The sequence below is a fragment of the Hemitrygon akajei genome, chromosome 4, assembly GCF_048418815.1.
Source record: "Hemitrygon akajei chromosome 4, sHemAka1.3, whole genome shotgun sequence".
In the NCBI taxonomy this organism is placed as follows: domain Eukaryota; kingdom Metazoa; phylum Chordata; class Chondrichthyes; order Myliobatiformes; family Dasyatidae; genus Hemitrygon; species Hemitrygon akajei.
Window position 1 is genome coordinate 143,840,122 of NC_133127.1, and position 144,179 is coordinate 143,984,300.

Below are 144,179 nucleotides of genomic sequence, written 5' to 3' on the forward strand. Positions count from 1 at the left end.
GAGGTGCAAAGAGCAAGTTCTGTGGGTACCGCTCTGAATAGAGGTCTGCATGGGCAGGACAGAATAGACTAGGCATAAAATTAGAGTAAATAATATTATCCAGTAAACAAACTGTGAATCTCTGAAATACCTTAAAAAGAGAGAATAACATGACAGGTGAAGGAACGGCAGTAGAGATTCTGAGCAAAAAATTCCCGTCAATTAAATATGAGATCACAAAAACTTCAGAAAAATGGGAAAAAAGAACCAAAAACCTGGTCACAAAGTGGCCAAGAGAAGGAACGTTTGATGTAAGTTTGTGCGAAGAAATGGAGGGAATAATTAAAAAATTACAAACCAAAAGATAAATCTAAGAAAAGAGGGCAAAAAAGAGAACGAGAAATGGAAGTGCTAAAACTCTTCAGAACGGAGGGAGAAAGGCTGAGGAGGACAGGTAGAATATTGATTACAAACGAGGAAGACACTAAGGTGCTGGAAAAACAGCCTGTTAGAGAGAGAGGAGGGTACGGTGAGAAGCTGGCTTCGGCTCCGTACCCGAATGCGAAAGAAACAGAAAAACCCCTTCCCTATAATGAGGAAGGAACCCCTAAGCAGTGCCCCCTGCTGACGGGAACAGTAAACATGCAGAGAGAAGTCCAAGTTTGGGATAATGAGGAGGAAAAAAACAATATGAGAAAGAAAAAAGCGGTGATATAGAGTGAGATAGAGGGAGAAAAGATAACGATAGAACAGGAAAGAAGGGAGATGGAAAGAGTAGTGGAAAGGCTACACCAGCTGAGAGAGAAGAGGGATTATGAGGAGTATCGGTTATACTGTAGAGACAGACAGACTAGAAGAGAACAGGACAGCAAGAATGGAGTGAGTTGAGAGGAAGTTGGAGGAAGGTAGGAGACGAGAGTTTGGAGGAAATACGAGAGAGGACGGAGAAGCAGATATTGAAGATGGAAGAGGGGACTAGAGCAGAGAAGGAGCAAGGAAGAAGGTATACCCCAGGGAGGTATGAGTGGCAGCCAGTAGTACTAGGGCCAGCAATAGATAAAGAACCAAGTGAGGAAGGAAGCTTGATTACATGGAACGGGGAGAAGGAAATGCTGCCACTGCCGGTAAAGGGATCAGGACAAGTACAGTATATCCCTTGGGGATCCCAGGACCTGGAAGGGCTGAAAAATACTCTGCCTAGTCTGCACGAGGGGGCAGGAAAGTGGATTAGAGCCTTTGAGGAGGAAACAATGGGACGATTGTTGGCTGTGGGAGATTTGAAGGCACTGCTGATAAGGTTGATGGGAACTTCCAAGTTGAAAGAGCTGATGGAAATGGCTGGCTTACAGAATGTGGACAGTCCACAGACTGATGGGGCCAATTTTGATCCAGTGAGACAGAGGGTATGGCAGGCCCTCAGGAAGCTTTATCCACCCAGAGTAGACCCCAAAGCCTTAAAAGGGGGAACTACTGGGAGACACTGAAAACCCAGCAACCTATGTAGAAAACCAGCTGAAAAAGTGGAGACTGGAGACTGAGCAAGAGGTGGAAAATAACTTGTTTCTGAACTCACTGTTCCGACAGAGCATTTTGGATGCAATGCATCCGCAGGTCAAGTCTAAATTGGAGGAGGTGGTTGGGCTGTCATCACTGACCCCACAAGCATTCAGTGATCACGTAGTCCACGCAGTGGAGAAATATCGGAGAGACAAACGAAAGCTGGCTGAGCAGCAAGAAGAGGTGCAGGGAAAGCTATTGCAAATGCAGCTCGAAGAACTGAAAAAGAAGGACAAAGACAAAAGCAAAAAGATGCTGCCAGCCATCACTAGTGTGAGTACAGCCATTACACCATTAGATGGAGGAACCGGTCATTCTGTCAGTCAAGGGCCAGAAAACCCCATGCCAATAATGAATGTCTCCGGCAGAACATTTCCACAGATGCCCTATTGGGACAGAGTAGAGTTAAGCAACAGCCCAGATAGGACTGGAACTCCCAAGGAGAGGGGCAGAGGAGTTATGGGCAAAGAGGATTAGAGAGGAGACAGGGGGAAAGAGAGGCAGAAAGATTGTGCTGGGGATGCAACCAGCCTGGACACATGAAGAAAGACTGCCCATTTAAACCATGGCCTGTCTCATATCAGCAGGAGCCGATGGCAAGGGAGCCACAGTTTGGCTACATGCCGGCTCCTGGGGCTCCAAGTGGACCTGTAAATCCCTATGCAAGGTATTAGGGGTGCCCCGAGAACTCGAGTGGGAAGGGACATTACACAATGATAACGAGGGAGGCAGAGGAGGAACCTATGGTTCAGGTTATGTTAGAAGGGCAACTGACACCAATGATGATAGATACTGGAGCCACGTACACTTGCGTACAGCCACAGTATGCCCTTCACCTTCCCATGTCAGGAAAGTTTATAAAGACGGTAGGGTTCTCGGGGAAAACACAGTTGACACAGTGCACAGCTCCAGTGCATTTGAAAATGGGAAATAAAGGAATTGTTTTACCAGTACTAGTATCTAAAGGAACTCCAATTAATTTGTTAGGCAGAGATGCCTTATTGAAACTGGAATTAAAATTAGAATGCACCAGAAATGGGCTGAGTGTGGAAAGAGCAGGGGCTCAATTAATAGTGCGAGAAGATAAGAGAGCCAATGTTTTTTGGATAGGGGACATAGAAGATCAGATCTGGGATACCTGGGAAAAATGGAAACAGGGCATGCAGGCCATATTACCTGAGAAAGATAATGAAAGAAGCAGGACATACAAATTTGAAGAACGGCTTACAGTGGAATGGAGAGGCGGAGATAGCTTTCAATACTATTAAGCAGGAATTGCAGTCAGCACCAGTATTAGCTTTGCCTGACTACGAGAAGGTTTTTCATTTGTATGTATCCAACCGACAGGAGGGTTATGTCACAGCGGTTCTAACACAAGAAACAGGCACAGGAAAAGCAAAGCAGCCAGGAATGTGTCTGGGTGTACATCAGTTATTATTGCACCCCAGGTAAGCCTAGAGCCGGAACCCATGATAGAGGACCTGGTTGAAATGCAAGGTAGGGCAATGTTGGTAGAACAGACAATGTGGAGGCGACGGGGGTGGGGGGGGGGCCAAGCAGAACTTAGAAGGCCTGTGGAGCACAGAGGATGGTTTGTGGGTAGCTCCTACTCCTTTGTTGACTATCCTAATTTCAGAAGCACATGGAGTGGACCATTGTGCAAGGGGGGAAGTAATAAGGAAAATAAAAAAGGATGGTTTCTGGTCGCCTTACTTACAGGCTTTGGTAGACTATATTTTAGCACAGTGTGAGGTTTGTGCACAGAATAATGTTCGAAGGGGGATTGCAACCCCAATAGGTCATATACCTGTGCCTGAAGGACCATTTCGACATCTGGTGATTGACTACGTAGATATGATAAAGATGGTAAGAGGGAAAAGATACATTCTGGTGGTAATTGACAGGTTCAGCGGATGGGTAGAGGCAATACCCTTGAAGGATCAAGGGGCAGGAACAGTGGTAAAGTTCCTGACAAATGAAGTGATCCCAAGATTTGGAATACCTACAGAAATCAGCTCGGACAACGGTTTGGCCTTCATCCAAAAGGTGGTCAAATTGGTATTACAAGTGCTGAAAATAAAACAAAGGTTTGGATGTGTGTACCACCCACAGTCACAGGGCATGGTGGAAAGAATCAATGGCACTCTGAAGGCCAAACTAAACAAAATTTGTGCAGACACTAAACTTAATTGGGTCGATATTTTACCGTTAGCATTGATGAGTTACCACATGCAAACTAATCGAGTGACATGCCTGACACCACATGAGATGCTCACTGGGAAGCTATCATACCTGTGATAGGGGTAAGCAAAAATGTTGAATGGATAAATTATATATACTACAATCAACAGAGGTTCATCAACTACACTGGAGGCCTTAGGGCAACAGCTGGATGCAACTAGCAGGATGGTGTGGCAAAACAGACAGGTACTGGATTGGCTTTTGGCAGAAAAAGGGTGTGTGTGTGTGATGTTTGGAGATCAATGCTGCACTTTCATACTGAACAATACAAGTCCAGAAGGGTCTTTCACCAGAGCAATGAATAAATTAAAGGACCTGCGGAAGGAGGTCAAACAGAATGCAGGATTTGGGCATCAGTGGTTTGACTGGTTAGAAAGCAAACTAAGGGGATGGGGTGCGTGGCTGATTAAATTGGCAATGACTGCAGGCATTGTGCTGATAAGTTGTGCATTTATTCTGTGCTGTTTTTTTCCATGTCTCAAGACTTTGATAATGCGTGCGACAGCAAAACAATTCTTGATGCTCCTGGAAATTGTTGAATCTGACCGTAGACAAGGAGAAAAGCCGATGATGTACTGTTACAGTCTGCACGATGCATCAAGCGGACTGGAAGGTGTTAATAATGTGGACACTAGTCTGTAAGGGTGTCTGAGTCTTTTTTCCTGTCTCAGCTATGGAGGGACAGGTTTTTGGCTCAACAGCCTAGGATAACAGAGAGAGATCATTTTGAGCTCCGAGTATGGAAATTGTAGTTGACCCAAATTTGGGATTAAAATGCTGGATTTTATTTTGGCTTTGGTGCACGGCCTCTGAGTGTTCTCTTTCTGTGTGAGACCCTGTGGGTCTCAAAGGGGGGATTATATTGAGAAATATACCTGATATAATCATTATATATACCTGAACTATAATCACTATGTATTAGCTATTTACTATACTATGTAATCACTTCTAGGTACCGAATATTAATATGTATTATTTTACTAGGCACATTTTGTTATGTGTTGTTTTCACTAGATACTTTGTACTCTCTTAGCTGCATATTATGGCACTTACAGTACACCTGCTTGTTTTGCAACACCATTAGCTGCGATGTATCCCATGTATTACACTCAGCCTTTGTTTAGTACGAGATAACGGTGGCGGACAGGATGCTGCGAGCAGGAATGTACTGTGAGGGAGGTTGTCTGAAAAACATAATCTTGGCCACGAATAAGGCCCCAATGCGAACGGGTGAAAAACAATGGTGACGTACCGCGGGCTAGGCAAGAGCGATTAATTAATTCATATATAGATGATATGCAACTAAAAATTGATTGGGTATGGTGATGAAACCAGAATGTAACTGAGATAAGAAATTACTATAAAGAATGCTGTACACCGGAGCTCGGTGGGCTTTCGGTGACAAGTTCATTGATTGCCTCAGCCTTTGTTTGCAAATAAAGGTTTAATTTTCTTGAAGAATTGTCTGTGTCTCCAAGTCATTTCAAGTAACCACGACAGTTTCCCCTTACATTCCTTCTTCCCCTCTCCTGCCTATCCCCTCCTCCACCCCTTGATCTTTCCTCTGATTGGTTTTTTCACCTGGCACCTTCCACCCCCCGCCCACCTTCTTTATAGGGCCCCTTCCCCCTCCTTCTTCAGTCCTGACGAAGGGTCTTGGCCGGAAATATTGACTGCTCGTTTCCACGGATGCTGCCCGACCTGCTGAGTTCACCCAGCTTATTTGTATGTGTTTTAGGAAGACCTTTCTGGAGAAGTGTAACTATAGAGGCCTCACTCAACTGGTTTGAGTATACACTATCATAGTATATCTCATCTAAAGTAAACAGAGGTGTGTCCGGTGGTCTCACTTGACTACTAATGCCCCAGGCTATCATTGTCTTTACTGGAACTTCACATAAGCATGGTGTAGCAGCATCTAGCAGCCACACAAGTGCATGTGACTGACTCTAGTTGGAGCCTGTTTGGCAGCAGTCTTGTTCACTCCTCTCTCCGCAATGCTGAGGCTCTGAGACTGCCCCAGCGACTGTGCTTCATGAGCTTCGCAGAGATCTGCCCTGCTCGTGATTAACTGAGACCGAGGCTTTGGGCTTACTCTGGGCTGCTCTCGGGATTGGGATCCAAGGACAAATTTGGTTCGGAATGCTGTTGCTTGCTTCAATCATTTGCATGATTTGTGTGTTTTTTTCTCTCTTCCTCTGCATTTTTTTTTCAGGTTTCTTGCTTTGTGGCTGCCTGTAAGTAGACAAATCTCAAGGTTGTATAATTTATTCATTCTTTGATAATAAATGTACTTTGAATCTTTGAAATAAATGAAGGGAATCCCGACAATTTTCTCAATTAGTTTTTGCTCTTTAAGGGTTGTCCCAAGTAAGTGACTGCCCTGATTAACTGGAATCCGCTGTAGTTACAATAGTGTAGTTCAATTGCTAACAAATCCATGTGGCAAATTGGGAATCTGGATGGGAATAATTTCATTTTTATTCTATTCCTTTCATCAGAGATATTGCCTAAACTGCAATGGAAGGAAATTATTATTGAAATAAAGTAAAATAAGACACAAAGTTTAAGTTTGCTGAACAGATACAAATTAAAATTATACAACAAATTTGATCTTGCTGGTTACTGGAAAAGACCTTAAACAATCTTGAATCTTGAAGAGCATGTGAATTAATGTTGTCACATTTAATCATCACACCCCTGTTCTAAGTTCAGTATGAATGCTTTATCATGTTGCTCTTGCAAAAGCTGTAACACCCTTTCAATAGGATTCACTCCTATGTCATCAAATTGACCTTTGCAATGAATTGAAAAGGCTATCCCTTCTTCAGCTTTTTCAATTATCTGATAAAATAATGGATCAGGAGGGAATATGGGTAATTTTAACCCCATCACCCAAAGTAAACCAGGCAGTTTGATAACTAAAATTTCCCAGATTACTTTTCCTTCAAGGACCAATTGTAATCTACTCAAAAGGCTAGATGACAAACATATATTTCCCTTAGCTAAGGATGGGCTCTTTATTAAGTATAGCTGTAGGATCTCTGCACTGCCAGCAGGACAATATAGCATTTTAAACTGGACAATGCTGGGATGTTTTCCCTACAGTTAGGAATACCAGCCTTCAAATATTGCTTTAGGCTGCACAGAAATTAAAGGCTAATTTCAAGAACATTCTTGTAGGTAAAATAGAAGAAAAATCACAAAACATTAAAATATTATGTACTTATTTCCCCCAAACAGTTAAGTTTTCTAACTGCCTAGTGTTATTGCGAGACCAGAATTTGGGGGAAATGATATTTGCTAAATTGGGTAATTTTGTTGTCAAGGAAATGATTGGAACTTCTAGGTTTGTGGTAACTGGAAAATGGCTTTTTTAAAATACTTTTGCTAACCAGCAGAGATGCAAATTCAGACAAATATGTAAAGAGGAGTTGCTTATCTGCTGCTTCTTCAATAAATGATTTACAAAGTAAGTTAATATGGCCTTTTCAATTATGCATCAATAACATTTTATTCCCAGTGTATTTTTCTTGTTAAATGGTATATTTCATCATAAAGCATCACCTGTAACACTAAAAAACATTCCCTTCAATCTTACTGAAGTTTCCTGTAGCAACTGGTTGCTAGTTTGTCATTCCAATGCCTTCCACAGCCAATGAGATAAATGAGTTGCTGCATTCCCTTTAGTAAATGTAGTGTTATATAGTGGCTCAGTGGTTGAAGTAAGTAGCCTAGTAATACAGAGATTTGCACGATGGCGGCTGAAAATATAAAGGCAGTCAGTTGGTTAATATGGCACTATCTAAAAGAGCAAGCTGTGGAAAAGGTAACTATAAGCCTATTCATTGACTCCTTTCAGAGAAAGAATCTCCTGTACAGATCCACCATGGTTGACTTTAGCTGCCCTGATATTGCTTAGCAGGTGTCACTCTTTAACAGAATTAGTAAAATTAATAAATATAAACAGCTGGCCGACAATAATCAAGCACCTGAGGTACTGCATGATGCCATCCCCAAACAAGAAACAGTCCATCCCGACACATTTCAAATCATAGTCATTGATTTCAACTGGGCCTGTTTGAAGAAAATCCTGCCCAATTACCATCAGCATATAACCTGTAGCAGCAGAGGGCCCAATACACTAGACCACTTTTATACTAAGATAAGGAATGCCTACCGCTCCATTGCCAGACTGCGTTTCAGTAAATCGATCACATGACTCTCCTTCTCCTACCTGCATACAGGCAAAGCACCGGAGATTAGGACAACTAAGAGGTGGTTGCAGGAGGCAGAGGAGTGGCTAGGAGATTTCTACCAGCCAGTGGACTAGGCTGTGTTCAAGGATTTATCTGAGGATCTGAATGAAAATGCATTGGTTGTAATGGATTTTATTAAAACAGTTGTAGACAAGTATATCCCCACAAAAGTCATTCAGAGTTTTCCACAACCAGAAGCCCTGGATGAACCATGAGGTCCACAGTCTTCTGAGGGCCTTATGGAGTCTGGTGACCAAGAAAGTTACAAGAAGTCCAGCTATGATCTCACGGGCGGTGTGGCAGTTCCAACCTAAATATGAATTTATGAAGGAAGCACGACAGTTGTGGCAGGGCTTCAATACTATCACCTCTTATAAAGTTAAATCAGTGATGTAGGTGACACCAGGGCTTTGCTTCCAGATGAACTCAATGCCTCCAGTGCTCACTTTAACTGAGAAAAAGAGGAGGAACCATCACAAACTCCCACAGGCCCCAATGATCCTGTGATTTCAGTCTCTGAGAACGATGTGCGAGCAGATTTCAAGAGGGTGAAACCATGAAAAGCATCTGGCCCAGAGGGGGTACCTGGCCAGGTACCAAAGACCCGTGCTGATCAGCTGACTGGAGTGTTCACTGAGGAATTTAACCTCTTACTTTGGCAGTCTTCAAGCAGGCTTCAATAATATCGGAGCCAAAGAAGTATGTGGTGACCTGCCCCAGTGACTATCATCCAGTGGCACTTACATCCACAGTGATGAAGTGTTTTGATAGGTTGGTGATGAAACACACCAACTCCTGCCTGACAAGCAACTTGGATCCACTCCAATTTGCCAAGCAGAGCAACAGGTCCACAGCAGATGCCATCTCATTGGGTCTCCACTCAACCCTGGAACATCTGCACAGCAAAGTTGCATACATCAGGATGCTCTTTATCAATTACAGCTCAGCACTCAATACCATCATCCCCTCGAAACTAATCAATGAGCTTCAAGACCTTGGCCTCAGTATCACCTTCTGCAATTTGATCCTCAATTTCTTCACTTGCAGATCCCTGTAGATTTGGATTGGCAACAGTAACTCCTCCATGATCTCCACCAGCGCAGGTGCACCACAGAGCTGTGTGCTTAGCCCCTGCTCTGCTCACTTTACACTTATGACTGTATGGCTAAGCACAGCTCCAATGCCACATTCAAGTTTGCTGATGACCCCACTGTTGTTGGCTGAATCAATATATGAATCAGCATATAGGAGGTAGATTGCAAATCTGTCTGAGTGGTGCCATAAAAACAACCTCCTAATCAATATCAGCAAGGCCAAGGAGATGATTATTGACTTCAGTAGAACGAAACCAGAGGTCATGAGCCAGTCCTCATCAGAGGATCAGAGGTGGAGAGGGTTAGCAACTTTAAATTCCTCACTGTTATTATTTCAGAGGACTTGTCCTGGGCCCAGCACACAAGTGCAATTACAAATAAAGTACGGCAGCATCTCTACTTCCTTAGGAGTTTGAGAAGATTCGGCATGATATCTAAAACTTTGACTAACTTCCACAGATGTGTAGGGGAGAGTATATGACTGGCTGCCTCACAGCCTGGTGTGAAAACACCCACTGCCCTGGAATGGAAAATCCTACAAAATGTTCAGTCTAGTTCATCATGGGTAATGTCCTCCCCACCATTGAGCACATCTACATGAAACACTGGTGCAGAAAAGCAGCATCCATCATCAGGGACTCCCACTACATAGGACATGTTCCCTTCTCGCTGGTGCCATCAGGAAGAAGGCACAGGAGCCTTAGAACTCATACAGCCAGGTTCAGGAATAGTTATTACCCCTTGACCATCAGGTTCTTCAACCAAAGGGGATAACTTCACTCAACTTCACTTGCCCCATCATTGAAATGTTCCCCCAACCTATTTCATCACTTTCAAGGACTCCATCTCATTCTCAATGTTTATTGCTTATTTATCTATTTATTTATTTATCTATCTATCTATTTATCTATCTATCTATTTATTTATTTATTTATTTATTTATTATAATAATAATTATTTCTTTCTTTTTTTTATTTGCACAGTTTGTTGTCTTTTGCACACTGGTTGAACATCCAAATTGGTGTGGTCGTTCATTGATTCTGTCAATTTTATGGATTTACTGAGTATGCCCACAAGACAATGAATCTCAGGGTTGTACATGGTGATATATATGTACTGTGATAATAAATTTACTTTGAACTTTGGTAGCTGAGGTTGAAGGATCACTACTTCAACAGCTGAAGGAGAACAGTGGGTGTAAATAGTCAGTTCATTGTTTGTCCTGACACCATGGGATTTAACAAGATCGATGGTCCAGATCAAAAGGTTCACCACTGAGTCCTGAAAGTCAACAGGGTCTGCAAAAGGCAATGAGAGAACAAACTATACCTGACTTCCTCATCAGCAAAGCCCAGCGTCAGTACTTCCATACACGATAGTAGAAATAACCACAACAAAGTCTTTGGACTATCTTTAACTTTTCTATTATAGAGTCTCTCCTTTACATTGCTTGAAAATTTTGTATCTTGTGTTTTGTTCAAATTTCTCTCTAAATGGAGCATTATCGAAAAGTTCATCTATAAATATGTATTAAGTAACTCTATTTCAAAGCTGGTTTGAAAGAAACCCAAATACTGTTTCATTTATTTCGCAAAAACAGATTTGTTCTCCATCTGGCCATATGTATTAAATTCCTTTGATTATTTTAATGTGATTCAACAGACATAATATTCAAGTACATGTATTATTGAAAGAGTAACATTAAAGATACAGCCAATAACCCATGTATTTTCTTCATTTATTTTTACACATCCTATGACACTTTTAAAAAATTGGGCAACAACTTTATTCTAAAATTCCTGTAAACTTAGTTTAAAAATCTATTTGTTCAATTTACCGAATACCTATTTGCTTTCTAGGATATGCGCCTTCCCACCATGTTACCTAGGAGACTGTGCATCATGAATTTGAATGTGGCACTCTGTCTCTACCCCATACTCCAGATCCAGTTTCTCTCCATTCACAAATACAGGTTGAGAGCGGAAAATGCTGGAAACATGCAAGCAACAGCTGTGGAAAGGGATGCAAAGTTTAGATCCATTACCTTTCATTGATGGTTTTGTGGGTTTTACTTCAGATTTCCAGTATCTGCAGACTTTTGATTTTCAATTAACATACCTGGGACTTTCAGCACAGTTCCTGCCTTTAATTATTACAAAGTAGTCAAAGATCCACCTAAAATGGACTCACAATTTAAACAGCTAGTTTCTTGCTCACCAGCATCAGGATCAAGGCTGCCAAAAAATAATTATGCCATAAATGTGAATGTTATTCTACCACCTATGGATTCAGTCAAAGCTGTCTTCTTCTAAAAAGTCCAATAAAAGACCAATGGGCACAAAGATGATTCGATCCATATTTACAAAGTAGAAACATTTGGAAAGTAGTTTTCAAAACACCTATTACAGTATTTATTCCTTCTCCCAGTGGTGACCTCCCACAGGATATGGGCATGAACTTTGGCCAAAAATGGTGAGATTCAGCTGACAACACACACACTATACTGGAGGAATTTAGCAGGCTAGGCAGCGTCTATGGAACAGAGTACAGGCCGAGACCCTTCATCAGGACTGGGGAAATAAAGAAGGAGTTAGAATTAGGAGGTGGGGGGAGGGGAGGAAGCAACACAAGGTGAAAGGTCAAACCAGGGTGGCGTGTGAAGGAAAGAGCTGGGAAGTTGATTGGTGAAAGAGATACAGGGCTGGAGAAGGGGGAATCTGATAGGAGAGGACAGATGGTCATGGAAGAAAGAAAAGGGGGAGGAGCACCAGAGGGAGGTGATGGGCAGGTAAGGAGATAAGGTGAGAGAGGGAAACGGGAATGGAGAATGCTGAGGGAAAGGGGTTGTGGCTGGGCCATTACCGGAAGTTCGAGAGATCGATGTTCATGCCATCAGTTTGGAGACTACCCAGACAGAATATAAGGAGTTGCTCCTCCAACCTAAGAGTGGCCTTATCGTGACAGTAGAGAAGGCCATGGACTGACACGTCGAGTCTCAGCCCAAAATCTTTCCCATAGATGTTGCCTGGCCTGCTGAATTCCTCCAGCATTTTGTGTGTGTTGTTTGGATTTCCAGCATCTGCAGAATTTCTCTTGTTTGAGATTCAGCCGATGATCTGTTTCCGCGTCACCTGCTTAGCAGGTAAATTTCACATCACAAAACGTGGCTACGTTTGTTACTTCATGATCCATTTCCTCATCTACCCTGCCAGATGTAAATTAATTACTTTGGAGCTTATGCACTGTACTGGTGAAGAAATCCACAGGACATCTCAGCTATCTACGTAGTTCTGACCTTCTTCAGTTATGTGTTATTCCTGTTCTTTGAGACTTCATACAAAACCCTGCTGTAGAATATTAGAACAATGCATAATGACATTGTAGCTGTAATACACCCAACTAACATTGGCACTTTTCAAATGTTCAAAAGTTATTTCATAGGTTCATTTATTATCAAAGTATGTATCCCTATACAACTCTGAAATCTGTCTTCTTCAGATAGTCACAAAACAAAGAAAGAACATGAAAGTCATTTAGAGAGAAACATCAAACCCACCCCCATAAAACCAAACCCACCTTCTCATACAACTAAACCCACCCCCCATACAACCAAACCCACCCTCCCATACAGCCAAACCCACACCACAATACAGCTAAACCCACTCTCCCATACAACCAAACCCACCCCATACAATCAAACCCACTCTCCCATACAACCAAACCCACCCCATATAATCAAACCCCCACCACAATACAGCCAAACCCACCCCCATACAACCAAACCCACCTTCCCATACAATCAAACCCACCCTCCATACAGCCAAACCCACCTTCCCATACAACCAAACCCACACCCCATACAATCAAACCCCCACCACAATACAGCCAAACCCAGCCTCATACAACCATACCCACCCCCCCCCAGTACAACCCCCACCTGTACAATCAAATCCACCCCCTGTACAACAAAACCCAGCCCCATACAACCATACCCACCCCCCTGTACATCCCCCACCCCCATACAATCAAACCCATCTCCATACAACCAAACCCACACCCCTATAACCAAACTTACCCCCTGTACAAGCACTTTTCAAGTACATGTTAATAACAATTAATCCTCTATTCCTGCATAAGCTTGAATTTATTAGTTAGAAACAATTTAAATTCTTTTAAAATTTAATTGATGAGATTTTGTTAATTGTGACTTTGTTTTTTAAAATAAATAACTAATAATAATATTCTAACACTGAGAGGTATGTGTGCATATTTTATTAATATAATGAGAGACGTATTTAACGTAAAGTTTTCTTGTGAGGAACGTGTTATGTACAGAGTGCTATGATGTAGGGCACACATTATATCAGTGGTATAATGGGAGGGGTGTATTATATCAAAAGTTAGTAGAACAACAGAAAATGCTGCTGGTCAATGTGGCTCCAAGCTGCAGTCTCCATTGAGGTTGTGGCTCAAACTTCGTTGTTTTTAGACTCGGTTAGTTTGTTTTTTAGGTTCACAGGGATGGATTTGGGGACAGTGAGGGTTAGGGACAGAGATGTGGGGGGGGGGGGGGGGGCGGAATCAGAGGACAGACCAGAGTCTAAGCGTCCGATCTGCATTTAAAAGGCAGTGATGTGAATGTCGGATATCGGGCCCATAGACCAGCGAGGAAGGAAGGCGGAGTCATCAACGTGTTCTGGGATTGGAGTTCCATGCAGGCAAGAGTAACAATTGTTGGTGACCCTCTAGGTACACAAATACACAAATCACAAGCCCAGGATTCAAGGCGTACACAAATCACGAGCCCAGGATTCAAGGCGTACACAAATCACAAGCCTAGCATTCAAGGCCTAATGTTCCAGGTCCTGTCATCGGCCAATCAAGAACTTGAGGCTTTGATTTCTGATCCTTTTTCATCATCAGCAGCAAGTCCTTGGTCAGTGCTGAAGATTGAAGCCTGAAGGTTGATTGGAAGTTCAGAATTCAAGGCCCAACGGCCAGAGCACTGAGTCTGTGAACTTCTGTGAGTCCACTGGGGAAGTCAAAAGCTTGATTCGTGCAACTTCATGAGCCTGCTGGAGGTTGGAGGCCAAAGAAGATGGCCTGTCCTGGGGTTAGGGGACTGTGTAAGTGGATGGGTAGGTGGGTGGGTGCATAGGTGGGAGGAATGGGGCTTGTTTTGCTGTTGTTAATTTATCACTTGGTATGTGACTTCTCTAACTTCGGTTAATGACCCTCCTCCCCTTCTTACCCTATCTCTGATATATTTAGTTTTTTTCCCCCCTCCTTTATTTTTCTCTCTCTCTGCCCATCACTCTGCCTGTTCTCCATCTCCCTCTGGTGCTCCCCTCCCCCTTTCTTTCTCCCTAGGCCTCCCATCCAATGATCCTTTCCCTTCTCCAACTTTGTATCTCTTTTGCCAATTACCTTTCCGGCTCTCAGCTTCACCCCACCCCCTCTGGTCTTCTCCTATCATTTCGCATTTTCCCCTCCCCCTGCTACTTTCAAATCTCTTACTATCTTCCCTTTCAGTTAGTCCTGACGGAGGGTCTCGGACCGAAACGTCGACAGTTCTTCTCCCTATAGATGCTGCCTGGCCTGCTGTGTTCCACCAGCATTTTGTGTGTGTTGTTTGAATTTCCAGCATCTGCAGATTTCCTCATATGTGCTGTTTTATTGAGTTCTGCTGAGCATTGTGGGTGCCAGAATGTATGGCGACACTTCCTGGCTGCTCCCAGCACGCCCTAGGGTGAGTTGGTTGTCAACGCTAATGACGCATTTCACTGTACGCGGAATAACTAAATCTGAATCTGATTCTGAATCTAGAGCGGGGTTTCCCAACCTGGAGCCCATGGACCCCTTGGTTAATAGTAAGGCTCTGTGGCATAAAAAAGGTTGGGAACACCCGATCTAGAAAGACTGTTGTTCAACTGAACAATCAGTCTAATAACCTAAAAGCTCCTCTTTTAATATTACGATTTAATTGAATTCACATGAATATAGGGTAATGAGATTTCAAGTGTGATTCAAATATAATATATTTGATAATATTTAATCCTTTTTTTGACTTATATATCTGATTGTACTCTGTATTCTTTTATGTAGAAAATTAATAAAAATATTGAAAGAAATAAAACTCCTCTTTCAAATTCTGGACAGAAACCACACAAGCTATTTGAGAAATTCATTTGCTCATTTCAAAGCTGGCGAAACAAAATATTTGCAGAGTTTACAATGAATACGCATGCAAAATTTAAAAAAAAGACTGTATTTTGTCCAAGGTGCTTTTCAATGAAATCGGTGTAGCAGCGTAAGTGGAGCTGCAGAGCTGTCCCTCTGGGTGGAGGGGACAGGCTCATCACTCCTGCTCACTATTTCCACCCTGGGAGCTGCTAAATGAAAAGTTATTGACAGAAGCAAAGATTATTTGCACCTTTGTCATCTGTCCAAATCAGTGTGATGAATGCCAGCAGGGCTGTAGGACACCTGCAGCATCTGACTGAAGTGAAAATTGTCCCCACACGTTCACACTCTGGACATAGCAGGCAATCAAATGAATAAGAAAGTGAACTATTCCAGTAAATCAAACGGATGTTCTTCAATGGGCAGTTTTGGGAAAATGCATCCTGATAGCGCTGGACACTGCCCTGACATTATGAGGATTCATTAATGTTGAAGGTTCCATACAACAGAGAAGCAAAAATCCATATGCAAACTCTTCCAGGGATCATTGCAATCTCATGTTGTAATTCAGCAAAATTGATGTGTAACTTAGCAGCACCGATGAGGCATAAAAAGCAGGGAATACCCCATTTCTCTTCAGAGGAATGCTGTAGGTCACAAGGTCATCACTCCTGTCTTCCTGTCCAATTAACTGCTGGTCATTGCTCTCTTTAATTAACCGACTAATATCTCTGCAACAGAATAGGACACATCTCTGGCTTCACTTGGCTTCTCTTCACACATCTCAGAAGGAAGGCTGAGCTATTAAAATTAACTGTTACAGCAGAAAGGCAGAATTTGACTTCAGTTGACTGTTACTGTAGGTCAAGTGATCAATACTGAACGAATACGATTACAAGAACTGTAAGTCAGGATCTGCCGTCTCATTCCCACCATCCCCCTTCCCCACGGAGAAAGTAAAATTATCGGAAACTTGTTTTCTGACCTGGAAGGACATGGTCAGTTTTAACAATGGGAATTCCATTGACAAAGGATCATCTGATCAAGAACAAACTATTCAGCTATAAACTGATTAGATCAGATATTATTTGCTTATCAAGTGAACCATCTTCATCTTTTCGTACTGCTGGATTTACTCCTACCTGGATAACATTGTCATCTGCACCGAAATCATGGAGAAGCACCGAGTCCGTGAACCAGAGAATAGGTAGCTTCTCCAATGGTTAAGTGAAATGACACTCGGAGAACTGAATCAGGTTTTAAACTGCTGCATGTGGGGAGTAAATCTCACCCCTGGGAAGCATGTCAAAGTAGGGTTGCTGAACTGATGTCTGGTACCCCAGAGAATCTGATTAATGAAAGAAAATGAGAGAATATTGAATTTCTTCAATTTAAAAAAGCAACAGTGTTTCAAAGTTTGTAGAAAACTAATGAATCATTAATGATATTGCTCATATTTTAATCAAAGTCACTGGAGGACTGCTATTTTATCAAGTGGGCCATTGCAGTTTAGCAAAATACCTTCACCCCCCCAAAGTTAGGTGTGATCAGCGACAAATCCCAATCCTGCTGGTAACACACATACCTTAAGTCCATAAAAAGCATCCGTGAGAACATGAGACACAGGAGCAGAATTAGACTATTCCACCTAATGGATCTATTCTGCCGTTCCTTCACAGTATCCCTCTCAACCCCATTCTCCTGCCTTCTCCCCATAACCTTTTACGTCCTTACTAATCAGAAACCTATCAACCTCCACTTTGAATATACCAAGTGACTAGGATTCTACAGTGGTCTGTGGCAATGAATTTCACAGATTCACCACTCTCTGGCTAAAAAAAAAAGAGTCTTCCTCATCTCTGTTTTAAACTGACATCCTTGTATTCTGAGGATGTGCCCTTTGGTCCTAAACTCCCCCACAATCCTGAGCTGAATCCTTGGATACCACTTCAAAAATGGTCAGGAATAACTTGGAGTGAATTTTGGAGATTAGGTTCTGTGTAAGTGTTTATTTAACACTTCAAAATTAGTGTAAAGATCCCACCTGATGAGGCTTTTTAGTTTGAATCATTGGCTCAACTTGCTTGTCAAGATGTTGTACTTTCATCCTTTTGGTTTGGCACCTGGTTGTGTTCGAAGCCTGAAAGAGGTTTGGGCCCTTGTGTTGAAGGTTTCGGATGAGTGCTAAGTCAATGTTGTGTACGGCCTCGGTGCATGTTTAAAATGATTCCTAATATGTTGCTTGTGTTATGGCTTCTATCTCTCTCTCAGTTTAGTTCATTTCTTTCAATATTTTTCAGCTTGTCTGTATTCTCTGAGTGATATTTATTTGCATTTGGAAGCTGATGGGTGATGGGTTTTGCATAGGCACAAGGCATACATCTGTATTTTCTGTTGCATTGGCAGACCCATGTGAAAGGAAATTGTGAATGATTACAGACAACATTTTGTGGTGGTGGATGTGGAGTATTGAACTGTGTTATAGTAGGGGTTAGGGGAGCTGTTTTTGTCAATCCAACTTTAGCCATATCATTAAGAGAGTGGGAGAAGCTAAAGATGGCATCAGAAGTTTTTTGCTGCCATGGGCTACTTCTTCAAGTTCATCCATGAAACAGTTTAAATCTCCTGTTCTTGTGTCTCTTTTTCAACATGGCTGTCAGATCTAAAGCTGTGCATACGCTATGTTCTTCGCGGGTGGTGGGTTCTCACCCTTCAGAACTCGTATTTCAGGATCTCCAGGAGCAGCCTGGAAGATCTGCACCTTCATGGTGTAGCCCTGTGGACGACCGATTCCTTGACAATGTCGTGGGAGAAAGAAACATGGAGAAGCGGTGAGCTGCTGGCCTCTCCTCTCACTGCGGCAGGAGCGATATCTCTCCCTCATTAGTGAGGGAGCGCCTGTTGAGATGCTGAAGTGTAGTGATGGACAGTAGTTTTTGATGGGCTCTAGATCATGACCTCCAGAGTTTGCTGTTGCTTGCATGGTGGGTGCTTGGGGAGGGAATGCTGATGCTTTTGCTGGAGCAAGTGGGGGGTGTATGATGCTTTTGTTGTTGCTTTGTGGGGGTCTTTGGGGTACTGATGTTTTTCTGTCACTCTTTGGATCTTTTTCTCTCTGTTTCGAGGATGTCTGCGAAGTGTATGGATTTCAGGTTGTGTTCCATTGAACAATTGAACTATTGAAATTCCAGGGCTGACTTCTATAATATGGGTAAGCATAGCCATATCCAGCTGGACTATTAGGAGAAGCAATTTGAAAGTCTTGTAACTTAAAGCTGCACGTCACATCTGATTTCGCCTAAATACATTTAAGACCATATGATATAGGAGCAGAATTAGGCCATTTGGCCCATCGAGTCTGCTCCAACACTATAGCACTGCTGATCCAATTTTCGTCTCAGCCCCAGTTTCCCTTCATGCCCTGACTAATCAAGAATCCATCAACCTCTGCCTTAAAAATACATGAAGACTTGGTCTCCACAGCTGTCCACAGCAAAGAACTCCAAAGGTTCACCACTCTCTGGCCAAAGAAACTCCTCTTCATCTCTGCTCCAAAAGGATGCCCCTCCACTCTGAGGCTGAGTCGTCTGGTCCCAGACCCTCCCACCACAGGAAACATCCTCTCCATATTCACTCAATCAAGGCCTTTCATCATTCAATAGGTTACAATGAGGTCACCCCCACCAATTCCTCCAAACTCCAGTGAATACATTGTACACTGTATACAATATATATATTACATTATATACAATATACATTGTCTTTTATCGGTCTATACTCCAACTCTACTACTTCAAGAATGTACCTCTACCCCAGTCCATTTAACCGGTTTCAAACTGAAACATCAACTGTCAATTTCCTTCAATGAATGCTGTTTGACCTGTTGAATTCTTCCAGCAGTTTTTTTTTCTCTAGATACCTGCCCATGCCTTCTACCCATCCCTTGTCTAGTCCCTCGCAATACTTGATTCTAACTCTGCACCTACTCTCTTTCTCTATCTCCGCTCCCCCGTCTCACACTTTAAATACTCCCTTATCTTTGAGTTGGTTTCTCCATTTTGTTCACTTTAACCAATAAACTAGAATCAGATTTTGCAGGATTCAGTATATTCTGCATGGTGGAAGTTTGCATTGTTAATAAAGCATAAATCGTGACTTTAACAGATGGATCTCAGATCCTTGCATGGTTGTGTGATGCAGCTCTGAAATTCACCTCTTGAACTCATTTGATAATTTATTTGTTCTATCTTTGTACACCTTCAAAGCCTCCAGCGTGTGATAATGAGCACATCCAAGTAATTTGTCATTATATTCCCTCATCAAATATATGTGCAGAGCTATGTAATTTCCTTTTAAATGATTATAGTTGTGCTGAAGCTAATGTTCTAATACCTGATCTATCCTTATTTGCTCAGTAGTTCCATTCAAAGCTGTGTTTCCTCTTTCATTCAGCTCTTCTTTAATTACCATGTGGTCATCTCCTACTGGGAATGATTTCATTCTGTATTCACCAACATCTGTCAGATCACATCTCCTTACTCCATACAGCTCCTATCTGCCAAACTTCAGCACATCTCTTATTCAGTATTCCATACATTGATCTTGACCACTGCTTTCAGTAAGGCACTATTGTGTTTTCACCAGTTAATAACTAATCTGTGATTATGTCTTTCTTAGATTTTAAATAAATTACTGCAAACACCCACAGGAAAATTTGCCTGTAACCTTAATGAGCTAATTGACATTCAGACAGAAGTATATCTCAAATACATGAATTGGTTAATGGCTGAAATCGTTTGGGAGGACTGGCAATTACTGTACTTCCATTTGTGTTCTCTTTGGTTGCTGACTGGCTCTTGTCAGAGCATTAAGTTAGCATGGATCCATCAGGTAGATTTAGTCAATCCTCGGCTAAATTTTAGCCCACAGCAGTATCTATTTTATATATTAAACATATCACTTTACATCCCATCTGGCCTGGGAGAAAATCCACACTTCATTATCAAACAGTTTACTGTTTCTAAACAAATCTCCTCAATTGATTCACTTTACCAAAGTCAGCTTCATATTGCTAGAGATTGCTAAAGTTCTTTTCACTCCTATTCTTGTTCCTCGGATTGTCCCTGTTTGTCTGGTTTCTATTGAGGCCCAATTTGTATTTTGTACCCAAAGCTCACAAACCTCACAAATAACATCAATTATTCAAGGAAGATGTTCTTCAGATGTGTAGTTTTCTTCACAATGAACAATTGTCTGCTTCTACCTGAGTTAATTGTGGAGTTAGGAATGTCTGCAATTAATTGAATTTATCTTCTCCTCTGCAAAGTCTTTACCATCAGAACAAATAAAATGTGCTCAGATCAAGGTTGTATTAGATGTCAGCACATAAATGCTATACAAATATTGAGCACTTGAAATGTAACTTTCATCAAGTTATATGGTTACCATTCTAGGGACCTTAAATGATGCTTGAATTTCTAAGATTGAATATTTGTCAATTACTTTCAGTCTTTTGCCATATTTTTAATAAGTTTGAATCTTGAGTAAGAAAAATCATGACTAAAACTGCAATGATATTGATTTCCCCCCAGCATTCATTTACCCATTTAACTATTCTACTCTAACTTTGTTTTGCTTGATTTTGTTATCATCTCTACTTCTCTAGTAGATTTTCCTCTTGTGTTCTTCCAATATTTAACCATATAACAATTACAGCACAGAAACAGGCCATCTCGGCCCTCCTAGTCTGTGCTGAACGCTTACTCTCACCTAGTCCCACTGGCCCGCACTCAGCCAATAACCCTCCATTCCTTTCCTGTCCATATACCTGTCCAATTTTACTTTAAATGACAATACCAAACCTGCCTCTACCACTTCTACTGGAAGCTCGTTCCACACAGCTACCACTCTCTGAGTAAAGAAATACCCCCTCGTGTTACCCTTAAACTTTTGCCCCCTAACTCTCAACTCATGTCCTCTTGTTTGGATCTCCCCTACTCTCAATGGAAAAAGCCTATCCACATCAACTCTATCTATCCCCCTCATAATTTTAAGTACCTCTATCAAGTCCCCCCTCAACCTTCTACACTCCAAAGAATAAAGACCTAACTTGTTCAATCTTTCCCTGTAACTTAGGTGCTGAAACCCTGGTAACATTCTAGTAAATCTTCTCTGTACTCTCTCTATTTTGTTGACATCTTTCCTATAATTCGGTGACCAGAACTGTACACAATACTCTAAATTCAGCCTTACCAATGTCTTGTACAATTTTAACATTACATCCCAACTCCTACTCATGGATTCTACTCTTAATGGTCTTATTGTTATTAATCTATGACCTTTTTTAAATTCCAAATCAGAAGAAAGTTTACATCATTTTTTGATATAATTGAGATTCTCCTTTAAATTTCTCAAATTTCCTTTCTTATGAAATGAGGCCACTCGGCCCATCAAGTTAATGTTAATAGTCTGACAGCATTCTTATCAGTTCTATTTGCCCACTTATTTTCCTGTAATTATTTTTCCTTTTCTGTTCTATCAACTGCCCCAGCCCCTGCCTATTCACCTGTCACTCACCAACATTGGGTATAATTTACAGCAACTAATTATCTTATTAGCTGGGAAGTCTTTAGTTGTGGGAAGAAATTGGAGAATCTGACGTAAAGCCTCATGGCCACATGGAAACACTGCAAGGAGAACATGTAAGGCCAGGGTTGCTGGAGTTGACGTTTAAATGCTATGCATTGAGAGCTTCACACAGGCATGTGTCTCTTCAAAACCAAGCTATTACTTCAACAAAGAATTCAATTAAACTTGATCATCAAATGTTATTCATACAAAATCCATGGAGAGTGAATACTCATTCATAGAAGATTTCTTTAACACTGAGTTGTAATAAATAATGAGTGAAAAGTTCTGCAATGATTAAATTAAGATCTGTGACGTCTCCTGTTCTTATGTTCTTCCAGTTTTGAGGTCTGGGAAGAAACAATTTAAGTAGATTTGCATTTTAACAACCAACCTGAGTCCAGTAGTTTCAACATGACTGTTCTAATTACATGAAATTGTAATTACATGAAGATATTGTGACTTTCTAAAAAGCTATACTCTTAATATTAAATCAGATTTCAACTCACCTGAGGAATGTGATCTTCTCTCACAAAGATTAGATATTGCATCACCTGAAGTGTAATTCTAGCCTGATATCAAATCAAAAGTCACAGATGTTCATATACTAATGATGTCCCACAATAATCAGATAATACTCTATTTAGATATTCACTCTGAAATTATTGGACTCAGAATAGCAGTTAAAATATACCTAAAACAAAGTTAATTTCTCCCACTCCTCAAAATGGCAAGAATGTAAGGAACAGGAGCAGGAAGAGGATTAGGCTGTTGAACGCCCAAAACCTGAACTGCCATTTAATAAAAGTATGGTAGATCTTCAACCTTAACAGCATTTTCCTACAGTATTCATTAGTTTAATATCCTGCAGTCTATTGATTTCTATTTTGATCACTTTCAGTGATTGAGTCCTTCCGGGCAGAGAATTCCAAAGAGTCATTAAATTCAGAATGAAGTGGTTTCTCCTAACTTTAGTCTTAAATGGCCTGCTCCTTATTTTGACACTATGCACTGTTATAGTTTATAAGACATTTTAATCAGCAGAAACATCCTTCCAAAGTCTACACAAAATGCTGGAAGATCTCAGCAGGTCAGGCAGCATCTGAGGAGGGAAATAAAGAGTTGACGTTTTGGCTGACTGTTTATTTCCCTCTATAGTTGCTGCCTGACCTGATGAGATCCTCTAGCATTTTAAGTGCATTGCTCAACATTTTCTGCAACTGTAGAATCGCCTGTGTCCCTAAATCTACCATTTCAAATTCACCAATAAAATCAGAATATTCCAAAGAGGTTACATTTGTTTCTTCAGGACTCTGCTCTTTAATCTCTCCTCTTTAGCAACAGAAGCTATGATAACTGGGCTATATTTTCTGGCTTTTTTAGAAAATAAAGATTGGCTTTATTTGTCATGTGTTCAACAACACATCAAAACGTACAGTGAAGTGCACCAACACAGTCCAAGGATGAGCTGGGAGCAGCCCACGAGTCTGACTATGCTTCCAGAACCAACATAGAATGTCCACAATTTACTAATGCGCAGGTCTTTGGAATGTGGGAGGAAACTGGAGCACCCGGAGAAAACCCATGTGGTCATGGAGTGAATGTACAATCTCCTCACAGACGGTGATGGGAATTGAATCCCAATTGCGGGCACTGTAAAGTGTTACAATAACCACTATGCTACCTTGCTGCCCCATTGCTTGGATAAGGAGAAAAAATTTGTTCACAAACCCAAGTGATTGTGTCAGGAAATGTAGAGGAGGCTTGACCCAAAAGCAGAGAGTGGAGATGATTCAGTAATGAATGATAACCTTAATAGTAAACCACAAAAATAACAAGCCATGAGGGGGCCATAAAATAGGAGTGAATAGACACCAAACACCACAGGCAACGAGGTAACTGAAGGCGAGAAGCGACTGGCTGGTTTGTTGGGTGAACAAGGACTGTGGCTAAGAGATGGGGTTAAATAGGCTGCAGGTGATGAGTTAGAAGCAAGTGGCAGGTGACTTCTGTCAGCTGGGTGAGGACTGGGATGTCCCTACCTGTGCAGGCCTGACAGGAGCTGCTCTCCAGCCCCCCCTACCCACCCCGACAACGGCTGGCACCTGATAGCACAGGACCTTCCAGATGGGTTCAATGGAACTCCTTGATGAGCAATTGATCCAAGATGAATCTGGAAAGCACCCAAGACCTCTCTTCCAGGCCATACCCTTCTCATTTCACTAGGCTCTGCACACTCCATCCATGAGAATGAGAATCCATCAGCCAGTATACAGTGTGCAATGGACCACCTTCCACCATACTGGGTTCTGGAGGTCCAGACTCAGCTAGGTTGAGTGGTCCATGGACAATGGGCTTGAGGCAGGACACGTGGAGGGCAGGTGTGATCCTGAGGGATGGCGGTGGCACGTGACTAGATTGATGCAATCGGTAATCTTGAAGGAGCCAATGAACAGGATTGAGAGCTTGTGGGAGTCAGTGCTCAGGGCAGACCTGGATGGATAGCCAGACGTGGTCCCCAGACCAGAGAAGTCTGGCTGCAGCTGCCCTACTGGCAGTAAGCATGGTTGGCAGCAAGATGACCCTCCGTGCCCTCTTCAAAGCATTCTGCCAGTGACGAAGTTGGGTCCTGGAAGACATAACCTCCACTGTTGGCTTCTCCATGGGGATCAATGGGAGTTGGTAGCTATGAAGCACTTCAAAGGGTGACATACACATGGCAGAGGATGTGTATAGATTGTGGGATAGTTTTGCCCAGAGTAGATACTTCTTCCATGTGGAAGGGTTAGAGGTATCAAAGCATTGCAGAAACTTCTCCACTTGCTGATTGGCTCCTTCAGACTAACCGTTGGTCTGTGGATGATAGCCAGAGGACAAACTCACTGAGCTGCAGAACAAGGAGCAGAAAACTCGCTGGAAGTGGAAGATGATTTGTGGGCCCCAGTTGACACAGTGTACTGAGGGAAATCTTGAGGGTGAACAATATGTTGGACCATAAGACACAGAATCAAAATTAGGCCATTTGTTCCATCAAGTCTACTCCACCATTCCATCATGGCTGATTTATAATCCCTCTCAACCCATTCTCCTACCATCTCCCCATAACCTTTGATGCCCTGACTATCAATCTCCACTTTAAATATTCTCAGTGAATTGGACTCCGCAGCTGTCCGTAGCAATAAATTCCACAGAATCACCACCTTCTGTCTAAAGAAATTCCTCTCATCTCTTATCTAAATGGATGTCCCTCTTTTCTGAGAATGCCCCCGTTGGTCCTACACTCATCCATTATAGGGAGCATCCTCTCCACATCCACTTTATCTAGGGCTTTGAATATTAATTAGGTTTCAATAGGATCCCCCTCATTCTTCTAAACTCCAGTGAATACTCACCCAGAGCTATCCAACCCTCATCGTATGTTAACCCTTTCATTCCCCAAATCATTTTCATGAACCTCCTAGAGACCTTCTCCATCTTTTCTTAGATAAGGGGCCCAGAATTCCTCACAATACTCCAAGTGCATTCTGACCAATGCCTTACAAAACCTTGGCACTAGATCCTTGCTCTTACATAGCAGTCTTCTCAAAATTAATGCTAACATTGCATTTGCCTTGCTTACCACCGACTCAGCCTGCACGTTAACCATTAGGGCATCCTGCACAAAAGCCGCCGGACCACTGATTTTTTGAACTTTCTCCCTGTTTAGAAAATAGTTTATGCCTTTATACCTGCTACAAAAGTGCATGACCGTACACTTCCCTACACTATATTCCATCTGCCACTTCTTTTCCCATTGTTCCGATCTGTTGAAGTGAGTAGGAAAGGCAGCGCCCCATGGCAGTTTGGAGCTCTGAGCAGAGATCAGAAGCCTGAGAAGACATAATTCACTCAGGATTGCCGACTGAATAGAAAAGGCAGTGACCCGCAGCTGTTTGGATCGTTGAGCAGCACCCAGTCAGTAGATTAGAGACCTGAGAAGATGTATTTCACTCAGATTCACTGATTAAGACAGGTAGCGACTTGTGGCTGTTTGGAGCGTTGAGCAGCAGCCAGCTAGCATGTGGGATCATTGGCAAGAACAAATTAAACTAAGGCAGGGACAAGTGGAGAGGCCCTCATTAGAGTGGACAGAGTTAGAGTGGGGATTTTGAGGCTTTAGTCAGAAAAGGAAAAAAAGCTGTAGGTAGAGTTTCTTCTCTCCTCACAATTCATTGTTCTTCCTTCTTTATATTTGCTCAGTTAGAACAGTCAAGATGCCAGGCAGAATAGCAGAATGCTCCTTGAGGGATGTGGTAGGACCGGGAGACCTCTAATGTCTCTGACGACTTGACCGGCAAGAAGTGCATCCAGCTGCAGCTTCTAACTATCTGCGTTAAGTAGTTGGAGCTGGAACTAGATGAACTCTGGATTATTTGGAAGGCTGAGGGCGTGTTAAATAGGACATTTGGAGAGGTAGTTACACACAAGGTACAGAAACTGAATGACAGTCAGGAAGGGGAAAGGGGTTAATGAACCAGTGCAGAGTACCCCTGTGGCCATCCCCCTCAACAATGGGTATACCACTTTGGATACTGTTGGGGCATGACCTAGCAGAGGAAAGTCACAGCAGTCAAGTATCTGGCACTGAATCTGATTCTGCGACTCAGAAGCAAAGGGGAGAGAAGAGGCGAGCTGTGGCAATAGGGGATTTGTTAGTTAGAGGAACAGAAAGGAAGTTCTGTGGATGAGAAAGAGATTCCCAGATGGTATGTTGCCTCCCCAGGTGCCCGGGTCTGGGACATCCTGGATTGAGTCCTCGGCATTCTTAAATGAGAGGGGGAGCAGCCAGAGGTTGTGATCCATGTAGGTACCAGTGACATGGACAGGACAAGTACAAGGTCTACATAGGGAGTTCAGGGAGTTAGGTGCTAAGTTAAAGGGCAGGACCTCTAGGGTTGTGATCGCCGAATTACTACCCGTGCCACATGCTCGTAGGAAGATTATACAGTTTAATACATGGCTAAGGAGTTGGTGTGGGAGGATGGGCATAATATTTTTGGATCATTGGACTCTCTTCCAGGGAAGGTGGGACCTGTACAGAGGAGATGCTTTGCACCTGAAATGGAAGGCATCTAATACCCTAGAGGGAAGGTTTGCAAGTGCTGCGTGGTGGGGTTTTAACTAGATTTGCTGGGAAATGGGAACCAGAGTGCCAGAACACTTAGTGGAGGGGTTGTGCAGACTGATGTTGTTAAGACCTCAGACAAAGTCAGGAAACTAAAGATTGAACATGGTGTGACTAGTGTCCTGAGCTGCAGGAAGTATCGTAGGAAAGGCAGATGAGCTCAGGGCATGGATCAGTACCTGGAATTAGGATATTGTAGCTATTAATAAATCTTGATTGTAGAAGGGACGGAACTGGCAGCTCAATTCTTTGGGGTTCCATTGTTTTAGACGTGATAGAGTGGAAGGGATTAAAGGAGGATGGGTGGCATTACCAATCTGGGAAAATATCACAGCGGTGCTCAGCCAGGACAAACTGGAGAAGTCGTCTAATGAGGCGTTATGGGTGCAACTGAGAAATAAGAAGGGTACGGCCACGTTAATGGGCTATATTACAGACCACCCAACAGTTCTAGGGATTTAGAGGAACAAATTTGCAGAGAGATTGCAGACTGTTGCAAGAAACATAAGGTTGTTATAGTAGGTTATTCTAGCTTTCCACTGTAAAAGGACTAGATGAGATAGAGATTATCAAATGTGTTCAGAAGAGTTTCCGCTATCAGTATATAGAAGTCCCAAAGAGAGAGTGTGCAATACTTGATCTGTTATCAGGGAATGAGACAGGGTGGGTTAATACTTTGCATTAATTTCAAAGTAAATATGCAGAAAGATAGGTCTGGTCCACAGTCTCAGATTCTAAATTGGAGAAAGGCCAATTTTGATGGTATCAGAAATGATCTGGCAAGTGTGGATTGGGATAGGCTGTTTTATAGCAAAAATGTATTTGGTAAGTAGGAGGCCTTCAAAAGTAAAATTTTGAGAGTGCAGATTTTGCACGTGTCTGTCAGAATAAAAGGTAAAGATAACAAGTGTAGGGAACCTTGGTTTTCAAGAGATGTTGAGGCCCTGGTTAAGAAAAAAAGGAGGTGCATGGAAAGTATAGGCAGGTAGTAACAAATGCAAGAAATGCAGGTATTAGAAATGCAAGAGAAGACTTAAGAAAGAGATCAGGAGGACTAAAAGAAAGCATTAATTTGCCCTAGCAGACTAGGTGAAGGAGAATCCTAAGGAATTCTACAGATATGTTAAGAGCAAAAGGATTGAAAGAGACAAAATTGGACTTCTGGAATGGTAATCCATGTGTAGAGCCAAAACAAATGTGGGAGATGTTAAATACAGTTTTTGCTTCTGTATTTACTCAGGAGATGGACACAGAGTCTATAGAAGTGAGGCAAAGCAGCAAAAACTTCATGGACCCTGTACAGATTACAGAGGAGGAGGTGTTCTTCTGTTTTAGAAATTCTCTAAACATAAACCAGGAAATTATAGACTGATGAGAATGACATCAGCTGTGTTAAAGTTATTGGAAGGTATTCTAGGGACTGGATACATAAGTATTTGGATAGACATGGACTGATTAGGGATAGTCTGCATGGCTTTGTGCATGGTAGGTCATGCTTAACCAATCTTATTGAGTTTTTCAAGGAAGTTACCAGGAAAGTTGATGAAGGCAAGGCAGTGGATGCGATCTACATGGATTTCAGCAAGGTATTTGACAAGTTCCCGCATGGGAGGTTAGACAAGAAGGTTCGGTTGTTTGGCATTCAAGATGAGGTAGTCAATTGGATTAGACATTGGCTTTGTGGGAGATGACACCAAGATTGGGGGTGTAGTGCACAGGAAGGAAGGCTATCATGGCTTGCAGTGGGATCTGGACCAGCTGGAAAAATGGGCTGAGAAATGGCAGATGGAATTTAATGCAGACAAGTGTGAGGTGTTGCACTTTGGGAGGACCAACCAGAGGAGGTCTCACACAGTGAACAGATGGGCATTGAGGAGTGTGGTAGAACAAAGGGACCTGGGAATACAGGTACATACTTCATTGAAAGTGGCATAACAGTAGACAGGATCATAAAGAAATCTTTTGGAATATTGGGCTTTATAACCTGGGTTATAATGAAAGATAGAATAGGTTAGGATTTTATTGCTTGGAACATAGAAGATTGGGAGGAGATTTAATAGAAGTATACAAAATTATGAGGGGTATAGATATAGTAAATACAAGCAGGCCTTTTCCACTGAGGTTGGGTGGTACTACAACCAGAGGTCATGGGTTAAAGGTGAAAGGTGAAAACTTTAGGGGAAACATGATGGGAAACTTCACTAATAGGGTTGCGAGAGTGTGGAATGAATAGCCAGCACAAGTGATGCATGCAAGCTTGATTTCAATTTTTAAGAGAAATTCAGATAGGTACATGGATGGTAGGGGTATGGAGGGTTATGGTCCCTGTGCAGGTCTATGGGAGTAGGCAGTTTAAATGGTTTGGCATGGACTAGATGGGCTGAAGGCTTTTTTTCTGTGCTGTAGATTTCTATGACTCTATGCTTCTGCAGAGTCACAGCTTCCTCAACACTGTCTGTCACTTCACCTGCAAACGTGGCTATAAAGCCATCAATTCTGTCATCCAAATCATTGACATAGAGTATAATGTGAAAAGAAATGGTCCCAATACCAACCCCAGTGGAACACCACAAGTCTCTGCCAGGCAACCAGAATCGGCCCCCTGATTCCCATTCTTTGCCCTCTGCCAGTCAGCAAATCTTCCATTAATGCTAGTATCTTTCCTGGAATACTACTGGCTCGTATATTGTTAAGTAGTGTCATGTTAAGTAGTGCAGCACATTGTCAAAGGCCTTCTAAAAATTCAAGTAAACAACATCCACTGACTCTCCTTTGCCTACCCAGCCATTTATTTCCTCACAGTGTTCCAACAGATCTTTTAAGCAGGATTTCCCTTAATAAAACCATTCCGACTTTGGTCTATTTTATCATGTGCTTCTAAGTAAATTGAAACCTCATCCTTAATAATGGATTCCAACATCTTCCTATCCACTGAAGTCAAGCTAACTGAACTTTAATTTCCTTTCTTCTGCCTCCATCTTTTCTTAAAGAGTGGAGTGATATCTGCAATTTTTCTGTCCTCTGGAATAATGCCAGAATCTAAAGATTCCTGATAGATTATTACTAATACCTTTACAATTTCTTTAGCTATCTCTTTCAGAACCCTGGTGTGTATTCCATCTGGCCCAGGTCACTTATCTATCCTCAGACCTTTCAGCTTCCAAAGCACCTCCTCCTTAATAATAGCAACTGCATTCACTTCTATCCCCGATACTCTCGAACTCTGGCATACTGCTCATATCTTCCACAGTGAAGACTGATGAAAAATACTTATTACGTTCATCTGCTATTTTTTGCCCCCAGTACTATCTTTCCAGAGTAATCTTCTGGCGGTCCAATACACAGCCTGGCCTCTCTTTTACTCTTCAAATATCTGAAAAACCTTTAGTACCTTCTTTTATATTTTTGGCTAGTTGATCTCATAGTTCATCTTTTCTCTCCTAATGACATTTTTAGTTACCTTCTGTTGCTTTTTAAAAGGTTACCAATCCTCTAAATTCCTATTAATTCCATTGTTTCCAGACGTACCTCTTTCAAAATTCTGGAATATTGACCATAAGGTCTTTCAGATTTGTCAGTTTCTGGCTTATTAACTTTCTAGAAGTATGACTTTGCTAATACTAATTATTTTATTCAATCACCTGCACTTGCTAATGGTTCTCTACTATATAAAGGGAAAGTTTTTGATTTCCCGTGTGAAAACAGAGAAGGCATTCCTTTAATTCCTCAGCCCAAATTATTCCTGAAATGTTTCAGATCTCCACTCCTTAAATATATCCATTTATTAAATATTTTAAATATTAATTTGTTTTGAGGCTTTTTGTGTGGTAACCTTATCACTGCTGGTGGTATTTATGGCCTCCCTTCTAACACTTTCAACTTTTGTGTAATTCCGCTTTGCCACTTTGTAATTGGCTTTGTAATTGAGGATAATTAATATAATTATTCTAACTTTACCTTATTTGGGAATCCTGGAAGCATTTTGTAATTATTTGCAAATTAATTTCCTTCACTTTTGGATCTTGCTGCACATGAAATTGAATAATGTGTTCCCCGATGACTTCTCTTTGTGTCATTTTCCTGTCAGCTTGAACCAATCTAGCCTTTCTCCTCTCACCTCACAGACCTGCTCTTCACTGGATGGTTTTTGGGGTTTTTTGTGCACCCTCCTCTATAAACTCTGAAGACCGTTGTGCATGAAAATCCCAGGAGATCAGCAGGCTCTGAGTTACTCAAACCACCCTGTCTGGCACCAACAATCCTTCCGCATTCAAAATTACTTCCATCACATTTCTTTCCCGTGCTAATGTTTGGTCTGAACAACGTCGGAATCTTTTGACCATGTATGTGTGCTTTTATGCATTGAGTTGCTGCCACATGATAGGCTAATAGATATTTACATTAAGGAACAGGTGTACAGGTGTAACTAATAGAGCAGCCATTGATTTACGCTGATAAAAAGCAGGAATGTAGTAACACACATCAGAATGCAACAAGCTTCTGACTCATAATAGAGAAATTTTGTGTGACATTTGATTAAACTCCCCTCTGCGTAGTAAAAAGACGGGGGATTTTATTCCTAATTTTATTAATTTTTTTAAAAGCTACGACTGCTCGAAGCGTGCCAGGATCAGCGGGGATATTGCTTTATAAATAAGAAAGCAGTGTGACATTTATGCGGCAATTGGGATGCCCGCTGGGCGTTGATTAGACGCCTCGGTGCAGGAAGTGAACTACTATAAATTCGCATCTCGTCACAGAGTTTTCAGCAATCACAACACTACCGCGAGTAAAACCATGCTGAACTAATGCTCCGACAAGGCAATAACCTGAGACCATCAGGAAAAATCGACAAAATGAAGTGCAGTTCTCAAATGCAGATTATCCTGGTCGTCTGCTATTTAAGTACTTTCAGCTCAGGTGCGTCACTTTTCAAGTTACTTTTAAATTTAAGGATGTACAGTAAAACATTACATTATTTTAGGTTTTCCAGATTGAGCTTAAAATGCAGATGTTACTCAAAATTGGTAAATTTACTTTACGAAGAACAATGCCTATCCTGACTGTACAACAGTTTAATTTACCTGAATTATACCATTCAGACTTTTGTGTTAGGTTGAAGTTTTAATGTACAACTTTCCGAGGTTAATTACTTTAGATTAATACCATTGCTCCTTGGAAGTGTGGTTGCTGAGAATGATTCCTAACGTGACTGTATTGTGGTCTATAATAGTAAAACGTTTCAGAGGTTAAAGTAAGATTTTATCAAGATTTTCACACATTATGTTATTCTCAGCCACGGGGAAGATGGACCCAAGCAGACAACTGAACTCACTGACTTCATTGTATCGTGTTAGAGATGTTTGCCATTAAAACTTTCATCTATAGTTAGATTTTTATGCGACGTTAGTTTGGAAAATTGTTTTGATCCGAATATTCACCGTGAGGCGATAATAATGGATATTGCGCTTAAGCGGAATGCGCTCAGTTTCATTTTGGATTGGAAAGGGAAAACATGCAAGCTTTTGCCATCAAATCAAACGCACCAGAGCTGAAAAGAATACGGTTTGGGGAATATAATGTCTCCTGTATAGATCTGACCCATCTAGTTTCGGAAAGAGAACGCCAAGAGAACGCAATAGTTTGTAGATTCGTAGTTATACAACTCGTCTGTGCAACTAACATGCCTATCAACACTAATCTTATTTGGCAGCGATTGTCCCATATCCCTTTACCTTTTCTTTCCATGTACCAGTCCAAATGCCCTTAAACATTATAATTGTACCTGCCTCTGTCACGCTTCTGGCAGCTCCTTCCATTCTTCCACCGCCCTCCAGGTCCCTTTAACCTCTCGTATAGATCCCAAAATAATTGTCAAAAACTGTGGCCATAAATTCCTGTATTATAACTGTTTTGCATTGGTTATAATGCTCTCTCAGATTTCAACCTCCCACCAATTATTTAGATGACCTAAACATCAATGGTGGGACAGGTAAAATGAAACATTAGTCACCAAAGATACATGGTACCTTCTAGTGCACACACAAGGAAATTAAAAATGAGTCATTATCGCAGTGGAGGAACCATATCTTTAAGAGTTTCTCAATCTTAATGCCATTCAATAGATTTAAATAAAACAAAGTAGGTTTTTATGAGCCATTTTGAGTGAATTTATTGTAGCACAAGAAGGTATAAGTGGACAATTATTTTTCTCAGTCCTGTTACAAACTTGTAAGTGGTTTTAAATACATTCTCTACTTTTTGCTTTCACTTTTCTACTAAAAATATTATGGGAATCTGTTGATGAAGCTTTTGGGATGTGTACTTCCTGTTGCAAGTAAATTAAGGATTGCTTTTGTACTGAAGTTATTACTTGTGCTCCCTTTCTGAGCTTGCATTATCAGATCCTTTTTGATGTCATATAGTATACGTGAATCTTACAGATCTATTTTTTGGTTCATGGTTGCATTGCCAGTGGTTGTTCAATAATCTGATGGCCACTGTCTGAAAAACACCTCCATTAATCACAACTCTAAGATCATCTCCCACATTCACTCTCAATCTCCTGCAGTCTCAGCAACTCATCACCATTTCCTCATTCTACCTCACTCCCCATTCTGAAAATTCTCTTTTCTTCAGAATTCATACCGTGCCAATGGACCATCATTTATTTACAGACAGACAGACGTACTTTATTGATCCCGAGGGAAATTGGGTTTCGTTACAGCCGCACCAACCAAGAATAGTGGAGAAATATAGCAATATAAAACCATACATAATTAAATAAAAATATGTTAATCATGCCAAGTGGAAATAAGTCCAGGACCAGCCTATTGGCTCAGGGTGTCTGACACTCCGAGGGAGGAGTTGTAAAGTTTGATGGCCACAGATAGGAATGACTTCCTATGATGCTCAGGGGTCACAGGTGCCTTAGGTCCACCACCAGCTCTTTAGTCTTTTTCACATTAAGCTGCAGATGATTCTGCTCACACCATGTGACAACAAACCAGCTGAACAAAAGGAATAAAAACCATACATACCCTCCTCCCTCCAAGTAAGCCAGCTCACAATCACAGGCAGGTACAGCATTGAAAATTTGGTGACTAGCAATGGGTTCTTCAAACCTAAAAGTCTGAGTATTCTGATTTCTTTTTCATTATATGTGTTCTTTTATTATCTGGTTCTTCATATCACTAGCTAAATTTTCTTTATTTTACTTAGACAATAAGAATATTGAAACTGCAGTGAGAGTGGAATAAGATTAGGGAAGAGCCCTAACAAAGCATTGTCACAAATGTAATCTATGCAAATAGAAGTTTACATACAGGGACACTGTGTACACTAGCGGCTAGATAATCCATTTCCCTCGACAGATACTGCCTGGCCCACTCTAGTTCCTCCAGCAGTTTAATTTTCTCTCCAGAGCCCAGTATCTGCAGTCTCTTGTGTCTCCACTAGATTAGAAAAGCTATCTACAAACGGTTGTTTAAGGGCATAAAAGCTCAGGAGAAGTTTGGAAAAGGGGATTGCTGCTGCAGTTAAAGACTTTAAAGGTCCAAGCTACTCAAAAATACTTGTAAATCAGGAGACATAAGATGCTTAACAAAGCCTGTAAACTATGACAATATATTTGTGATGTCTTAAAGCGTCATGTAATGTATGGATTGATGTGGGAGGAGCAGAGGGATCTGGGGGTACATGTCCACTGATCCCTGAATGTTGCCTCACAGGAAGATAGGGTAGTTAAGAAAGCTTATGGGGTGTTAGCTTTCATAAGTCGAGGGATAGAGTTTAAGAGTCGCAAGGTAATGATGCAACTCTATAAAACTCTGGTTAGGCTACACTTGGAGTACTGAGTCCAGTTCTGGTCGCCTCACTATAGGAAGGATGTGGAAGCATTGGAAAGGGTGCAGAGGAGATTTACCAGGATGCTGCCTGGTTTAGAGATTATGGATTATGATCAGAGATTAAGGGAGCTAGGGCTTTACTCTCTGGAGAGAAGGAGGATGAGAGGAGACATGATAGAGGTATGCAAGATATTAAGAGGAATAGATAGAGTGGACAGCCAACGCCTCTTCCCCAGGGCACCACTGCTCAGTACAAGAGGACATGGCTTTAAGGTAAGGGGTGGGAAGTTCAAGGGAGATATTAGAGGAAGGTTTTTTACTCAGAGAGTGGTTGGTGCATGGAATGCACTGCCTGAGTCAGTGGTGGAGGCAGATACACTAGTGAAATTTAAACTACTAGACAGGTATATGGAGGAATTTAAGGTGGGGGGTTATACGGGAGGCAGAGTTTAAGGGTTGGCACAACATTGTGGGCTGAAGGGCCTGTACTGTTCTATGTTCTATGATATGAGATGCCCCAGCTGTACAGTGGTGTCTATTACAGCCATTCTGTAGCAGAGACCAATGCCACAAACCTAACCGACACAATTATGTTAAATTGCTGCAGCCAGTCCAGCGTATCCAGTATCTAGTACCAATCTAGCACATATTACAATCATACTTTCACGTCACCTTAGGTTTTGCAGTCAATCAATTACCTTTTTCCTAGAATTGTAGCATCGTTATTTAAATATTATAATAATCGCTGTGAGCATTAGCTTCAACTGATTTGGTAACACTCATACAACTTGAGTGGGAAAGTTGTGGGTTCATACCCCTGTAGTTATACAGCAACCTCTTTCAGACAGGATATTAAACCACCAAAAGGTTTCATGAGTCTTTTAAATTTGTTCTCTGATTGGCCATGCCAAGCGTGTGCACAGTTCTCCATCTCAATTTCTGGTTATTTTGACATCTGTGACAGTGAGTTTCCTGAAGACAAGAAAGCAGTTTTAAATTACCCAACACACAAAATATCTGTAATGGAAGCATGGTGACCTTCCAAATTGTAGCCATCAGGGAGAGGCACACAAGATAGTCTTGCAGATAATTTTTAATTATTCTTTTTAACCATTATCTAAAACTGGAATAGAGACATCAAGGCCCCATCCATTCCCCTGCCATCTCACCTGCAGCTTAAATCTATCTTTTCTCTCTTTCCCAGCTCTGAAGAAAGCTCTTCAAACAGAAATATTAACACTATTTCTCCTCTCGCAGATGCTGCCTGACCTGCTGTTTATTTGCAGTATTTTCTATTTCAATTTAAGCTGTTCCTGTATCTAAAATCCAATTTGCCACCTGATCCCCATACCTTTGAATGTGCTTCATATCCAAAACCTATTAGTCTCACTCCAAAATGTAATCCCATTTCCTCATCAGATTATCCACAACAGCTTTTAGGATCATTCATCAGGGAACTGTCAAAGTTTATAACAGATTCAATTGAAAGCTTCTGGTTATTTATGAGATTTATTTCACTTCTAATATTTTCTTTTAATAATATTTTCAACCACATCCACTTTCCATGTTAGCCAGTATTGTTATATTTAGAGTTAATGCACATTTCTAGATCATTTGCTTCTGTCATACTTATTTCTTGCTGTTGACAGGCTCACCATATCACTTCCAAGATTATTCTGAAGAATGGGACAATAACAGTGCAGAGGTATTACAAATGACTTTAATTAATATTTCATGGCTGTTAGATTTGATATTGCCTAACTTCACCCATAAATTACATTCTCCAGGGCTGCACAATGTAATTTAAATGTACTTGTGATTTTGATTTCTCCTTTACAGAATTTGGCTTTGTGCTTCACTCACTTGAGAGTACTTCAAATACAGCCTCAGGTAAAATAACAATCTTAAATTTATCTATTGAAAACATAGATGAGAATTTTTTAATCAATGCAATATCTTATGGTAAATTATTCTTGATATAAATTGCAATACAATCAGGACATCTTGTTTCTAATCATTAGTCTCTTTCTCTTAGGCAGACCATTGGGTCATGGATAATCTGTTTCCGTTCGAGTTCTAAGTTCAAAGTTCAAAGTAAACTTATTATCAAAGTACATATATGTCATCATATACAACCGTGAGATTTATTTTCTTGCAGGCATACACAGTAACTCCAAGAAATACAATAGAATGAATGAAAGACCATACCCAATCGGACTGACAAACACCCAATGTGCAAAAGGCAACATACTGTGCAAGTACAAATGAAAATAATACTAGTTATGAATAAATAAGCAATAAATATTGAGAACATGAAATGAAGATTCCTTGAAAGTGAGTCCATGGCTTGTGGGAACAATTCAGTAATGGATTGAGTGAAATTATCCCCTCTGGTTCCAGATCCTGATGGTTGAGGGATAATAACTGTTCCTGAACCTGGTAGTGTGGATTCTGAGGCTCCTGTACCTTCTTCCTGATGGCAGCAATGAGAAGAGAGTATGGCCTGGATAGTGGGAGGGATGGAAGATTCTGATGAAGTCATTTTAGGTCCCACAGGTATTTCCACTGTGGGGAAGGATTACTTGACAGAGTGGATATATGGGTGGACTGAGCAGTGGTGTGTTCTTTCCACTATTAGTATTGAGCATCTGTCTGCTCCCGAAGAAGGACTTGAGGTTCGCAATGCCATCCAGAATACAGCTTCTTCACTTTGAGCAATCATAAGTAGGATTTCTTGGGAATGTTACATGGGCTTTTACCATGATTGACTGGGCCACTATTCTTGTAGGTTTTTCTGTACAAGGATATTGGTATTTCCATACCAGGCCATGATGCAACCAGTCAATATACTCACCACCATACATCTATAGAAGTTCGTCAATATTTTGGATGACTTGCTGAATCTTTGCAAATTCCTAAAAAGGTAGAGGTGTTGAAGTGTTTTCTGCATAATGACACTTTCATGCTAGACCTAGGACACATCCTCTGAACTGATAACATCGAGGAATATAAAGTTCTTGACCTGTGATTCCGATGGAGGTATTGATGGAAGAAATGAATATTTAGTGTAGCTAATGAGGTGCCAGTCAGGCAGACTGCTTTAATCTAAATGAAGTCTTTTCTTGTAAATTGCTAGGACTATACTTATCCAGTTAAGTGGAGACATTCTATCATAACTAATGCTTTATAAGAAGTTAGGAGGTGAGTGGTGTAGTATTGTCCATGTAAAATTTTGCTTTCTCTTATGGCCAAAGGCTCTACCTGACAGGTCCAATTGCGTTTCTGGTCAATGATGAATCTCCAGGATGGTGGGGAACTTTGAGATGGTAATGTCAAGGGCTCGGGGGTACAGGTCTTCCTGTTGGAGCGTTTCACTGACTGACTCTAGTGTTACACAAATGTTACTTGCCATGATTGATCATTCTCTAGCTCTTATTGCATGTGGGTATAGACTAATTGAGGATATGTAAATTAAGAAAACTGAATATTGTGCAATGTAAAATATCTCCACTTCTGACCATATAATGGAAGAAAAGGACGTTGAAGAAGTGGCTTAGAATCTTTGGAGCCCAGACACTGCGCTGAGAATCACCTGTAGCAATTTCCCGATTGACCTCTGTTGATTAAAGCTGTATGAGGTATGACATCAGCCACTGGAGTGCTTTCCCTTTGATGCCTATTGACTTCAGGTTTCTCCAGGTTGGCTAACATTTAGTCAAATTCTGACTTAATCCCATTATGTCCTCACCTCTGGAGCACAGCTTTGGTCCATGTCTGGATCAAGACTGTAATGAGGTTTGGTAATAAATGGTCCAGGAAATTTAAGGTTATTGGCAAGTATCTTGACATATTCCATATTTGGCTGATTAGGTGGTAATTAATCTCACTGGATTTGTTGTACTCATTGTAAACTGGCCACATCTGGACAATTTTTCACATTGCTGGGTAGACATCAATGTTATAACTGTACTGGAACCATTCCATAAATGGCAGAAGCACAAGTCTTCACCACTACATCCGGGATATTGAGTGATTCCATAGCTTTTGCTTGTCCTTTCATCTATTTCTTGATATCATGTCGAGTGAATTGAATTGTCTTAAAGCCACCTCCTGTGATAATAGGAACCACAAGAGAAGCCAAATTGGACCATCCACTTGAATCTTCCAGCTGAAAATGATAGAAAATGCCTTGACTTTGGCACAGATTTGTTGGTTCTCCTATTTTAAAGATGGAGATGTTTTTGAACCTGCTTCCTCCCATTAAATTTTAATTGCTCACCACAATTCACAATCAGATGTGACACTAACCCACATCAAACCCTCCACTTTCCCAAAGCCTCTGAGCTTGTAGCATTCTATTCACTAAGGACCATCTCCAGCATTATCATATAATCCACAAAAGACCAATGCTATTGTTGTTTGGAAAACTGACCTCTGTATGCATAGACTGATTACCATCTCCGTGTCCCTTCCTTCTGGACCATGACCCTATCACAAAACATTAGGCTTTTACCTCTCCTGCAGTCATTCACCTCATTTCCTCTGCAGATTGTTTTCCAGAGCCTTTGGCCTCAGTCCTCTCTTCTATCCCACCCTCCAATTCACAACCTGGACTGTTTTCGAAGACCCTTTGTTTCAACGCATTCTGGTCTATTAGTGCATTTTGAACATAGAGCCTGGCTACTTGATCTTTTCACAACAAGACTGACTATGTATTGAGTCTGAATCAGGTATCAAAATATGATAATTCATTGCACTTGAGTCACTTTTGAGTTAGCTGTGATGAGGTCAGAATCAGATCAGCTTTTAATGGTTCACCTTGCCAAATATCTTCATTGTTGAAAAGGGTTTAGTGCTTTTGCAGTGTACATGATGAATAAACTCTTCTCGGTCTTCCAGCCGGGTACAGGTATCAATTTTAATCAGTACCCAGCTGGAAGTCCGACAAGAGTTTTTACATTATTGATTATTCATTATTGCTTTAAATGGCATAAGTATTTACTTCCTGAATGATATGTTCCAGGCCCCTGTAAGTGTGTATAAAAGATTTCAGGAGGCATTAGTTATTATCATTTCAACATGGCAACTCTTTCTAGATTGACTTTTTTTTAAAATCCTTTTACAACTGACCTGGGTTTTAACTGGGCAAATTGAATCTAAGTCTCTCTATCCTGACTGGAAGTGTTCTGAGGAAAATGAATGTATTGGTACAATTTCATCACTATTTTTAAACAGGAAGTAACTTCTTGAAATTGGCATTAATCTTACTCAAAAGTGGCTGTGTTCAAAAATTCATAACATTTTGGTAATCAGTGCCACCTGAAGCTGAAGCTAAATGTGTATTGTTTGGACAAGGCAAAGAAAGCTTTTCCTTTATTCTGATGATGTTGATGGATTCTCCAGCAACACCTCTTATTGACCATGCACCACTGAAGGATATTATTTATAAGCTACCAAACATAACAGTTTGAATTAGCAGAAAATGCATGTTGAAATGGAAGGAAAAGGAAAGAATGTTCAATTGTTCTGCTTTCTTCTGAAATTGATGCTGATTTACATTCTTCAGTTTTAAATGTAAATGACGGACGCACTTGTAATAGATCATTTTTAGTAAAAGTAAATGAGAGAACATAAAACAGAGGTAACACTGGAACAATAGATTACCTGTAATGTTAATTAGAAATGTTCCCTTCTGTTTCAGATGACTAAATTTGTTATGGACATTTGCAATGCCATCTTACAAAATATGCCAAGAACTAAGGCAAGTATTTGGCATTAATCCTTTTCTGCTGTGTACATACATCTACCATTGCCTCTGGGCACATCATCAGTGATGTTCCTGAAATCATCGGGTGTTTCGGGTCTTTCAACATCATACACCCTCCTCCAGGTGACCCAACCGGGGCTGATCAGACCCCAGCTTGTGTCCAGATGGCTAGCTACACATGACTCCATGGCTCCCCTCTCTTGAGCCACAGCCACCTTGAAGCCCTCTCTGCCGCATCGGTGGTATTGCAGATGGCTCTCCTCTTCCTCTCTCCCTCGATGCCCAAATTGCTGTAGGCTCTGGCTAAGGAACGGGCTGCGAATCCCCTACAACCAACCTCCACTGGGAGACATCTCGCTCTCCATCCAGCCTGCTGGCAGTTGCTGACCAGTCCTGTGTACTTGGAGAGCTTCCTTTCAAAGGCCTCTTCCAAGTGATCTTCCATGGACTGTCAGCTCCAGCAGCACCACTTGCTTGGTAGACTCAGACACAAGGACAATGTCTGGTCGCAGGGTGGTGACTGCAATATGGTTATTTCATTCATTCAGATTTTCCTTTATTTTGCATATTTTGCTTCCTTAATAATAAAAGACACAAGTTACCGTTACTTTCACTTTGTTAATTTTGCATTGTTTTGCCTTCTAGAGTGGTGATAACGAAGCTATGTATAAAAGAGTGAGTATACTGTCTTACTTAAAGATTAAAATTGCAAAATTTGTTTGTTTCATTGAATATTATTAAGATCTTGTTTTTCTCTGCAGTTTTTATTTCATTACTCTAAAACACGAACACCAGGTCTGAAGAATACAGTAAGTATTTTCAGTTAAGATGAAACCATGTCAGTTTTTAAACAGCTTTTATTATGAGTACTATTCCAGTATCAGTTTTCTTGTATTTTCAATAGTTGAAAAATTTAAGAAAATACCCTTATTCCCAATATTCTGAAGTTAAAATATTTAAATAGGACTGAAGTTTAGATTTAAGTAGTAGTTAGATTTCAATAAAATGCATAACAAAATCTATTATTAGGATGATTGTGTTCAAAACTTTGTCTAACCAAAATGCTGCAGGTACTTAAAAGTGTTAGTCTGTTAATATTTACCATTTAATGCTTCTTTTTATTGTAGATATCTGCTGTGCACCCCTTACTGCATCTTGCTCCAAAACTTTCTGAAAGAAGAATGGACAGAACTCTTTATTCAGTATGCATCTTTTCCTTACCTTCTTTTAACTAAATTGTGAATGTGCCTTGATCTTAATTGTTCAAATCTGCAGATTTCTTTGTTGCAGCTTTTTAATAACAACCTAATGCTTAATGTTGCTGCAAAGCTATGTTGCATTAATTATGAATGAGGACAGTCTAATTTGACAATAGAATATGAACATAATTGTCAATGCTGCTGAAACTCAGAAAGGACTAATTTGGAATCAGATTTATTATTAGTGACTTAAATGACATGGAATTTGTTCTTTTGAGGCAGTGTAAGGATGTAAAATCACTATAAATCACAGAATTAAATAAATAGTGCAAACAGATAGAAAAATATGATGTCATTTGGAAATCTGATGGCAGAGAGGAAAAAGCTGTTTCTGAATCATTGAGTGCCTCAATTTGATTTTAAATTACTAACAAGAGAATGCCCATGAAATCAAATATTAAATGAGAAAAGGCAGTGCAAAGCAAACCCACGGTAAAACTTGGTATCCAAAAGAGATTCAGAACAGTAATGTTATCATGCATGTATACATGTTTGGTCTTTATTGGTCTGTTCTGTCAATGGGGATGTAAAGAATTTCTTCATAATTTTCCCTAGCCTTGGTAATTGCAGATCATTTTCTCACAAAAGGAACATAAATAATTTAATATTGGTATTTGCCATTACAGCCCCTTTTATTTCTTTCCCTTGGTTGAAAAATTGCAAATATGGGGAGAATAAAATGGCTGAGGGTAAGATTAGTTTAGACACCTAATGGTTGGTGTAAATTGGAGAGCAAAGGGCCTGATTCTGTGCTACAACACAATATATGTTCCCATAACTCTCAAAATGCCTGGGATTCCAATACTAGTATTTGAAACGGGTCCTCAATCATTTGGCCAGACAGTACCTGTAAATATTATTCTTATGGTTCTTGTTTATGTGGGCTTTTACTTAAAGTTAGGGCACTTCCTGTGAAGGCACTTGGTTTGTAAGTCTATACGTACCATCCTAGGGAAAATAAGACCAATCGCTCAACACACGTTAAGCAAAATGCTTCAATTCATTGCAATGAAAGAGGAATTCAGAGTCTGGATTTTAATTTAAATGCAGATGATTTTGCTTTTATATTGGAGATTGTTAAATTATTTTCTGTAGAAGAGAATACTACTTGGATAGATCCAACATCCTACAATTGAGCTCACTTTATCAAAGTTGTAGGGAATTAGAATCAGGTTTATTATCACCAGCATGTGATGTGAAATGCAGCAGTTCAATGCAATACATAATCTAGCAGAGAAAAATAATAAATAAATAAAATAAAAAATAATAAATAAACAAGTAAATCAATTATGTATATTGAATAGATTTTTTTAAAATGTGCAAAAACAGAAATACTGTACAGTATATTAAAAAAAAAGTGAGGTAGTGTCCAAAGATTCAATGTCCATTTAGGAATCGGGTGGCAGAGGGGAAGAAGCTGTTCCTGAGTCACTGAGTGTGTGCCTTCAGGCTTCTGTACCTCCTTCCTGATGGTAACAGTGAAAAAAGGGCATGCCCTGGGTGCTGGAGGTCCTTAATAATGGACGCTGCCTTTCTGAGACACCACTCCCTGAAGACGTCCTGGATATTTTGTAGGCTAATACCCAAGATGGAGCTGACTAGATTTACAACCTTCTGCAGCTTTTTCCAGTCTTATGCAGTAGCCCCCATACCAGGCAGTGATGCAGCCCATCAGAATGCTCTCCATGGTACAACTATAGAAGTTCTTGAGTGTATTTGTTGACAGGCCAAATCTCTTCAAACTCCTAATAAAGTAGAGGCGCTGTCTTGCCTTCTTTACAGCTACATCTTACTGCCAGCTGGGTAGATTCCTTCCTAATATCATTGGAGGTCTTTTTCAGGTTTCCTTACAATTTCTATGCATTTAATGCTACATTTTACTAATTTACATTTTACTAATTGGTGAGGTGCAGGAAAATATACCAAACTTCTCTGAATATTTTTGATTTGAATATATTGATCTGAAATTTGTTTGCCCTGAAGTTCCGACACAGATTAATGGACAATGTTCCTGTTAGGATGTGTATCTTTCACAGTCTGCTGAACTACAATTTCATACACAATCCATTCGGTGTAGCTGGACTTCCTGCAGCCACTCATTCAAGTTTAAGGATGCCCTAACTTATTCTGTTCATTTTTACTGAATGTACATAACCTGCTAAATATTTCCAAACACAAGAAAGTCTGCAGGTGCTAGAAATCTAAAGGGCTGGAGGAACTCAGCAGGTCAGGCAGCATCAATGGAAAAGAGTAAACAGTCAACATTTTGGGCCAAGACCCTTCTTCAGGACTGAGCCGGAAGATGCCAGAATAAAAAGGTGGTGGAACAGGAAAGAGGCTAGCTGGAAGGCGATAGGTGAAGCCAGGTTGGTCAAGGGCGAGAAGAAAGAATTTGATAGGAGAAGAGAATGGATCATAGGAGAAAAGGAAGGAGGAGGGGCCCCAGGAGGTAGTAATAGGTAGATGACAAGAAGGGAAAGGTCAGAGTTGGGAATAGAAGAAGGGGCAGGGAGGAGATTTGTTCACCGGAAGGAGAAATCAATATTCATGCCATTAGGTTGGAGGGTACCCAGACAGAATATAAGGTGTTGCCCTAGAGGAGCCCGTGGATCGACACGGCGGAATAGGAATGAGAACTAGAATTAAGATGTTTGGCCAATAGGAAGTCCTGTTTGTGGTGTGGAGGTACTTGGCAAAGCCGTCCCTAATTTACGACGGGTCTCACCAATGCAGAGGAGGCTGCATTGGGAACAAAACACAATAGACAACACAGCAGATTCGCAGGTGAAGATTTTGCAAATGTATTTTCACAAATGCCAAGGTTTTTAAAAAAAAAACTTCTGGAATGTTATACTGAAGTAAGTGAGTTAGCTGAAGTTGTTGAGAAGGGTGTTACAAGAATCATAGACGTTGGTTCACAGGACCAAAGAGGTTGAAAAATTGTTTCCCTGCTTTAAATTCCATACATGACAAGAGGAAAGTTGAGGCTTGGAAACTGTGCCGTATCAGTGTAAATGAAAGAAAACCGAGAAACAAAGAACAGGAGAAATAGCACATAACTCATGAATGATCTGCAATTCTGATTTGATAAGCAATTTTTCAGGTAAGGACATGTTCGTCACAGCTTTGTGGGCTGAAGGGCCTGTATTGTACTGTAGGTTTCTATGTTTCTAACTACAGAGATATTGTATAGTCAATACACAAACTTCATATATATTTAATATCGTTTTGAGAGTCATCTCAGTTGTTCCATAGACAATTGTACGTATGTCCAATAAATAAACATTACAAATGTAACAGATGAGTTGCTAGACTGAATTTAGTGATTAAAAATAGTAGCGATGCCATCAGCAACTTTCCGTGATCCTGTGTGCACAATTAAATATGAACATCAGGAAATAACTTAGAAATACGGTAGTCCTACTCGAGTTTAGTTAAGTCATTATTTTCTTTTGAGAGACTGGCCATTGAATGCCAAGGAATAGTAAAATCAATAATACAATCAAATAGTAAAATCAATAGTTAAATTTCAAAAGTTCAAAGTAAATTTATTATCAAAATACATATACAACTCTGAGATTCACTTTCTTACAGGCGTGCTCAATAAATCCAATAATCATAATAGAATTAATGGAAGATGCACCAAAAGGACAGACAACCAGTATGTAAAAGACAACAAACTGCAAATACAAAGAGAAAGATAAAAAAGAAATAATCAAAAATAATAATATCAATAAACAAATAAGCAATAAATATTGAGAACATGAAATGAAGAGTCCTTGAAAGTGAGTTCTTAGATTGTTCAGAGATGCAGCAAGTGAAGTTGAGTGAAGTTATCCCCTCTGGCTGAGGGGTAGTAACTGTTCCTGAACCTGGTGATGTGAGCTCTTAGCCTCTTGTACCTTCTTGCTGATGGCAGCAGTGAGAAGACAGCTTGGCCTGGGAGGTGGGGGTCTCTGGTGATGGATGCTGCTTTCCTGCGACAACACTCTGGTAGATGTGCTCAGTGGTGGAGAGGGCTTTACCCCGATGAACTGGGCAATATCCTCTACTTTTTGAAGGATTTTCCATTCATGGGCATTGGTGAATCCATACCAAGCTGCGATGCAGCCAGCCAATATACTCTCCACCACACAGCTATAGAAGTCTGTCAAAGTTTTTGATCTCATGCTGAATCTTTACAAACTCCTAAGGAAGTAGTGGCACTGCAGTGCTTTCTTCATAATTGCACTTATATGCTGGGCCCAGGAAATGATAACACTGATGAATTTAAAGTTGCTGACTCTCTCCACCCTTCATTCCCCTTGCTGTTTCCTCCTCCTGAAGTCAATAATCAACTGCTTAGTCTTGCTGACATTGAGTAAGAGGTTGTTGTTATGACCTTATATGCGGATTCATCACCATCTTTGATCTGGCCCACAACAGCAGTGTTGTCAGAAAACTTAGCAATGGCATCGGAGCTGTGCTTAGCCGCACAGTCATAAGCATAAAGTGAATAGAGCAGGTCATTAAGCATACAGCCTGGTTGTGCACCTGTGTTGATGCAGAAGTGGAGGAGATGTTATTGCCAATCGGAACTGACTGAATAGTTACCCATCAAGTAGTCTAGAGGTAATTATGTTCAAATTATAAATGAATTTAAAATTGTGCATTAAGCTGCCATTACAGACAAAGAAACACTGGGGTAACAGAAAATTAATTTTATAACTATAAATTTACATCAGTTTAAATTATCTCTGGAAATTTAAAACAAAATTATTTTCTTGCCGATCCTCTGCACTTCTCCATCTCTCTCTCTCTCGGTCTCTTACTCTTTTTTCCCCTCTTTATTTTGCGCATTGTATGTTATTTGTCACCGAATTAATTATTCTAATCAGCACTTTCTTGTTCTGAGTCTGTGGGTTAATTTTATTCCACACCCCCCACCCCAAAAAGAGAGTCAAAAATTGAACAGTGGTTTTAAATCTCAAACCTAACTTCAACTCATCTTTTACATACCCACTCCAAAACAGAATTGAAATGGGATACGGAGCAGGTGGCCAAGACTATCTCAGAACAATTTAGCCATTGAATCATTTTAATACCTTTGGCAGTAGACTTGCTCTGCTTGGTGAATTAATTACAGATGAGGATTTATGTTGGGATGCTGTTGGCCAGGAAGAACAGGTATTTTCCACAAACATTGTAGACCAACAACCATTCCTGTCCCTTACCCTACTTCCAACCAAGTCTGCAAATGCCCAGATTCTCATCTAGTTCTTCTGAGAAAGAGGTTAGATCCACAATGCCCTGGGGCAAGTCCCTTCCCAGTATTCCCAGTAGCAACTCCAGAATTCTTACCACAGCTGCATCCTCTCTGAAGTACAGGTTTCCCAAAGGAACGCCAAGCCAGTTAGAAAATTTGGCCTTTTGATTGCGATTCTGTGTGTTAATATTTACATGCTGTGGACTTGGGCTCGAATATTAATAATCAGTAATTATGATCACGACAGCTGAGTTATTCATGTATTCCAAGGTACTGATTTATCAAATAATAGGTGGATAAATCAAAATAATTAACTATTTTGTAACTCTAATCGGAACTAAACTGGTTTACCAAAAGTGGACTTGTTTGATTTTATAATGAATGCCTTTTTCATGTTGGTATTTACCTTCAATTATGATTTTATCACAGAAATTTCATGTTTGTATTAAAACAAAGGCTACATCTTATATTTAATGTGATCTGAAGGTTAAATTGAAAAGTTTCCATTTAATTAACTTTTACAAATCCATTTAATAGGTATTGAACAGTTTCATTTCTATAACAAATGTTACAGTTCAATATCTTGTAACTAAAAAATACTATGACATAATTTCAGGCGATCAATTCTTTAACCATGTCATGAACTTGGAATGAAGAAACACGTTATTGCAGTATACTGTTAGGTCTTCACTCGTGTTTTCTACAATGTTAGTATATGTAATACATACATGACTAGATCTCAGTTTGGTTTTCTTTCTGTACTGCCTATGTAATGCAGTCTTAGCTGCTATTTTGCCATTCATCTTGCTAAATATAAAAAATCGCCATATTTCAACAACCTTTTTCATACACTCATGTACAGTATTTCATGCAGTTAAATTAAATCCCAGTCGTGCATCTCCTCTGTTCTGGTTGTTGAACACTTGCTCCCCTAAACAATGCCTCTAATTTAAACTGCTTGTTATGTTACAAACCATTGACTTTTTACTCTATGGTGTGAGTAATTCTATAATGTTTTGTCAACTCTCCATTTCTCTAATTTTGGCTATTTCTTCTTTAATGATTTTCTTTGCATTGCAGTTTCACAGTCAAACATCATCTCCCACTCTCTCGAAGACTCTCTTTCTAAAACTTCCCCTCACACTTCCACTCTGAGACTCTTACACCCTCTAGTCACATAATGAATATTCTTTCTCACTATAAGACTTTTTCCTACTCGTCCACTTTCACATTTTTTGAGGAAGTGTTTCTCTAATTCTGGCCTCATCTATATCGGATTTTTTTAGTTCACAGTTTCATAGTTGTGGCATTAGATACATAGCAAAGCCCTAGCTTCTCTTTTTTCTCTCTATATCTACATCTCTCTTTCTCTCCCTGCATCTATCAACATATCATTCGCACTTTAAACTTTCCCTAAGCTAGCTGACTTACTAACCTTTTGTCTTACCTTTCCATACCCTTACTTTTCATATCAACAAATTATCTGTGATTTGTCTTCATAATTCTCGCTTTTATTTTGATTACAAATAAAGGCAAGCCGTTTTGATGTATGAATGCCATTGGAGAAGATGAAGGAGCCATTTTGCAAGAGGCAGCAGATAATGTGCAAAACTACTGTTTGCGGTGTTAAATGTTGGTTGGGAATTCAGAGAGATGCATTACAAGGCACCCTAAAGATCCAACTGATCCAAGAAGTTAGGTCTCCATTTAAAGTCTTAGTCATATATTTTTCTGGTGCCTTGCATGGAATCTGTTGGTCCATAAGACCATATGATACAGGAGCAGAAATGGCCATTTGGCACATTGAGTCTGCTCTGCTGATCCAGTTTTCCTCTAAGCCCCAACCTCCTGCCTTCTGTCCATATCCTTTAATGCCCTGACCAATCAAGAATCTGTCAACTTCTGCCTTAAATAAACCTCTGCCTCAACGTCTGCCAGCTGCCTGTGGCAAAGAATTCTACAGATTCACCACCCTTTGGCTAAAGAAATTCCTTCTCACCTCCATTCTAAAAAGATGTCCCTCTGTTCTAAGGCTGTATCCTCTGGTCTTCATTTTCACTATTCTTTTTGGGTTGGTTGATACATGTCCAAAGGGATACTTGGGCATGTTGGAGTTATCAGATTATTTTCTCTTGAGATTTTAATGAGGCTTCTGAAATTCCTTCAAGATGCCCACCTTCAGAGTGTGGGGGAAATAAGAGAGGATTTTTATAGGATAAATGTAAACAGGTTATTGATGGTCAATGGTTTGTGTGGGCTGGAGGGCTTGAATCAGTGTTTTATTTCTATAAATTGAATCTTTCTGCAATGTTGCTTCTATTCTATTCACTAAATAAACTTCATTATTTTGAATTGTTGCACTCATCCTATTCCTTCAAAAATTTCCCTTTGTCCCTTAGTTTCATCATTTTTGGTCTTATAAATTATGAGGGGTGATTGATAAGTTTGTGGCCCAAGGAGTCAATTTTAGAAAACCTAGCACATTTATTTTTCAACATAGTCCCCTCCTACATTTACACACTTCGTCCAGCGGTTGTAGAGCATACGGATCTTGGACCTCCAGAAAGTGTCCACAGATGGGTGATTGATAAGTTAGTGGCTAAGGTAGAAGGAGATGAGTTATACAGCTCTCATTACATGCACATGCAGGTCAACTCATTGAGTGATTATGCAGAAAGTTTGAAGTTAATAACTCATCTCCTTCTACCTGAGGCCACAAACTTATCAAACACCCCTGATGAGTTATTAACTTCAAACTGCCTGCATAGCCAATAAAATAAAAAAGGACACCAAAAGTTTTTCAGATATACAGTATAAAAAGTGAAAGAGAGGTGAGGGTGGAAATCAGACTGCTGGAAAATAACACTGGAGAAGTGGTAATGGGGGACAAAGAGATGGTGGATGAACTTAAGTATTTTGTGTCAATCTCACTGTGGAAGACACCATTAGAATGTCAGAAATTTGAGAGTATCGGGGGGCAGAAATGTGTCTAGTTGGTATTAGTAAGGAAAATGTGCTTGAAAAGCTGAAAGGCTTGAAGGTAGATAAGTTATGTGGATTAGATGGAGTACAACCCAGAGTTCTGAAAGGAGTAGCTCAAAAGGCATTAGCAATGATCTTTCAAAACTTGTTAGATTTTGGAATGGGTCCAGAGGACTGGAAAATTGCAAATGACACCCCACTCTTCAAGAAGAGATGGAGGCAAAAGAAGGGAAATTGTAGGCCAGTTAGCCTGACTTCAGTGGTTGGGAAGACATTGCAGTTCATTATTAAGGATAAGGCTTTGGAGTACTTGGAGGCACATGATAAAATATGCCAAAGCATGGTTTCCTTAAGGGGAAATTTTACCTGACAGATCTGTTGGAATTCTTTGAGGAAATAACAGGCAGGATGGACAAAGGAGAGTCAGTGGATGTTGTATATTTGGATTTTCAGAGGGCCTTTGACAAGGTGCCACACACGAGGCTGCTAAACAAGATAAGAGCCCATGGTACTACAGGAAAATACAAGCATGGACAGACTGGCAGAAGGACTATAGTGGTAATAAAGAGGGCCTTCCCTGGTTGGCTGCTGGTCTTTAGTGGTATTCTGCAAGGTTCGGTGTGGGGACTGCTTCTTTTCTCATTAGATGTCAATGATTTGGATGACAGATGAGTGGCCACGCTTGTAGATGAGTGGAGGGACAAGCAGTGTGGTGAAAGCAGGGCGTCTGCAGGATACTTAGACAAATTAGTAGAATAGGCAAAGAAGTGGCAGAAGGAATATAATGTAGGGAAGTGTATGGTCATGAATTTTGATAAAAGGAATAAAGGTGTAGACTATTTTCCAAATGGGGAGAAAATTCTGAAATCAGATGTGCAAAGGCATGTGGGAGTCCTCCTGCAGGATCCCTTAAAAGTTAAGTTGCAGGTTGAGTCGGTGGTAAGGTAGGCAAATGGAATGTCAGCATTTATTTCAAGAGGACTAGAATGTAAAAGCAAGGAAGTAATACTCAGGCTTTATAAGGAATTGTTCAGACCACTCTTGGAGTATTGTAAGCAGTTCTGGGCCCATAAACTAAAGAAGGATGTGTTAGCATTGGAGAGTATCCAGAAGACGTTCATGAGAATGATCTTGGGAATGAAAGGGCTAGTGTATAAAGAGTGCTTGATGGCCCTGTGCCTGTAATTGCTGGAGTTTAGATGAATGGGGGTGGGGGTGGGGGGGGGGCTCACTGAAACTTATCAAATATTGAAGGACTAGACAGAGAAGATATTTCCTATAGAGGGTGAGTCTAGGATCAGAGGGCACAGCTTCAGAACAGAGATGAGGAGGAACTTCTATAGCCAGATGATGGTGAATCTGTGGAATTCATTGCCAGACAGCAGTTGAGGCCAATACTTTAAGCGGGGTTTGATAGACTCTTGATTAGAAATGATGTCAACGGTTACAGGAAGAAGGCAAGGGAATAGGGTTAAGAGGGATAATAGATCAGCCATGATGGAATAGTGGAGCAGATGAAAGGGGCTGAATGGCCTCATTATGCTCCTACAGTGTGTCTTTTGGTCTAAAATGGATCCAAGACCATGAACCAGTTTTGCTTGCAACATCTCATCTGCAGTATTTCTAACATAAGATTAAACATATGCCACAAAGAAGCAGAGCTTAATTTAATTTAAAAATGCAGCAAGATAACATCATCATGGAATGTTATTTTAACTTTGATTTTCCGGAGGCCAAGAGGGCCTAAAGCTGAGATATGACTAAAATTGTGGTGTGGTATGTGCAGTAGTTTAAGGATATTACTTTTCTATGTGTCGGGAGGTGCAAGCTAAGAAATCCTATGTCCAGCCCAATCTCTTTAATTTCTGTTCAGCATTAACATAGCAAATTCAACCTAGAAGTTAATTTATGTTGGGCATTATTCTGGCCAGTTTTGAAAGAGAGAAAGAGGGAAATCTAAAAGTAAAAATGAGGCCTACCTTTCAAAAGATCCACAGGATGATACCTCATTCAAAATTTCTGGGTTAGGACCATATGGTCTTCTCACATTAATCATGACAGGAGGTAATCAATGCTAATCAATTCTCTATCCACATACTTTATTTATAAATGTATCAATAAAATCACAAAAAATGGAAACATAAATACAATAAAGGTTTTGAGAACATTCATTGCATTTGTATTTTCTCATACGCTTCATTACCTCAAAATACACACACTGCATTCCAGCCTCATTTTTATTAATTTTTATTTGTATACAACAATGCATTTCTGCTTTTATTTTCTTAATTTCATACCTTAAACCCAATACTGTGATAACTAATTTTTCTTAGCCTTGGAGACGCAAGACCGCAGATGCTAGAGATCTGGTGCAACACACAAAGGTGTTGGAGGAACTCAGCAGGTCAGACAGCAGCTAAAGAGGAAAGTAGACAGATGAGGCTTTGGGCCGAGACATTTCATCTGGGCCTGTGTGAATGAAGGATCTTGACCTGAAGCATCAACAGCCCGTTTCACTCCATGGATGTCGTCTGATCTACTAAGTTTCTTCAGTGCCCTGGTGTATTGTTTTCAATGCCCTATTCATTTCAGGTACTCTGATTAAAGATGTGAAATCTGAATTTCCCAATGCCCTTTTTGTATTCTACAGAAAAGGGAAAAGTACAAATAAATTTACTATGATAGGTTGCCAATATCCAAAACAATTCATGACTTTTATTGATAAAAAATATCTTGCTTTTCAGGAACAACAAGTTGCTCAAACAGAATTCAGCAAAAAGGTAGTTGCATAATTTTTCTAGATGATATTATGTGTATTTTTGTAAAAAGAAAACTCGACATAATTTTGCAGGTTTGCTCTGGGAAGACCATTCCTTGCATTTGGAGTGTATTTAGTTAGTCGTATCACTCTGTCCAATGTAGTTCAAGGATAACATGATTAATGTCCTAAAAGTCAATTTTAATTACCTGTGCTTTTGTATTGTTACATGCTATGTTCATACTTTTATTGTTGATTCCAGCCTCATAAAGGAAGAAATCTTGCTGTATACTCACAATAAACGAAACACCCAAAATGTATGTATAACACAGCTTTTAATTTTCCTGGTACAATAACCCAAAATGTAATAAATTATATAAGACTACATGGAAGGAAGTTCTGAGATGCAGAGAACTTGAAGTATTTTCAAGCTTGGTAAAAATCAATTAAAATGCTATACTTGAAACTGATTTCCAATTTCTACCAAACCTTGGGATGTATTTTCATATCAGTATAGATCAGCTTGAAAATCATTTCAAGATCCATGAAAGTCTGCTGAAAATGGTTCGATGCTTAGATCTTTTTTATAAGATGATGTAAGGATGTTCAAAAATAACAGATTTGCCTGAACTATTGAGATATGATACAAAAATAGTCTACATGTAAGTTTCTTCTGCAGATCTTTTTTCCAGGAAGTGAGTAGTTACAAGCTGCAATCAACCTCCATCCTGCCAAGTCCCCGATAATTATCAACTACAAATAATAAACGATAACTTCAAATATGTTGTTTTAAATCAGTGTTGTAATGTGTGTCGGAACTTCAGTGATGTGCTTTCTACTGTGAATAATAAATATTTCACATAGCATTTATTATTGTCTACAAAAATCGCTTCAGACAAATATTTGAATTTTCTGATATCTTGATTTTTTTTCATATTGCTCACTTGCACTCACTTGGCAGGTCTATAAATCACTGCCTTTCATATTGCCTGAGTCTCACCTGAAGGATGTCTACACTTCAGAATCATCTCCAGTTACCCCCTTCCTACAGTGGCAGCACACTTACGCTAGTGGTACTGTTGTAATAGTGCTAACTATGCCAATGCTACCTAGTACATTGTGATGCGGTTTTATCGTAGACTGGAGTACCTAAACTATGGACTTAAGGCCATAATTGACCCACAGAACTAATTGATGGACAGGCCTGTTGAACTGGAGGCCTGGTGTTATATTAGGGAAAACCCCCAAGACTTCATCCACGGTAGAAAAGGCCTCTGTTCGATCTCCCATCGTTGTAGATAGTGGAGAAAGTGAGTGGGTGGGAGTGTGTTGGAGGTGAAGGCAGAAGATTATGGAACAGGGGATGGGTGTCAGGCAGAGACACTGAAATTCAAGTTAGGCAAATGAGTAAAGGTGATTGGACAGGATTAATGATTGAAAGTTTGCCATCATGTCAGCTGATTGTTAGTTTGGACTGATGATAGGGGTCTAAGATCATAGCCAACAGTGGGTTGATGGAACAATCTGTAACAATGGAAAGTTAACAGGCAACTAGTGAATAAACACCTTATTTATTTATTTAGAGACACAGCTGAGTATCAAGCCCTTCTGGCCCAATTACACCTATTAACCCGTACACATTCAGAACGTGGGAGGAAAGTGAAATCCACTTGGTCACAGGGAGAATGTACGTACAAACTCCTTACAGACAGCAGCGGGAATTGAACCCAGGTCACTGGTGCTGTAAAGTGTGACGCTAACCACTTCACTACCATGCAGCCCCTTACGACCCCCCCCCCCATGGTATCAGTTGTATGGGTAAGGGTCATGTGTCTGAAAGTAGACTTCAACTCTTGTCTGTGATCTGCTTTAATGCTCACACAAGCCTCATAATGGTACCAAGTGAATGTTGTGTGCCATGTGACTGCTCAAGCCTCTATGTGTTTATGTGCTAAATGCACAGAAGTGCTGACATGATTTTCACTGCACAGTCTTCTGTTTCCCCAGCCCAAAAATGGCTATCCCAGCTGATAATTCTCGAGGTTTCTTTATTTCTCTTGAGATGCATAGGTAAACTTCATTGCCACAGACGGCCATGGAGGCCAAGTCATGGGGTCTATTTAAGGTGGAGGTTGACAGGTTCTTGATTAGTAAGGATGCCAAAGGTCAATGGGAGAAGGCAGGAGTATGGTGTTGAGAGGGAAAATAACTCAGCCATGATAGAATGATGGAGCAGATTAGATTGGCTGAAAGGCTTAATTCTGCTCCTTTGTCTGATGGTCTTGTATAAAAGCATTCACTGTTGTATTTAGCAGGTAGATACATTCTGTCCTATGGCTTTTAATGCAGTCTCTCTTAAACATTAATTTTCAGGACAATTCCACACCATGTTCTCTAGTACTAGATAAGGACTGAAGAAACAGGAACAGGAGTAGATGATGTGATCCCTTTGTGCTAGCTCTTCCATTTAATAATACTATAGCTGAGTTTCAATATCAATTCCATTGCCCTGTGCTTTTCTCAAATTCCTCAATTACCTCAGTAGCTAAACATCTCTTGAATTTTATCCCCGAATATGCTTATCGATTGAACATTTGTTGAACGAGGAAGAGCTTCCTCACTGTAATCAAAACTAGGAATATTAACCATGGTTCTAGATTCACCAGACAGAGAACACATCATTTCCAGCACTCACTCTTTTCTCTAACGATTCTACACACTACTATTGATCACTTGCCATTGCTATATTAATGCCTATTTTTAATATTTCCCTATTTCAGCCTAGTAATCAATCTGGCGAACCTTTGTGCATCCCCTCTAAGGCATATACAATATTTATTTTTGGGATAAGTTGACCTAAACATAATTCAGTTGTCCACCTGTGCTTTTACTAAAGCCCTTTCAAAATGAAGCAAGTTCTCCTTATTGCTTCCAAGGCTAACCATGGGATGTAAGTTGTTCAGGAGGGTTTAAACTCATTTGGCAGGGGATGGGAACTGGAGTGATAGTGCTGAGGAGGAGGTAGTTGGTTTACAAACAGAGGCAATGTGTAGTGAGACACTGAGCGGGGAGAGGCTGATCATAGGGGAAAATTGTAGTCAACAGGATGTGTTGCAATGTAAAGGGTGGACAGAAGTGAAAAGGGTGAATACAAGACTGATGGTGTTATATTTGAATGTGCACAGTATATAGAATATGGTAGATGAACTTGTATCATGGTTACAGATTGGCATGTATGATGTTGTAGGAATCACTAATCATGGCTGAAAGAATATAGCTGGGAGCTTTATGTTCAAGGATACACATTTTATCATAAAGACAGGCAGAGGGATTGCGTTGCTCTGTTGGTAAAAAATGAAATCAAATCATTAGAAAGAGGTGACAGGGTCGGAAGGTGTTAGATTGGGGGTAGAGCTAAGGAACTGCAAGTGTAAAAAGACCCTGATGGGAGTTGTATACAGACCCCCAAACAGTAGTAAGGATGTGATCTACTAATTGCAGTGGTTTTAGAAAATGCATGCCAAAAGGGCAATACTACAATAGTCATGGGGGATTTCCACATGTAGGTAAATTGGGGAAATCTGGTTGGTGTTGGATCTGAAGAAGGGGAATTTCTAAAATGCCTACAAGAAGGCTTTTTTTAGAACAGTTCATGGTTGAGCCAGCTAGGGGATCAGCTATTCTGGATTGGGTCTTACATCCCAAAGAGGAAGAAGTATTCTAAAGGCAAGATCACACAACTGTTGCTAACGAGAGAAGTTAATGCCAACATAAAAGCCACAGTGAGGGCATATAATAGAGCAAAAATTATTTGGAAGTTAGAGGATTGGGAAGCTTTTAAAAACCAACAGAAGGCAACAAAAAAGCCATTAAGAAGGAAAAGATGGAATACAAAGTAAGCTCACCAATGACATTAAATAAGATACCAAATGTTTCTTCAGATAAATTAAAGTGTAAAAGAGAGGCGAGAATGGATATTGGACCACAGGAATGTGATGCTGGAGAGGAAGTAATGGGGGAAAAGGAAATGGTGGATGAACTGTGTAAGGATTTTGCATCAGTCTTCACTGTTGAAGACACTAGCAAATGGTGGAAGCTCCAGTGTGTCAAGGGTTAGTAGAGTGTGCAGTTGCCATTACTGGGGAGAAGGTTCTTGGGAAGCTGAAAAGCCTGAAGATAGATAAGTCACCTGGACCACAGGATGTATGCCCCATGGTTCTGAAGGAGGTGGATGAAGAGATTGTAGAGGCACTAGTAATGATCTTTCAAGAAGCACTGGATTCTAGAATGGTTCCGGAAGTCTGGAAAATTGCAAATGTTACTCCACTCGTCAAGAAAGGAGAGAAGTAGAGGAAAGGAAATTATAGGCCAGTTAGTCTGACCTCAGTGGATGGGAAGATGTTGGAGTCGATTGTTAAGGATGTGGCTTTGGGGTACTTTGAGGCACGTGATAAAATAGGCTGTAGTCGGTATGGTTTTCCCAAGGGAAAATCTTGCCTGACAGATCTGTTGGAATTCTTTGAAGAAAAAGCAAGATAGACAAAAGAGAGTCAGTTGATATTGTGCACTTGGATATTCAAAGGCCTTTGACAAGGTGCCACACATGAGGTTGCTAAAGAGTTAAGAGCCCATGGTATTATTTGAGCATAGATAAAGCATTGGCTGATTGGCAGGAAGCAAACAGTGGGAATAAAGGGAGCCTTTTCTGACTGGCTGTCGGTAACTAGTGGTGTTCTACAGGGGTCTGTGTTGGGACCAATTCTTTTTATGTAATACGTCAATGATTTGGCTGATGGAATTGATTGCTTTGTTGCAAAGTTCGCAGATGATACAAAGGTAAGTGGAGGGGCAGGTAGTTTTGAGCCAGTAGAGAGGCAATAGAAGGACTTTGACAGATTAGGAGAATGGGCAAAGAAGTGGCAGATAAAATACAGTGTCTGGTAGTGTATGCTCATGAACTTTGGTAGAAGAAATAAAGGGATAGACTATTTTTTAAATGACAAGAAAATTCAAAAATAGGAGGCACAAAGGTACTTGGGAGTCCTTGTACAGGATCCCTTGAAGGTTAACTTGCAGGTTGAGCCCGTGGTGTGGAAGACAAATGTGATGTTAGCGTTCATTTCAAAAGGACTAGAATATAAAAGCAAGGATGTAATCCTGAGTAAAAACACAAAATGCTGGCAGAACTCAGCAGGCCAGACAGCATCTATGGGAGGAGGTACTGACGATGTTTCGGGCCGAAACCGAGGGTTTATTTATTTCCAGCATCTGCAGATTCACTCGTGCAGATGTAATCTTGAGGCACTGGCAAGGCCTCACCCGCAGTACTACGAGCAGTCTTGGGCCCCTTATTTTATAAAGGATTCACTGACACTACAGAGGATTCAAAGGAGGTTCACCAAAATGATTTCAGGATTGAACAGCTTGCAATATGAAGAGCATTTGATGGCCCTGGGCCTATATTCACTAGAATTCATAAGAATGAGGGGTGACCTAATTGAAACCTATGGAATGTTGAAAGACCTTGATAGAGTAGGAGTGGAGAGGATGTTTCTTATGGCAGGAGAGTCTAGGACCGGAGGACACAGCCTCACAATAGAGGAACGTCCTTTAGGAACAGAGATGAGGAGGATTTTCTTTAGCCAGAGAGTGGTGAATATGAAGAATTCGTTGCCACAGGCGGCTGTGGAAACCAAGTCTTTATGTATATTTAAGTGTAACCCAGGTTAATTAAAGTCAAAGTTATAAAGCTCCACCTGTGGAGGGATGAAAACGAGGTTTACTGAATCTAAAAAAAGAGAACTTGGGAAAAAAAAGCTAAGCAAGAACGGGGCATGGCTGATGCAGGTGTGGACAAGCGAGAGAAACACAGTAAACTATTAGAAACTAAAGATATAAACTGTTAAAAGTGGAATTAGTAATGAGCATCTCTACCTGACTTACTTGAAAACCTCAGAGTGAAATCCCTGGAGAAGAGCCGATATTGATAAAAGGTTTATTGAAACTACGGCTATAACAAGCAGCGGCTATAGCGAGGCAATATCATAAGACCGTAAGACACAGGAGCAGAATTAGGACATTTGGCCCATCGAGTTTGCTCTGCCATTCAATCATGACTGATCTTTTTTCTCCTCCTCAACCCCATTTCCTGGCCTTCTCCTGTAACCTTTGATGCAATGTCCAATCAAGAACCTATCAATCTCTGCCTTAAATACACCCAATGACCTGACCTCCACAGCTGCACGTGGCAACAAATTCCACAGCTTCACTCTCTGGCTAAAGAAATTTCTCTGCATCTTTGTTTTGAATGGGCTCCCCTCTATCCTGAGGCTGTGCCCTCTTGTCCTAGACTCTCCCACCATGGGAAACATCCTTTCCACATTTACTCTGTCCAGGCCTTTCAACATTCGAACTGTTTCAATGAGATCCCCCCCAATCCTTCTAAATTCCAGCGAATACAAACCCAGAGCCATCAAACGTTTCTCATATGATAACCCTTTCATTCCTGGAATCATCCTTGTGAACTTCCTCTGGACCCTCTCCGATGCCAGCACATCTCTTCTAAGATGAGGAGCCCAAAACTGTAAAGAATACGCATCACATCCCTGCTCTTGTATTCTAGAACTCTTGAAATGAATGCTAACATTGCATTTGCCTTCCTCACCACCGACTCAACCTGCAAGTTAACATTTAGGGTGTTACTTATGACACAACAATTGGCAGTGGTGTGGCTAGTCAGGAGGGCTGTCAGAAATTACAGCGGGACACCGATAGGATGCAGAGCTGGGCTGAGAAGTGGCTGATGGAGTTCAACCCAGGTATGTATAAAGCGGTTCATTTCAGTACGTCAAATTTGAGTACATAATATAATATTAATGATAAGACTCTTGGCAGTGTGGAATATCAGCGAGAAATTGGGGTCCTTGTCCATCCCAACTCCCAAGTCCCTTTGCATCTCAGATTTTTGGATTTTCTCCTCATTTAGAAAATAGTCCGCACATTTATTTCTACTACCAAAGTGCGTGACCATGCATTTTCCAATATTATAATTCATTTGCCACTTTTTTGCTCATTCTCCTAATATGTCTAAGTCCTTCTGCATCCTACCTGTTTCCTCAACACTACCTGCCCCTCCACCAATCTCCATATCATCTGCAAACTTGGCAACAAAACCAACTATTTCATCATAAACCATTTATATACAGCACAAAAAGAAGTGATCCCAACACCAACCCCTGCGGAACACCACTAGTCACTGTCAGCCAACCAGACAAGAATCCTTTTATTCCCATTTGCTGTCTTCTTCCAATCAGCCAATGCTCTAACCAGGTTAATAACTTTCCTGCAATACCATGGGCTCTTAACTTAGTAAGCAGCCTCATGTGTGGCACCTTGTCAAAGAGTGGAGTGATATTTGCAATTTTCCAGTCCTCTGGCACCATGCCAGAGATCATTGCTAATGTATACACAATCTCTGACTCTACCTCCTTCAGAACACTAGGCTGCAGTTCCTCTGGTCCGGGTGACTTGTGTACTTTTAGGTTGTTCAGCTTTTTGAGCACCTTCTCTCTTGTAACAGTAGCTGCACCCACTTCTCTTCCTTCACACACTACAACATCTGGCACACTGCTATGAAGACTCATGCAAAATTCTCATTTAGTTCATCTGCCATCTCCTTCTCCCCTGTTATTATTTCTCCTGCCTCATTTTCTAGCAGTCCTATATTCACTCTCATCTCTCTTATTTTTAACATACTTGAAAAAGCTTTTACTACTCACTTTGATATTACTTGCTAACTTGCTTTCATATTTAATCTTTCCCCTTCAAATGATAACGATTCATAATGAGTGCGGCAACCAGTTACACGAGATAAGACAAACACTGCACAGGTGTTACTTAAGACAGAGGTTGATAGATTCTTGATTGGTCAGGGCACGATGGGACATGCGGAAAAGGCAGGAGATTGGGGCTGAGAGGAAAAATGGATCAGCCACGATGCCACGGGGGAGAAAACTCGATGGGCCAAATGGCCTAATTCTGCTCCTATATCTTATGGTCTTGTCATCATGGATATTTATTCCCTTCACAACACCCATCGTGCATCAGTGAGGTCTGAGGGCCCTTTGTTTCCTCCTCAAATGATGGCCTAACCAGTTTTCTTCCACCAACACATTCAATTGGTGGAACTTGTCCTTATGCTCAAGGACTGCTCCTGCCATTCTACCTCTCCAGATTTGCCATGGAAACTCACGTGTGCCAGATCTGCATCTATCTTTACTGCTGGATATGTGGAACACTCCTTGGTGCAGGCTTATTGGGGACCACTCACTCTCCCACCTCTTCCTTCAATGTGTTAATGGCTGTATTGCAGCATACACTGACAATTTTAACAGTTTTGTGACCAGTTTGTCCTGCTTTCACATTCACTGTCGTCTTTGACACTTCATTTCGCTCTTTTGGATCTCTCTGTCTGCATATTAGCAGATAGACTAGCCAGTAGCATCTTCATGGGTGGTCTTTAGTTTCCGGTCACTTTATTTTTCTACCCCACTCCCATTCTGACCTGTGGCCTCTTCCACTGTCAATATGAGGGCCAACATAAACTAGAAAAACATCTAGTTCACTGTCTCTTTCAGGGCTTTAGCTATTGGTGGGGGTGTAGGGGATCAGTGCTTCTGATGCAAGGGGGGGTGAGGGTTGATGTGCTGCTTGTACATGGGAGAGGGAGGGGGCTTTGGGGTTCTGATGCTACTATCATTCATTCTTTGGCGTTCTTGTTTCGTGGGTATCTATGAAGAGTAAGAATTTCAGGCCGTGTACTGTTTACATTCTTTGATATTAAATTGAACCACTTCAACTATCTGGCACTCTGAATGAACATTGAATTTTCCAAATTCAAGAGCAGCTGCACCTCATCATTTCCCTATCATGCTTCAGTATATGAGGTGTTGCTCCTCCAACCTGAGTTTGGCCCCATCATGGCAGTAGAGGACTTATCCGAATGGGAATGTGAAGCAGAGTTGAAGTGGGTGGCAACCGGGAGACCCTGTCTATTGTGGCAGACGGAGCGGAGGTGCTCGACGAAGCGGTCCTCCAATCTGTGTCGGGTCTCACCGATGTAGAGGAGGCCACACGGGTAGCACCAGATGCAATAGATGACCCCAACAGACTATACCATTCTCATATACCATCTGGGTAGTCTCCAGCCCCTTGGCATGAGCATTGAATTCTCCAACTTCCGGTAATTCCCTCCTTCTCCCTTCCCCCATCCCAGTTTCACTCTGCCTCCTCTAGCTGCCTATCACCTCCCTCATGGTTCCGCCTCCTTCTACTACCCATAGTGCTTTCCCCTTACATTCCTTCACCTTTCCTGCCTATCCCCTCCCTGCTTCCCCTCCCCCACCCCTTGATCTTTCCTCTTACTGGTTTTTCACCTGGCACCTACCACCCTCCCCCCACCTTCTTTATAGGGCCCCTGCCCCTTCCCTCTTTAGTCCTGATGAAGGGTCTCGGCCCAAAACGTTGACTGTTCGTTTCCACGGATGCAGCCCGACCTACTGAGTTCCTCCAGCGTGTTGTGCGTGTTGCTTTGACCCCAGCATCCACAGAGTATTTTATGTTTTTGATGGGAATGTTGACTGCTATGGACCAGATGGACTAAGAACCCTGTTTCCATGCTCTGTGACGGTGGTAGGATACAACAGTTGAGGATACCTTTGACAGCACACAAGTTCTTTGTGCTTCCTTTCACAGTCTAGCTTTGAATCTTGGTTATGATTGCTTTGCACATTTTTACCCATAGCCTTTGGGGGACTGTTTTAAGGGCTATCCTGTCGCTCTTCAATCTCTCTCTCTCCATCCCTCCAGCTTCATCTTTCCCCTCTTACACAAAATCTGAATGCTGGGAATCTGAAATAAAACACTCACATCACATATAGCATCTCTGGAGTTTACAGTTCAAGTCAGTGATACTTCATCAAACATAGAAATAGTTGGGAGATAAAGCAAGTTTTCAGATGCATAGTAAATTGAAGGGGAGGAGAAATTAAACAACAAAAGGACCAAAGGTTACCTGGAAGAGATGTGATTGTAGGATAATTATCTTATTTTCAAGTGTAAACTTTACTCTTCAAATCTGCACTACATAATGCAGGATATTCACACGTCACCAATCACAGTATAAAATATTTAAATCTATTTACTAAGAAATCTATTTGCTATTTACATTCGTTAACATTGACATCAATTTTTCTTTCGCTTATCTTCCGTAAATGGCTAACCCAAGAATGTTTTGTACAAGTTCCAGCCCCTCGTTGTAGGATATTGGGGGAACTCTAAGCCGTGGCCTTTGCCCATGAATCCTTCGCAGCAATTGCTCCAAGTTTCAGTGTATCCCTCAGCACAGCCTGAGCCACATATTGTACTAACCCCAACCACTCACCTTTTCTAAACCATTCCTTAACATAAAAGGTCTAGCTACTTCCTAAGCCAAAATCTCTAGACAATTCTCTCTCATACTCCTCTTTTTTTAAAATCCAACATTAATTAATCAAAAATCAATTTAATTTTAAATGTAATATATTTATAGACGGGGGGGGGGGGGGGAGTAGGACTGCCTAAATACAATTGTACTGGATCAAAGATATAGGAATTGTTAAGTATGAAAAATCTATGTTTGGTTGTCCAGTGCTGCGACTCCCATTGACATGCTATCAGCCAACAACAACGTTACCGTGCTGCCCTAGTGCTGGTCACGTTTTGCGTGCATCTAGCTCCTCTTTAAGCTGGTTAGTGCTAGTTAAGTCATAACTTGATTCATTAACAGAGAAATGTTTATGTCTCCAGCCTGTTAGCTTTCTATAGGTTTTTTGTGTTCAGTAGAAGCCATGGCTAATTACCTTGATTTCTCATATAGACACAAAAGATTGCAGATGCTGTCATCTGGAGAGGAACTCAGTGGGCTGGACAGTGTCTGTGGCAGGAAAGTGTTTCAGGAGGAGTGAAGGCAGATGGAGGCAGCTGGGAGAGGGGGTGGGGTGGAGATGGCAAAAAGGGACAGGTGGTTGATAGATGGAAGCAGATGAAACAAATAGAGGCAGCTGGTAGTAGAAGGGGGAGGGGAGGGAAGTGTTGAGAGAGCCAGGAGGGCAATATGCAGGAACACAAATGTGCTGAAATCAGAGACATCTCAGACTGAGCTCATAGCCTTACTGGGCTGCCAGAAGTCATGGTCCAAATCGGTACCAATGACATAAGTAGAAAGGGTGACAAGGTCCTGAAAAGTGAGGTCAGGGAGTAAGGTGCTAAGTTAAAGGTCGGGACCTCCAGAGTAGTGATCTCAGGACTGCCACCCATGCCACGAGTTAGTGAGCCCAGAGCTACAAAGATCATTCATGTGGCTAAGGAGATGGTGCAGGAGGGAGAGCTTCAGATTTTTGGATCATTGAGCTCTCTTCCTGGGTAGATGGGATCTGTACAAATGGGATGTTGGCACCAGAACTGGTGGGGGGGGGCAATTTCCTTGTGGGAAGGTTTGCTAATGCTGCACAGGGGATTTTAGAGTTGCAGGGGAGGATGGGACCCAGAAATCCAGGGCAGATGCTGGACTGGTTGTGGGGAAGGTAAATATTAAGCCTATTTACAAAGACAGGAACCAAATGATTGAGCATGGTGGGACTAAAGTCCTCAGTTGCATCTACTTCAATGCGAGGAGTTTTGTAGGTAAGTTAGATGATTTATAGAATGCATCAGCATATGGAAGTAAGATACTGTAGCCATTAGTGAGTCTTGATCACAGGAAAGTCAAAACTGGCCGCTGTCCCGGAGTATTGTCATATTATACATGACCGAGGGGATGGTATTAAGGAAGGAGTTGTGGCATTACTGGTGAGAGGGAATGTCATGGTAGTGTTCAGACAGGACTGACTGGAGCATTCATCTACTGAGGCTATATGGGTGGAAATGAGGAGTGAGGAAAGGATTGACCATGGAGCCTGTCATCTACGTTTTGGTGGTGAGTTATAGGACCGATTGAGTGATCTGACACTTTGCCGTCTCTGAGGGATGGTCGGGGGGGGGGGGGGGGGCTTCAAACGAGGTGTGAGGCCTCGAGGCCAAGAAGCTTGGAGACAGGTCGCGAACCCATGATCGGCTCCATTTCTCGCCAATCTTGCCCATTAAGGGACAGTGGAAGATTGAAATCATCGAGGCGAATGCAGAAAGCGAGAGGGTGTTCAACGCCGTCTACCAGCCTCTCACTTGCTGCTGCCAGAGGAAGGTGTCGCTCTTGCTGCTCCCTGCAATGGAATGGTCTCGATGCTATCGGAGGATGGTGCCAGAGTGCTTGTGCAGAGCTCAGTCACTTTGTGGACTGGACTCTGTCGTTCACATTATGATGTGTTTCTGGTTGCTCCTTTTTGTATTTTGGGCGAATTTCTGAATCAGGGCAGCCTGCAGATAATGAACACCGAGCTGATCTGAATTATGCCTGTACTCTTTCAATATTCGTGCTTTATATTCTGTGTTTTTTCCACTTTTTTTTGGGTTGCCAGTTGCACTATTTGTGTTTTTTTTTTGCGAAGGGGGTGTTTGATGTTTTTCTTTGAACAGGTTTCATGGTTTTCTTTGTTTTATGGCTGTCTGTGGGGGAAAAGTCTCATGGTTGTATACTGCATACACACTTTTGATAATAAATCTTTGAACAATATGGTAAACTGGATCTGCAAATTTGTGGATGACAACAAGATTGGTGGGCATAATAGTAAGCTTGCAGAGGGATCTGCTCCAGCTGGAAAAATAGTTGGAAACATGACGATGGAATTTAATGCAGCCAAGTGTGAGGTTGTAGGATTTTTGTGAATAGAACATGCGAGAGTCATTTTGTGTTTAACAAAAGCCGCAGCCCTTTACTTCCATTATGAAAGCAGTCACCTAACACTGATGTCATAACATCAGACTCCATCTCTTAAGTGAACACAAGAACTAAACGATGATGTTTGAGAATTATGTAGAACACTTTCTGGCCCGAATGATATGTCACCCATTACATTACCCTACAAGGTGTTGCACTTTTAATAGTGAAGAATAGGGACTTAACTTCCTTGAGCGTCGTGTCACGGATAGAGTTGCAAAGAGAGCTTTTGCCACATTGATCTTCGTAGCTCAGACCAATGAGTACAGGAGTTGGGATGTTATGTTGAAGTTGTGAGGCCAAAGTTGGAATATTGTGTTTGGCATTGGTCACCTGACAGGAAAGGGTGCAGAAAAAGTTTACAAAGATGTTGCCAGGATACATTATAGGTTAAGGTTGGACAGATTAGGATTTTATTCCCTGGAGTGTAGGAGAATGAGGAATTTGACGGAGGTAAAACAAATTGAGTGTTATAGATGAGGTAAATGCAAGCTGGCTTATCCCACTGACGATGGGTGAGACAACAACCAGAAGTCATAGATTCAGACATCCCACCTCTCCCAGAAGTTCTGGGAGTCTCCCGCGTATTGATAGCAACCCCCTGACACCAGCAAATTATATACAATATCCCAGAAATTGATTTTTGGGAGAGGGAGAGCGAGCATCCTGATAGGTCTACTTGGCATGAAGAGAGACCAATCAGTTTTCTCTGTGGGTGGGCTTTACAGTTCTTTCATTGTCCAGCTGTTTAGTTTAGGGTCCTGCAGCGCCATGGCAGAGTGTTCCAAAAAAATATAAAACGTACTTCATCCCAGACTACACTAAAGTGTACTCCTGCCCAATAGGGTCAAAAATAATCACAGTGCTGCTTGCTGCACTATTTGCAACAGTGACTTTTCTATTGCCCATGGTGGGTTAAATGACTAAAAAAAAACACATTGAGGTGAGTTTAACAGGTGTCATTCATTCATTAGCATAGGTAATGTTATTTAAACTAGCTGGCTATCTGCTAAGGAGCTACTCTATTGATGTCCTACGTGATGAAGCCAAACTCCCTGTAGTCTTGCTTAAGGTTGTAATAAAATTAAAAAAAACGTCTCCATGCTAATATAAGTACATATTTTAATGTCACATTTTCTGCATATACCCAACTTGGTTTACAGATTAGACAAAATCACTAAACAAAGTATTACACACACCCTTGGAGGTCGACGGGGAGGGGTGCTACCTCCCTGAAATGAGTTTTTGCAGGGTGGGATGTCTGTAGATTAAGGGTGAAATATTCAAGCGGAATCAGAAGGGGAAGTGCTTCACTCAGGGTGGTGAGATGTGGACTAAGCTGCCGGCAGAAGTGCGGGTTCAACTGCAACATTTAAGAGAAGTTCGGATAAATACATGAATGGGAGCGGTATAGAGGGCGGCGGGACTGAGCAGAAGTTTGGCATGGACTAAACGGGCTGTCGTGTTCTAGGACCCCGTGTGCTCAGGCTGATGTGACAGCTAGAACAAACTGTACGAGCCGATGGCCTCCTTCTGCATTGTAAAACAGCTGATGAATAAAACATGGAGCACGAATAAAGTTTACTAAAAGTCACATATCTTACACCCAGGATACAAATGAAAGGGCGAATTTGAACTATACACATGTCGATATCAGCCGAATGTGCAAAGTAAGTCCAATTAAAAATCACAAATGATAATTTATTTAAAACATCTTTATTTCAGATTTTTAGCATACATGGTCGAATGCTAGACCATGTGTTTGATATCCACTGCAGATGAGCACACAGTATATCCACTTCGAACTGATTGAAATAATGAAGTGCTGGAAACCCGTGAATATCGGTCACTTACTGTAGCTGCTGGACCGGGAGGAAGTAACAGCAAATCGACGACTCATTCAGTTATTCCCTCATTAGGAAATGTTATCAGGGCCATCCCATGTAACGAAGCGTCAGACACCGGAAATTCGTGCAGCGTTAAAAGAAATCCCCGGCACCACCAGAAAAATAACTGTCGTTCGTGTGGGTATTGCTGAGGGCCGGCTGCAGCGAAATCGCGTTCTCCGGGGCATCAGCGAATGTGCCTTCCGGAAGGGCTGCCCTGGGTTGTGCGATAGTGATATTCCAACAGCATGCAGGTCAGAAACTTCCTCTCTTTCTGCAATTTGTTTCAATCGTACGCAGCGACAAGTAAAAGTAACGTGTATTCCTGGGAATGTCATGTATCAAGTAGTTAACTGTTTCTATTGATATTGATACATACCCCGGGTCGAAAAGCGGCCAGACTCGAACTCCCCTGCACTGCGGTGTATCCGTCAATATTTTTGACGCCTTAGACTTGTTGGCTACTTTCTTACTTTAATAAGGACCTCTTTATAAATTCGCGCCCTTTGTTCTTTCCCCCTGTGGATCTGTGTATGTAAAGTTGAAATTAAATGAAAGTGTATACACTGGGATTTTAAATTGAGTAATCTACAGCTCTTCATATTTAATGTATAGAAACGTACAATTATAGATGAGACATTTAACACGAAGAAAGCATGTATTGTTAAAATGTAGACCCACCTCTCTAGTAAACTTGGAGGAAAGTGCTTTACAGTTTGCGCTTATTGCATTCTCAAAATGAACAAGATTCCACACATTTTAATTCCACGTCCCATTCCCATTCTGATATGTCTATCCATGGCCTCCTCTACTGTCAAGATGAAGCCACACTCAGGTTGGAGGAACACCGGCTGGGTAGTCTCCAACCTGATGACATGAACATTGACTTCTCTAACTTCCGTTAATGCCCCTCCTCCCCTTCTTACCCCATCCCTGACATATTTAGTTGTTTGTTTTTTTTTCTCTGCCCATCACTCTGCCTGTTCTCCATCTCCCTCTGGTGCTTCCCCTCCCCCTTTCTTTCTCCCTAGGCCTCCCATCCCATGATCCTTTCCCTTCTCCAGCTCTGTATCACTTTTGCCAATCACCTTTCCAGCTCTTAGCTTCATTCCACCCCCTCCAGTCTTCTCCTATCATTTCTCATTTCCCCCTCCCCCTCCTACTTTCAATTCTCTTACTATCTTTCCTTTCAGTTAGTTCTGACAAAGGGTCTCGGCCCGAAACATCAACAGTGCTTCTCCTTACAGATGCTGCCTGGCCTGCTGTGTTCCACCAGCATTTTGTGTGTGTTGTTTGAATTTCCAGCATCTGCAGATTTCCTCGTGTTTGAACAAGATACCAGCCCATTTTCCACAATAACAAGATCCAGCTATCTTGTTAGTCTAAATCTTAATTTAGCTGCAGTATCCCAATCAGATTAGCATGTTAATGTAAGCTTTTGACCCCAGGAATGAATGTTAGAATATTTTGAGGTTCCTTCTGAAGTTCAGTCTACCTTGGAAGCACAAGAGACTGCAGATGCTGGAATCTGGAGCATCTTGCAAAATGCTGATAGAACTCAGTGGGTCAGGCAGCATCTATGAAGGGAAATAGTTGATAATTTGGGTTGAAACCCTTCAATTGGACAGATAAGAAAGAAGGGAGATAGCTAGTATAAAGGCAGAGCAAAGCTGGTGGGTGATAGAAATGTAGGTGGAGGAGGAGTGGTAATGGTGTCAGAAGCTGGGAGGTGATAGGTGGAAGTAAAGGGCTGAAGATAGTCTTAGAGGAGAGGACAGAGGAGTATGGAAAAAAGAGGAGGTGAGGAGGGGAACTGATGGGAGGAATGTTTGAGTGATGGACGGATGCAGGGAGAATGAGGAGCGGAAGAACAGGAGGTGATGGGGGCCAGTTCGATGCGGAGGAGAAAGGAATATAATGGTGGTGGGAGGAGGGAAGTTACTAGAAGCTTGAGAATTCAATCGTTGCCAGGTTGGAGCCTGCCCAGGTGAAATTTGAGATGCTGTTCCTCTAATTTCTGTTTCATCTTGACTTGCTTTAAAACATTTTAATTGCAGAAAATCTACTCTTGTGTAGATAGTAGAATTAGAGTCATACAGCATGGAAACAGGTCCTTTGACCCAATATATCGAATGGGTGTTGACTAGCTAGCGAGCGAGTCCCATCTGCCTGCATTTGGACACAGCTTTCTGCACCTCTCCTATCCATGTACTCATTTAGATGTTGCTAATGTGCCTGCTTCGACCACTACGTAAATATAAGACCATAAGACAAGGAAGCAGAATTAAGCCACTCAGCCTATCGAATCAGTTCTGCCTTTCTACCATGGCTGATTTCTGACTGCTTGAATGGCAGTAAGATTTATATTGCTAATTCAAAGAGTTCTGGGTATTCTATATTGACGTCCATTTAGGAATTGGGTAATGTCAGGTTTTGTAATTGTAACTTCAGGCCTTTGTTACTTGATATGGACAGAGTTTTGCCTCCTATTATTGGCAGCGGTGTCATCTTAGTGTTTAAAACTGAGAATGGAAACAAATCCATTGTTTTCATTTAATGTCGATTAGAATACTGGGAATATTGATTTTTTTTTTGGCTGGAGTATTATGTCTGTTTCAAAGGGGAGGTTGACCTCTTTGCTAATGTCAGTATTTATTGATGCAAAGGAGTACCAAAAAATTATGCTGATGTTTCTGAATGAAGCACTGGTTCTGGAGTGTCTGTTGCAACTTCCATCATGTTGCCTGACTGCCAGTCATAGTGTTTACTTCATTAGTCTTCAATTTCAGCGCCTGTTGCAATTTTTGACAGTCATTCACAGTGAGGTAATCCTTCTTAATGAAAGGCCCTTTATTGGGCATACTTTGTATAAATAATAATATCAGCATCGCAAATAATTTGCAACTATTGGAAAATAATATCCTGAGATATCAGTAACCCTTCATGAGAGGACGATATTGTGTGATAATAGCACTGATTTTTCTGAAGTCTTAAGCAATAGGACTGCTATCATTAAGCATCTATTACTGGCAACATAGTTAAATCCTCATTGTAAATGGTGACTTTCTTTGTACTATCATTTGTACTGGACAGGGAGATACAGTTTGTTTTACTTGGAGCTGGGAGTAATTATAAGATCAATTGAGATTTGGTTATTGGACAGTAAGTGAAGAATGTCTTTCTCAGACTATTGGAGCACAATCAAGTTCTTGTGCTTGGGTCCCAGCTATTTGTCATCCATACCAAAGATTTTCCCATAGTGATGAAAATTCCTGTTTCAAAATTTGGAGAGATAAAATTTGTTCCTGGGATGGTAAGTTTGCTGCATGCAGAGCGATTGAGTAGACTATGCCTGTATTCTCCAGAGTGTAGAAGAATGATAGATTTTTTTTTAGAAATTTAAATCTGAGCAGTCTACAACCAGGATTTCAAAAAGGGAATATGCTGTTTAGATAAGGAGAGAGTAAAGAATCCTTGTAATTTCATCCCTTGAGGATTGTGACAGCTCATTTTAAATGCAGCTGGTATTGGGCACTTCCTCTTGTATTTGGAGACAGAAGGGAATCATGTGTTTGATTGACTAACCACGGCTAACTGTGGTAGAATTGAATGAATGACGGTACTGATGGTAGACAAATGTTTGTTGGACACTGACTTGTGGCTCATCTTTAGAGTTAATCTCAGGATGATGATCCAAGGAAAAACTGACCCTAACAATATGTTATGTTTGCAATATCTGAAATCACAGTGTGTGAGAAAGTAAATAGCAACTGTATGTGAAACAGTCACGTTAGATGTTGTCTATTGTCACAACTGGAACTAAGATGAAGCCAATAGATAAATATGACTCAGAAATTTAAAAATTCATTTCAAGGAATTTGGTCATCACCGTTAAAACTTTATCAGTATTTCCCACCAAAGTGAAGTTCAGCTTCCTCCTTGAACTTTTGACAGTAAGGTAAGGGAAGAAGCTCCACAGCTTGGACCTGGAAATGAAGGAATGTTTGTATATCTGGTTTGTGAGTGACTTGAAATGGAACTTGGAGAGAGTAAGATGTCTTAGTCTTTGCTGCCCTCATCCGTCTATGTGATCAAGATTGGTGAATGTTGTTAACTATGTAACCCCAGGTTTGGTGGGCTGTGTTAGTCTAGGGAAAGACACTCTCCGGCCCGCCAAACTTAAGAAATCTCGTTTGTGTGGATGTTGTGTGATGTTTTCCCTTGTTACAAATTAGTACCACAAAATAACAAACAGTACATCATATGCACTCAAATGATTTAGCTTTATACTTCTTAATTTGACTAGAGGGTTAGTAAAGAAAACAAAAAGGAAAGGGCCCATTTTAATGAAACAGTCCAATGCGCACGTTGGCGCTCACAGATTTCCCGTCTGTTAGTTCTCCATCGATTTCCCCTGGGCATAGTCAACTCCCAACCCCATTCCACATCCACTCAGTCCTGCAGTCTATGTTCCGGCATCTTCTCTCTCCATCTACCACCAAACAAAAGTCTGCGAATACCTTCTTTCAGACCCACAAGAAAGGGACAACACTCCTGTCATTGGACGGCCCACATTCCAAAGGCCCGTTATCTCTGATCATAACCCAAACTCTGCTGCTACAGAGAAGCCATTACAGCAGGGGAACCTTACAGAGCGTTACTACAGTACTGCTGATTCTTGTTTTGCTCTGGGCAGTCTTGTATACTGTAGTCACGGTGCACTATGTTGGAGAGGGTGGCATATGGTTTATGCTGAGGTAATATTGAGATTCTTGAGTGCACTATTCAAGTAGTAGATGGAATTCCATTATACCCCATGTCGGGGTGTTTATAGGTAGTAGAAAGGCTTTGAGGAGTTGAGAACGGTTGGCTATTATTTACTGGTTATGCCATCATGCAAAGGTTTATATTGTCAGAGGCCTCCACACCAAATAAAGTGGATAACTCTTCATTTGGTGTTGAGAGCCTCTGACACCAAATGAAGAGCATCTTGGGATGAGGAAGTATTTGCCCTTGGAGGAAACTCAAGAACAGAAAGAGAAGAACTTTAAAATAAAACATTTCTGGCTAAAAAATACCTGTAGTTTTCCATGAAGTATTAAAGGGAAAAACAGCATAAGACGTGATTAAATTATTTTACAATATCGTCACTGCTGCCACATGCCAGTGGCTGCACTGCTACCTGGTCTAGTGATTAGTGTACTTTTCCTTCTCTTTGGGGGGGGGGGGGGGGGGGAAGGTCAGAAAATGTTCAAGGTTAAGTTCTGTCTCCACCATCTCCTGTTTCAGATGGTGGATTCTGTGTGAAAGAGACAACGCATTTATTACAATGTGTTTGGATAATAGGATGTGTGTTGTGGAATAGCTTGCAATGTCAGATGTGAAGTGTGATATTGTAACAACCCACCAGTATCAAGGATGTCTTGGTTCTACACTGGTTTTGAGTTGTGTTGACTGACGCCAGTGTGAGACCTTCCACACGTTGCTGTGGTGAGGTGGAGTATCCCTTCCACTTTTTGAACTGGCGTTCTTTGTGTTCCTACTGGACTTGAGTTTATCAAAACTGTCCCAGGCTCTTCTCCATTTTGAAGGATGAACCATTAGTTCTCAAGGAGTCAGAGAGAGTATTGCTTTTCTTCGTCTGTCTTGCCTGGAGCCTGAAGTGTCTTTGAGTCTCTCGTTGTGCACATAAACAATGTGGCCTGCTCACAGAAACGATGAACTGTAGTTAGGTTTTAATACTGAAGTGTTGGCTTCAGCAAGAATCTTGGTTCACTTATTATTCCTATTTAACAGATTTTGCAGAGATTGCATTATATATTGTATAATTATGTAACATCTGAGTTATGTGTCTGTGTGTGTATATATATACACACACACATACACATAAAGAGTTTGTACATTCTCCGCATGACTATGGGCTTTTCCGGGTGCTTGGGTTTCCTCTCACATTCCAAAGGCATGCAGGGTTAATTGGTCATATGGGTCTAATTGGGTTCGTGGAGCTGAAATTCTGTTACCATGTTGTATCTGTAATTTTTCTTAAAACATTGAATTAGTGCTGTCTGCACACTACAGTTCGTTGACTGAGATTTGAGTGATCTTTGAGTATAGTTGCTGTAAGTTCAACAATTTCCATTTAGTATTTAAAAATGAGCGTACCTGGGTGAGTTTTGTTGGAAATGAGTGCAGCATTGTATTAAAAATGAGGTAGTGTCACAATCTTGTTTCACAGTAGTCTTGAGATTTAATTAGATCACTCCTTACTAACTACCATGAAGTGATATCAAGGGGAAGGTGCTATAATCTTATATGGGTATTGTGAGCGTGTTGCCTTTCTAAATCCCAAGAAGTCAATTAACATTTTACCTGTCCTTACAGCTAAGTTCTGAATAATTTTACCTTTTATAATAAAATTGTTAGCTGTAATTTGACCTCAGTTCCTCAGCACTGAAGCTCAGCAATGCCATGTAGGCAACATTAATATCAAACTAGTCTTTCTCTTTCAGGTGCACCAATCTGCTCTTTTCTAAAACATATTAATTTACATTACTTTTGTCTTTAGGACCCAAATGCAGACACCGAGTGGAATGACATTTTGCGGAAAAAGGGCATCCTTCCTCCGAAAGATGATCCAGAGAAAGAGCGTGAGACGCTGGAGGATGAGATCATTCAGAACCAGCAGTCAGTTGGTAAGAGAAGGGTTAATTTATTTGATTGGGATTGGCTGTCCTGTATTTTTAATCTGACGCACAGGGGCAGGCATGTCCTCCGAGGCACAATGCTCCTGGAATGCCCTGGCACCCTGTTTACAGCAGGGACGTGCTTATGTATAAATGCTGCAAATCATTTATCATTTTTAGTTGTTTCTAGCATTCAAAATGTTTCCAATTAAAAATTAACTAAAAAATAAGCAATAAAAACTATACAATGTTTTTCAAGAACTAATTTGCATTCTGCTTGCAATCATGGAATTCAATGGTATCGTGGGTCCGTAGCTTATAGGTGGGGAATTTCCAATCAGGCTGCGACTCTCACTGGAGCTCTGTTACTGAATGAATAGATCCAGCCTTCTGGATCTGGTGTTAAGTACCAGGCTTCCGCCTTTGACATAACAAACACAGAAGTTTGGTGCTTGCTGCCATTTAAGTGGCTGAATGCCGTCAGGTCTCAAAGTTCAAAGTGAATTTGCTATCCAAGTACACGCACGAGTCACCATATGCAACCCTGAGATTCATTTTCCTGCTGCCTGCAACTTATTGCCGTGGTTCACTCGTGCCACCTCACCACAATGGTCATAGTAACTTCTGGCATATTGCTACAGCTCATGGATGGTTCATATAATAGTCATGACTCGTGCTGCTAGTTTCCAGATTTATAGTTGTCTGCTACACACTCCACGGTTAGATGATGCGATTAGAGCTCGGAGCATCAGAGTTTGGACTTCAGTCCCAGTGTCCTCTGTAAGAAGTTTGTTTATTTTCCCTGTGGAATACATGTTTTTTTTCTGGGTGCTCCAATTTCCTCCCACAGTCCAAAGATGTACCATAAGTTGATCACAGTAAATTGTCCAGTGATTAGGCTCGGGTTGCTGGGCGGCACAGTTCGAAGACCCAGAAAGACCTTCCACGCTGTATCTCTAAAACTAAAATAAAATAATCTCAACACCTGTCCTTATCACCACCTGCCAGACACACTGACTGAAAGCATGTGGTTATGCTCTCAGTTTTGTACTGATCTCGGTAATGAAAATTTTAAGTTTTTTTTCTCTACTTTGTTCTAACCTGTGTTGAGCAGAGAAATCTTCATTTGTTCCATTAGCAATTGCATGGTGAGACTGTTGTCTCCATTTTCTACCTGCATGACCTTTACTCTCTGTATGCGCTGTCTTTTGGGGAAGTGATGGGACTATATTTCTCCACCCTCCCCCACTCTTTAGTGTCCAACTAATGAATTAAACCTAACATACAAGTTAATTTTATGATATTGACTATGAAACTAGCAGGTTGTTGTAAAACCTGACTACATTAATAATGCCATTGAAGAAAGGAAGCTTGCTTTTGTCCTCCAGACCCATAGCAATGGTTTTTTAAAATGATAATTTTAATGCCTACTTAATTTTGCTTTCAACAGCATTTTCATGAGCTATTTTCTGCGGTGAACCATCAACATCGTGCAGACCTGTAAATATATTAATTTGATTTCTCCTTTGCCTAACCTGTAGATAACAAAAATGGATAGGACAGGAAATTGCACCAAAGCACCTTTGAAATGTATGTATTTAAAGTGTATATTTGGGGGAGAAAATTCAATTAAGCTTTGATTGTGGAAGTTGTAATGTATTTACGTAAATGATGACCAAAGAGAATGATTTGAATAGTTAATTGAGTTGATTACTTAAGTATCAAGGTAATAGAAACATAGAGGTAAGGAATATAGTGCTGTGAAATGAAAATCGAATTCTGGGAGGTCATAAATCCTAGTCTTGGAACATCCCTGTACCAATATGTCCTCCCCAGACCTGCTTCTTTTACATTTTATTGTAAGTATGTTCCATGTTACCAACGTGTGCTTCTATCAGGCTTACACCACTTCGCTTGCTGGGAGAATGCTAGCTGGGCATTCTCTCATCTTTCACGGACAGTAGTCTGGAGAGTTGGATTTAAATTGAAATCACAAGTATGAAATTTAGTCACGCGGAACTTAAGATACACAGCCGCACTTATCTCAAGTAACTAAATAACAGTCGATCATTTAATGATTTTTTTGTAAGAAAAATGTTAATTCTAATTGTTCCCTTTATGAATGACAACGTTTGCCGTTTCTGTTTGCAACAAAAGTGTCCTTTTACAACCGCTAACTGGCTTATTGGACTTCCTTTTTGAATGCCTGATCTCCAGTATGATTAATGACTTTTCTTCCTTCAGTTAAAAGGTATGAAGACATGACTCTGGATGAGCTAGAAGAGAATGAAGATGAATTTGGTGAGGAAGATGAAAGAGCTATTGAGATGTACAGGTAAACAACTTGATGTTCAGAGTTATGCAAGAGCATGGTAAATACAGATCTATCCTTTAGTAAGACACTTGTGATATAGCAACCACATGCCTTCATTTAGTAAAGTCCAGAGCTGGACCTTGCTAAATGGAGGCATGAGGTTGCTGTATCAAAAGTGTCCAAATACTATACACAGTTGCATGACAATCCTAGGGCGAAGTAATATATCACATGCATTTTTTTTTGTTTGGGTGCATTTTCTCCCTACTTAAGCATAATAATTCATTGATTAATAATTTAATCTGTTCTAGACAACAAAGAATAGCCGAATGGAAAGCAAAGCAGATGAAGAAAGTGTTTGGAGAAGTTTTGGAAATTTCTGGATCAGAATATGTACAGGAAGTAACTAAAGCTAGTGAGGAATTATGGGTAATACTGCACCTTTACAAACAAGGGTGAGTTTTAGATTTTTGTTTTAGTTCTCAAGATCTGGACGTTCTAGCAATGCTGGCTTGTATAGTCCATCCCTGGATACTACTAAAATGAGGTGGTTAAAAGCAAATAATATTTATTAAAAACGCCTGTACCTCTGAAAGAACGGTAAGCTGCTAGTAACCATCAATCTTGTGTCGTAGCCTATAGCTACATTTGCTGGTGTACTCCCTTTATTCAAACCGAATCTTAACACAAGGCAATAACTTTCTGTTCTTTGATACAGATTTAATGGACAGAGTATTATAGACAATTACGTCTGAGTTTGTAGCATGATTTTTCTCCTACTTAGCTCAACAGACTTGTTTCTCTTAAAACCTCTTCTTGCAGACTGTAACCAGTACATGTTATAGGTGTTTAAAATTTATGCAACATAAATTATTTTGGTTCAACACAGCTTATACTGTACCTCATTGGTGACAATCTATTAGGGTTAATTTAAAAAAATTAACGCCTTAGCTCATAGCCTTAACTGAAAAATGGATTTGTCATAACTTGTTGATTATGTAGCTTTAAGGATTTGCAGTTTTCTGATTTGTTTCTTTGTATATTACCAGGCTACCTATATGTGCCTTGATAAATAGGCATCTCAGTGAACTGGCAAAGAAGTTCCCAGAGACAAAATTCATCAAAGCTATATCCACAACCTGCATTCCCAACTATCCAGATAGAAATCTCCCCACGATCTTTATTTACCGAGATGGCGACATCAAGGCACAGTATGTTGGACCCTTGGTATTTGGAGGCATGAATCTAACAAAAGATGGTAAGTGATTACCTAAACAGATTTGTGCAAAACCACAATTGTCCAAATTTAAATAATTAAGTTGTATGACTTATTTGGAGAAAGTCGTGAACTCTTGCGGATTTTTCAATCTAAAATAGCTGAACGTTTGATTTCCCAAATTTTAGCTGTTATCTGCCTGAGAAGAAGTGAGGATGGGGTAGAACATTACTCGCACAGAGTGATTCCACTTCTCTGAAGAGCAGAGTTTGCCTCTGGAAAGGCTTGTGAAGCATTCCATTAGGTCTTCATTCCTCTGCTCAATTCACTAGGAACCTAATATGAACTTCATCTTTTTCAACCTCCTTATCTTTTAAGTGTACACAGTACAATATTACATTTTAGACATCCTCTTTTAGTATTGCAAATCTGACCATTTTTACTGTGAATCTGAATTGTAATTGTAAATTGCAAAACAACAGATGCCAACTTTCATCTCTGGAGTACTTTAATAAACATTTCCTCTCTTCTGAATCAGAATCTGACACTTTCCACCATTCAGATGAGCATTCGGTTTGCTGTTATCTTTTTGGGAGGTTCATCAACTTATCCATTCAATAATTCTGGATTTCCATATCAGATTCTTCCCAATTTATAGTTGTGTGATTTACTCATTTGCTTGCTATTTAGTTTGTCACTAAATTGTGGGAAGGCATGTTGCATATCTGTAATTGAAGTAATAAACTTCATGAAATGGAATGTTAAATCCTATTTTCTCTTGATCACAGTTTATTGCAGCTTTAGTCAACACTTAAGTGCAATGTTCCAATAAACTAGGCCCCATATGTGCTGTGGCTTGTTTTTCAGGGTACTGGTCAATATTTGTATTTAATTAACACACCAATAATAGTTCAGCTTTTCTCTAGCTTGTCATCAGAATAGTTGATGTGGGCCTGGAGAAACGGGGAGAAAGGAGTGGAGTCCTTGTGGGCAGCAGAGTGGGAGGAGGTATATTGAAGATGGCTGTGAAAGTCTGGGCTTGTTCTGAATATAGATTGTTGATCTACTCCATGACCACAAGATGCAAATAGTATAGAGGAAAGAAACAATAGCTATACTCTTATTAAATAGCAGAGTATGTTCAAAAGGCTGGATGGCGTATTGCTTTTTTTTTATGTTTGTGAAACAGATTTGAATAGATTCAGAAGGGAACAGTCAGATACAAAGCATGTGAAAAGGAGAGTAGGATGGAAATTAGAGGCAACAATGAAATCGGAGTTTCGCGTGAAGCAGCACCAACGTGACTGTGCATGTAATAGAAAATTGGCCTGAGGCTACATCCACACTACACTGGATAGATCCGTAACCGAAGCTTTTTCTCTTTGTTTTTACCCTCCTTCCACACTAAAACGGCATTTTCGTGCCCTGGAACTGGAGCTTTTCAGAAATGCTTTCCAGGGTGGGTATTTTTGAAAATGCTGCCTGGGCAGATCAGTGTGGACGGGGTAACCGGAGAAATCTGAAAATGCTGTCAGACGGCAGCACGCTATTTCATTGTTTTCTTGAACGCAACCTAATAATTTCAGAACAGACGGCAACGAGACTGAAGCCAGAAGAGTTAGAAATGTACTCACCAAATACTTTGACCCATAACTTACTGAATAAATAAGTATACTCACTTTGCCCTATTTTCTGTCCTTGCTCGTATGAAGGTGGTTTACCTATTTATGCAAGTACTTCTCTGACAATAGATGCGTAACAGCCTAATGTAACATTGTATGGAGATACAAGATAACACTGATGCAGACATTAAAACATTTATACATTTAACAAGGTGCTTTATTAATGCAACAGAGTTAGTCAGTTTTTCAGTGTTCGTTGTCAGCCGGGTCATACTGTCCGTGAACTCCCTGTCGGTTGCCTCCATATGCTCCAGTATTTGTTTTTTTTTTACTTTTAAGTTCTCCTGCGCGAAAGCCAACAGCTGTCCGTCGTTGTAAGTTTTTCTAGTCTGTAACTACACAAACACGCACTTCTACGGTGAGATTCGACACCAAACATGTCGCTTGTTTTCGGTAGATGTGTCCTGCGCATGCGCAGGAGGGGATTCGCCGAAATCGCCATTTCAATGTGGATAGAGATATTTTCAAAAACGCATAGTGTGGACGCCTATTGTTTTTATGCGAAACCGGAGTTTTCAAAATTATCCGGTCTAGTGTGGATGTAGCCTCGGTTGGATTGAAACTCTGTTCCACTGTCCATGAGGACGTGGGTATAATTTGGGTGCATGTGAGTTCCCTTAGCTAAGAATAGTTGCAGTTGGGAAATGTGTGGTCATTGGGAACTGGTTGTACCTCTGTTTCAAAAAAAAATAAAGGGCCCTCAGGCCATCCTAGTGTGGGATGGACTAGATGTCCATGACAAAGGTGAACTGGTCAGAACTAGAAAAATGAAAACCTGAAATAGGAAGAATTGGCTGTACAAGGGGAGAAAGAAAGAGTGAGAATAGACAAATACAGTAGCTCTATTGATAGGCCTTCTGTAGATCTTGGGCAGGAGCTAGATGTGGTTGTGTCTGTTTCAATGACTATGAAGCTGATGACTGTGCAGGAAAGAGGAAATGAGTTCCGTCACTCAGAGGTCCGTGAAGCAACAGTGTGCTGGAGTCAAGATCCATTGAGAGGGGTATGAAGAGATGTCCAAGAAGTAACATTTGGTCTGTATGAGGTAGACATTTGTGCACAAACACATGCCAGCAATGTCCTTTGTAAACCGGTTTGATAATATTGGGATCAGTCCTTGAGCAGAATGTTGAACTTCAGAATAGAGTAAGTTAGAACGAGTAAATGTGGGGGAATACCTGATGTAAACATTGTCACTGACATTTCCAGAGAGAACCGGATGCTACAATTAAGGGTATTGGTGTATTATAAATTCTGCACATGGGAGAAACAGTTCTTGTTCGGGTAAATATTTCTGATCAAAGAAATGAGCAGAGTTGAAGGTGTCGGGTGAGCTCAACTTCATACCTGGTGGGACATAGTGGAATGAAGTTAGACCCTCTACTGTAGACTACCGATTCAGAATGAGAACAGGAGAGATGAGGAGGGAAAGTGAAAGCACAGCAAGAGAGAGACACAGAATGTGGGATCATGGGGAAGTGAAGGTAGAGAAAGATAAAGGGGAGCTCAAGTGCAGTTGAGGTTTGTGATCTTTGATATCTGAAAGGAAGAAGTCCTTAGCTGAAACATTAAATGTGTTGAATGATAAAGTGGAATTGCAGACCAGGATTGCTCGAAATGGAGTGAATGAATCCAGGATATGTGTGTTGATGCATGACTTTGGATATGGACTCTGGAGTGCAATGAAAATGGTGATTCAAGAAGCACAATATCTTGAACATGTGATCAAGATGAATCTTAACAATTAAGAATGAGATTTTAGTTAAATCTGCTTTCAGATGTGCAAGTGTACTACTCTCCTTGTGTGTGAAGTAGGAAGTATTCAACTTAACAGTAATCTAAGCTCCAGGTACTTTATTCGGGTAACATGCACACCTACAATTAAGTAAGAGTGAAACTGAGAACAAATCAGAAAAATACCTTAAGTGCTTAATGCCACAAACTTACGATGATTAAATCACACACTCCTACAAATTAGGAATTTGAAGCTAGGTTTACAAGTTAAATATCCAGTTGTACACAATATGAGTAACCAAAGTTGTAAAGGTTGCAAGAAGGTTAATATCATGTAAGCATTTATTAAATTGCGACGGCTGGTCGATCACTATACCAATAATCGGTGTAAACTTGCTTCAGTCTGACTCAAACTCTACCAAAATAAAATGGCTGCCCTCACATGATCCAACTGAATTTCAAGTTTAGAGGCGGCAGTGCAATTAGAATTAAAGTCGACAGGGTTGTGGTGGGGGTGACTCAGGTCCCCAATGATCCTTCGGGCCCTTTTTACACACCTGTCTCTGTAAATGTCCTGAATAGTGTAAAGTTCACACCTACAGATGCTCTGGGCTGTCTGCACCATCCTCTGCAGAGTCCTGTGATTGAGGGAAGTACAGTTCCCATGTCGGGCAGTGATGCAGCCAGTCAGGGTGCTCTCAATTGTGCCCTGGTAGAAAGTCCTTAGGATTTGAGGATTCATGCCAAACGTCTTTGACCAACTGAGGTGAAAGAAGCGCTGTTATGCTTTTTTCACCTCATAGCCAGTATGTACAGACCACGTGAGATCCTTAGTGATGAGTATGCTGGGGAACTTGAAGCTGTTCATCCTCTCAACCCCAGATCCATTGAGGTCAATAGGGTTTAGCTAGTCTCCATTCCTCCTGTCGTCCACAACCAGCTCCTTTGTTATAACCATATAACAATTACAGCACAGAAACAGGCCATCTCGGCCCTTCTAGTCCGTGCCTAACACTTACCCTCACCTAGTCCCACTGGCCCACACTCAGCCCATAACCCTCCATTCCTTTCCTGTCCATATACCTATCCAATTTTACTTTAAATGACAATGCTGAACCTGTCTCTACCACTTCTACTAGAAGCTCATTCCACACAGCTACCACTTTCTGAGTAAAGAAATTCCCCCTCGTGTTACCCTTAAACTTTTGCCCCCTAACTCTCAAATCATGTCCTCTTGTTTGAATCTCCTGTCCTCTTGTTTGAATCAATGTTGTTTTTGCAACACTGAGGGAGCGGTTGTTTTCTTGACACTACTGTGTCAGGGTGATGACTTTATTACACTGACTATGTCAGTGTAATGTATATCAATGGGGGAAAAATGTAAATCTGTAACTTTATGCCATAAGTTATATAGTGAAGCTTTTTGTGGGGGTTGGGGGCAGATATATACATTTGGATTACATAGTGTAACTTTTTTTTTGCTTCTCTTTCCCGTTGCATAAATATTTCATTGAAGAACTGGAGTGGAAGCTGTCATGTTCTGGTGCAATCAAGACTGAACTGGAGGAAAATCCAAGACAACAGATTGAAGATAAAATGATGTCATCCATCAGGACTAGTGCTCCAAAGGACAGTGATTCTGAAGAAGATTAGTTGTTGAAGTGCTATGGCATTGGTCCCCAAGCACCGGGTCGTGGCCCAGTGTTTGGTGACCACTGTGCTATAGGACAAATTTTCTGATTCGGTTGTTATCAAATAATTCTGATATAAAGTGTACCCAAACTGTGCCTCTTTTGTTCCTTGAGCTTCACTGTTGGTGAATGCAGAATCTGCAAAAGTGGAGCAACACATTAAACGAGAATTTAAAATATGAATTAAGAAAATATTTGGAATTTTAAAGTAGTAACTTGGTAAAGTCTTTTTTTATTAAGGAAGATGGGTTTATCATGAGAAATAAGGCATTATCGTTCAAAATAAAATAATGCAGATGCTGGAAATCCAAAGTAAAACCTGAAAATATGTATAAACATCTGTGGAGAGAGAAATGGGTGGTATTTCAGGGCAATCATTTTTAGTTGCAAAGTGAGTGGAGAGAGAGCAAAAAGGAGATTCTTTTGGATATTGGAATTTGTCATTAGACCCTCTTTTTGGTTCTTTCACTCTGGTCGAAAAATTGCAAAACGTGTGGAGAGTAAAATGGCCTAGGGTAGGATTAGTATGAAGATACCTGATAGTTGGTGTAAACTTGGTGTGCAAAAGGCCTCTTTGTATGCTATAACAAGTCCTTGATCATTTGGCCAGGTAATATCTGTAATTGTTATTATAGTGGTTCTTGTTTTGTGGGCTTTTACTTAAAGTTAGGACACTTTCTGTGATGGCACTTAGTTGTAAAATCTATACATACCATCCAGTGCCAATACCTCAACACATGTGAAACAAAATGCTTCAATTCATTGCAATAAAATAGGGTGAAAGAGGAGTTCATAGTCTGGATTTTAATGTAAGTGCAGATGATTGAGCTTTTTATGAGAGATTGCTAAATTACTTTCTCAGGATTACTCCATGGATGGATTTTCCCCATTCCTCTGGTAATTTCAGATTTCTCCAGACACATGGTTGAGATTTCTCCACCCTTATTCAGATGGCAGCACCACCATTTGCATTGCTCAATATGTTTGGGACCCTACTAATATCACGTACTCCTTCCCTCTTCATTCTCTCTGCAGTTTCAAACTCTTCACAGATGTTGTCTAAACCTGGTTAGTGTTTGAACTTGTTATTATACTTGCCGAATCGCCTTTTCTAAAATACTGATGATGACTTTTTAAATAAAGTGTTTCTAGCTGAATTGAGCCATAGCAATGAAATTTCTGGGAAATTTAAATAGTGCATTCAGAAAGCTTGTAAAAACTGGCAATTAATGTGTTTGTATATAATAAACAAGATTAACTTGGCCTCCTTGAAGACTAACTAAAACTCCAGTTGTTGCAAGCTCCTGAAGATGAACAAATCATTCAAAAGTAATGGTGTTAGGCATTTTTGAAAAGAAGATGCCAAGTGCAATTTGTTTAAAATCCTTTTTTTTTTGCACTAGTTATGCTGACTTCACTTTGAAGCACAACTTGTGAAAAATATTCAATCATGTCATTTAAAAAAAATCTAGAACTCAAGTTCTGGCATTTGAATCTTGTATGATTTTTCAAAATGTTCTTTTTTAATATTTAGAACTCTTCATTATTTATTCTGTTGTAAAAGTCTTTAAATTTCTTATTTTACTGGCACTTAGTTGTAACAACATTGTTAAATTAGAGAACAAACAAAAGGAGTGTACCAATTTCCAAAATCTGTTGTCCTCACACTGGCTTCTCAGGACCCCCTTTGCTGATTTTTTCAGTAAATCGAAATTGCATTGTCCCATGGATCAGTGCAGGTGTTGGAGAGCAGGTTATTGTGGAAGAAGCAGCTGTGGAACAAAATTGAATGATTCCTGCTGGAGAGAGTATTTTATTGTGTGATGCGAGTACCCACTCTAGACTTAGTACATTGATACTCGGAGAAAGATTAAGATTAGCCTTATTTGTCACATGTACACCGAAACATGCAGTGAAATGAGTTGTTTGTGTTGATGACCAACACAGCAACCCACAAGTGTCTCATTCTTCTGGCACCAACATAGCATGCCCACGACATACTACCACGAACATGTACGTCTTTGGAATATGGGAGCAAGTTAGAGCATGTCAGGGAGCTCATATGGTCATGGGGAGAATATACAAACTCTTTACAGACGGCAATTGGAATTGAACCCAATCTTACAGCTGTGGCCGTAAAGCATTGCACTAACTGCTAAACTATTGTGCTGCTCATGATGTGGTCCCTCCCCAGGTTACAAAGGCTTGTCTTATGAACACCCCGACAAATGAATGAGCTGATTTAATAATTTATGGCTATAAAAAATTTTCTGCTGAATCTTTTTAAACAATGCTTGAAACAAATTAACCTTCTCTTACTTGCAGCCAAGATTCAGAGTTAAAAGTGAGGCAAATCAGATAATTTGCGGTTGGTTAGGTCAGAACCTGACTGTGTTGCAGCATGCTTTGGACGTGATGTTTGTGATTTGAACCCTGTGCCAACTGTTCGGGGACTTGTGTGGAGATGGACTTGCCAGCTTCCATAGGGCTGAAGTATCTTCCGCTGGGTGGGAATGGAGCATTCCCCTGTTTCAACTTGCCGAGCAATTGGGTCAAGCCAAGCAGAGCTGCTGAATAGGGCTGATTTCTGCTTTTCCAGCACCTGCCTGTGTCCCATCGGTTTTTCTTTGATTTGTCCTCCCACGCACTGTTTCTGAACATTTCTGACAACAAAACAAAAATCAGATTATAAGCAGTTCTCAGAAAACAAGCCCAATTGTGCACCAGGGATTGCATGTAAGTAATGCCCATTTAGGTAATTGTTAGGAGCCATCTGTGGAGCCATTTAGAGTGAATTTGGTGCCTCCAGGAATGAAATAGGATAAAAATCAATAGCAATGTGAAAAGGAAAAAAGTTCTGGTGTTCATCAGCCAAGAACAATATTGTGTTCATTGAGAGCCGATTATGTTCAATTATACCAAAATGTCATTGTTGTTTTACTTGTGTGAGCTTGGTTAGTGAACTGAATTGCTAAGTGTCTAAGAAACTATACCTTCACAGAAGTTGCAGCTGCAAGAGGGAGATTTTTGACAGATTTCACTAACAGTTAAGTTTTAAGTCTTGCTGTTTACATCCAAGAAGGTAGGCGATGGGGTAGGGCCTTGTGCTTTCTCGCATTGTTGAATTGTTTTTGGTGTGCTGTTCCAGAATAAAGATGGATCCTTCGCACTCTTTTGCTCCATCTTAATTACCGGTAAGAAGGGAAGTGGAATTTAAAACTCAATTCATCTTCTGAAATTACTCATTTCTGAAACAATATATTTCATTCCCTGATGAATATTTGGTGCTGTCTTGAGATTTTAAAATGAACAAGTATAAGATTCCTGGGCCAACTAGTTTTCTTTTGAGAAAAATACTTGGTCTACCACCTTGCAATGAAGTAATAAATATTGGAATCGTGGGAGTTGTTTTATTACATAAAGATTTAAAAACAAAAGACTTGCCAAATTGAATGGTCTCGGCCCAAAACGTCGACAGTGCTTCTCCTTATAGATGCTGCCTGGCCTGCTGTGTTCCACCAGCATTTTGTGTGTGTTGCCAAATCTATTTCTTGTTTATGTCACAATTTCTTTTCTTTCTAATAAATTATTTAGATCCTTAACATTAATATTCACCTATGACCTGTTTTTCAAATTATGCCTACACAATTTGAAATTGCCCTTTCAATTGGTTTCTGAGTCAATAGATACTTGATCACAAAAATCAATATTTTAAGATTTAAAAAAGGTCTAAAAAAGATCTTTTACTTTGGCAAAAGGACGTAACTATTTTTCTGTAATTGTCCTTTATATGATATGAACAACACAGATTGATGGCATTGGTACTGCCTATTTATTTAACCTTGCTTTTAACTAACATCGTTTTGACTTTTATTTTCATGTTTGCACTTTATCCCGTTGTAAAACACTTCGAACTGCATTGCTTATATGAAAAGTGCTCTGTAAATAAATTGTTATCAATAAGATCGATCGCAAAATCAGACACTGAATTGTGGGCAGAAATAAATTTATAAACCCTGGGAGTGATTTCATTCCAACAATCTTTTTCAAAGATTGGCATTTTGAAACAACATTTTTCATGGGCTTTTTCTAGTTTTGGTTAGAAATTTCTGGCATCCTTTCATTTAAGAAATATTACTTGTACTTGTAACACTTATAAGCAGAAGTGTACATAATTTTTTTGGTGATCTTATTTCATCTATCATCTAGGGCGCAGGGCAGGAAGGGAAGAACCATGCCTTTTCTGTTCAAATGCAGTGGAATTTATAAATAAATTTGTTGGCTTTTGCTCTGAGACCTAGTGGATTTGCTAGTCTCAGTCAATTACAAAGTCACAGCCAATGTTGTAAAATTGAACAATCTTTAAACGGGAATAAACTAACCGGTGATCTGCCTTGTAAAAGTGGATTCCAAAAGGCTCTGTATCTGTTGCCAAATGACTTTTTAATTACCTTTTTGCAAGGAGGTAATAGTATTCTATGCAATGATCACACGATAGAAATACCTAATATAAGAGGGCATAATGTTTAAGGTGTTGGGTGGGGGGGGGGGGATTAGAAATAGTTTTTTTTGCACAGAGTGGTGGATACATGGAACATGCCGCCAGGAGTAATGGGAGAGGTAGATGCATTACAAACATTTAAGAGACTCTTAGATAGGCACATGGATGAAAAAAATAGGCGGCTATGTAGGACAGAAGGGTCAGATTGATCATGGAATAGGTTAAAGGGTTAGCACATGTTATGGGCCGATTGGCCTGTATTATGCTATGGTGATAGCAGCTAAGATGTGATGGACTTTAGATTGGTGATACATCTCTTTGGAGCAACTTCATCTCCAAGCTGTACCAACTTCTCCCTTGGGAAATACACAGAAGACAATGAAGAACAGTTCAGCTGTGAGACAGCGGATAAGGTTTTGTATTGCTTCTACATTGATGGCTGCCTTGTGTCAGTGTCCTCTGAGGAAGAATCTGTGTCGCTATCATGACTTTGTATCCATTTGTGCTTAAGGCAGCTTTCGACTCATAAAGTGGATAGACAGAGGGCTCACTATGGTATCAGAAGAGTAAAGAGCGAAAGACATGAAGGATTTGGATCAAGATGCACCTTTGGAGAGCGAGACTGAAAAGGCCAAAGGTCAGATTAGCCAAGGTTGTTTCCCAGTGGAGATGCTCAGAAAAGCTGAAATAGAGATCATTGGACTTTGCCAAAGAGAGATTTCCAGATAAATTCTCAAGTTTGCAAAGCACATAAAGTGTGAGAAAGGAACTATATTTTCAAACTCAATCCATTACTTGAAGATGGTGTCTTGGGAATTGGTGGATGGCTTAGTAGGGCAGCCATGCCTTTAAACATCCTGTGATCCTGGCAAAGTATCTCCATACCTCAGACATCATTCTGAGGAATGTACAGCAAGAAGTGGAACCATTCATGGTTAAATGATGTCCTTCTTCAGAAAGGAATTAAATGGATTTTTAAACCACAGCTGGCTCACATCTTGGAGTTACTTGGGAAAGATTGATCAGCTCTATGTGAAAGGTCCTCAATTCCACCATGAAGGTACAGAATCTTGATGAAGAGGGTTTCCACACAGTGCTTTGTGAAGTACAGGCTATTATCAATGGTCACCCAATTACTAAGGCATCCTCCAATCCCAATGATTTGGAAACACCCAACATCCAACCACCCGATGCTTCTGAAGACCTCATCATCCTTACCACCAGGAGAGTTCCAAAGGAAGACATTTATGTCTCATCATAGATGGAAACAAGTCCAATCCATGTCAGACTTGGTTTGGAAACAGTTAGTTAAGGAGTACTTACCACAGTTACAGGAACATAAGGAAGGGTCAGGCAGAAAGTGTAATTTCCTCTCAGGAGACATATGCGTATAATTGACAACACTGCCTCAAAACTTATGGATCACAGGAAGAGTCAATCATGTCTTTCCAGACAGAAGAGGATTTGTACAGTAGGTGTGCATTAAGACCATGACCAACTGTCTGGACTGGCCTATAATCAAGACCTATCTTTTACAGGAGGCAGAGGTTCGAGAAGCTACAGCTCTAGAAGCTTCATAACTTTAACTTGACAGAGAGTGATGTTAAGGTCAGTCTGCACTGGGCAGAGTACTGGTAATCTCTGTCCTTGGTAATTACTACACGACTGGAAGAAGAAACGAGAACATTTGCATAAATGTTAAGATGTTTATACTTGAAGATTTCATGTCTCCTATTTTAGTAGTATGTAGTTGTAATTGTTACAGTGTAATAATTAGGGGCTGGGATGTAGGAGCCATGTGTCTATTCTCTGCCTATATTGTATTTTGTGTTGCGCCTTTATTATGGGTTATGGTAATCTGTCACATGGATTGGGGTGCGGTAGAAACAAATGAGTATAGTCACGTATTCACACTTTGTCCTAGTTAGTTTAGTTGAAAGGGAGTGAGCCGGGGATTATATATTTTTTTTGTTGACCGCTGATGTAGGAGCTATGTATCTATTTTTTGTCTGCGTCATATTTATTGGTGCTTTTATTATGCTACTCTGTCACCTGGCTTGGGGCGCAGCAGAAGCAAATGAGTATGGTTACATATTCACGCTTGTGCTTAAGTTAGTTGTTTAGTCTAGTGGAGAATGGTTGAGCTGCAGAGAATATTTTTTGTTGACCATGAACTGGGACATTATTGGAATGCTAACTAGATTGCTAGCTTTGCTTAAATATGTAAAAACGCTAATTCTGATATCACTAATTAGATCCTTAAGATGGGGGCTTATATGGGAGGCAGGGTTTGAGGGTCGGCACAATGTTGTGGGCCGAAGGGCCTATAATGTGCTGTACTATTCTATGTTCTATGTTTAAGATTGCCATATCAATAATTTCATTTATTTATTTTATTGCTATAAGATCATTTGTCTTTGCTGGTTTTGTAATAAAGGATCAAGCATACCTTCTTTGACTTTAGAGTGTTGTTATTTGGAAGTGTGTATCGATCCCCTGGTGCTTTTGTTTTGTTTTAAAGTAACAGCTACAGCTAATTTGAATGCTAATTATCTATAGCTATATCACTATGTCTCTCATTTGGTTATGCTAATTTCTAATATCACTATAAGATCATTCATCTTTGCCGGTTTCATAATAAAGGATCGAGCGTACTTTTTTTGACTTGCAACTCAGTTGTTTGGAAGCATATCATACAGAGTCCCTCACTCAGTCCCTCAGTGGTTTTGGTTTGTTTTCAAGTAACCGCTACACTGTCTTTGACTTCCCATGTTGCCCATGTTTGCCTCATCCTCTCTTTTGAATAATACTTCATCTTTGGGGTATATCTATCCTGTGCCTTCTGAATTGATCCCTGAAATTCCAGCCATTGCTGCTCTGCCATCATCTCTGCTAGTGTCCCCTTCCAATCAACTTTGACCAGCTCCTCTCACATGCCTCTGTAATCTCTTTTACTCTGCTGTAATACTGATACATCTGACTTTATCTTCTCCCTCTCAAACTGCAGGATGAATTCTATTATGATCACTGCCTCCTTTACCTTAGCTCTCTAATCAGACCTGGTTCATTGCACATCACTCAATCCAGAACTGCCTTTCCCCTAGTGAGCTCAACCAGAAGCTGCTCTAACAAGCTCTCATAGGCATTCTACCAATTCCCCCTCTTGATATCCAACACCAACCTGTTCTTCCCAATGGGAAGTATACTGAAATCTCCATGACAAATGTAACATTACCATTATTACATGCCTTTTCTAAATTCTGTTGTAATTTATATCCCACATTTCGGAGGCCTGTATATAATTCCTATCGGGGTCTTTTTACCCTTGCAGTTTCTTAACTCTACCCACAATGATTCTACATATTGCCATCCTATGACACCTCTTCCTAAGGATTTGATTTCATTTTTTACCCACAGAGCCATGCCACACCCTCTCCCTACCTAAATGTCCTTTTGAAACAGTGTATATCCTTGGATGTTAAGCTCCCAACTATGATCTTCTTTCAGCCATGATACCTACAACATCATACCTGCCAATCTCTAACTGCGCTACAAGATCATCTACCGTATTCTGTTTCCCGCATGTATTCAAGTATAACACATTCAGTCCTGCATTTGTCACCCTTTTTGACTTCACCTCACGCCACTGACTGCAATTATGCCCTATCCCTGACCTTCCTCCCAGTCTTGCCACACAGTGCATTAATCTCATACATTGGCTCAAACATGGACATCAAAACTGCAAGATTACCATCCACTGCCTCCCTTCCTGATGAATCAGTGTTGAAGAATGCTTGGAAACCGAGAATAATAAGGCACAAAAGGGAATCTGGTTGAGACACTTCGTGGAAACACCATAACTGAATAGGTTGATCAAGTACTGAAGGACATAGAGGGCAGATAGGATGTGCTGTGGGTGGTGATTGTATGAAAGACAAACCTCCTTGATCTTGATCTGCCCATGAAACTTTGCTAGGGGTGATCCCCCAGAAGTAAAATCCTATCTTCATACTGAGAATGTCCTTCATCCTGGAATGTGGTTCTACAGTTGTAATAAATAGAACAAAGTCATAACAGACTTGGCTACTCCTAAATTGTGTATCTGTGAGGTGCTCTCCACCATTATTGTCAGGAGTAGAAATGATCATCACTAGAAATTGTTAGCTCATAGCATGGCATATTTTTCTCTGTTAGATTTGAGGCAGGAAATAAAAGTAACACTTTGCAAAATGAGGTACCAACCAACCACAGCTGTAATACATTAGTCTTGATCAGATTATAGTACCCAATAGACAGAGCCAAACAATCCTACAACCATTGGATAAGTTAAACTTTTGCAGTCTTGCCGCATCTAGTAATGATGTGTAGATTTGCACGGATTGCTAATAGTATCTCCACCTCACGAACAATCAACACTGGCACACCTCGGATGTGTGTTTAGCCCAGGGCTCTACTCTCTCTGCACCCATGACTGTGTGACTAGGCACAGCTCAAATTCCATCTATAAATTTGCTGATGATGCAACCATTGTTGGTGACGAGAGGGTGTACAGGAGGGAGATATATTGGTAGCTGAGTGGTGTTGCAGCAAAAACCTTGCACTCAAAGGGCTGATTGTGGACTACAGAAAGAGTAAGACAGGGGAACACACACTGATCCTCATAGAAGTATTCGGAAGTGAAGAGAGTGAGCAATTTCAGATTCCTGGGTGTCAATATCTCTGAGGACCTAACTTGGTCCCAACATACTGATGAAGTTATAAAGAAGACAAGACGGTGTCTATATTCCATTAGGAGTTTGAGGAGATTTGGTATATCACCTAAAAACACTTGAACATTTCTACAGATATTCTGTGGAAAGCATTCTGACTGGCTGCATTGCCATCTAGTATGGGGGGGGGGGGGGGTTGTCTACTGCACAGGATTGAAGTATGCTGCAGAGAATTGTAAAATTAGTCAGCTCCATCACAAGCACGAGCTTCCATAGTAATCCTCGACACCTTCAAGGAGTGGTGCCTCAAAAAGGTGGCATCCATCATGAAGGACTCCACCAACCACGATGTGCCCTCTTCTCATTGTTACCATCCAGAGAGAAGCCTGAAAGCACATGCTATTTAGGAACAGCTTCTTTCCCTCTGCTATCTGATTCCTGAATGGACATTGAAACGATGAACACCAACTTACTACTTTTCTGCTTCTGTCTTTGCACTACTTAGTTAACTATTTGATATACATATATATTTACTGTAATTCACTTTTTTGTATATTATCATGTATTGCATTGTACTGCTTCCACAAATTTTCTCAACATATGGAGTACTGTGCTCAGTTCTGGTCGCCTCACTATAGGAAGGATGTGGAAACCATAGAAATGAGATTTACAAGGATGGTGCCTGGATTGGGGAGCATGCTTTATGAGAATAAGTTGAGTGAACTCACCCTTTTTTCCTTGGAGTGACAGAGGATGAGAGGCATTGATCGTATGGATAGTCAGAGGCTTTTCCCCAGGGCTGACATGGCTAGCACGAGAGGGCACAGTTTTAAGATGCTTGGAAGTAGATACAGAGGAGATGTCAGGGTTATGTTTTTTTACATGGAGAGTGGTGAGTGCATGGAATAGGCTGCCGGTGACGGTGGTGGAGGCGGATATGATAGGGTCTTTTAAGAGACTCCTGGATAGGTACATGGAGCTCAGAAAGATAGAGGGCTATGGGTAACCCTAGATCATTTCTAAGGGCATGTTCAGCACAGCTTTGTGGGCCGAAGGGCCTGCATTGTGCTGTAGGTTTTCTATGTGCCGGTGATATAGATTCTGATTCTAATGAAATGTGGTGGGCAGTTAAACAACTAACTAGGTGAGGAAGCACAACACAACTCTGCACTCAAGAGTAACGAGGCCCAGCATTTTAGTACTAGAAGAAGAACTGAAGCATTTGCAGCTGCGTTAGCAGAAGTGCAAGTACATAACACATCTCTGCTTCCTCCTGAGATTCTCCCCATCCCAGAAGTCATTCTTCAGTCACTTCGGTTCACTCCACATAACATAAAATAACTGAGATTACGGGATTGGACATTTAGCTACAATACCGGAGACTTGCCTTCAATAATTAACTTCCAGCCAAGACTTTCAATACTGTTACAGTCTTGGCATCTACACTAAAATGCCAAAAATCTCACATGGATGTCCAGTTGACAACAACAATGTAATATAGTTACCAGCTGCCCCACAGTGCGCCACCTCCTAGGAATCCTTAGCAATATGCTGATTAAGCTCCTGGTTGAGAACCACTCCCTTTAAGGAATCCTATGTAACCTGGGCAACTTCTGCTTCTTCAGATATTAGTTACGTTCTTTGAACTTGGCACAGAGCAAGCAAGTTAAATATTGTGATCTCAAAACCTCAGATGTGGTTTATACTAATGCTGATTGTGCTGTATTGGAAACAGACACAACCACATAATCTGACTCATTCTTGTAATTAATTACCAAATATTAAGCTTTGTTGGGTGATATATTTATGTGCTTCCTGTTCACACACCAGATGTCTCTTTCTTTTCCAAGGCCTAATTTGTCCTACTTTAGCCATATTTTGTTCCAAATAATTTCTCAAATTAAGATTTTTCCATAAAGTTAGTTGCTTCTTTCTCATCGGTATAAATTTTATTCATGCAGTAAAAATGATAATCCATTACCTGACCATTTGGAAATCCCAAGGGTGTGCCATCTTGCTTAGCAGGTCCTCTTTGCTGTGCTGCCTAATGATTCTCCGGGGCTCTGGTTCTTGCTTTCCCCGATTTGTTGAGACATGGTTCAGTCATTCCCTTCTACTCAACAGGGTCACATATCCCACTCTGCCTTCTAAATCACCAGTACCCCAGTTCCTCGTTTCCTTCTAAGTTTCTGTATGACTTCAGACTTGCCAGAGCCCTGTTAAACTTACCTGATTTAATAGATAATTTATTATAAGACCATGTAAAACCTAAAAGAGTAAATTAAAATAGTTTGGAGTATTAATATTTATTAATGTAGTCCAGAATCTGCCTCCACCAAAGTTCCAGGTATGTCAGATTTTCAGGTTGTTACTGTGCTGGAGAGCTTGCTGTATAGTTCTGTCAACTGACCACACTAGGAGCATTCTCAATGAAACAGAACACTAGAAAGTTTTTGACATGAACAGGCCATTTGCACCAGCAAAGCTTGCCAAATTCCTATTCACATAGTGTGTTGAAATAACTATTGAGTTTCAATTTGAAAGGCTCTAATGTACTACTTTCAACTATACAACTAGGTAGTTTGCTCCATGTGTCCACAACTCGCTGTGTAAAGAAAAGCTTCCCAATGCTTAACCAGTGGCCCTGTGTTCTCATTGATGGATTAATTTTGAAGTAGCAGCTGGCATCCATCTTATTATAGTCTTAATGATTTTGAAAACTTCTATCATGCCTCCTCTCATTCTACGTCTACTTAAGCTGAAAAGATTTAATTCTTTCAATCTTTCTTCCCAGCAGATCTGGAATGAGTCCAGTTGCCTCTTCTCTGGCTACTCTCCAGTTCCTTCGCATCCCTCACACAATGTGGAGCCCAAAATTGTACACAGCATCTTTAGTCATCTACGTAGTCCATCTATTGTTTTAATTGCTTCTCCTGACCTTGGGTGCGAACATTTCCTGCACAAATGTACTACCTCTTTAAATTGACCCCATTCTTCGTCGACTGATTCAACATCAAGCAGTCCCTTCCAGTTTACCTTCTGAAGTCTTTGTCAGATCTGCACAAACTTTGCCTTTCTGAAATTCAATTTAATGGTTTTGGTGTTTACTGATTTACTATCTCTAAGAACTTTGAGACTAACAATGTTATGATCAGTTGTTCCTAAAGGCTCAACGACTTCTGTACTCAAAATTCTATTCTGATTGTTATAGAACATCAAATCTGGACAGGCCTCTTCTCTTGTTGATGTATTAACATACTGGGTCAAAATGCAATCATTCAATAACTCAATGAATTCACTTTCCTGTAATCCATTAGTCACTGGGTTCTCCCAATCAATATTTGGGAAATAAAAGTCACCGTAACTATAACATCACCCTCAGAACTTGCTCTTTAGATATTCTGATAGTTGTTTATTAAAGCCACAATCAGCATTTGGGGTCTATGGTGTACACCAATATTATTCCTTTATCCTTATAGCTTTCAATTCTCACCCAGGTATCTTCACTAAGTCTCGATTCATCTCCTATCATAAGCTGCCTCACATTTAACTTCTCTCTTATGTATATAGCTACTCCTCCACCTTTATGATCTTTCCTATCTTTCCTAAGTATAGGCAGCAATATTTCACCAGTCAAATACAGTAATGGAGACAGCATTAATATAATTTCATTAACAGCTCATGTTGTGAGTTACAGAAACAATTCCACTGCCTGAGAATTCACACACACGACAACGTGCAATTTAAACCAAAAGTGAAGGAAGTATGTTTTTCATCTGTGTAGCACAGAAAAAAAACAAGTAATTTCCAAGTTAATGATGCAATTGCATTAATAGGATAGTAGCAAGTTGCAGCGGCTAATTACAGGACTATCAGTCTGAGTTCTGAATCATTAGTTCAGAGATCTTTTGTATTCCTGCATGGCAGTTGGAGTACTTAAGATCACACGGTTAAATAAATTCAAACCTTTAAAACAAAATCTAAGGGTCAATAAGAGTAACCATTAAGCTACTGGATTTCCTTTCTAGCCCATCAGGGAAGGAGATTTGCCATCCTTGGTTTGGTCAACGTCGGAGCAGACCAGTCCATGAAGATGACTCTCAGCTAGTTCCCTGATTGGCATGGCGAACACATATTGGCATTACCCCTGTTACCCACATCCTGTGAAAAAAATCAAATAAATGAATCCCTGGGTTTCCACCTTCATCATAGAAGCCAATATACAAATTTTGCCTTATAAAATGTATTTTTTTTTGGAAATTATTTTAATATTGAAAAGAAAATGCATTAGTACAGTGCCTATATGGAATGGAAGCATTTTATGAAATTATTTAAATTAACACCAAACGAAATTTGGATCTAACACTGGGTTGTCTTCTTTTAAATGCTGCTGGAATTGAGGCAAGAAAAGCTACAAAGATACTGAAGTCCAGACAACTTGAAAGTACTTTGCTGGCCCAGACTTTGCTCATTCTTTCAATAATAGTGTATCCACAGCGTTGTTGCTGTGGCCCTTTTTGGTACTTGGTATACTGGGGAGGGAGTTATTGTTAAAACGGACCCAATGAGTTGCTGCAGTCTGACTGCATATTCTACAGCCAGAGTGCTCATGATAGAGCAGGTTAGCGGTGAATTTATGGCAGGATTACCAATGAAACAAATGTTTATTTTGTAGATGTTGCATAATATATTGGAATAAATGTTTGCACTTAATATATCTGTGAATTATTCTCTCTTATATTACTTAAGCATCATATTTTCATTTTAAATATTCAGTCATATAGGTGTAGAGTTTATAGTTAGATTTTTTTTAAAAATCAAGAGATACAGTATCTCTGGCATGGCTGGCATTTAGTACCCATTCTTAATTGTCTACTTGGCTAATGGAAGTGGCAGTTAAATATTATCCACATCGGTACATGTGAAGACACATAATTGGCAAAGCAAGTCAATGCAGTATCTTTGTGCTACACTCAAGCAAAGGATCATGCATTTTACAAATAAACTCTGTTGCCACTTTGTTAGCTACACCTGCTCATTAATGTAAATACCTAATCAGCAACTCAGTGCATAAAAGCATGGTCAAAAGGTTCAGTTGTTGTTCAGACCAAACAGCAGAATGGGGAAGAAACGTGATTTAGGAAACCTTGAATGTGGAATGACTGTTGGTGCCAGATGGGGTGTTTTGAGTTTATCAGAAACTGCTGATCCGCTGGGATTTTCACGCAGAACAATCTCTCGAGTTTATAGAGGATGGTGCAAAAAAAACAAAAAAAAACATTCAGCCAGCAGCAATTCCATGAGCGAGAATCCTTCGTTAACGAGAGAGATCAGAGAACAATGGCCAGATGGTTCAAGCTTGCCCCCGTAGTAACTCAAATAACCATGGTTACTCAAATAACCACGCTTTGCGACAGTGGCAGGCAGAAAAGCACCTCTGAATGCACAACACGGAAAACAGCAGAAGAACACACTGAGTGAAGACCTGCACCAAATAAAGTGGCCAGCGATGTTCGTGCTATTCTACTGCTTTCTAATATTGACATGCCCTACAATATCAAGATATCTCTCCCTGCTCTTACCATTATCCATGTGCTTCTTCTTGGTGAGTACCAATGCAACTGGTAAATCTTCTGGTCTACACATAGATTCCCTCCATTGTAGAATAATACATCTTCCTGAGAAACTGCTAGATTTAAAAGGAGCATGGGAAACAAGATCCCAATAAATTTCATGGGAAGACTGGAAACTGGGGCCTAGTGAGTTTCAAATGATTGTGGGAATATGGACACCGATAAGTTTAAAGGGAGAGTGTGAGTCAATATCCAGCAACAATAAAGAGGAACACAGGAAACAGAATCAGGCGAGCAGCAAAAGAGCGCCCAAACTAGGGCCTGTGGTACGTGAACTGGGCCAGGGGAACCAAGATTTCAGAATGTAAAATGGAGCACTGTGACCAGCGTGTGAAATGTTGTGCAGAAGCTGGGACCCAATGTGCCTAGGGAAGTGCAGGACCATGTTTCTGGTTTATGAAAGATCACTGGAGAACTGGGGCCCAGTGGATGAAGGGGGAATGGGAATCGGGGCGCCAGTTAACCAGATGTCCACCCATTAGAAGTTTTAGATAGTCTTAATGCAAATTATGGAGTTTTACTGCATTCTTTTCTTTGCCCTTTGAACTTCTCACCTCCAGCTCCACCTTCACTTGAATGCAGATTTGATTTATGATATTCGTTTACCATGCCCAAACCCATCTCCAGTCCTGATGTGGGTCTTGGCACAAAACATCAACCATCCCCTTCCCTCCATAGGTGCTGATTAACCCATTGAATTCCTTCAGCAGCTTACTGTTTTACTCCTGATTCCAGCATCACAGTCTCTTGTGTTTCTAGTTATGGCCACTCAATCTTCCCCTTCACCCTTACCCATGAAGATGTCAGTAACCCCTCAGTAAAGCATTGCAATGACAGTCATGATTTTAAAATACCACCAATTTTATACAATGAAAGTAAATTTATAAAGTACTCCAACATTTGATTGAAAGGTTTTCACACAGGACCCTCCTTTCATTGCAACTTTCTTTGTTGAGGTGATTTTTATGAATATCCAAATGGGACAAGATGGCATCTTACTGATGGGCATGTTAGGAAAACCAGTGAAAGCTCACAAGTTTTTCTGATGATTCATTTAAGATTGTGACATTTACCAGCAGCAATTAAGGCTCCTAGAGATTCACAAAATTACTTTTGTTACGTTTGTGTTTAGAGAGACACACAGATTGCAGATATTTTTCTTTCATATATTTGTACAAGTGGTTGCTAATTTATCATAACACATTTCAAGATGAAGAGTATTGTGTTGGTCATAATTGTAACGGACAGTGCTAGGGAACTCTTAATCCTTCTATTGACTGCTCAGTCTAAAAATAAGCACATTTTATGTCAAGCAGAAGTAGGTCAAAGATAAAACCTCCCTACAAGGTAATGACTGACAATGCAAGTCAATGCTAACCCTCCCACTAACAGTCTAATGGAGATAGGTTTGTTTGCAGAATTCAGCAACTGAAGTTGTTTACTAATATGACAGTAATTTACCTCAAGATATACCGCACTGTTAAAAGTTGGATGGGACATATTATGGAGCACGTAAATATCTAATATCCATTTCCATTAGTATCTAATGGATATGATAATATATTGGTTGAATTGCTATGCCAGTGTCTGGGGATGTGATCTATTGATCTGGAAAAAAATGTTTGAATCTATCATGGAAGCTGGGAAAATAAATTCCAAGTAATTAAAAAAAGAAAAAAAAAGAATGTATATAAAAAAAGAAATACTCAGACTAGTTTGCACATCACTGAGGTAAGGCCCATTGGTCTATTATTCCAAGGTTATCCCCACTCCTTTGTTTTGAACAAAGAAAAAAGATTTGCCACCCTTCAGTTCTCTGGTACTACTCCTGTGGCCAGTAAGGATGCAAAAATCATGACCAAAGATGCAGCAATTTCATCCCTTGCTTCCTTTAGTAACCTGGAATATATCCTGTGCGGCTGCAGGGGCTTATCAATCCTAATGCTTTTCAAAAGTGCCAGCACATCCTCCTTCTTAATGTCAACATGTTCCAGCTACTCAACTACTGAGCGTCTGTCACTCGACCAGGTTGATTGCCGAGTACCAGATCCGAGTATGATTTCTCCTGTCTACGTATTGTGTCAGAAGTCCTTCCTGGACACACCTTACAAATTCAACCACATCTCAACCTTTTGCATTAAGGAAGTGCGATTCCATATTGGGGAGGTTGAAGACACCCATGACAACAACCCCGTTATTTTTGCATCTTTCCAACATTTGTTTTATTCTCCCTTTCAAAGAATACATTAAAGGTGTTGAGCTCATCAGGGAGTGAAACGTCACTGCCAATTTCGGTGTTGCCTTATCGGAAATAATGGCATGCAAACCCTGTCACAGTCATTGTGCATATGGTTGTGCCTCTAACCTCACATGGACTTGCCTTCTCATGATGACCTTCTGCAAGATGCAATGATACTTTTTATAGAGTTACGGATCACTGGCCTTGAACACCACAGATCTATCCTTCAGCAGACTGTAAATCTTTCATCCAGGTCTCTGGTTTAAGGAGACACTATGATCTTGAAGGCACACACTCATCCACACAGGCCTTGATGAAGTCAGTGATAACAGTGGCATAGATATTCAGATCTGAAGACGAAAACCTGAATGAGGTCCAGTCCACCAATTCAAAGAAGTTGAAAAACACTCCTCCGTTGACAGTACCTTTGGTATCCTCACCACTGGTGCTGCAGTCCCCAGTCTCAGCCTGTATGCTGGGAGTAGAAGTACAGCCAGGTGATAGACTTTGCCAAAAAGCAGGCGAGAATGGCACAGTACGAGTTTGCTATGTCGGTGTAACAGTGTTCAAGTGTGTTGGCTTCTCTGCTGGTGACCTGGTGGTAGTTTGTCAGAGATTTCTTCAAACTAGCCTAGTGATGACTGAGGTTTGCTGTCATGTGACTGCTGATCCAAGTTCTCAGCTCTCCCAGCGCCAGCTTGACCTCTGCACATGTGGAATGTCCACTGCTACCAGGGTGACAGTGGAGAACTCCTCGGTGGATGGAATGGGTGCCATTTGACTGCCAGATGTTTCAGGTCAGCGGAGAAGGACTAAGACAGAACCACTTCTGTGCTCCACAATGGGTTAATCACGGAGTAAACCACTGCTTCTAACCAATGTTGCCGTCCAGTCCATCTGGTGAATGGTGAACCCCTCTCAACTGGATCAATAGTCCAGGCACCTAACAACTAATATCCTATAAATTTGACTCTTGATGTGATAGTGCAGGTAGAGAAAAGGGAATAATTTCTAAGTAAGTTGATTTCATTGGTATCGATGAGAATGAAACTATATAATGTGGCCTGCAATGGAGTTCAGAGAATTGAATAAGTGGTGTTAAAGGAAGGTGAGGAAATATGGCCAGTAACAGATATAAACTGTTTCATAATGTGGCTATTCAGAAACTGGACAAGCAGTGCTGAAGGTGAGCATGGGAGAGACCTTGCTGATGCAGGATGCCCACCTCGCGTCTTGTTGCACTGCTCACTCTTGCCATGGTGTAAGAATTGATGATTTGAAGGTTAAACTGTCACTTCTGCCACACCCTCAACTTTTAATTTGGTTGTCCTTCGCCCAGTTTGACTCCATGATTCCTGAGACAATGGAGATTGTCACTGAGCCTCCAGCCAGTGTACTTCCTCCCTAGGTGGTCTGTCAATTCTGAAGTTACTTTTAAATGGCTTGAAACAACATTACTGCAGTCTCTGTGCCTGCAGATTTCAGCTGTAGTGGCTATAAATGGGAGATTTCCCAAACTTCAGTAATGCCCCCTCACCATTTCCCATCCCCTTTTCCCTCTCTCATCTTATCTCCTTGCCTGCCCATCACCTCCCTCTGGTGCTCCTCCTCACTTTTCTTTATTCCATGGCCTTCTGTCTCTTTCACCAATCAACTTCCTAGCTCTTTACTTAATCCCTCCCCCTTCAGGTTTCACCTATCACTTATTGTTTCTCTCTCCCTCCCCTACCTTTTAAATCTACTCCTCAGCTTTTTTTCTCCAGTCCTGACAAAGGGTTTTGAACCAAAATGCTGACTGTACTGTTTTCCATAGATGATACTGGCCTGCTGAGTTCCTCCAGCATTTTGTGTGTGTTGCTCAGATTTCCAGTATCTGCAGATTTTCTAGTGTTTGTGAACAATATTGTAGCTGTATTTCCACAGAATTGTAAAGTTGATAGTTTTATTCTGCTAGTATTACTTGAATTTTTTGGGGGGAGGAGAAGAGAGAATCTAAAACAAATCAGATGGGAGAAATTCAAATAACATACCCGAAATGCTGGTGAAACACAGCAGGCCAGGCTCCATCTATAGGTAGAAGCACAGTCGATGTTTCAGGCCAAGACCCTTCGTCAAGACTAACGGAAAAAAGAGATAGTAAGAGATTTGAAAGTGGGAGGGGGAGGGGGAGACCCGAAATGATAGGAGAAGACAGGAGGGGGAGGGATGAAGCTATGAGCTGGAAAGTTGATTAGCAAAAGGGATACAAGGTTAGAGAAGGGGAAGTATCATAGGACGGAAGGCCTTGTAAGAAAGGGGGAGGGGAGCACTAGAGGAAGATGAAGAACAGGTAAGGACTTTCAAACCTCTTACTATCTCTTTTTTCCATTAGTCCCAATGAAGGGTCTCGAACCAAAACGTCGACTGTACTTGTTCCTATGGATGCTGCCTGGCCTGCTGCGTTCCACCAGCATTTTAGAACCATAGAACACTACAGTACAGTACAGGCCCTTCAGCCCTCCATGTTGTGCCGACCCACATAATCCTTAAAAAAAAGTACTAAACCCACACTACCCCATAACCCTCAATTTTTCTTTCATCCATGTGCCTGTCCAAGAGGCTGTTAAATACCCCTAATGTTTTAGCCTCCACCACCATCCCTGCCAAGTCATTCCAGGCACTCACAACCCTCTGTGTAAAAAAACTTACCCCTGATGTCTCCCCTAAACTTCACTCCCTTAATTTTGTACCTATGCCCTCTGGTGTTTGCTATTGGTGCCCTGGGAAACAGGTACTGACTATCCACCCTATCTATGCCTCTCATAATCTTGTAGACCTCTATCGTCCCCTCTCATTCTTCTATGCTCCAAAGAGAAAAGTCCCATCTCTGCTAACCTTGCTTCATATGACTTGTTCTCCAATCCAGGCAACATCCTGGTAAATCTCCTCTGCACCTTCTCCATAGCTTCCACATCCTTCCTATAATGAGGTGACCAGATTTTGTGTGTGTTGCTAGAATCTCTAGCATCTGCAGATTTCCTCGTGTCTGCAGTTGGGAAAAATGACATAATAGGAATAAATTTTCTTTATGATGGACAGGAAAAATCTGCTCATCAATATTAGTACTAATTATAGATAACAATGAACATTACAAAACCAGTTTATATACGTGGAAAGGAAGATTCAGTTGCTATTCAGGATAGAAAAACTAAAGTACGACCTTCTTAGTATTAATGGTAGTCAGTTGTTCCAGAAACCATGACAACAGCATGTTACTCAGAATATTTATGGTGATCTATTTTAACAGGCAAGAGACTTCAAGGGGAGAGTAATATCTACTATCATGAAGGATATAGACAGAGTGCATCGGAAGAGACTGTTCCCATTAGCAGATGGGTCAAGAAGCATTGGATTTCAAATGAACGTCATGGACAAAGAACTACAAGTGTCACAACGAAAACATATACACAAGAAATTCTGCAGATGCTGGAAATCTTGAGCAACACATAGGAGGAAACCAGCAGGTCTGGACCTCCTTGATAAAGGATCTTGGCCCGAAATGTGGACTAGTTATTTCTCTCCATGGATGCTGCCTGACATGCTGAGTTCCCCTACACTCACATTTACCTCGACACCTTCTGGTAGGTCACTCTCACTGGGCTGAAGCATCCAGGATTCCAACAGGAACAGTAGATGAACCACTGTCCCTAAAACAAAATAGAAGTTTTGTCTGCCAGCAAATCTCCACAACCACTTGTAAAAGTATTGGTAGAGTATTAATCTCTGACATTCTAGAGATATTTAAAAACAATTCAATTTAAAGTAAATGATTTTAAAAGATACAAGAGATATGATTAAAACACAGAGAAACAGTTATGAACAGTGAACAATATGGAAAGTAACTTAACTTTCACTTTACAAGAGAAAATCTGCAGATGCTGGAAGTCCAAGCAAGAGTACGGTCAACATTTCGGGCCAAGACACCTCAGTAGGACCAAAACATCGACCGTACTCTTTTCTATAGATGCTGCAAGGCCTGCTGAGTTCCTCCAGCACTTTGTGTGTGCTGCTTAACTTTCACTTTGTCTGCTTATCTGATGACCTATATCCACAATAAAATCAGTTCAGCTTGCATCCTGTGCCGACATTCGAATCTGTTGCAAGATTGAAGATATGATTTTTCTAGTGTAATGCGAAGCAATAGGGAGTCCAGCCACAGAACAAACTGATAAATTCAGCACCTGGAGTCTATCAGCAATTCCAAAGCTTCTGCCTCCAACAAGGAACGTGTGGAAATTTGGAACCACCAGCATCAGCCTGTGAGATACCCTGATGTGCATCGTGAAACTGAATAAATGCCATTGGGCCTATTCCACGCTGTATCTCCAAATAGATTTAAAAAAAATAAAAAGTACACCACTCCTTAAAAGTTCTTCCTCAGCTCCTCTATACCTGTAAGTTACAATCCCATATTTACTCATTAAGGAGTTGTTGAATAGGTTGTAACTTAATCTAGCTCAACTTCCATACTTTTGGTCCAGTTTCTGAACAGCCACATCATGAAACCACTTGGAGTCAAGGACACAATTTATATCTGTTACCCATCACGTTTGCTCACCTTATAACAATATAAAAATTACAGCATGGAAACAGGCCATCTCGGCTGTATTATATTACAGTATTAGAAATGATAGGTACATGGAGCTTAGAACAATAGAGGACTATGGGTAACTATGTAATTCCTAAGTAAGTACATTGTTATGAATGTGAAGCAACTCTTGAGGGGCCGAAGGGTACAAAGTCGCCCCCTCCTTTTTGAGAATCGCAAGATCGCTATTAATTCGGGTCTGGGACCCAGGAAATGAGGGAGAGACACGCAGAATACACAAGGTTTGGAATGTGTCCTGGCCTCAGCGGAACGGAACCACTGATAACGGCCATTGTCTCTTGGAGACAGAATTGTGTATTGAGTACTGTACTATTCATTGAAAACCCTCAGGGGACAACCAGAGTGGTCTGGTTGAGGGATTGCATCATCCCAACCTGATTGACATCTGAGACCCCGTGAGTAAGGATAAAAGAGGGTCTGGGGAACAACCCCTTTAGACGCACCAGGAGAAACGCTGGAAATCCAGTGACAGCGTTTTATAGCGACAGCCGGTGGGGGCTCGTGTGCGTCCTCCCTTGCCAGGGTGGCGGGCTCACCACGGAAGAACAGTTTAGCTAAAGGAGAGGCCACAAGTGAATGGCCACACCAACGAGACTCCTGACGGATCGAAATCATAAAAGGAAAGTCGGCAAGTTTTTCTCCAAAATCTCTCTCTCTCTCCAACCATTGCAACACAGCGGTCCCCAATGGCTGCAGCCTGCATGAACTGAGTGAACTTTATATTTCCATCGGACAATACATTATCCCCTAGACAACAATAGAGCTTATTTCTTATTGATTATTGTTATACCCGCACTTTTAGATTTAGTATTGACGACGTATATTATCTGTATGTTTGCATTGATATTATTTTTGTGTATTTTTACTAATAAATACTGTTAAAAATAGTGTCATCAGACTTCAACGGACGTCTCCATCTTTGCTGGTAAGTGACCCAGTTACGGGGTTCGTAACAACACGTTCAGTACAGCATTGTGGACCGAAGGGCCTGTATTGTGCTGTAAGTTTTCTATGTTATATTTCCTTTTCTATGCCTGCACTATCACATCAGGAGTCGAATTCATAGGATATTAGTTGTAGAAGCCCAGACTATTGATCCGATTGAGAGTTCAAATCTCATCATAGCATTTGGGGAATTTCAATTCAGTTGAATGAATAAATTAAAAGTAATTAAAGTGCAAATCTGGTTCATGGCTGTCCCTCAAGACAGAAATCTCCCATCTGTTCATAGTCTCATCTATGTGTGATTGAACGCCCACTCTCAGTTTAACTGGCTGTTCACATGAAGGGTCAATCAGTTCGAGTACAATTAGGGATGAACAATCAATGCCCACCTTGCCAGCAGCACATACTTCTTGTGAATGAAAGGCAAATTGCCTGTGTGCACATAATCACAGTGCAGATAAGAACTGTATATGCATGGCTGTCAACAGTTTGTCTTCCAAATGGTGTCTGGGCTCTATTTACCTGTCTTTCTGTAAATGTTTATGAAATTTTTTACTCAACTCTGGTCAAAGGATATCTTGATCGGCTCCTTAACCTATCACCAAAGATCACATTACATGCTTTACTATGAACCTAGTTCAAAAAATATGTGGTTGGCATTTCCCCAACCAAAGTGATCTGAATTAAGACTTGGATAAACTCTGAGGTCTATCAGCTGACAGACCATAACAACAACTCTTCAGTCTCTGCCTGTATGCTGGCAATAGAAGTACAGCCAGGTGATTGGACTTGCCAAGATACAGCTGCAGGTTGGTACAATACATGTTTTTGGTGGAGGTGTAACACTGATCGAGTGTCCTGACTCCTCTGCAGGTGATATATTGGGTGTAGAGGCTTCATTAAGCTAGCCTGGGTGATGTCCCCTGCGATTATCTGAAAGGCACCAGGGTGTGCTGTCTTGCGACTGCTGATCAGAGTTCTCAGCTCCTCCAGTGCCGCTTGACATCTGTAGGAGTGGAATGTACAAAGGTAGCTTGCCTGTAGTTGGTCGCTGCCATCTCAAAAGTTTCTCTTACTGTTTTGGTAAGGATAAGAACCAAACCCAAATCAAAACAGTTTCTTATTTGACATACTGTTAATTGTTCATTGTATATTTTTTTCCATGTCTTAGAGGTCACAGCCATGGCTTGAGATTTAGTTTCAGCTATTATTATCAATTCTAACTCCTAATGGTTTATTCTGCTGATGGAAACATTTCTTTGGAGCCTCTACATAGTTGCCCAATAATTTAATTCCCCTGAAATTCAAAAATAGTCACTTTCCTGTCACATTTCTCAGAAAAATTGGCTATATTAAATATCCAATCCTGCATTTTGTAAAAAGGCCTGGCAAAATACATTGATGTTGACTGTTGTAAAGAATGTATGCATTTATGTTCAGTGATGGAGATTATTATATCTGAAAACTGTGTTCTCAGTAGATTCAAAGTGAGAACCACATGACGCATACAACTATATCAAGACCAGAGTCAGATTTGGTGTCACTGACATGTCATGAAATGTGTTGTTCTACAGCTGCAGTGCAGTGCAAGACACAATAGTTATTGTAAATTACAAAATAAATAGTGCGAAAGAGCAATAACAGGCTAGTGCTCATGAGTTCATGGACAGTTCAGTAATTCGATGATACTGGAGAAGAAGCTATTCCTAAAAGATTGAGTGTGAATCTTCAGGTTCTTGCAACTGCTTTCCAATGGTAGTATTGAGGTCATTCCTGTATAGTGACTGTCCCCAGTGATGGATGCTGCCTTCCTGAGGTATTGCCTCTTGAAGATGTTCTCGATGGTGGAAAGGGATGTGCCCCGATGGAAACCTCTTGCAGACTATTGTGATCCTAAACTTTAAAGCCTCCATACCAGACAGTGATGCAACCATTCAGAATGCTCTCCCCCATACACCTATAGAAATTTATAAGGGACTTTGGGAACAGCTGAGACTTAGAGAAAGGGGAATCAGTTGATGTTGTGTATTGGATTTTCAGAAGGCCTTTGACAAGATGCTATACATGAGGCTGCTTAAAAAGTTACGAGCCCATGGTATTACAGGGAAGATCCTAGCGTGGATAAAGTAGAGACTGATTAGCAGGAGGCAAAGAGTGTGGAAAAAAAGGAACCTTTTTTGACTGGCAGCTGGTGACCAGTGGTGTTCCATAGGGGTCTGTGTTGGTACTGATTTTTTTTTATGCTATATGCTAACGATTTGGATGATGGGATTGATGGTTTTGTTGCAAAGTTTTCAGACGATATGAAGGAAGGTGGAGGGGCAGTTAGTTTTGGGGAAGTAGAGAGGATACAGAAGGACTTAGATAGATTAGGAGAATGAGCAAGAAAATAGTAGACGGAATGCATTTTTGGGAAGTGTATGGTCATGCACTTGTTAGAAAAAATGAAAGGACTGACTATTTTCTAAATGGAGAGAAAATACTAAATATTGAGGTGCAAAGGGACTTGTGGGTCCTTGTGCAGAATTCCCTGAAGATTCATTTGCAGGTTGAGTCTGTGGTGAGAAAAGCAAATGCAATATTAGCATTTATTTCAAGAGGACTAGAATATAAAAGCAAGGATGTAATGTTCAGACTTCATAAAGCACTGGTGAGGCCTCACTTGGAGTATTGTGAGCAGTTTTGGGCCCCTTATCTTAGAAAGGATGTGCTGAAACTGGAGAGGGTTCAAAGGAGGTTCACGAAAATGATTCCAGGTTTGAACAGTTTGTCATATGAAGAATGTTTGATGGCTCTGGGCCTATATTCACTGGAAGAATGAGGGGGTGACCTTATTAAAACCTATCGAATGGTGGATCAAATACCTTGATAGAGTGGATGTGGAGAGGATGTTTCTTATGGTGGGAAGTCTAAGACCAGAGGACTCAGCCTCAGAATAGAGGAGTGTCCTTTTAGATGAGGAGGAATTTCTTTAGCCAGAGAGTGGTGAATCTATGGCATTCTTTCCCACAGGCAGTTGTGGAGGCCAAGTCTTTATGTATATTTAAGGTAGAGGTTGATTGATTCTTGATTGGTCAGGACATGAAGGGGTATGGGGAGAAGGCAGAAGATGGGGGCTGAGAGGAAAAATTGATTAGCCATGATTAAGCGAAGGAGCAGACTCGATGGGTCAAATGGCCTAATTCCGCTCCTACATCTTTATGGTCTTGTGGTCATACCAAATCTCCTCAAACTCCTAATGAAGTAACATAGGACAGATCCTCTGGGGTGCTGATGCCCAGGAATTTGAAATTGTTCATCCTTTCAACTGCCGAACCCTCAATGTGGATTTGTGTGTGCTCTCCTGACATCTCCTTTATGAAGTCCACAATCAATTCCTTGGTCTTGCTATGTTGAGTGTGAGGTTGTTGTGAGTCACCAGCAGATCTATCTTACTCCAAATGCCTCCTCCTCACCACCTGAGATTCTGCCAACTATGGTGTTATCAGTGAATTTACAGATGGCATTTGAAGCCAGAACACAAGCCAGGGCTGTAGGATATGGAGAACAAGCTGTCGCCCATGCAGCTGATGAATTCAAAGGAACGGCATTGACCAATACAGTTTGGCACCAGTGGCATCGCAGGAGTTGCCAGTCAGCGTTGAACCCAACTTAGGACTGCCTTAGGGACTCCAGCTCCAGACTTTTCCTCAGGATGTATTCCTGAAGCCTTCCCCTTGAGTGGGTATGGTCACAAGGCAACAGAGATTTGAAATCAGTGGCTTCCTACTCCTAGATAAGCTGCCAACTGTGGCTGACTAACCCGATCTGTTCAAAGTGACTGGTTTTAACGTACCGGTAACCTGCCTTTACCTCTTCTCCTGTCAGTAGAAACGGTTCTGCTGGACTTAGTAGCCGAGCCACATGTGGTCAGGAGTTAGAAGCTATTTGAGGTGCATGACATTGGAAGCATTTAATAGGTAGACTGAGGTTATCCCCACTACCACCACCCCCTCCCCCAGCTATGACAACCTTAAGGAACCAGATGTCACTTGTGCTGTGCTTAGCCACACAGTCGTGCATGTAGGGGGAGGGGGGAGCGAGAGAGAGAGAGAGAGAGCAGTGTGATAAGCACATATCCTTGAGTGTACCTGTGTTGATTGCCAGTCAGGAGGAGCTATTACCCATCCACACTAACCGTAGTCACCCAATAATGAAATCGAGGATTCAGCTACAGAGGAAGGTATAGAAGCTCAGGTTTTAAACTTGTTAATTGGTACTGAGGGAATGAAGGTGTTGAATACTGAGCTGTAATTAATAAACAGTAGCTTGACATACATTGTGTTGTTGTCAAGGTGCTCCAAAGCAGAGAGGAGAGTTGGTGATTCTGCATCTCCTGTAGACCTGTTGCAGTGGTAGGCAAATTGCAGTGGGTCCAGGTCCTTGCTCAGAAGGCAGTTTTTGGAATAGAGGAAACCTATGCAGTCATGGGGAGAATGTTACAAACCCGTTACAGTGGCTGGACTTGAACCTGGGTCACCAGCACTGTAAGGCTAACTGCAAGGCTTCCGTGCCACCCTTAGCAAACAGTATGGTTGTTGCTCTTTTGAAGCAGGTGAGAACTTCTAGCTGCAGCAATGAGATATTGAAGATCTCCTTGAACACTTTGCAGTGCCCTGCTAGGTACACAGCCGGGGCCTGACAGCTTGCGCAGGTTCAACACTTTGAGGGATGTTCTAATGTCGCCTTCCAAGACAGAGATCTCCCAGATGCTGTGGGGATCCATAAAAACATAATGTCATTATTTCTTTCAAATAATGCATAAAGTGTTGAGCATAGTGAGGACTGAAGCATTTCTGCCAAATTAGTATTAAATTTGAAGAAGTACAATATGTAAAATATTCATTAATCATCGATAAAAGAAATCCTTAAAGTTTTCTACACAATTTAGTTCAAAATTTTACTGCAGCAATGTGATTACTGTGCTCAAATGATGAAAATAAAACGTCTGAAAATGCTACAAATCTGAAATAAAAGCTCAACATTCTGGAAACATTCAGGAAATCAGTCTGTGACTGTGAAAAGAGAAGCAGAGGATTGATTTTCAGGGTAACATTTCTGCATCAACATCAAGGTTCTGGGCTCAAAACTGACAGTGGAGAGCTCAGTTTCATACATCTTCGCCTCACTCCTCTGGCTACTTTCATCAAGTGGCCTTGGGTTGTATGAGACAAAGGGTATTTGAATTCAGACCTGGTACAAAAGACCTGGCCTGTCTGTGTGGTGAACTACATATACCTGTCTGGACTGCTCCTGTGGCTCCTCCCACAGACCCCTGCTGACTGCTCCTGTGGCCCCTCCCACAGACCCCTGCTGACTGCTCCTGTGGCTCCTCCCACAGACCCCTGTATAAAGGTGATTGAGGCCTGAGCCCGGCCTCATTCTCCAGGATGTAGTGTTGTTCATTCTTCCGGTCAATAAAAGCTGATATCTCGCTTCTTACGTCTCAGAGTGAGTTATTGATGGTGTATCAGTCTGGCAGCAGTAATTCCTGCATTCCTGTCTGCTTCAGAGACCTGGCTGACTTAGAACATGCACCTCAAGCCATTGGAAAAGTAGCACCAAGACTGTCCCACAAAATCTTCCAAATTCTATGAAGGACAAGCAAGCATATGAGAGTGTCATCTCCCAGATGAACATTCTCAGCATTGAGGCCCCAGTCACTGTCCTGATATAGTATCCTGACCTGAAACATTTACTTATCCCTTTGTGTCCAGCAGTTGTCCTTTGCTCCAGGTTCCAACAGCAGTGTCTCTTGTGCCTCCAGAATCTTTCACCCTCTCTAGCCGGCAAATAATAAATATATTTTTGCAGTTCTGCTCATCATATGAAAAGAGCTTTTGGTTTGGTATGCTAATATACTTTTCTGTCATCAAAAGCTATCACAATGATATAGTGTGAAATTATTTTTTCTTTCATTTGACTTTCTATAAATGAGGCAGTAATTTGGCTCTGAATAGGCAAAACTCTCCCTCAGACCCATTTCCTGATAATTTCCTGCTATCTTTCAGAAAATCCACAAACATGAAAACTTCACCATTTGTTCTGATGGATTTGGAACTACAACATCCATATAATTTCAAAATGTTTGTTATTAAGGGATCAGGTTTACAATAAAACTTACGTTGCTTTGCTTTTTTTACACTATGAAGTTGGCTATGCGCCTAACAAAGTTTAAGTTCCGAATAAGCACCAATCTGTTTTACCTTTCAATCCTGCAATCAATCCTTTAAATATTTTTGTTTGCACATTGTGTTTCAACCTAAGGAAATCTGCACAAAAATACACCGATTCACAAGTGCAAAGAGCTTTGAAGTTTCCAAATTCTTTCAAGTAAGCATGACTGATAAAGAATTTCTTTTCCCCACATAATGTTAATCAGGCAGCTTCAGTCAGGGAAGCACCTGATGAAAGCAGTCAATATATCAAAGTGAAGAACTGGTCTCTGCAATCTACCTGTTCGGCTGCCACTGCTGCCTTGCCTGACAACTCTTTCCTGATGCTGCTGTCAGTCTCCTTGACTTCCCACACTCTCCAAATGGTGCTGCTAACCTCCCTGATCTCACCACACTCTCTAAGTGACTACTCCCCCTCACCCCCACTGGTCGTTTCCTAAACTCCAGTCTGATCTACCTTAGCCTCCCTATGAGCTGGTTGCATGATTCACCTCACTACCATACTGTATGTACTGTCAGTATGTTGCCTTGCCCATTACAAAAGTGTCAGGCTGAAATCTCTTCCCCTTAGTGACATCAACGTTGTCTATCCAAGGCCCCCATCTACGGTAGTGCTTGAGAGATGAGAACAGGTTGGAGTATGTTCAAATGTAAATATATCCGACAGTTAGTAATTCTGATGTAGTGAGAAAACACCTGAGGATTAAGTTCCAAATTGTCAGTGCTAATGCTAAAGTGCACTGGAATTTCTAGCTAAATCTCTATACAACCAAAAAATGGTTCAGAATTTACCAAAACAAACAAAATGCTGGAGGAGCTCAGCAGGTCAGGTAGTATCTATGGAGATGAATAAACGGTCCACGTTTTGGGCTGAGACCTTTCTTCAGGACTTACAGTTATTCTTAATTAAAGAAAATTTATGCGTACATGGCATATTGTTTCAAACAGTATAACTTTGCCTCAAATTGAACTGAAACTTGGAATTCTATTACCTACTTGTTTAGGTTATATTTCACACATTTCAGTTTCAGTCAGATTCTTGTGGTGTATTCATGGTACAATGGTGGGAAAAAAACTCTTTTAGGTTAGTCAATCACTGTAGACTAGGTCACATTGAGCTGATGGAACCTGTTTTAATTCAGGACTTGTATCCAAATAATTAAAATTACCTGTGATTGTTTTTTTGTTGGTATATAGCAACAATTTGAATGTAGTTGCCATTAATAATTTTTTCATGTGCATTTTATAAGAAAACAAAAATGTGATATTTAAGATATCAGTTTGATCCGCCCAAACCATATCATGCAAGTTCTTTATTGTGGCTACCTCAACGATGAAAGATCGGTACAAAATAAGGACTTATTTCTGTAGTTGCACAGACTCTGAACAGAACTGATCACAATTTATCTTAATGACCCCTTTCGTCTTTACCTGCATTTCATCAAACTCAACTAAACTCCCTACGCTAAACAAAGTAGAAAGCAAAGGTGTTGTCAGCTATCTTGAAGTAGATACTAAAATCATGTAAACTGTATAATGGAAATTTTGATGGCAAATGTCAAACACCTAGATTTTACTGTTTGTAAAACAGATAGAGTAACAGGACTGAAGTATTTACAGAAATTGAAGACATGGAAAACAAAATACGCCAAATCAGCAAGTACTGTGTAACTTCACAATCCAAAACTCTTGCAAAGATGGCCAAGTCAGTCCTGGAGATGCAACGGAAGTCTGCTACACTTACAGAGAACAAACACAAGTCGTGCAAGATCTTCAGATACAAATGGTGATTTTTTTTTCTCTGTTTAAAACTGCCCTTCTGGGCCACGTCCAATAAATCCTCCTGCACCACCTTCAAATAAGAAAGTAATCCTTAATCATTTACCTATCCTAAAATATTGAAAATCTTTCCTTTCTCCCCCTTACGACCATGGCAATAAAAAGTCCAGGTTAAAGTAAATCAACTCCAAATAAGTGCATCCACTTCAGAATGGATCAAATCTCCAAAAAGTGCACATTCCTCAGTAATACAATAAATTTCAAAATGAATACTAGCCAATGTACACATTCCTTCTCCAACACACACTGTCCCATCTCTGGATGTCTATTTCACATTCTGCAGTTACCCCGCACCAGCACTTTCACTGCATCTAATTTGCTGGTGTGCAGAGTCCTGCCCCCAGCATGGCCTGAGCAGTGGCAATCCTTTCACTGGAGCACTGAAGAGCCCTCACACTGAAACAAACTAGAACGATTTAACAACAGCAAAGTCTTACCCCAGCACGTCCAGCAGTCCTTTTTGACAAATGTTTTAAATATCGCTGACATTCAAAGATATATAACATTCTGTTAAAATGAGTGCTTCAAAGAAGAAATTAACTGATTTAAAGAAACTTTCTAAAAACACATAAAACCGTGTAAATAATTAACAAATCTGAATTAAAATGGACTTGCCTTCCCTTTTTATTCTCCGTTCAAAGGGTTAGGGTGCATTAAAAATGAGTGACAGATTTTAGCATCCTGTTCAACCCCTTCTCTCCGGGTGGTTGTTAACCAAAATAATTAGAAATATTTTTCAATGTTTACAGATATTGTATCTTTATTTTAGCAACACTCCCCCACAAAGGTATCAACCCTCTTCGGATAAAAGTTTGTAATAGAGGTGGTCAGTTTTCATTTAAATACAGGGCATCTTTCTAATAAAGGACTGATAGCTACCCTAGCATTGATCTTCCAGAGCTGCTGTTGGCTGTTCTTGGCAGGAAGTTGCCAGAGAGGTCTCTCTGAGGACATGAATGCAGTTTCTGAATGCCTTTATTTTTGAGGAGATCTGCAATGCAGACAAATGGCTGCATGCAGTCTGCCCGCTGCTCTGAGGTGAAGGAGATAAACTCTGGTCTTGTGGAGTAAAACTGCCAACGAGCTTCCTCATGCAGCAGAGGTCTCCAAACTGGGATACCAGCGGACGCTTCTGAGGACGGGAAGTTGAGAGTGCGATTGACATGATCCCTGAGAGCGAATGGAAATCAGCATTTGCATACCTATGTAATCCATGAAGAGGAGAATTGTGTCCAGACAAATGGGCTTGGAGAGCAGATGAGGTTGCAGCAAAATGTTTTCAGGTGCAAGTTTCAGCGTGAGCAAGCTGCGATTGTGTGCACAATGATGTATGGCCCTTTAAATAACGATTTCCGAACCTTCAGTAAAATTAAAAGTTGCTTCAACTGTTGAACGGCATCTGTAATTACTCAGATTAGTGTGCCTGAAGGTGCCGCCGGAAATACATTGAGCACGGCACTGCCGCTGGTATAATCTGGGGAACGTGAAAACCATTTAAACAGGCCATGATACACAGAGCATTTCCCATCAAATTGTGCTATGACTGTCAATCACTTGTGTTAAGACGGCGAAAAAAACTATTCAAAATTGTTTAATGCCACGTTAACGCGATTTTCAACTGCACAATGACGGCTTTTTTGGCGCCGTCCAGGCTCATTTCTAGGCTGTTGACTTTTATAAGCCTCTGTGTAAATGCACCCAACTGCTCCACGTTCACTCCGAACAGTTCTCGCTGCAGGTACAGCGAACAAGCGCGGACACTTCACGATCCCAGGTATTTCAGGCCGCATTTCAAAACGTCGTAACATCTTACATAACGAGTGTCTAATTTCAGCGCAATGACGAAAGAATACTGAACACCGAAGTTATTGACCTACTTTCCAAAGAAAAAAAACCCGCACTTAATCGTGTAGCCAGCGTCAATGTGCTGTCAGCTCGGAGTGAACCAAGAGCAGGGTGCAGCCCTTGCCTGCCAACACTCTGATCAACGCGCCAGCCGGATTTCTCAATGAACTCCCGCAGCCATCGCCTGCCAGTGAACTAGTGGTTCTCTGCCGTGAGTCGGATAATGTTGGTGCGAGGGCCGGTCCGCTCGACGTTCCGAGCGCGGCACTTATCCCGTAATCACCGCCGCAGGAACCTCACCCCCCTGCCGCAGATTTCTCTTGGCTCCGCTCCTTGGACCCGCGCCTGTCTCCTCCCACAGGAGCCAGAAAAAAGGTCACAGATGTTTGGAAAAATATTTAGGTCAGTGGATCATTTCCTCCTCTTCCAGTTATAGAGGTTTCCTTTCACCGACAGGACACAAGTAAATTACAATCCGATTGATGTGGAATACAAAAGGGGGAAGTCTCCTGACCTATTTACTGTTTATTTGTCCTTTTTGTTAGGAGTCAGTTTTCCCTCGATCACTTGACAAGAAGAGTGACAGAACTGCATTGATTATATAATCAGTTTTCTTTTAAAAGCGCTACTGCAGTTTAGTAGTGTCTGTATTGATTGGGAAGTCTGCAGATCTCACAGTTTTCGTTGCCCAGGTTTAGTTCTGAGATGCGTTTACAACATGAGATTCAACGAGAAGAAACCGGATAGGAGAGCGGGTTTGGTGCTGAGCCAGGGCAGCCTGAAGGTGCCCGCTGACCGAGTGCCGATCGCTTCACCGGACAGCAGCAGCGAGCGGACCCGGTGGAGACACACGGCGGGTGTCAGCAACGGCAGGAGGTAACTCTCAGTCACTCACTCCCTTAACCACCCCTAACGCCCTCTGTCGCACTGTCGGCAAATGTCCGAGATAAACAACTTTAGAATCAGCCGCCTGGATAGAAAGGCTTTAAAAAGAACTCGCGGCTTAATGTTATGCCGGATATCACTGGAGTCAAAATCTCCTGCATTCGTGTGACCTAGCAGTACTATTATTTCAAATGTTTAAACGCTGGGGATGAGAAAGTTGCTTATTTGATCCTATTTAACAACTTCGTCAACGCATAATTCATAATTGGCTGAAGGTCCATGAATTCTAAACGCTAAATGCCCTGATCTAATGAGCACAACTGCTCACATTATTTCTAAACCAAACCACGACAAGTATGTTATATTTCCAATTATTTTAACGGCACGCAAAAGTGAATGGTTTTATTTCTGAAATCTGTATTTAATGCATTACTCGAGTACATCCCTTGTGTTGACTTTTGAAATTTACGCCTGTTTATAAGCTTGCTTCTATAAAATGAATGTATAACAACAGCATTTTAAAACAAACTGCAGTCCCTTATACCCATGCATAAGTAGCCATATCGGTATATCACTGTAATCCTTCCTTATTTTAATTGTATTATTCTGTTACATTATTCTATCCATTTAAAAATATCTCCACCCGTTGTCCAACTTTGAAAGTTATCCTCGCGCCCCCCCATCACTGAACACAATTGATCCTGTTCATTTATAAGAGATTGCAGAAACCGCTGAGAACCAGCCGTTAGGCACACAAATGTCTGAGTGACTGGTTGCTCACCATATACAGAATATCCCAGCTGAATTGTTTGCTTACTTTAAGTTAGTTAATTTCAGTTAGGCCAGCACTGCATTATCAGTTGATGTCTGCGCAGAAAAGGGGGAAATGTGCAAATATGATCCACAATTTAGTGATTGAGGTGTGAAATGTTGTTCCAATGTCTTTTATGGATAAAATCACATAACAACCCAGAGAGTCAGGTGGCATTCATAGACAAATGTGGAGAGAACAGACCATTTGACATGTATTTTCTACTTTATTAAAATGTATTTTCCAGCTTATTCAATGATTGCTGTTAATGGAATTTGGCCAAAGTTTGTATGGAGATCTGGAAGTAGCTGATTCCTCTCTACTTCCTGAGTATCAGCTGGTAGCTGATATTGTAAATGCAGCCTGATTTGCATTTCCTCTGTGAATATGAAAATAGATTCATCATCTGGGATGCTGATCAAAATCTGTTTCTTACTAGATATTTGTTTTTACAACAGCTTTTCTGTTGTATCCCGGTGAAACTACTGTAGAGTGAAACAGTGGTTCTGCCATTACTAATCTATTGATGCATTTGATTAAGTATTAGTAAAATATGTTAGTGTGCATTCAAGGTTTCTTGATTTCCTTTCCAAATTTGGCAAATATTTATTTTCATTACCTGCTTATTCTCATTCAACCCCTATAGACCGTTCCACATCTGAAAAGTTGTTTGGACATTTAAAAAAAGGCACACACTTTAATCTTGTTGGCAAGCATACAACCTCACAAATGTTTCTGAATTTAATATCACAGCAAATTGGCTGGGAGGATGTATGGTCACAAGTAGGTGAGAATGAAGAATTTCATGCATGGAATTTGCCATAGCCTGCTTACCACAGCATTAACATATTCTAATTTTCTCTTTCCTGATCTGATTAGATTCTTAACTTGCTTGTGGCGCTGAGTCCAAGAGCATACTCCTGAAATATTCAGTGTCATTTTTCTCCTCTCTCACCCACGTTTTTAACTATTCCCCATTCTGGTTCCTCTCTCATCCTTCTCTTCCCCTCTTTCTTCCCTCTCCTCCATGGTTTACTGTCCTTTCCTAACAGATTCCTCCTCCTTCAGCCCTTCAGCTTTGCCACCTTCTGTCACATCCCAGCTTCTCACTTCATTCCCCCTCCCCTGCCCAACTACCCATACCTGGTTTCACCTGCCAGCTTGTACTCCTTCCCCTCCCCCGCCGTTTTACTCTGGCATCTTTCCCCTTCCTTTCCAGTCCTGATGAAGGGTCTCAGCCCGAAATGTTCATTTCCCTCCATAGATGCTGCGTGACCTGCTGAGTTTCTCCAGCATTTAATGTGGGTAAATCAAGATTTTCCGCGTCTGTAGAGAATCTCTTGTGTTTATGATCCTGACAACTTGCCATGTACAGTATCTATTCAACAGGAAGTGTGATAGCTCTGATGACAAGGATGATATCCAAATTTCTGTGGTATATCTTCTGACTTTCTGTTTAGCTACAGAATTAATTACATTACATGTCTGTAATGAGAATAGGTTGAGTGAACTTGGCCTTTTCTGCTTGGAGTGATGGAGGACGAGAGTTGACCTGATAGAGGTGTATAAGATGATGAGGGGCATTGATCGTGTGGATAGCCAGATGCTTATTCTCAGGGCTGAAATGGCTAAGATGAGGGGGCAGAGTTTTAAGGTGCTTGGAAGTAGGTACAAGGGGGATGTCAGAGGTAAGTTTTTCACACAGAGAGTGGTGGGTGCTTGGAATAACACTGCCGGCAATAGTGTTAGAGATGGATACAATAGGGTCTTTTAAGAGACTCTTAGATAGGTACATGGAGCTTAGAAAAATAGTGGGCTATGCAGGACGGAAATTCTAGGCAGTTTCTAGCATAGGACGCATGGTTAGCACAACATCGTGGGCTGTAGATTTCGATGTTGTATATAATGTGTTTCCTAGTAAGCTGAAATTTGGTAGAGAGTTACGGGTTAAGGATGAAGAACATTTGTCAGAACTGGGAAAGAGAGAAATCAGGTTTTTGTAAAATTGAAGAGTTGTTGGGGGAAGAGGATAGCTCTGATAGGGTAATGCCATATCCTTAGCAATGAGTTGTAGAAGTAATTCAGTTGATGGGTTAATTGGAGCAGGTAGAGAGCGGAAAATGATCCAGAAGCTACGAATTGAAGGCAGTTAGAGCACTAAGACCGAAGAATGCAAAAGCTGTGAAATGCAGGGCTGTAGGAAGTGCCTTCTCTGTGCAAACAGAGAGAGTAAAGCACTGAATCAACAATGCAGATCGATGACATATAGCAGTTCCGATGTAGACCAAAAATGCGAGTTAACTGAAATTGTGTAAACTCAATATTGAATCTGGAAGGCAGGGCTAAGGAGTCATAAAGGAAATAGCTCCTTTAAAATGCTGTAAGGGGAGGGGTATATGTGTTTGCTGGTGTAATCGTCTTTGAAGATAGTGTTTATTGCGAAGGACAGTCCATTGAATGTGGAGACTCATTGTGTGGAAGGTGAGGACCATAGGAACCTTAACCTTCTCTGTCTAGGAGGAAAGCAGGCAGGAGCAGTTCAGGAAAATAAATAAGTTGCAGTTAACGGCTGTCAATGGTTAAGGAAGGAACATCTGTGCACAATATTTCTTCATTATAGACAATGCAACAGGGATGGAGGAACTGGGTGTGGTATGGAGTCCTTACAGGAGGAGGGTGGGAGGAGTATCACTGAAATAACAGTTGGAATTTGTATCTGTGTAATGTATGTTTGTCACTAGCCCATCCTTGAGATGGCTGTAAGATATTTAGCTTTCTTGAGAGCTCAAGAAAGGAAAGGAAAGAGTCGGCAATGGTTCATCTGAAGGTCAGAGCAGGGTAAAATATTAAGAATAAAATTAATCAAATTGCTGAGTTCTGTATGAGTGCAGGAAACAGCATCAATGTGTTAGGTGATTTACCTGAAAAATCAGTGAGAAAGAATGGAGTGTGTGGAATTGAAGGAAAAGATGAGGTATAAAGATATGGGATCAATCAGTGTGCACTGAGAGCTGGCATAGACTAGTGGGCTGAATGGCCTTGTGTGTAATAGGGAGATATGAAAATTTATCATCTGTATGATGACCATTTTAAACATTCCTACCTCAACTTTTCTAAAACATATCCTGAAACTCCATAGAGCCATCAACCTTTTCATTCCACATACAGAAAGTTATTAAAGATCTCTTTGGAAGATGCCACTTACTTCTGGGAGAGAATGTCACAGGATTCTTCTTACTATCAAGGGTAAAAGTATTTTTTTTTAACTGATATATTTACATCTGGTAGGAAAGAGAGTTTTTATTTTGACCTGGTAACACATATAACAAGTCAGCAAAAGCTGATGGTGAAAGGAAGTTTATGCTGGAAGGCACTGCTTATCTAGATGCAGGTTCTAAGTTCAAAATTTCAAAGTACATTTATTATGGAAGTACATATATGTCACCATATACAACCCTGAGATTCAGTTTCTTGAGGCATCCACAGTGGAACAAAAACAAAGATACAATTAACGAAAAAACAACAGCACACAAAGGCTGACAACCAAAGTGCAAAAAAGTCAACCTGTGCAAATACAAAATAATAATAATAATAAATAAATTTTTATCAAGACTCTGCATCTTCATGGCCGTTATGAACGGAATACCTTTTGACTAGCAAGAAAGAACTAAAAGGCAGCCCACTGCAGCATGCACACCTACTGAATGACAAGAGACATCCTCTTGAGTGTGACTGGCTCAAGTTCCAATTCTGTACACTGTTGTGCACCATCAGATATGGCAATCATATGAATTTGTTCAGCCCCTGTTGGAGGATCTGCACACCATAAATGCCACTTTGAATATGTTGCGTGATACTGGGCCTTGGCTATTGTGCATAATACTGATCGGCAGCAAAGTTCTCTGTGGCTCATTGCAATCTGAGAAGACAGAAATTTTTTTATGTTTACAGGGCTGTTGGTTTTTGGTGTGCATGTGTGTGTGTTGGGTAGGTGTATGCAGGTGGGATGTGTAACGAACTTACTTCCATTTCTCTATTGTTGTCCGTCTCTCTCCCCTTTAATGCTGCAGCCTCATGGATCTGTGGAAGCTATTAGCCAAGAGCAGAAATCTGAGCAGCTTGCTTCCACTTCTGCTGTTGTCACATGGGTTCACCAGAAAGGAACCTCGTGATAAGGAAGTTAAGATTTCACTTGTTTATATCCACCTTCCATTTTCTGCAACATTAAGCAGTTAAGTTTCAAATCTCTTAAAATCGTGGAATTACTGGTTGACAGTCTGTTCTGGTCTTGCATGATATTGGCTAATAAGTGCAAGTGGCCCTTTTAACATGGATTGAGGTGATCTAGTCTAGTGCTAAGAAGTAAGGATGGGACAAGATATGTTTTATCTGTTGATGGAAGGTGATGAGTGGAAGAAAGATTTAGCACCCATATATCAAATGTCAGGACTGATGGATTATCAGTGAACCTTACAATACTAGCTGCATTCTGGGATTCAATTTACCTTGCTCCTTTTGCTTTGCTTCCAACATCTTCTTGATCTTTGTTTTTCTCATTTGAAGAGGTACTCCCCTATATGTGTCCCTATAGGTTCAACTCTTACTATGGAGCATGGCAGACATACCGGTTGATCAGTTAATTGGTCATTGTAAATCGTCACGTGATTAGACTAGGGTTAAATTTGGTGTTGATGGTTGGCGTGGCCGGAAGGGCTGGGAGGACCAGTTCCACACTTTACATCAGTATATAAATAAACACCACACCAATGCCTTTCAGCAGATCTGACAAGTGCTTCCAGAATAGTTAAGGCAACTGGAGTGCATCTGAATGAGGCTGGTTTGTGCAATGAGACTTAACTTTGTCAGATGTATTTGGTTTGGGTACAGTGCACTCTGGCCTATTTGGTTTCCTTATGGGTGACGGCAGCCATTTTTTAAAGGGAGCATTCCTAGTGTCTGGTGTTCCTGTTGGGAAGTTTGATAAAAGATGTGGAGAGATGAGAGGTTGGACTGACACAGGACAATGTCAACATGGCTGTTTAATGATATCCTTGTGCAAACCTGAAGGAACATCTTGTTGTTGGAAAGCAGATATACCGTATGTTGGTGGAGTGTAAGTTTTTACAATCAGTGAATATTCCTGGGTTTTGAGGAGCCTTGATTACCAAATTAAAGAGGTGATGAATTCCTGCGCCTGCAGAAAGTTGCCTATCCCAAATTTTCAAGCAAAGTTGATATAATTGGCTGGCAGTATTACCTACTGTGAGATCCCACAAATGTCCCCTGCAGTGGCTTGGGAGGATCCTAAAGCAAGGAATTTGAGGGCTATACACATAAAATGCTGGAGGAGCTCGGCAGGCCAGTCAGCACCTATGGAAAAGAGTATAGTCGATGTTTCGGGCCGAGACCCGTGTTGCTTGGATTTCCAGCATCTGTAGATTTTCTCTTGTTTGGAATTTGAAGGCTGAATTTTCCTCTTGCAGTGTTATTGTCATTTTGAGAGTTGCTGCAGAATGTGACCACCAGATCCAACAAAAAATCATTTTTCCATATTTCTTTACAACATAGAAAGAGACTAGTTCAGTCCATGTCACAGAGCAATCCCTTTCTCCACTGATTTCAAATCAGGAAAAGGCTATTTGGAGCTCACAACAAGAAAACATTTACTCATTGCTGAGAGATAGGATATTGCTGATATTCAAAGAGACCTGGATGTGCTTAGAAACATACTACTAAAAACCAACATACAGGTGCAGCAGGTGATTAGGAATGCTTTTGTTAGGAGAAAGTTTGATTGCAGGATTAATGAAGTATAATGCAATTGTATAGGGCCTTCATTGAGGCTGGGCCTAGAATGTGGATTTGATCTCCATTCCTTAAGGACGGATGTACTTGCCATAGGGGTAGTTCAGCAAAGATTTACTAGACTGATTTCAGGAGTTATGGGTTTGCTGTGTGAAGAGAGACTGACTAGACTCGCTTTGTATTCTTTAGAGTTTAGAAGAATATGAGATTTACTGAAATTCACAACATTCATTAATGGCTTTGCTGGCTGGATGAAGGGAGGCTGTTTCCCTTGGTTGAGGGGTCTAGGGACAGGGAAGGTATAAAATATTTAGGTCTGAGGTCAGGAGAAGTTTCTTCCTCCAGAGGGTGGTGAAGCATTAAATTCTCTTTTACGGAAGGATGTGGAAGTTCAGTGCATTCATTCGAAACCAAGATCAATAGATTTCTAGGCATTAAAAGATTCGTGTGTGCTGGAAATGGCAGAAGATTGGCCTTGATCTTGACAAATGATGGAGCAAACTTGACAGGCAGTTGACCTGCTCATATTATTTATGTCCTAAGGTGCACTTCATGTAATAAAATATTCTATCACATCACGGGAGAATAGTAATTTCATATTTATTTAGAAATATATGACTTTCAGCTCCAAAGGATTATGTACATCTTTGTAGTGTTTTCTGTAAGAACAATTTTTGAATAATAATGTGTCTATTATAAACTTTTAGGGAATTGAGGGCTTAGTTGCCTAATAAATGTATTAATGCATTTGCTTTGGCACATGAGCGGGATAACTGATTCTGGATTCCGTGCCTTACCAGGGTCTAGAGCCTTACACGATGGTTAAGATATGTGTGTAAGTTAGGTGAGAAATGGATTGGGATTGACTTTGATGCCACCGGTGTTAAGTATCTTTCCGACACTGATACAGAAATAGTAGCATTGGAAAACAGCCAGTTCTCATGGAATTATACGGCAGTATTGAGTTAACTTCACAAAGGAACTAAAGGGAAGAGAAAAAAATTGGCAAGAGAAATATATCAAAAATTAGCATACACCAAGGAGTTATGTTTAAACAAGAGAAAGGTTTACGAACTGTGTTGACAGAAACCCTTAATTGTATTAGTTGTGTTAGTATTCTATTTTCTATAAAATATTTCGTGAACCAGTTCAGCTGATTATTATAGTGAATTTTATATAGTTTAACCAAAATAAATAACATTTTAATAATTAACAACACACAAGAAATGCGGGAGGAATTCAGCAAGACTTGTAACATCAATGGAAATGAATAAACAGTTGATATTTCCGGCTGAGACACTTCATCAGGACCAGAAAGGAAAGGGGTGAGAAGCCAGAATAAGAAGTTAGGAGGAGGGGAAGGAGTACAAACTGGCAGATGATAAGTGAGACATACAAAAGCTGGATGAACTCAGCAGGTCGGGCAGCATCCGTTGAAATGAGCAGTCAACGTTTCACTCCAAGACTTTTCATCAGGACTGAAGAAGGAGGGGGCAGGGGCCCTATAAAGAAGGTGGGGGGAGGGTGGAAGGTGCCAGGTTAAAAACCAATCAGAGGAAAGATCAAGCGGTGGGGGAGGGGAAGCAGGGAGGGCATAGGCAGGAGAGGTGAAGAAGGAATGTAAGGGGAAAGCACTATGGGTAGTAGAAGAAGGCAGAATCATGAGAGAGGTGATAGGCAGCTGGAAGAGGAGGCAGAGTGAAAGTGGGATGGGGGAAGGGAGAGGGAGGGAAATACCGGAAATTGGAGAATTCAATGTTCATACCAAGGGGCTGGAGACTACCCAGACGGTAGATGAGGTATTGCTCCTCCAACCTGAGTTTGGCCTCATCATGGCAGTAGAGGAGGCCATGTATGGACATATCTGAATGGGAATGTGAAACAGAGTTGAAGTGGATGGCAACCGGGAGATCCTGTCTGTTGTGGCAGATGGAGCGGAGGTGCTCCCCAATCTGCGTCGGGTCTCGCCGATGTAGAGGAGGCCACATCGAGAGCACTGGATGCAATAGATGACCCCAACAGACTCACAAGTGAAGTGTTGCCTCACCAGGAAGGACTGTTTGGGGCCCTGAATGGTGATGAGAGAGGAGGTGTGGGGACAGGTGTAGCACTTACGCTTGCAGGGATAAGTACCAGGTGGGAGATCTGTGGGGAGGGACGTGTGGACCAGGCAGTCGCGGAGGGAACGATCCCTGTGAAAAGCAGAGAGGGGTAGAGAGGGAAAGATGTGCTTAGTGGTGGGGTCCTGTTGAAGGTAGCAGAAGTTGCGGAGGATAATATGCTGGATCCGGAGGTTGGTGGGGTGGTAGGTGAGGACAAGGGGAACACAGTCCCTGTTGTGGTGACGGGAGGATGGGGTGAGGGCTGAAGTGTGGGAAATGGAGGAGATGCGGGTGAGGGCATCATTGATAACTGCAGAAGGGAAACCACGATTCTTAAAGAAAGAGGACATTTCAGACACTACGAACACCTTACAGACAGTGGTGGGAATTGAAATCTGATCTCTGATCTTTGGCACTGTAAAGCATTACACTAACCCCTGTGCCACTGTGCCATCCTATTAGGAGAGGACAGTGGACCATGGAAGAAAGGGAAGGTGAGAAATTACCCAGGGTTAGAGAAATCAATGTGTATGGCATCAGGTTGGAAGCTACCCATATGGAACGTGAGGTGTTGCTCCTCCAACCTGAGTGTGGCCTCATTGTGGCAGTGAGAGGCCATAGACAGACATGTCTTATTGGGAAGTTGAATTGAATTCTGGGTGGCCACCGGGAGAAACTGCTTTATACAGTATTTCCAAACACCCCCCCTCCCTCACTGTCTGTCGCAGATGGATCTCGTCAAAAGAGTATTGGTAAGAGCAAATGCCACACAGTCCTTGAGAAAAAGGCTCACTCTTCATATACTGAAGTCTTAATTGGGATTGACTCAGAATAAATCTAGAACCCAAATAACATTTGGCATTTTGGCAGTAAGGTAGAGGAAATGTGATATGCAACAACTTGTACCCTTGTGAAATGGCAGATCCACCTTTTACCATTGAGCCTGTAACCGATTCAAAGGGATGCATGCCAGAAATGGCAGTAGGCCTTCCTAAAAATATAGAACAGTCCTGGTGAAACTGCGGCACTGGACCACACGGGTGTCAGCTAACAAATCTGTAGTTCTTCCACTTCCAATTGTTGCTGGTGGGAGTGGTGGCGAACAAGAGGAGGAGGGTCCAAGATCATGCTCGTCGTCAATGATATCAGACTCCAGCATGTGAATGCAGTGCATGACAATGAAGTGTTTTCAAACACAAAGATCTTGTCCTTTTCTGAGGTTATCAGTGTCACAGAGTTTGCCTTTAGCTGATTTGTTTCACTTCAGTTTACAACAGGGAACAGCCAGTTGCTCTGGATATAGCAAAGGCTACTTTCCTAGCAACATAGATGGAGGTGTGGAGGTGCATGCTTGAGAATTAATTGAGCCTTTCTCTTCAAGTTTAACTGACTAAGTGGACAATTTCCCAGAACGTGGTGACAATAAAATTCAGGAGCAATCCAACATGGCCAATTTCTGCTTTTAATCAGATCACCGACCATACTATCAATATTGATGGAATTTCTCAATGACTCTTCGATTGATTATAGTTTCGGCACCAGCAAAACCATATAAACTTAGAATTCATTATAATCTGGTTCCACAGCTGGGCAAAAGAGCTGAATTTCAAGGGTGAGCTAAGAATAATTGCCCTTAATTTGACTAACTATGACATTAAGGAACTGTAGTAAATTGGAGACATTGTGAAGCAATGGGAAAACATTCCAGTGATTAGAGTCATGTCCAGCTCCAAGGAAGGAGGCTGTGGTTAATGTAAATAATGTAACTTGGGCCAGAAAATTTGTGGCAAGAAGTTTGCATGCTAGTTTCCTGGACCAAAGTATCTTTAAAATTCCTAAGGTCCGAGGTGATGATCTTTGAATGTTCATTCCATTTGCAATTTCTCAGTTAGAGAAGGAATCTGTACCTGAATGCAGCAAGAAATTTGTATGCGTGCCTACTATTTCATGTTATATAAAAACTAGGCATGGCCATGTTTGAAATAGAGGATTACTGCATATGAAATCTCTTCAATTTGAAACATTAATTCTGTTTCTTTGTTTACAGATCCTGCTTATTTTCTGTATTTATTTCAGATTTTCAGCCACTGTAGTATCTTATTTTACCTAAGAGAAAATCTAACCAACTTCACTTCATCTTCAGTGGCATTACAGTCACTTTGCTATGAACATCCAAGTGGGAGTAGGAGGTTATCCCCAATAGTTAATATAAAATATTTTCTGTTAGGTGTAATGCAGTATTATGTATGTATTGCAATGATTTGCATGCATAGAGTATTATAAATGTGTAAGTCACAGTATTAATACTGTGGCAACAAGAGCAAGTCAGGGGTTTGGTATTTATGCTGAGTGAATCAGTGCTTAATTCCCGAGGCTTACTACCTGTATTAGTCAAGAGAATGATAAATGTTGCCTGGATGACTGCAACTTCTCCAATGGGACAAGCCAGCATCCTAAATCAAATCAAATCCTCATACACCATTCTGAATATTTATTTGATCTCTGTACCCACTTCCTTCATAGTATCTCCAACCACAGCCTTTACTAGCTGGAAGGCAGAGGCAACAAGCGCATCTTGATTTGCAAGTTCCATTCTGTGGCACATACTTCCCGAGTTTAACCTAATCATGTATTGTGAAATTGCAGTTCAGAAGCACTTTGATGAACAAAACAACGCGAGTATCTTGATCAAAAGGACCGCAGTGATCAATGGCGATAGCACATATCACCTTCCAAAGCAGAGTTAAGATTAGGTATGAAACATTGGCTTAGTCAGCGCCACACTCATTTCATAAGCAAAGTAAATCAGATTCATCGATGTGAATTTTAATGTCCCCAGCAAGCGAACAGGGAAATGTGACCGTAAGGTCAACAGAAGTGACCAGTGTAATGTGCAAGTTCATTTGAAGCTTAGTTAGCCCGTGCACATTATGCATTGTACTTCATTTATAGTTTGTTAATATATTTAATAGCTGTACCAATCAGACCAAGAGATTCAAAGCTGAACTTAATGGGAACACTACAGCTCAGCAACTGTTTATAGTATCCTTCATTGTGTTAAGAGCAGCTGAGCCTTTCCCATTTACTCAATTGCAGTTTTAAAAAAAGGAAATGAGGAGCTGTCTATGGAAGATTTTAGACTAGATTATGACTATAAGACATAGCAGCGGAATTAGGCCACTCAGCACATTGTGTTTGCTCTGTTATTCCATAATGGCTGATTTATTATCCCTCTCAACCCCATTCTCATGCCTTCTTCCTGTAACCTTTGACGCCCTAACCACTGCAGCACCTACCCTCATGTGTCCCACATGTGGGCGAGCTTTCAGGGCCCGGATTGGCCTCACCGGTCAGGAGAACTGCGACTTGTGTTCCAGCAAGACAATGACCCCCAAGCATAAAGCCAAAGATACACAGGAATGGCTTAAAAACAACAAAGTTTATGTCCTGGAATGGCCAAGTCAGAGCCCAGACCTCAATCCAATTGAGAATTTGTGCCTGGACTTGAAATGGTCTGTTCACTCATGACACCCATGCAATCTGACAGAATTTGAGCATTTTTGTAAAGAAGAATTGGGAAAATTGCAGTGTCCAGATGTAAAAAACTGATAGAGACCTATCCACACAGACTCAAGGCTGTAATTGCTGCCAAAGGTGCATCTTCTAAATATTGACTTAAAGGGGGTGAATACTTAGGCAATCAATTATTTTCTGTTTTATATTTGTAATTAATTTAGATCACTTTGTAGATATTTGTTTTCACTTTGACACGGAAGACTCTTTTTCTGTTGATCAGTGTCAAAAAAGCCAAATTATATCCACTATGATTCAATGTTGTAGAACAATAAAACATGAAAACCTCCAAGGGGGTGAATACTTTTTACAGGCACTACATATAAAAATAATAAAATTATGGAAAAAATAATATTTTCACTTTATTTGCAGCAGATACTTTCTTGATAATTTAGGATTTGTATATCTGTATCCTTCCCAGGTAACCTCAGAGTGTTCCTGCAACATTACATGAAATTAAAAATGACGGTTAAATTGTAGACATTAAGGAATAACAGAGAATTAAGGAAGAGATTTTGAGCAGTGAGGTAATGGAGATAGTTGGTAGGTTAGTGGTAAAGTCTGGGCCATATATTTTGTTTTATGTTTATATCGGTGCAAAATGACTTATAATTTAAAAGTCATTTTAAGAATGTATTTTGTATCCTGGACAATATTTTTTCTACGTGTGTCTTTATGCTAAATTTCTCATTGTCATAAGTGTATGAAATAATGTGTAGTTCCTGTGCTAATTTACTGAAAAGCAATTTAATTAACAACTTACTGCTGGAAACAATCTTGATTTTTTTTAGGATGTAGTTAATATCATTGAGATTTAAAATCTTCATTCTGTCAATCTTGAAATTAGAGCATTTTATTTATTTAAAAATATATTTTATTATTCAGTTATATTTAGAAAATTGCAGTAGATATTTTCATTTGTTAAAAATGCACTTTCTTTTTTATCAAGTACGTCAGGTGGAATCTCTGCCTGGCTTCAATAAGTGCAAGTGGAAATGCATGAAATTTACCAATATGTGATGGGACCTTTTCGATTATTTGATGTCAGTTATTAAGTGTTTTATTTAGTCATATCATGAGTTATGAGTCATAAAATTGAAATGTACACTTGCAGGCCATGGTGCTAATGGTTTGATTTTTTTTTTCTCTTTGATGTTTAAAAGGCAAATATTTTTATCCGGACTTTCTCGTGAAATACCAGCTATTTCAGTTGGAAATGGCAATACTTTTTGACCTAAGTATGTCTCAGGTTCCCATGTGAGCGCAGAGATTGAGCTGGGACTCTCAGCAGTGGAGTGAAACCAGCTTCGTTTCCCCCGGTGTACATGCTGGGGGAGTCTGCGTATAGCACACTGAAGCCTGGGCTCATTCATTACAGTGGAGTTTTGTGCCATTGAGTAAGGAACAAGATATTACTTGTATTTACTGTGATGGAAAGCCTTAGAAATTTTTAAAGTGATTTCATGTTTTAAATTGCATTTAATTTTACTAGTTTTAGTAGTGTAAAATCTGCAGAACACTGTAAAACTCCATGCTGTTTGCTCATTGTGATTTCAGTGACCAGACCGGTCGTGAGGGTGGTGAATCTGTGGAATTCATTGCCACAGACAGCTGTGGAAGCCAAATCATTTGGTATATTTAAAACGGGGGTTGATGGGTTCTTGATTAGTAAGGGTGTCAAAGGTCAAAGGGAGAAGGTGGGGGAATGGGTTTGAGAGGGATAATAAATTAGCCATGATGGAATGGTGGAACAGACTTAATGATCTGGCCTAATTCTGTTCCTTTGCCCTATGGTCTTCTGGTCTAATAGTGTTAACTGTACTGATTATTGACAGAGCATTTCACCACCAGGTTGAATTTCACAAGTGGCTGGTGCCACTTCAAGCTTGTTACTAATGGTTAAAACCATTTTGTATCTCTTCAAGTGGATGGATGTGTTTTCTGACTGAACTGGTGGTGGAAGTCATCTAGTCTTTCCGCAATCCCTGGCTGAACACAGATGAGAGTGGCCACCAGGATTTTTAGTAGAGCACTGAAGTCTTGATAGATAACATGAAGAAATAGATACATGTCCTGTGCCTGCAAGGGACCAGGAAGTCCTCCAAGCCTGAATCAAAGAATCTCATGACACATTCAGGAGTACTACCTCAAGGCACACCTACCAAAAACCTCCAGCTAACAGCATCTGGAGTCCAAATTCATAAACCTTACATAATGGAAACCCACAGACTTTCTGCTTCTCCATCAGTTCTTATAACCAACATCTCAGAGCCCACAAGCACATTTAACTCTAGATAACTCATTCATCCAAACATATTTCATGGAACTCAGTACTATACGTCCTTCCTTCAAGCAGAAAGACGTGTCACATAGCTGGGGCTAACAGCAGCAACTCACCTTTATCACACAGGGCTGTAAAGTTTCCCCTCACACACCCTGCCTTTTGGGGAGAGTGTAGGATATTATTGGAATGGCCATTACGTACTTCCGTGGCTAGTGCTGGTGCATATTGAAAGTGATGGTATGCTCATAACTAGCCACCTTCTCAGATTCCACTTCCTCCTCGGGCAAAGATCTTTTATGATTTAAAGCCTGCAGATTGTGTAGACATCCCCCTACTCTTACCCATCTGACATTTTATCCCCCCAAAGAACCAGGAAGCCCCCCGGTCAGTTTGCAGCTTGGCAGCAAGAGAGTGAAGATGAGGGGATCTGTCTCTTGGTCCATTGTTTGCCCCCATCCATTCAGATATTTAAAATCACACATTGCACAGGTTACCTTAGAAGTGTTGGATACAGTCCATTACTAGATTCCAGTAAGTATAGTACTGGCAAGACAAGGTGTAACCCCAGGTGTCAGCTTCTCAGAGAATGAATTCGCCCAGTGTTATTACATCCGTGTGTCTGATGAGGATTATGATCAGGAAATTGCTGCAAGAAGGCTTATAATGGTACAGTGAATCTCCTGGCTTTTGACGGGCCTGCCTGCAAGTATCTGTACAATGTCAAGCAGCTTCCTGGAATCTGATTCAACGTTATGCTGGTCGGGCTACTATCATCCTAGTGACCAAATGAATTTTGGAGACGACCTTTCCCATTATATAATTGTTGGCTAGCTCCATTTGAATTTTAGCAGGTTCCAGATATCATACAGCGCTGATGGCTGAATCTTCAGCTTCTATTCCAGCACGAGAAGAAGAGTCCAACTGTCTGAGTGCTGAAGTGGGGGCTCAGCTGTCTGCTACAGTGTGGGGTAACATAATTGGGAGAAACGTACATAACTCACATCCACTGACATTGAGTTGGGGGTTTCACTTTGGTCTGACGTGATGACTTTTTTTTACATAAAGAGTCTTAGCGTGCCTTTGGGTGTTGGTCTTGGAGTTCGTTAAAATGTGTTACGGGTTTCATTAAACATGAAATGCCTCACTTCATTTTATTTGCGAAAGCCTACAACAGGAGCTCAGACAAATTCAGCTTGTGGCCATGCAAGTTCAGACTGCTGCTGTCGAAAGGTTTTGAGAGTGGCATTCAAGTTTGGTCTGTGGATGCAAATCTTCTGATCTTCCTTGGAGTGTCAGTGATTTTGATTTTGTAGCTCCCATTCCAGTACTGGTTGAATTGTTGCTTGTCAGCCAGTCCAGTGTGTCCAGTCCAGTCCACTGCTCACAACAGTATGGTGCAATATGAAGCCAAGACTTGTAAGCACAGAATGCTTATCCCTTCCTGCCACTATACAGGCATGTCCATTGCACCTCTGCTGACTTCTGCTAATTGTGCCACAACTGCCTTGGAACTGTGTGCACAAGAAAAGGTAACAATGGAGATTGAAGTCGTGTGGCATGAAAATGCGTAAGGTTGATTAGCTGGTCAACTGCATCAATGCAATCGTTCCATTATAGAAACAACGAGCTCAGTGTATTTTACTCATTAACTGATATCACGGTCTGCCTCCTCTGCTTGAGTCCAGGGAATACAAGCACTGCAAACGCAGCCTTCCTTCCCAATACTGCAAATCACACAGCACACACTGCAGCAAACTTCCTCTGGCACCAAAGTTCAGGACAAAATGCTTCCAATCAAATTTCAAAAGCAACACATCCTTAGATTTCAAAATGACTTATTGGTGAATAAAAACTTCAGAACCAGTTCAACTAATTCATGTAAAACACATGGGGAAAAAAGCAGGGCCATGTCCCACCAACATAATCATTAACAGTCTTGTTACAACCTTGTATCTGTGTGTCCTCCATGATTTCCCCCGTTAGACTGCCCCAATCCTTGAAGACCAGTTCCGCACCTGGGACGTACTCTGTCATTCCTCAAGATCACAAACTTAGTTTGAAATATTTATATTACTGATGCCACAGTTCTGTAGTACACAGCTTTTCCTATGTATTGGATTCCTGCCCTTTAGTGTTGGAATTACACTATTCAATGTTTTAGCATTCATACATGGGTGCATTTCAAGTTGTTATCAACTCTTCCTGCTTTTAGCACCTGCTTTCTTTTTATTACAACTTGTATTTAAAACTGCTTGACACTCATCTTGTGAACAGAATGTCTTGAGAATAAGTAAACAAAGCCTTCTGAATCTCTTAACATCTCCGCTTTATAAACCTTTGATTTATCTTAGGAGTTGCATGTTGCATATTTGGGCCAAATTCCTCTGGCCTTTCTGTTCTCTTCCATTGGACTGTAGTGGACCTATTCCCATTTCAATCCTGCATACAGAATTGCCTTATGGAAAGGGAAGAACTTACACCTATTATCTTTTACTTTCTTTTGTGTAAAACATAAAGTTTCTCATCTCTCTTTGAGCTCAGCTGTAATGTTCAGGTCTCCTGTAGCTCTGTGTATTTAAGAAGGAAGCTTGAATAACTTTTAGTCATTCCTTTCTCAACCACTTTAGCAATGTGACCTAAATTCATATTCACACAAACTCATTGTGCTTTACTACACTGTTGCCCAGGCAATGTATTGCTGCCTTAGTTAAGCACTCTCTGTTAATGTAGTTACAAGTGTTAATCAAACAATGTCTTCAATTAAAAATTAATCTGTAATTAATCGACAATGATTATTATTTCATTATCACCAAAGCTATTGGTGCATTCCAACATTGCAACCACTACTATATTGCATAGCTAGTACAATTGATGAAGGAGAGATTTCAGAAACCTAGATTCAAATCCAGAATGTATTATCCTTTACATAATTTGTAAAATTAGGGGCTTGTGAAATGGACAATGTGTGATAACGTCAGCCTCCCACTTCATGAGCCTGGTTAAAAATTGGAAATGAAATGGTAACTACCTAATTACCAATTTGAAAGTGTCTGGAATGGTGTAGTATCTTCTCATTTGTTGAGCCAGCTACTGTCCCGCTGCATCCCCTCCAGCAAGATCAGTCTCTGCCACATGCTCTGGACTCAGCTGAGAAATACCACAAAGAATTTCCGTGCTGATCTCCTGTGAAATGAGAGAAGCCAGTGTGAAAAGAGGGCCAGTCACGTCACACTGCTGTCAAATGGAATCTGCGACAGGGTAGCTCTGCTGAACTCAGCTGGGAGTCCTGCATGTCCTTCTGCGATCACTGAGTGGCGGACATTGTGGCTGCAAATAAGCAGTGAGCGACAGGTGGAGGTTTGGTTTCATGATCGGGCAGGTACAGCTTTCTTGTTCCAATTTCAATGACCTCTTAATTGACTTCTGTGCAATCTTAACCTGTAATCGCTGGTATCCATTAGCAATCCGAAAGGAGCAACAACTATCTTAAATTAAAATAATCTTGGTCATCTGGTTTTTGCAGTTGTAATGCTGTTGAAGCATCAGCATTATCACTGTGTAAAAACCACGAAAACCTCAAGCCTTTGTACAACAGAATACTGTTATTCAGAGGTGTTTACTACAAAGGAACTTCGATGCCTTGAGGAACAATTTTGTATCTAGTGAGTTCTATTTCATTTAGTTTATGATTAATTATTTTAAGTAATTAAAGAAAGTTCAATATCTTAGAATAGAGAGAGTACAGAGGATATTTACTAGAATGTTACCTGGGTTTCAGCACTAAGTTACAGAGAAAGTTAGGTCTTTATTCTTTGGAGCATAGAAGTTTGAGGGGGGACTTGATAGAGGTATTTAAAATTATGAGGGGGATAGATAGAGTTGACATGCATAGGCTTTTTCCATTAAGAGTAGGGGAGATTCAAACAAGAGGATATGAGTTGAGAGTTCGGGGGCAAAGGTTTAGGGGTAACACGAGGGCGAACTTCTTTACTCAGAGAGTGGTAGCTGTGTGGAACGAGCTTCCAGTAGAAGTGGTAGGGGCAGGTTCGATTTTGTCATTTAAAAAAAATTGGATAGGTATATGGGCAGGAAAAGAATGGAGGGTTATGGGTTGAGTGCAGGTAGGTGGGACTAGATGAGAGTAAGCATTCGGCACGGACTAGAAGGGCTGAGATGGCCTGTTTCCGTGCTGTAATTGTTATATGGTTAATATAGAACAGTACTGCACAGGATTAGGCCCTTCAGCCCATGTTGTTTTGATTAACTAATTAAACTAGTGATTAAATGCCTAACGAAATCCCTTCTGCCTACACAATATCTATTCTCTGCACATTTATGTGCCTGTCTATCATATTTGCCTCCACTACCATCCTTGGCAGTGCCCGCCAGTGCCCCCCCCCCCTCACCCACCTACCTCCGCTCTGTTAAAAAAAATTGTCCTGCACCTCTTCTTTGAACTTGCCCCTCTCACCTTTAATGCATACCCTCCAATATAAGACTATAGGTAGAAGATATCAGCTGTCTATTTATGCCTCCCAGAATCTTATAGACTTCTGTCAGGTTTTCCCTCTGTGTTGGCCATTCCAACCCATGTTTGTCTAACATCTTCTCTTAGCACATATCCTCTAATCCAGGCAGCATCTTAGTTAGCCTCCTCTACATCCTCTTTAAAGCCTCCACACCTTCCTATAAAATGGAGACCAGAAACTTTCCAAATCCCATCCATGTTCTTAATTTTTTTCTTTTGATTCCTGTAAGATGATTAAAGAATTAACTGTGATCAGTGCTTTATGTATATTAGCTTGTTGTCTTAATCGAATGGCTGCTCAACTTATTTGATTCTTTCACTGATTTCGGATGAGACTGTTCCTTTATGGATTGCACCTGACCTGAAGTTACCTTGGAGTTGGGTACCACAGAACCCGTCAAGTGTTTTTGCAACTTTGTGTTAATGCCTGCATTTCATTTTGCACAAAATACTATGGTGAAGTGCTGCACTTCCCTACAAACCTTTGATTTGCTGTTGGTGACACCATTTAAAAACATTCCTGCACATTTAAATATAATAATTCCCTTTTGCCTTTATTCTTTTACTGTAGAGATTGCAATTTGTTGTTTTACAGTTAGTCACAGAATGGGTTATTTTCATTTAAGTGACCAAGGTTTGAAGGTTCATTTATTATCAAAGTAGACAACTTTGAAATTCTTCAATTCTCCAGGTAGCTATGAAACCAGGCAGCCTGATCATCAATCCACAAATCCCACCTTCCTGCAAAAAAAACACACACACAGAAATGGAACAGGCAGATTAACCCCCAAATCCCCCCTTACAAAAGCAAGCAGAATGGATCAGGCTCATCGACCCCCAAATCCCTCCTCCCACACAGAAAAACTAATAAAATGGAACAGGCATATCAATCCCCAATCCCTCCTCCCACACAAAAAATCAATAAAAATGGATCAAACACATTGACCCCCAAATCCCCCTCCCCGCACAGAAGAAAATTCTGAGAAGATCAGGTGAAAAAAACACAGCATATAAAAAACTATGAAACAGAAATAGAGCCTATAGTCCAAGTTCACATCCAAAACACGGAAGAAACCTGGGCAACATCCTCCGGGCGCAGCGACAGGCTCTCCCCTCTCTGGTACAGAGCAACTTACTAAAAGACGAGCGGCTGATGCTCGCCCTCTGCACTCGCTTCGATGCTTCAATCTCCCTCATCGCTTTAATCAGCAAACAAGGGAAGCTATAATCGGTGAAATGGAGCCAAATATTAGCTCACGCCTGTCCTGCAGCCTTCTCGCCTCAAGGTTCGCTCAAGCTGTCTCTGCCTCCCAGAATCCTCTCGGAGAATGCAGAGCGCTGGAACACCCAAATGATCTCCAAACAGCAAAACAGACTTCAACAGTTCCAGAGCCTCATTTATGTTGAGAAACAAATGTAAACGACATAGAAGAAGTGAAAAAGCTGGTTTCATGATCTATCAACATGATGTCAGCCAAAGGAGTGTTGTACGCAGGCACCATCTTGACTAGAAGTCCTGGAAAATATGGACAGTGGAAAATGTGCAATATCAAGTTGTGTACCTTTAAAATGGTGCATGTCAAATAAGCATGTGTTTGAGTTTACCGCACATCCAGTAAGATCACAAAAGATCTTTTATCACATCATCGTTTCTACATAAATCTCATATTCTTTCATTACTTTAATATTCAGTAATATAGCAATCTCTTGTGACAGTATCCACAACCTTTTGTGGTAGATGATTTCAAAGCTCCATAACCCTTTGGGTAAGGAAATGTTTCCTCATTTCAGATGCTTTATTCTAACACTTTGTAATTATCTCAGTAGTGTGACTAAACATTCTCCTCAGTACCAAGCCTACTGAGTTTTTGGCCAAAGTGAATAACCTCAAGTTTTCCCACATAATTCTCCTCATGCTTATTTATTTAACCTGCCTGAGTTGTTTTGTAGACTCTCTGGCCCCTTCCAGCTCATTTTATTTGAGGTTTTATATTGTTTTGGAGACATGACATGCTGTCCTGTCCTTTAGTGTGCGTTTTAAATAGCTGAAGGTCAGTGTGCATTTTCTGGTAACAGCCTGCCAACCTGGAAGTTGCTTGTTTGTTCCAGCTCTGTATCTGCTCTCCTTTGATTTTCTACCTGCTAAACTATTCACTCTAATTTGCAATTTATTATTTACTACATTTTCACAAGTGTATGGAAATACTACAGCTGTTATTTATCTAGCTGGTATATTAATAAACCTGATGAGATTTTTCAAACCTTTTTTAAAACCTTGTTGATGTTGTCTAATTAAATAAAGATTTTCTGAGCACTATGTAGTATATATTTCAATCTGCAATATAGAGATCTGTGGTTCACTGTTAGAAACACAGATTGTCTTGTATAGGGTTTCTTTTTAAGTTTTTGTCTCTTTAATTTAACCAGTGTTCTCTCTTTCCAAATAGCAATTAATTTTATTCCCCCATTCTTGAGAATCTTTGGCTCCCTACAGTTCACAGAATGTTTTCAAGGCCCCCGCTGTGAAACTAGATGAGAAAAATCTATTTCCTTGTATCACCATCATAATTTTTCTTGTCTAAAATTAAGCAAAATTCCTGGAAACACTCGGCAAATCAGGCAGAATCTGTGGGGAAATAATCAATTTTATAGTTGGTCAGAATTGAGAAGGAGTAAAAAGTTTCTCGTTGTTGTTTCCAAGTGTCGCTCATTTACTTTTGCTGTATACTTTTATTTAACATGTAAGAAAAAATATTTAGATTTTTGTTGCTAATTTGCTTTCAAATTTCATCTCACTTAATTTACTGATTTCAAAAAAATATCCTTATTTCAGGTTTGCTAAACTTGGTAATATGAAAATACTCCTTGTCTCTGTAAATCTTGGCCATTTTAAATAGCTACAAACAGATAGTCTACCTATGTCGATTTCCTCTTGACTCTTATTTCTTCAAAGTAAATGAAGGGTGCTGACCTGAACTGAGAATTTTAAAAATACTGAAAATAATAAAATTAAGGGGAAAAGAAAATGTGGGAGTGAGAGGGAATTGGCACATGGGTATTCCTGACAAGGTCACGATTTTATACCCATTCCAAAATGCTCTAGACAAGCTGAAGGTTAACCACTTGAGAGACAGCCAAAATATACTGTATATTGTCCTCAATGACTTTTAGCTGCACTGCATTTATTTGTGAAGAATAGATGACACATGCAGCAGATTTCCCTTAAAAAATATTTTTCCCAATAGCTCCCATGTGCCACAAATTGTTGTTAAACATCATGACATTGAATTCAAATGAAGAAAGTAACTAGGAGCATCTGTGCGGGATGATCAGCAGCCAAACATGTATCAGTATTTGCCGACAAGACGGTTGTGGATTCATTTCCTTAGCTTCCTCTCAGTAGAATATAAATTATCTCAATATTTTTATCACAGTGTTGCTCAGAGCCTGGAATAGTAGTACGGTCTGTTTGAGCCACAGCTCGTGAAGCACACAGAATAGCAAATTATTCCAGATTTGTAGGCTAGGTTCTGTTATTTCTCATCTTCTCTAGCACAGGAGGTGCTACAACAGCACATGAGATGATACTGCACTCGCTTGATTAGGGCTGCTGAAGGGTGACTTTTATGCATTTGTTCAGTGTAAGGCTCTGTAAAATTGCACATGTTAACATGGGAGCTGCACATGAACTGGAAACCTTTTGCACTGTATTATAATAAAGTGGTGGTTCTCAATTGGAACTGCTGCCTATGTCAGGCAGGTGACTCAGTCTGAACTATTGTGAAGAATGCCAGATAGGCACACATCTTACTTCTTCACTGCTGAATTGGATATTGTAGTGGATACCCAAAATAGAGTTGGAGCACTCACAGCATTCCACTGTCTGAATAATTGATTATAAACTGGTCTATTATTGCATTTTAGAAGAATATAATGATGTAAAATGATGGTGATTGTTATCACTGAGTACTTGGCACACCACATGTGCAGACACATTATGACACTGAAACACAAGCTCCAAAGCTGTATTATGCACTATGCGTGCCACAAGGTTGTTACTGCAATGAACATCAATATTGCATCTGTAAAATACATTTGCTTATCATATAACATATGCATATGCAGTTGAATTTTTGGACCAATATTGTTTGTATTTCTGAAATTAGCTGCTTATTTTAAATGTGCCAGAAAGGGTTACAGCTTATGGTGATCTTCTGTATCTTATATAAAATCCTTGTATTTATAACAGATCATTACACATGTGAGATAGAAAACTAGTCTGTTTAGGCTGCCAGTGTTAATTGTACCGGGATATGTGTTTCTGTCTTCTAATGCATATTCTCTCTCAAAAGAATTATGTATTTTATTAACACTTTCTATATTAGAATAGCAGACTGGGCTTGGTCTTCTCTTGGAACAATCCATCTTCCCAAACACACGTGCCATCCAGGAAATAATCTGCTGAACATTTGTAATTCTCCGTACATTGTATGTGTCTAGGATAAGGAGAATGGAGTTGTGAATGATATTCCATGTGCCATCTCCCCAGTGACAAGTATAATTGGAGCGGTAAGTATTTTGCAATAAAAACCAACGCAGTCTGCTTTGAAAATTGCTTATCATACCTGCATGGTAACTTTAAGTGATTTTTTTCTGCAAAGTCACCCAGTTCCCTTTGAAGACCAAACCCTTTCAATTTTTCAGTGTTTAAAAGTACTCTGTTTATTTTTTTAAATTCTAAGTTTTCGTGTAAGTGTCACTTTGGAGTATGTGTCACTGAAAGTTTGATCTAAAAGAGAAGTTTCAATTGAAGTCTTAATATGTAAAGAATTTGGATCAGTGGAAATCAGTGAATTGAAAACCGAGATGCAGATATTGGAGCAGTGTTGAGGGGTGCATTTGGAAGAGCAAAGAGGAAAAAATAGGGAGGTGCGGAAGGGACATGCACAGAGGCAAGTGTATGTGGAATGAGAACGGAAGGATGTTTCAGGAAAACATGCACAGAGGCAAGTGTATGTGGAATGGGAATGGAAGGATATTTCAGGAAAAGGTGAAGTGAAAGCTACTGATAACGTCTTACATTTAAGACATTAGGAATCAGCTAGAGGTCAAATGACTTGCTTCATATAGTTGAAGTTGTTGTATGTTTAGTATTCAGTAGTGTAAGATCTAAATACATTTTCCTTTTATTTGATGAGAAAACAGTGATGAAGGTTCTAAAAAAGAAATTTATCCAGCAATCTAAATGTTTTCTCATTATCACATTATCAGTCTGAGTATTTTTGTTGTTAGAGATGGTATTTACATAGCTAGACTTCCAAAACTCTTTGGCTTGACCTGTTCTGTATGCTGTGACACTTAATAACAAGAAAGTATATTATATTTCATGCAGATGGTAACATGAAAGGAGAACAAATATCTGAGATTAAGCCAACATTTACTTCTTTGCATCTCCCAGGAAATATTGATAGTTTTGGAAGCATGAGTTTGGGATGATCAAAGTTCAAAGTACACTTATTATCAAAGTACATATTTGCCACCATATACTACCCTGAGATTCACTTTCTTGCGGGCATTTACAGTAAATACAAGAAACAAAATAGAATCAATGAAAAATTGCACACAAGACAAACAGTGTGCAAAAGACAACAAATTGTGCAAATCCAAAAATAATAAAACAATCAAAATAATTATAATAAATACATAAATAAGCAATAAATATCCAGAAGATGAAGAGTCCTTGAAAGTGAGTCCATAAGTGGTGGGAATAGTTCGGTGATGGGGTGAGTGAAATTGAGTAAAGTTATCCTCTCTATGAGGATGTTCTATGAGGCTGTGGTGGCCAGTGCTATCATGTTTGCTGTTGTGTGCTGGGGCAGCAGGCTGAGGGTAGCAGACACCAACAGAATCAACAAACTCATTCGTAAGGCCAGTGATGTTGTGGGGGTGGAACTGGACTCTCTGACGGTGGTGTCTGAAAAGAGGATGCTGCCAAGTTGCATGCCATCATGGACAATGACTCCCACCCACTCCATAATGTACTGGTTAGGCACAGGAGTACATTCAGTCAGAGACTCATTCCACCGAGATGTAACACTGAGCGTCATAGGAAGTCATTCCTGCCTGTGGCCATCAAACTTCACAACTCCTCCCTTGGAGTGTCAGACACCCTGTGCCAATAGGCTGGTCCTGGACTTATTTCCACTTGGCATGATTAACTTATTATTTAATTATGTATGGTTTTATATTGCTATATTTCTTCACTATTCTTGGTTAGTGCGGCTGTAACGAAACCAAATTTCCCTCGGGATCAATAAAGTATGTCTGTCTGTCTGTCTGTCTGGGTCAAGAGCCTGATGGTTGAGGGATAATAACTGCTCCTGAACCTGGTGGTGTGAGTCCTGGGGCTCCTCTAACTCATTCCTAATGGCAGCAGCAAGAAGAGAGCATGGCCTGGATGGTGGGGGTTCTTGATGAAGGATGCAGTTTTCTTGCAATAGGGCTCCTTGTAGATGTGCTCATTTGTGGGGAGGGCTTTACCCATGATGGACAGGGCTGTATCGACTACTGTTTTTTGGGCTTTTCCTTTCAAGGGCATTGATGTTTCCATACCCGGTGGTGATGAGGCCAGTCAGTATACACACCACATTAAAAATAACATTAGACAGAAGGGGAACCTTTCCCATTCATTAATAAAAATATCCAAGTTGTGTGGATCATAAGAAGAATTTCATCATGGTGAATGTCACATTTCCCAAAAGTACACAAGTTCTTCATGTTGAGGAAAGCCAAGTTGCTGGATACTTTCAACTGCTGGCATTTCTCAGAGGCAAAGATCACATTCTGTATCCTTGGAGACACATACTAATGTGCTGTCTAACATCAGTTGGTGAGCACATATAAAATGATCCAGAATTGCGGTGGAAATTGTCATAGGTTTCCTAACTAGGATCCACATGCAGTGCATGTCAAGTAGGTTCCCAACCTAACTAATCAAAGACAGCAGCTATTGTGGAGGAAGAAGAGCAGGGAGCCCAGAGCCTGAGAGGCATGCTTCAGAGACAGGAGTGAAGCTGGTGTAGGAGGGAAATAGCAGCCAACATCCAGAGCCTCACCATCCAGCTGAGTGAATTAGCTTGCCCGCATGAGATATAAGGAGCTCCCTAATAAAGAGATCGTTTTCATAACGGAGGGATAATTTTCATTTTCTCAAACTTCTGGTCATGCCCCCCCTTTCACCATTCCCCATTCCCTCTCTCACCTTATCTCTGTACCAGCTCTTCCTTCTGGTGCTCCTCCCCCCTTCCTTTCTTCCACGGCTTTCTGTCCTCTCCTATCAGATTCCCCCTTCTCCAGCTGTGTATCTTGTTCACCAATCAACTTCCCAGCGCTTTACTTCACCCCTCTCAGTTTCACCTATCACTTTGTGCTTCTTCCGCCCCCCCCCCCCCCCCCCCCCACCTTCTAACTCTGAATCCTCATCTTTTTTTTTCTCTCCTGTCCTGATGAACGGTCTCGGCCTGAAATGTCAACTATACTCTTTTCCATGGATGCTGCCTAGCCTGCTGAGTTCCTCAGCATTTTGTGTGTGTTGCATTTTGTGTGTGTTGCCTGACCATTTTCATAAGGAGTCTGCAAAATAAAATTCACCAATGCAAACCATGTCATTATCCTTATCATCATTGTTAACCACAGCATAGTTGTCCAGCCAGTCAGCCAGGAGTGTCTACAAAGTGGGCATCTTCCTGTGTTGGTTCATGAATAACTTGTGAATGAATTCCTACTCCAATTACTTTAAGGCATGTTACAACACCTCTATATTTCTTACTGCGTGATCTCTACCTAAAATAGTTCTTCTTTGAGGATCACATCTCTGCAGATGTAAACAGCAGTCTGCAGATAAGGTTGATATGCCGTGTGAAATCACAAAATGTCTTTTACCTCTGCTCCAGTGGGTGGGGATGATCAATCCAGGAGGTGACCTGTAGCCATCTCTGTCTGGATCTTCCTATAGCTTACCTTCTGGAGCTATTGTTTGTTGCTACATTCAATTAAGTACAACCATCCTCACAAGATGACTTGAGATTATAATAAACTGAAACTTTGAACATTTCAGATTACAATAAATTCACCTGAATAAAAATCCTGTTTACATTTAATTACTGATGGTTCAGATTCAGTGTTTATTTTGGTGAATGAAGATGTAATGTGTTTTCCATTAACATTACTTACACTGTCTTAAATTCTTTTCTATTTACCAACTCATAGCCACAACATTCAGAGTTTCAATCCTGATGCACTTTAGATAGCTTTATTCCAAGAAGCAGTAAATAATGAAGCTCTTATCAAACATGTCCTTAGGTTACTCTTACATTTGCTTAAATGAACTTCTGCTGGTCATGAGGGAAATGTTAAGAATTTTTGCATTACCACTTGCCAGATTATTTTTTACATCAAAGGTCTTTGTAATACCGGTTAAAATAGCAACATATTGAATCTTAAAACTGTTCTAGTGTGCAGTGGCTGGAAACATACATAA

The 144,179-nt window shown here is 40.7% G+C and overlaps 3 protein-coding genes and 1 long non-coding RNA gene across 6 annotated transcripts in view; 3 read left to right on the plus strand and 1 right to left on the minus strand.

Moving 5' to 3' along the window:
• Nucleotides 1-31,885: 31,885 nt before the first annotated feature.
• LOC140726727 (neuromedin-S-like) lies at nucleotides 31,886-53,780 on the plus strand. The gene is made up of 10 exons (XM_073043498.1): nucleotides 31,886-32,024; nucleotides 36,601-36,656; nucleotides 36,791-36,841; nucleotides 40,653-40,712; nucleotides 41,364-41,393; nucleotides 41,480-41,527; nucleotides 41,846-41,920; nucleotides 52,949-52,984; nucleotides 53,225-53,279; nucleotides 53,642-53,780. The coding sequence occupies exons 1-9, from the start codon at nucleotides 31,913-31,915 to the stop codon at nucleotides 53,261-53,263; spliced, it is 507 nt and encodes a 168-aa protein (XP_072899599.1). The 5' UTR covers nucleotides 31,886-31,912; the 3' UTR covers nucleotides 53,264-53,279; nucleotides 53,642-53,780.
• On the minus strand, nucleotides 41,187-67,841 carry LOC140726729 (uncharacterized). Its single transcript, XR_012098706.1, has 3 exons — nucleotides 67,727-67,841; nucleotides 41,821-41,888; nucleotides 41,187-41,295 (listed from the first exon to the last, which is right to left on the minus strand). It is a non-coding gene; the product is annotated as an uncharacterized lncRNA (long non-coding RNA).
• A 35-nt stretch (nucleotides 67,842-67,876) lies between these two features.
• Nucleotides 67,877-86,686, plus strand: pdcl3 (phosducin-like 3). Its single transcript, XM_073043497.1, has 6 exons — nucleotides 67,877-68,012; nucleotides 74,324-74,450; nucleotides 76,686-76,776; nucleotides 77,067-77,210; nucleotides 77,805-78,013; nucleotides 82,904-86,686. The coding sequence occupies exons 1-6, from the start codon at nucleotides 68,007-68,009 to the stop codon at nucleotides 83,038-83,040; spliced, it is 714 nt and encodes a 237-aa protein (XP_072899598.1). The 5' UTR covers nucleotides 67,877-68,006; the 3' UTR covers nucleotides 83,041-86,686.
• Nucleotides 86,687-116,038: 29,352 nt separating this feature from the next.
• The window catches only part of LOC140726724 (neuronal PAS domain-containing protein 2-like), a 114,939-nt gene continuing 86,798 nt past the window's right edge, over nucleotides 116,039-144,179 (plus strand). The window contains exon 1 of one of the 3 annotated variants that reach the window (XM_073043493.1): nucleotides 116,039-116,528. In XM_073043493.1, the coding sequence (XP_072899594.1) occupies nucleotides 116,371-116,528 (158 nt within the window). In that variant the 5' untranslated portion in view covers nucleotides 116,039-116,370. The remainder of the gene's footprint in view (nucleotides 116,529-144,179) is intronic. The other 2 variants (XM_073043494.1, XM_073043495.1) reach the window with 2 other exon arrangements.

Excerpts from the sequence above, each read along its gene's own strand:
- pdcl3 (XM_073043497.1), top strand. Across the intron at positions 76,777-77,066 it reads AGAGCTATTGAGATGTACAG|ACAACAAAGAATAGCCGAAT; the intron begins GTAAACAACTTG and ends AATCTGTTCTAG. Across the intron at positions 77,211-77,804 it reads CTGCACCTTTACAAACAAGG|GCTACCTATATGTGCCTTGA; the intron begins GTGAGTTTTAGA and ends GTATATTACCAG.
- LOC140726727 (XM_073043498.1), top strand. The coding sequence starts at position 31,913 with ATGCTCCGACAAGGCAATAACCTGAGACCATCAGGAAAAATCGACAAA. Across the intron at positions 41,528-41,845 it reads CACCAGGTCTGAAGAATACA|ATATCTGCTGTGCACCCCTT; the intron begins GTAAGTATTTTC and ends TTTTTATTGTAG. Across the intron at positions 52,985-53,224 it reads AAACAGAATTCAGCAAAAAG|CCTCATAAAGGAAGAAATCT; the intron begins GTAGTTGCATAA and ends TGTTGATTCCAG.